The sequence below is a fragment of the Oncorhynchus masou genome, chromosome 6 (assembly GCF_036934945.1).
Source record: "Oncorhynchus masou masou isolate Uvic2021 chromosome 6, UVic_Omas_1.1, whole genome shotgun sequence".
NCBI classification, from domain to species: Eukaryota; Metazoa; Chordata; class Actinopteri; order Salmoniformes; family Salmonidae; genus Oncorhynchus; species Oncorhynchus masou.
The window spans coordinates 82,353,570-82,497,748 of NC_088217.1; the positions used below are offsets into that span (position 1 = coordinate 82,353,570).

A 144,179-nucleotide genomic window follows, 5' to 3' on the forward strand; every position below is an offset into this window, starting at 1 on the left:
AGGTGTCTTTTACTCCCGGTGTTTCCATTAGGAAAAAGTTGTGCCGGGCAAATGTCCAAACATATTTCAATTTGCCAGACTGTGATGACAATGTGCAGTTTCTCTAGAGAAAAATCAGATCAAGCACAGGCTGGGCGATGTAGTAGGAGGTTGTAATTTCCAACAGGCCAATGTTTTACATAGTTCAGTGCAGAAAACGTGGTAATTAACTACAATGACCATAATCCATTTGTCCGGTCTGTGTTTTTACACAACTTACTTACACGAGGTAATAAAGCTAGAATCCATAATGTTTCTAGGCACACTGGTGCTCCTAAAATTAGAATTCCAGGCCAGACAGCAGAATATTTAGGGGCATATGCAAGTAAAATGGTCACACTGTGGAGCCTTGAGCCTCGTCTGTCAGACTCACTTTGTGAGCCAGTACCAGTAACAGTGTTGCAAGTCTGCTATAGCAAGAGGTCAAGACTAACAGGCGGAGTTGACAGACTAGAGATATACGATTAAAAAACAACCAGAACCAACCTCCATGCATTGCCAAAGTGACTTTATAGAGCATATTTACTTTTCAATTTGTATTAATTTATCTGGTTTTATGCATTTTTACCATCCAAACGCTGCCAATTCTCAGTCAACAGAAACACCAGTTTAAACTCAATACAGTGTTAACAATTCAAGCATGACCTGTAAAAAGGGTCCAAAGAAAGGACTCTTACCTCCTGTGCAGCTCTATGGCTTTGCTGGGGTCTGGGCAGTAGTGCTGTAGAGCAGTGATGCAGTGGGCTGCCAGCATGCTGTAACACTGTTCCCTCACCAAGTTGTGGCTGCTGGTGTCCCACTGTGGCAGCTCACTGGTGTACCTCCACGCCACTAGGGTGTGCTCCAGAGCAGACTCCCACTCCTCGTTCTGCAGCAGCAGCTGACCCCACTCCTGGCAGGAAACCTGGGAGGAAAAAGACAAGGTTCGTTAAAACACACAGAAGGTGATGCAGCGTAGTACCAATCACCATGACAACCCAGAATGTCTAGCGATTAAACCATCTTAGAAGCACTTAAGTCACACACAATCAGCCTGAATAAAGTTAAAATACGTATATTATTTACTGCAAGGAGATTCAACTTCAGGTCAATTACCTGAGTTATATTCACACAAGGGCAACTTAAAGAGCATAAAACAAAAATGTTGATACTCACTTTAAACACCACCAGGTGTGGATATGCCTTTCTGTAACAGTGTGCATCTCTGTTGGACCCCAGGCGTGAGTAGGGTATAGATCTGTAGACATTGGTCTTCTTCAGGTGCAAGTCCTCCTGTAAAGGCTTCAGGTCTGTAGTGAGGGCTCTGGGCTCCTGCCTCTGCCCCTGTTCTACTAGGATGAAAGATCTTATGAGCTGCACAAGCTGCTGGTTGGACAAGGGTGTCTGGTCGTCTTCCATTCTTTCACCTTGGGCCTCACTCCGACTACTCCCTGTTCTGTATATGGCTGGGTCCACTGTAAAACATACACCACCGTATTGGTCACAAGCCAACTAATATAAGACTAGAAACTGAATGACATGATCCATTTAATTTGCTTACTAACATGAATGCCCACGTTTTGAATTGCTGGTCAGGTTTCTGCCTCTAGAAGTGGTTGAGAATGGAGCTATGCATGAACTTAGAACCTCCAGGTAGGACCTTTTCATTCGAGCTGCAAAAAACAACATTCGGCATAACTTTAGAGTGCATGTATCTACTAACGTTACAGGATCAAAGTTAACTCAGTTACAATATTATTCTAGCTGTACTAGAAAGGAAGGCAGATGCAATGTTTTGGTACTCGCATAAAACAAAAATAATGGTCATGTCTTGCTGAATTAAGCTACAAACAGCTCACCCACAATCTTCATTACTTAGCTAAATGTCCAATATCAGCTAGTTAGTTATAACTAGGTAAAGTTATTAGCAAAGGCTAACAATAGGTACCATGTTGTGTCAATGCAATTGCTAACTCAAAGCTGGCTAACTAGCTAGTTGCCCACACAAGTTAAAACGGACTTATTTCCATTATTAGCAAATTGACACACTTTGATTGTTCAGACTTAGTGTTTTACTGGATCTTACTGGCTAACTTCATTTATATGATTCAACATATTTAGAAAATAAGGTAGCCGCTATTTAGCCACATTTGTTTCTGGCGCGCGCTTACTTTACCAAGGACAGCTGTTATGTTATGATGCTGCAGTGGAGGGAAATGTAGCTGGCTAGCCAGCTAACGTTACCTACTTTATGAAGTTGTTGAAGTCAGACGTACCTGCAATTTTCGGCTGTGGAGCTGGGATTTCCATCAGGGCACGTCTTGGGTGACATATGGTTGCCATATTAGACACTTTGTATCAAAACGACAGACCTCTTGCAAAATGTTTGCCAGTTATGTTGTTAACGTTAGCTGTCTAGCTAGCTAGGAAACGGTCTAGTAGTGTGCAGCCAACAAACTGTAAAGGTTGTACTAATAACACGCAGCTACCGCTTGCCAAGTACCTCAAATAAATGCCATAAATGTAAATAGTTGCTGGCAAAGCTGTTCTCCCGCGAATGTCCCGCAAAATACTGCCGCAAGAACTTAGCGCGCGGTCCATTACCCATCAACCTGATTGGTCAATGTCGAAACAGGCGCGTGCATTTTTATTTTATTTTTATTTTATTTTACTAGGCAAGTCAGTTAAGAACAAATTCTTAATTTCAATGCCTAGGAACAGTGGATAAACTGCCTGTTCAGGTGTAGAACGACAGATTTGTACCTTGTCAGCTCAGGGATTCGAACTTGCAACCTTTTGGTTACTAGTCCAATGCTCCAACCACTAGGCTACATGGGATCTTGAATTGCGCTGTATTGAAATACCAAAAAATAATAACTGCTTAAATACAGTAGGCCGACACATGTACTGTTGTGAAATAGAATTTACGTAGCCATTTGTGAAGTGGTTGAAGTCTGACATACCTGACATTTTTGGCTGGGGGATAGTTAGCTAGCTACTTTATAGTAAAAAGACAGACTCTGCAAACATTTGACCAGTTCTGTTGTGGGCGACCATTGATGCCCTTTCTTTTAATAACATGCAGCTGCCAAGTAGAAAACAAATTACAACAAATGTATTATGGTAATAGTCATTGCTATGAATTTAAAAAATCTTCTTCTGTGGGGTTTATCGGAGGTTGGCATCCAACGTTATGAAGCATTACCGCCAGCTACTGTACTGGCCTCTTATGAAAAAAGATTGCAGTAAGAGTGCAGTATAAACTGGGTGGTTCGAGCCCTGAATGCTGATTGGCTGACAGCCGTGGTATATCAGACCGTATAACACGGTTATGAAAAAAATAAGTATTTCTACTGCTATAATTAAGTTGGTATCCAGTTTATAATAGCAGTAAGGCACCACGGGGGTTTGTGATATACGACCAATGTACCAGAGGTGTGGACTCGAGTCAACATCGAGTCACAAATATGATGATTTGCAACTCGACTTTGACATTAACACCAATGACTCGTGACTTGAGCCTTTTGACTCAACCTGACTTGATACCCTCCCCAAGCCTCCCCAACCCTCCCCAAGCCTCCCCAACCCTCCCCAAGCCAAAATATAAAAAATTATGCTATTAAAAAAGGTGTGTCAACTCTTCATTTAACAGATTACAGTTTGAAACAGACAGCAGCCAATCAAATTGTGCCAGCTGAGAAACAGTTGAGCGTGGCAGTGCAGAGGAACGGGGGTGAATTCAGATGGAGCCCTTGGAAAGATGATACCCAAAATTATTATTTTCGGATATAAAGACTCTGCTGTAGCCATCAAAAAACAGATTGTAACTTGCAAAACAAGCGGGAAGAAAATTACAGACAGAGGCAACAATTTCCAACTTTGTTCGACATTTGAAGCAGCACAAAGAACGGTAAGTCGTGGCTAATATAGCCGACAGCTATATATAACTTTCCTAGTGTAGCATGTAGGCTAACGTAAAGTTAAATCAATGAGCCTCCACACAGTCAGTCAGTGCGGGAACGTGATCATTGCACCCAAGATTGAGCTAAACTGGCCAGGCAGTTGGTAGCCTAAAGCTTGACTGATGTTACTGCTGTTCCTAAAACCATTGACATACGTTAGCCTACTGTAACCACACACAAAGAGGATGTGTGTGTGTGTGTGTGTGTTAAGGTTGGGCGATTGTATACAAGCCTACATCACCCGATTGCGACCCATAGCGATCCTCGATAGTCGATCGCTACGGGGAGAGGGGGGGTCTTTCTCATGGCTACACATGCAAGTTTATTTGGAAAGTAATAAATATATATATTTTTAAAGCATTCAAGATTTGCATAAATGTAAAATACTAACTATTACTATTGTTAAAAATATGAAATGGTGTTACATTTGGTGAAGAACACATTATAACTTGTTTCGGACCCGAAACTGAAAGTTTAGGACTTGAGACTTGACTCGGACTTGCCTGTCTTGACTTGGGACTTGACTTGGGACTTGAGTGCTAAGACTTGAGACATACGTGTGACTTGTAAAATAATGAGTTGGTCCCACCTCTGCAATATACCACGGCTAAGGGCTGTGTCTAGGCACTCTGCGTTGCGCCGTGCAAAAGAACAGCCCTTAGCCATGGTATATTGTCCATATAGCACACCCCCTCATGCCTTATTGCTTAATTAGAATGCAGTATAACGGAAGTATGCAGCAAATACTGCGTCCAAAACAACGTTTTTATACTGCAGTAATTTTGCAGTGGAACTGCAGTTAGAGTGCAGTATAACTGCAGTTCAACTGCAGTACACTGCATTTGTTCTGCAATTACTGCGTCCAAAATACCACAGTCGACTGCAGTTACTGCACTTTTACTGCAGTTTCAAAACTGCAATCTTTATTTGTTAGGGGCCTGTGGGCCAGAGAGGGGGTACTAAATCCTACCTGCCAGCCCCTTTTCTCTTATCTTAAAAAAGATAACAAAATATTTGAGACTGTATATCTGCCACGCTGATCCTCAATACAGGGGCCCCTCATGGGTGTATGCTCAGTCCCCTCCTGTACTCCCCATTCACCCATGACTGCATGGCCAAGCACGACTCCAACACCATCATTAAGTTTGCCGACGACACAACAGTGGTAGGCCTGATCACCGACAACGATGAGACAGGAAGGAGGTCAGAGACCTGGCAGTGTGATGCCAGGATAACAACCCCTCCCTCAACGTGATCAAGACAAAGGAGATGCTTGTGGACTACAGAAAAAGAAGGACTGAGCACCCCCCCACACACACACCCACACACACACACACACATTCTCTGTAGTGGAGCAGGTTGAGGGCTTCAAGTTCCTTGGTGTCCACATCGCAAACAAACTTTTGTATTTTTTATTTCACCTTTATTTAACCAGGTAGGCTAGTTGAGAACAAGTTCTCATTTACAACTGTGACCTGGCCAAGATAAAGCAAAGGTGTTCGACACATACAACAACACAGAGTTACACATGGAATAAACAAACATACAGTCAATGATACAGTAGAAAAAGTCTATATATACAGTGTGTGCAAATGAGGTAGGATAAGGGAGGTAAGGCAATAAATAGGCCATAGTGGCAAAGTAACTACAATATAGCAATTAAACACTGGAGTGATAGATGTGCAGAAGATGAATGCGCAAGTAGAGATACTGGAGTGCAAAGGAACAAAATAAATAAATAAATACAGTATGGGGATGAGGTAGTTGGATGGGCTATTTCCAGATGGGCTATGTACAGGTGTAGTGATCTGTGAGCTGCTCTGACAGCTGGTGCTTAAAGTTAGTGAGGGAGATATGAGCCTCCAGCTTCAGTGATTTTTGCAGTTCGTTACAGTCATTGGCAGCAGAGAACTGGAACAAATGTATTTTATTTTATTTTGTAAATTACATCGCCGAAGTCGAGGATCGGTAGGATAGTCAGTTTTACGAGGGTATGTTTGGCAGCATGAGTGAAGGATGTTTTGTTTCAAAATAGGAAGCCAATTATAGATTTAATTTTGGATTGGAGATGCTTAATGTGAGTCTGGAAGGAGAGTTTACAGTCTAACCAGACACCTAGGTATTTGTAGTTGTCCACATATTCTAAGTCAGAACCTTCCAGAGTAGTGATGCTGGACGGGCTGGCAGGTGTGGGCAGCGATCAGTTGAATAGCATGCATTTAGTTTTACTTGCATTTAAGAGCAGTTGGAGGCCACGGAAGTAGAGTTGTATGGCATTGAAGCTCGTCTGGAGGTTAGTTAACACAGTGTCCAAAGAAGGGCCAGAAGTATACAGAATGGTGTCGTCTGCGTAGAAGTGGATCAGAGAATCACCAGCAACAAGAACGACATCATTGATGTATACAGAGATGAGAGTCGGCCTGAGAATTGGACCCTGTGGCAACCCCATAGAGACTGCCAGAGGTCCGAAACAATCATAATCCAAACACACTAAGACAGTCATGTAGAGGGAACGACAACACCTATTTCCCCTTGGGAGACTGAAAAGATTTGGCATGGGTTCTCAGATCCTCAAAAAGTTCTACAGCTGCACCATCGACTGGTTGCATAACCGTCTGGTATGGCAACTGCTTGGTCTCCAACCGCAAGGCACTACAGAGGGTAGTGCATACGGCCCAGTACATCACTGGGACCAAGCTTCCTGCCATCTAGGACCTCTATACCAGGTGTCAGAGGAAGGCCTTAAAAATTGCCAAGGACTCCAGCTACCCTAGTCATAGAATGATCTCTTTGCTACTGCATGGCAAGCGTTACCGGAGCGCCAAGTCTAGGTCTAAAAGGCTTCTTAACAGATTCTACCCCCAAGCCATAAGACTCTTGAACAGTTAATTAAATGGTTACCCAGACTATTTGCATTGTACCCACCCCACCCCCCATTTTATGCTGCTGCTCCTCTCTGTTTATTATCCATGCATAGTCACTTTAACTCGATCTACATGTAAATATTGCCTCCATTACCTCAACTAACCAGTGCCCCTGCACGTTGACTCTTTACCGGAACCGCTTGTATATTTTATTTTATTGTTGCTCCATAATTATTTGTTATATATTTCTATATTTCTTTCTTAAAACTGCATTGTTAGTTAAGGGCTTGTAAGTAAGCATTTCACTCTAAGGTCTACATCACTGTAAGGTCTATATCGCTATAAGGTCTATATCACTGTAAGGTTTTCATCACTGTAAGGTCTACATCACTGTAAGGTCTACATCACTGTAAGGTCTACATCACTGTAAGGTCTATATCACTATAAGGTCTATATCACTGTAAGGTTTTCATCACTGTAAGGTCTACATCACTGTAAGGTCTACATCACTGTAAGGTCTATATCACTGTAAGGTTTTCATCACTGTAAGGTCTACATCACTGTAAGGTCTACATCACTGTAAGGTCTACATCACTGTAAGGTGCACATCTATCTGTTGTATTCGGCGCATGTAACAAATACAATTTGATTTGATTTTTTATTTATTTTTTATGTTCTACTCAGTATGCTCTTTAAACTCAATTCCTCTACCCCCTTCTCCCTCATACTGGATCTCTATTTCCTTCTCATACTGCCCACACTATCAGTACATGCTCCACTATCTCTGTTTCCTGCCAGTAATCACACCTTCCTGTGGTTGGTGACTAGATGGAGTACAGCTCTGACCGGAAGCTACTTTTTGTAGCAGGTTAGCAGAGCATTTGTGTTGCTGTTCCACTGCTCCTGCCATCTCTGCACCACGACTGTCCTTATAACTCGCTTAAACCTCTTCCTTGCTTATCGGCATCTCCACATCCACCTCCTCTCTCCCAAGGGCCTGTTTAGCCAGAACATCTACTTCCTCATTCCCTTCCACCACCACACGGGCTGGGACCAAATCCAAACCTGTCTGGATACCCATCTGTCTCACCCGGGCATGAATTTGGAGTACCTCATATAACAGGTTGGAGGCTACTGCTAAGACAACTTCACAGATAATCTGCATCTCCCGCAAAGAATGAACCACAAAGGTGTGGTTGTCTGATCACCTGACTGACCCATCAACATGATTGGTCATCGTCGAAACAGGTGTGTGCATTGCAATTGGAGGATGTCATTTTGAATTGAACCATGATGAGATCCTCTGATATACAGGTAGGCCTGCATTTACACAGTGGTGAAATTCTGTGATGGTATACTGTGATAATTACCCATTTAAAAACATATATATATATTAGCTTGCACAATTCATATTCCCACCAGATTGGGAGTTTTTTTAATGTTCTATATTTCAGCCAATGCAAGCTGGGTTTCTTATATATAAAATAAAATGTAAATGTGTATATGTATATGTAGGTATAAAAACAATATTTATTGATAACCAATTAATAGTCTGATCATTACATTTCAGAGATCATCACTGAGGAGGTCGCATTCAACATAAAATACCAATAATACACATGTACATTATTCAAACTGTTAATAGCATTCCTTTTTTTGCCACTCATAGAATTAGACTAATTAAGTAGTGGATGTAAATTAGATAGGTCTACCACATTAAAATAGCAATACAGTTCATGTTTCAAGGGGATAATACACATTCATATTTTAATGGTATTAGCAATAACAGTAGTCCATATATATGTATATACATACAGTGCCTTGCGAAAGTATTCGGCCCCCTTGAACTTTGCGACCTTTTGCCACATTTCAGGCTTCAAACATAAAGACATAAAACTGTATTTTTTTGTGAAGAATCAACAACAAGTGGGACACAATCATGAAGTGGAACGACATTTATTGGATATTTCAAACTTTTTTAACAAATCAAAAACTGAAAAATTGGGCGTGCAAAATTATTCAGCCCCTTTACTTTCAGTGCAGCAAACTCTCTCCAGAAGTTCAGTGAGGATCTCTGAATGATCCAATGTTGACCTAAATGACTAATGATGATAAATACAATCCACCTGTGTGTAATCAAGTCTCCGTATAAATGCACCTGCACTGTGATAGTCTCAGAGGTACGTTAAAAGCGCAGAGAGCATCATGAAGAACAAGGAACACACCAGGCAGGTCCGAGATACTGTTGTGAAGAAGTTTAAAGCCGGATTTGGATACAAAAAGATTTCCCAAGCTTTAAACATCCCAAGGAGCACTGTGCAAGCGATAATATTGAAATGGAAGGAGTATCAGACCACTGCAACTCTACCAAGACCTGGCCGTCCCTCTAAACTTTCAGCTCATACAAGGAGAAGACTGATCAGAGATGCAGCCAAGAGGCCCATGATCACTCTGGATGAACTGCAGAGATCTACAGCTGAGGTGGGAGACTCTGTCCATAGGACAACAATCAGTCGTATATTGCACAAATCTGGCCTTTATGGAAGAGTGGCAAGAAGAAAGCCATTCCTTAAAGATATCCATAAAAAGTGTCGTTTAAAGTTTGCCACAAGCCACCTGGGAGACACACCAAATATGTGGAAGAAGGTGCTCTGGTCAGATGAAACCAAAATTGAACTTTTTGGCAACAATGCAAAACGTTATGTTTGGCGTAAAAGCAACACAGCTCATCACCCTGACCACATCATCTCCACTGTCAAACATGGTGGTGGCAGCATCATGGTTTGGGCCTGCTTTTCTTCAGCAGGGACAGGGAAGATGGTTAAAATTGATGGGAAGATGGATGGAGCCAAATACAGGACCATTCTGGAAGAAAACCTGATGGAGTCTGCAAAAGACCTGAGACTGAGACGGAGATTTGTCTTCCAACAAGACAATGATCCAACACATAAAGCAAAATCTACAATGGAATGGTTCAAAAATAAACATATCCAGGTGTTAGAATGGCCAAGTCAAAGTCCAGACCTGAATCCAATCGAGAATCTGTGGAAAGAACTGAAAACTGCTGTTCACAAATGCTCTCCATCCAACCTCACTGAGCTCGAGCTGTTTTGCAAGGAGGAATGGGAAAAAATTTCAGTCTCTCGATGTGCAAAACTGATAGAGACATAGCCCAAGCGACTTACAGCTGTAATCGCAGCAAAAGGTGGCGCTACAAAGTATTAACTTAAGGGGGCTGAATAATTTTGCACGCCCATTTTTTCAGTTTTTGATTTGTTAAAAAAGTTTGAAATATCCAATAAATGTCGTTCCACTTCATGATTGTGTCCCACTTGTTGTTGATTCTTCACAAAAAAATACAGTTTTATAACTTTATGTTTGAAGCCTGAAATGTGGCAAAAGGTCGCAAAGTTCGAGGGGGCCGAATACTTTCGCAAGGCACTGTATATATACATATATATATATCTCATAATTGATCAATTACTGCAATTACCGCTCACCAGGGGCGCAACTTTGGTTTTAGAGGTGGACACACACACACATATATATATAGTAATTTTTTTTCTACCCTACCGCTCGAAGGCGTCTGCATGGTCCTAAAGTACCCTGACGCCCTGTTTTGTATCACATTCCAATTATAAAACCCCGTCCCCAGTAAAAGTTGTGCCCCCGCTGCTTACACAGACAGATCAGTGAATTTTTCTTTGTGAAACACGTATGCTAGTTAATCTAGGCCTACTCATCTTCCTATTTTGGTGTTTTCATTATCAATACCGAGGCACACAAAAGCAGAAGTCTTTGTAGCAACAGGAATACATCATATTTGAGATTGTAATGTGATGATACATCCAAGTGTGTGACGTTATATTCTAGTGGGGCGGTTGACCACATTTAGGTTGCTGGCTGCACTCTGAGTACCCTGCAGCGTCTTCTCTGAGGAGAGAGCTGTCTGGGGCTGTCCTTAATTGCTCTGCCCTGGATTGACCGCACTGTTTGTTCCTTTTGTACTGTAGGCTTTAGGTTTGGGGATCCTGGTTGGACCTGGGCGTCGGAATGCTTCCAAGGGGATCTGAGAATAGACGGAGAGAAAAAAAGGGGTCAATATCCTTACGATATATAACTGTAGGTTGTTTATCAAACTGACCACAAGATGGTGCCAAATTATGTTTTTTGGCATAGACTAGCAAATATCTAGCAATTTTTGACAAAACACATTACAAAACAAATTATTACATACTAATTAAGACATGTACAGGCTCATGTATGTGTGCAGGAACTTTGACCATTTTTTCAACACAACCGACCTCTGTAAAGAATGGAACTAAAGAAATCCATGATTCCCTTTCTGAAACCGTCTTGGGAGTTTATAGAGCTATTCACAGACAAGTAATTGTTTTGCTCCCAAAGAAGGCTTATAAGAGAGAGTGGGAAGGGGAAATGTTTGTAGACAGGTATTGGATCGTGTTTTAGCACCAACTGCCAAAACAGTCACAGGAAATGTCTCCCGTGGGGTTTGCATCATTGTGTTGTTTACTGCACAATCAGTTTAAACTGTCATTTAATGCTCCTAGCGCTCCGTCTCAGCTCTGCCAGAAGGTGATGTCACCATAGGAGCTCTTCATGTTTGTCATCGGTCTGCGTTTAGTTTAAACCCCTCTCTGCTCAGTCTAAATGCTTCTCTGCTCAGTCTAACCTCCCTCTCTACTCAGTCTACCCCCCCTCTCTCTTTGCTCAGTTTAAACCCCAGGTATTGCCCAGTTTAAACCCCTCTCTCTTTCTGCCCAGTATAAACTCCTCTCTCTCTCTCTGCTTAGTTTAACCCTCGCTCTCTCCCTCTGCTCAGTTTAAATCTCTCTCTCTCTCTCTCTCTCTGCTCAGTTTCAACCCCACTCTCTCTCTGCTCAGTTTCAACCCCACTCTCTCTCTACTCAGTTTAAATCCCTATCTCCCCCCCACTCTCTCTTTCTCTCTGCTCAGTTTAGACCCCCCTCTCTCTCTCTGCTCAGTTTAAACCTCTCTCTCTCTCTTACTCAGTTTAAACCCCACTCTCTCTTTGCTCAGTTTAAACCCCACGCTCTCTCTCTCTACTCAGTTTAAATCCCTCTCTACCTCTCTCTCGTTCTCTTTCTCTCTGCTCATTTTAAACCCCACTCTCTCTACTCAGTTTAAACCCCTCTCTGATCTCTCTCTCTGCTTAGTTTAAACCCCCCTCTCGCTCTGCTCAGTTTAAACCCCTCTCTCTCTCTGTTCAGTTTAAACCTCTGTCTCTCTGCTCAGTTAAAAAAAACTCTCTCTTTCTCCTCTGGCTTTAATGTAACTGCATGTGAGACTAGATGGATGCTGATGAGGGCGCTTAGAGCAAAGAAAGACAAGAAGGGGTATAGATGATGAAGTAGTGTGCTACATAGGGAATAGGGTGTCATTGGGGAGGCGGTTCATTTTGCACATTTAGTCATTCTCCCAGACCTGTTGTGCAATATAGGTTATTATAATGTATTTTTAACGTTGCAGCTTATTTCATCACTCTTTCTTTCTCTGAGAGTGAGCTCTTGTGAGACACTCCAGTTACATGCCGAAAGCTATTGAGTGAATCTACCCAGTCCAAGGAGTGAGTGGTTAAACGCTGTTAAAGACCAACTGTAAGTGAGTGTGTATAAGTGTTTTATGGTTTCGAAGATTAATTCTGAAACGTGCAATGAACCATGTCCTTAAATCCATGCAGGACATAAATTTAAAATGTGTTTTGAAAATGAGGTTAATGGACCAGAAAATCTGTGTGGGTCATGTCAGGGGGCCATGTTGATTTTACACGGAATGACCTTTAATTATAAGCCTCCTCCCTTTGGAGGCATGCAACAGGAGTACTAGAGTAAGCACTTCCTCTGCCACGGACAGACCAGCCTGCAGTTCACTAGGCCGGCCTGCGTTCTGCAATACTGGCAAAGATGCACAGTTGTCTCCATGGCAACAAAACACAGGATTTGTTTGGTGCTTGGACTGTGGTGCGAGACACTATTTCACAGCACACTACTGAGCCTCAGGATCCTCTTTAGTTCACAATATGAGGCCTTTGTTTGAAATGAGCCCTGCCCTGTCCGTTTATTTTCCTCTCCTTGTTCATTGGGCCTATCGGTCAAGGTGTTTGGATACCATTGTGATGATGACCGTTATTGTAAACTACACGTGAATCCCATCAACTCCTAAACTAGCCTGGGATTAGCCTTTGCAGGGTCGCCAGAAACCGCTTGCATCCGGTTTTCAGGGATACAATATTTTCAACCTAACTTCTGTTTCCCCTGAATAACGGATGTGGGAACTCCGCTCAGGCATCTTTTTACGCCTGCTACATTGGGTTAGCCTGTGATGTACACTGACGATTAGTCTCGCCTCTGATTGGCTACTGTACTTTCTGTCTTGATAAACAGCACAGTGGATGATGGTGCTGTGTGATTGTATAGCTTACATAGACCTTAGATTTATCTGACATGCCAAAGGTCATGCGTCAAGTGAGATATAAGAAAGGAAAGGGTGGGTCAGACTATGAAGCCATCATCCATACGACTTGCACTTTGCTCTCATTCGATATGGACTGTGATGTTATTTTTACATCAGAACATATGATCTGCCTGGCTCAAACAATGACCTCACCAGATGTGAATAAGTACGATCAGATAGATAATGACATGGAGGATATTTAAGGACACAGCTGCTCTGATCCCTTGAATGAATAGCATCTTGTTTAGCCTGCAAATTATTCTTGGGCATTGAGAGATTGGGATCCTGTTTCCAAATGTCAATATGCTCCCAGCCTGAATGGATTTAAAGCTTGACATAGACACCTCTTTATAGTGATACAGAGGGTATTTGGAGTGGGTGTGCATTTTCACATGCGTGAACGGATCTGACACATTTATGCTTCATTCAGGTGAGCTTTATATTACCAGTGTCACTCAGAAGTCTCTTCGTGATAAGCCAGTGCTTTGAGTGATGAGTGTGGTTTTTCTTCATTCCTCTACTGCAATCTATTTGCATTGTTGTGTAGGTTGCATGATAATTTGCCATTAAAACAACTGCATGTATTTGCAAAAGAATCATACAACACTATGATGAACGTAAAGAATATTGATTCAAATTGATGCAGAGAGTTGCAGCAAAGAAACATCCACTTGGAGAAGACTCTCAATAGTTAAAGCACCTCTCGTTCGTCCAAGCTGACTTACATGTACTTTCCATGGTATCATTAAAGAGGAACTTCAAATTCACTCATGCTAGTCTTTACTCTTGGTAACTGGGTTTTTGTGTTTGGGATAGAAGGAGAAGCTATGACATCACCAGCCTATGAATTGAACTCAGCCAAGAAAACACATGTCAGAATTCCCTGGCCCTTCCCCCCCGTTTTCTAATAAATTCTGGATGTTCACACAAGAGTTCTTCTGAGAGTCCTGCTAGTAAAAAACATAAATGAAGTGTCTCTAAAATGTCCTATTCATTGTATGTGTGTGTCTTGATGGTTGAAGGACAATGGACTGCTATCAAAGGTTGTATTGATTGAATACTATTTCAAATGGTTAAGGCAGCACTTGAGCAGTTAAAATAAGATCACAATGAAAAAATAAAATATAAAAACTAGAAGTTAGAAAACATGCATAAATAAAAACAGAAAAATATATTTTAACCTTGAAATATATTCCTCATTTTCATCATTCAGCATGCAGGGTTTACCACTTCTAAATGAGTAAATGAAATATGCAAGCATGGATGACAAACTAAAACATAACTTTTGCACACTTTAATATTTAGAAAATAAATCAGCTTAAACAAAATGCAAGTTGTGTAATATGAAGTTTAAACACAATTGAAACGGTCCATCAGTGAATAGTCTTAGTACATGGTATATTTACCAAATAGCATATACAGTAAAGTTACCCAGGTGTTCAGTAAACGGTTCTTACTACAAGTGCCTTCAAAGGGTTATTGTTATGATTTGTATTTGAATGACAATTCATGCATGCAAACATCTTTCCAAACAGAACCAAACAAACAAACCCCAAACACAAACAGAGGTCGGCCTCTCTTCATACAGATCAAGTAAAACAGAGGTGGATGGATCAAGATCGGATGACTAGGGACTGAGGAGGTTGGGTTGGGATAGGTGGTGCTAACGGGAGACGGACAAACTAGGGTTTACTAATGGGGTGATGTCTCTTGGGATGGGGAATCAGTCAATCATAGGCATTACTTACTGTCATTTGTGAAGGCCTTTTGTTTGGGGTGGATGTTGGCTTTATAGTGATGCTACTTGTGATTTTGCTGTTGCCTTTGACAGGGGTACCATTGGATGATACAGGAGATCTCTGCTCCTGCCCAGGTGAGTAGCATGGGCTCACAGGCTGGGGTGTAGTGTTTAAGCTCTGAATGAAGGGGCTCCCTAAGTGAATGTGGATTTTGTTGTCCTCCGTGGTGATGACGTTGGGGCCGGAGCTGTTGGACCTCTGAACCTGCCAGCTGCTCTGCCTCTCTGGTGTCACCCTGAAGACTGCATGACCTCCAATGACCTCTACTGGCTCCGTGGACAGGGACCGGTCAGGAGTGCCTGTTGTGACCGACACGATCTGGATGGGTGACATAGCCCTGTCTGGTGTGACCGACCCAGAGGAGTCTGGGGTCATCGCTCTGCAGTAGGTGGCCATGGTGAAGGGAGATATGGCTCGATCAGGAGTGCAGGGGGAACCATCTGACGAGGGGGACCTTTGAGCTTTGTTTCTGGTAGTCGGAGAGATGGATGCGTTCTGAATTATGGTGATTCTTTGTTTGGGTGGACCTCCGCTTGTGGGGATGACTGCAGTGCTGGTGTATGACTGGGTGTTTTCTGCGGTGGGGCTGGTGATTTCTAGCATGGCCATGTTATGCCCGTGGTCTGGGGTTACCTTGATGTGCAGTGGTTGCCCGGGGCTGTGTGTCAGAAACACGTCTCCTTGCTGCACATGGTTCCCATTCTGTCTGGGAACCTGCACTTTGCCATTGACTGGGTTGTGGCTTTCTTTGGTTTTGAGAAAGGGGACTCTCCTGATGTTGTTGTTGAGGTTGTTGACATTGTTGAAGAGGGAGGGGTTACATTGGGCGAGGGGCAGCTCATTGTTGTAGTTTGGATCGTCCTCAGAGTCACTCTCTTCGTACAGTTTTCCGTTCACCACGGCCCGCTCCAGTGGGGCGATGCTCTTGTAGTTGGGTCGAAGGTGGTCTGCTAGATCTGTCTGTACCTCCTTGGTGCACACCTGTAAGTCTGAGAAACGTCTGCCGTTCATGCCTGGGCGGAGACTTTTGCTGAAGCGACGGTATCGCTCCAGCTCCCGATTGAGGGTCTCCATCTCTCTGGCCAGGTCTTTATTTTTCACCTCTTGCAGAGTCAGTTTTCTTTGCAAGGTGGAGTGGTCATTTTTCATGCGACAGATGTTTTCCTCTGTGCCCATATATTCATGGATCTTCTCTTTTAGGGCCGCCACCTCTCGGGTCAGATGACTGGACTTGGCCTCTTCCTCTTTCAGACGCTTGTAGAGGATGTGCTCCTGGTTGGACTCTTGCTTCTCTGCCAGTTGGTACTTTAAGAGCTCATTTCTGGATATTTCCAACTCCTCCATCAAGGCCTTTGCTCGCTCTTGTTCCCTGGAGTATCGCTTCTCCATGGACTCAAACTCATCCTCAGTCTTCAACAAGTCGTCTTCAACAACCTTCATATCTTTAAGTTTTCGCCTCAGGCGCTCAACTTCCTGCGTAAGGTCTTTGACTTTGTAGTCCTCTTGTTGGGAGCGGTTGGAGATGGGCGCCTTGATGTTTTCCTCTTTGGCTTTGTTCCTCAGGAATTCCCTCTCTGCAGCTTCCAGTGACTGCAACCTCTTCTTCATCATGGTAACTTTGGACTGCAGGTCGTTGCTCTTTTCCTCCTCGGCTTGGAGCTTGGCCTTGAGTTCATCCCTGTCCTTGGTGGCGCCACACATTTTCTCCTCAAGCTCAGCATTCGACCTTAGGGCTTTCTTGCTCTCCTCAATAAGCTTCTCTGTTACTGTTGTGACTTTGTCCTGCTCAGCTTGCAGTTTGCCAGTGCTGTTATGGACCTTGACCTCCATCGCTTTCAGTTTCTCAGCCATGGTCTTCCTTTCATCCACCAGCATGACCGTCAGCGTCTTCAGCTTGGTGAGATCTTCCTTTAGTGTAAGCTCTGTCTTCTCCAGCTGACCCTCCACGGCCTCCAGTTCTTTGACCCTCGCTTTCAGGATGTCCATCTCTCTGGACAGAACCTTTGACACTGTCCTCTCTTTGTCCAGATTGCACTTTAGCGCGTTGCACTCCTGTTTGCTCTTGCCGAACGCATCCTCTAGTTTCTCCAGCTCCATGATCCTGTGGTTCAGCTTGTCCACATCAGCCTTCAGGCTACGGCTTTGGCTGGCTTCCTTCTCCAGCTTCTTGTTGAGGTCCCTGCACTGGTCCTCCATTCTGACCAGCTCCTCGTCCTTCCCTTCCATCTCCAGAACCCTTTTCCGTAACTCCTCCACCTCATCCATGAGGCTGGAGTTGCCACATTCCCCGCGGCTGATCTTGTCCCTCAGCTCCTGGAGCTCATCCTCGGCCCTCCGGAGGGTCTTGTTGGTCTCCTCCAGTTCATCCAGCTGCCGGCTGAGTGTGGACAATTTCTGCTTGAGCTGCCGGTTCTGGGCATCCTCGCTGGACAGTTTGGCTGTCATGGTCTCCTGTTCCTGGTGAAAGCGACTGGCTTGTTCGCCTAGCTCTGTCTCCAAGTGAAAAACTTTCTGCTCCCCCTCTTGCACCTTTGCATTAGCAGAGCTCAGCTCTTCCTGGGTGTGGGAGGCGCTGGCGGTCAGTTCTTGGACCTTAGCAGTCTGTTGGGTCAATTGCTCTGTGAGGCGCTGCTGCTCGTCCACGACCATCAACGCAAACGACTTCAGCTTGGTCAGCTCCTCCTTTAGGCTGGTGACCTTCTTGTTGTTCTCCTCCTCTTTCCTTTCCTGATAGGCCTTTTCCTGGTCAATGAGCAACTTCAGTCTGAAAGAAAAACACAAGAAGAAGAGAAAAAAAGTTTGAGTAAAAAATTATGTTGAACTTTCCACTGATAAACACATTGGACAACTGACACATGGGTGGAGAAGGTGATGGATGACACAGGGAGCAACATAACACAACATCAATAATATAACAAACAATATATAGTACATCAGCTTGGTAGAAAATTGACATTCGTTGTTTGCTTGTGAAGTGTCAAATGTGTCTAATTCTTATTCCCAAAGTGCCAACGGGCCTATTATTAGTAGGAATACAGACACACCATAAACGCTCATGGGTGTCACATTTGTCTGACCATACTGAATGGATTTCTGAAGGGGTTTGACATTTTATGTAATGGAAACTTTAACAGGTCATAAATATAACTGTGCTAACTTTCCCAAGTCGGTAGCCTGACATACACTTGCAGTGTGTTCCTTTTAAGGTCCCCCGATAGCAGTTCACTCTCATATGGGTTGGAAACTCTACACGCCATAGCAAAAGTCCAAAATAGTACTTCTTATAGTCCATTTGTATAGGAATGACTATCTAGATTATCCTTATTAGGATTTGCATGACTGATTACTAATGTCCTGTATTGCTTATCTACTGTTACTTGAAAGAAGAAAAATAATAGAGAATGGACTAAATGCAGTGTTTGTACTGTGTGAGGATGTTCCCTCCAAATGCACTCTGATCTTTGGCTGTGGTGGCTAGACTTTTTTAGAATGCTGAATGTTTACCCTGACCCCTATCTGACAAGAATACTCCCATCAGTCCCCATCAAACTGTAGACTAAACCTGTATTCAACCACACTGCTGTTTTTGAAATGTCCCAGTGAATACAGCCCTCTTTCATACCTGTTAGAAGCACCTACCCTGCTTAAAGAAACCACTAAGCTTACATTGCAGTTATTTTAACATCTAGAGTGATATTGAGTTCATAGTGTGTACTTGTGAGCATGTGTGTAGGTGTATGCCCAGTGTAAATGTACAGTCTCCTGTATATACAGCATATGTAACAGAATCACGGGGGAAGCTGGGGTCACGGTAGCTGGCAGGGCATGCATCGCACCGGGCCAGTGGGCCTCCGCTCCAGGCAGCGTCGGAGGGGATGTTATGACTGCTGAATGTGCAGCTGCCAGCGTGCTAGCACAGATGTCGCATTGGCATGGAACATTCCCCTAATTAAGGGGTTCCTCTACTACCCCCTGTCTCCCTCTCTCTGGTTATATATTTAAAGGAATCCCCCCTGCTTCCAGAGGCAATTACAGCCTGGCTGGATAAACAGAGGGCCTCTCTCAGGGATCACTAATTACACCTAGTCTCCTGCAGAGGAACATGATGTCAGCATGGTAGCTGGTAGAACTGGGGCTAAGGCAGGTCTATGGTAGGTCTGGGGCTAAGGCAGGTCCATGGTAGGTCTGGAGCTAAGGCAGGTCCATGGTAGGGCTGGGGCTAAGGCAGGTCCATGGTAGGGCTGGGGCTAAGGCAGGTCCATGGTAGGTCTGGGGCTAAGGCAGGTCCAGGGTAGGGCTGGGGCTAAGGCAGGTCCAGGGTAGGGCTGGGGCTAAGGCAGGTCCAGAGTAGGGCTGGGGCTAAGGCAGGTCCATGGTAGAACTGGGGCTAAGACAGGTCCATGTTAGGTCTGGGGCTAAGGCAGGTCCATGGTAGGTCTGGGGCTAAGGCAGGTCCATGGTAGGTCTGGGGCTAAGGCAGGTCCATGGTAGGTCTGGAGCTAAGGCAGGTCCATGGTAGAACTGGGGCTAAGGCAGGTCCAGGGTAGGGCTGGGGCTAAGGCAGGTCCAGGGTAGGGCTGGGGCTAAGGCAGGTCCAGGGTAGGGCTGGGGCTAAGGCAGGTCCATGGTAGGGCTGGGGCTAAGGCAGGTCCATGGTAGGGCTGGGGCTAAGGCAGGTCCAGGGTAGGGCTGGGGCTAAGGCAGGTCCATGGTAGGGCTGGGGCTAAGGCAGGTCCATGGTAGGGCTGGGGCTAAGGCAGGTCCAGGGTAGGGCTGGGGCTAAGGCAGGTCCAGGGTAGGGCTGGGGCTAAGGCAGGTCCAGGGTAGGGCTGGGGCTAAGGCAGGTCCAGGGTAGGTCTGGGGCTAAGGCAGGTCCATGGTAGGTCTGGGGCTAAGGCAGGTCCATGGTAGGTCTGGGGCTAAGGCAGGTCCAGGGTAGGTCTGGGGCTAAGGCAGGTCCAGGGTAGAACTGGGGCTAAGGCAGGTCCAGGGTAGAACTGGGGCTAAGGCAGGTCCATGGTAGGGCTGGGGCTAAGGCAGGTCCATGGTAGGGCTGGGGCTAAGGCAGGTCCATGGTAGGGCTGGGGCTAAGGCAGGTCCATGGTAGGTCTGGGGCTAAGGCAGGTCCATGGTAGGTCTGGGGCTAAGGCAGGTCCATGGTAGAACTGGGGCTAAGGCAGGTCCAGGGAAGGGCTGGGGCTAAGGCAGGTCCAGGGTAGGTCTGGGGCTAAGGCAGGTCCATGGTAGGGCTGGGGCTAAGGCAGGTCCATGGTAGGGCTGGGGCTAAGGCAGGTCCATGGTAGGGCTGGGGCTAAGGCAGGTCCAAGGTAGGGCTGGGGCTAAGGCAAGTCCAGGGTAGGGCTGGGGCTAAGGCAGGTCCATGGTAGGTCTGGGGCTAAGGCAGGTCCATGGTAGGTCTGGGGCTAAGGCAGGTCCATGGTAGAACTGGGGCTATGGCAGGTCCAGGGTAGTGCTGGTGCTAAGGCAGGTCCAGGGTAGGTCTGGGGCTAAGGCAGGTCCAGGGTAGGGCTGGGGCTAAGGCAGGTCCATGGTAGGGCTGGGGCTAAGGCAGGTCCATGGTAGGGCTGGGGCTAAGGCAGGTCCATGGTAGGGCTGGGGCTAAGGCAGGTCCATGGTAGGGCTGGGGCTAAGGCAGGTCCATTGTAGGGCTGGGGCTAAGGCAGGTCCATGGTAGGGCTGGGGCTAAGGCAGGTCCATGGTAGGGCTGGGGCTAAGGCAGGTCCAGGGTAGGGCTGGGGCTAAGGCAGGTCCAGGGTAGGTCTGGGGCTAAGGCAGGTCCAGGGTAGGTCTGGGGCTAAGGCAGGTCCATGGTAGGGCTGGGGCTAAGGCAGGTCCATGGTAGGGCTGGGGCTAAGGCAGGTCCATGGTAGGGCTGGGGCTAAGGCAGGTCCATGGTAGGTCTGGGGCTAAGGCAGGTCCATGGTAGGTCTGGGGCTAAGGCAGGTCCAGGGTAGGGCTGGGGCTAAGGCAGGTCCAGGGTAGGGCTGGGGCTAAGGCAGGTCCAGGGTAGGGCTGGGGCTAAGGCAGGTCCAGGGTAGGGCTGGGGCTAAGGCAGGTCCATGGTAGGTCTGGGGCTAAGGCAGGTCCATGGTATAACTGGGGCTAAGGCAGGTCCAGGGTAGGGCTGGGGCTAAGGCAGGTCCAGGGTAGGTCTGGGGCTAAGGCAGGTCCAGGGTAGGTCTGGGGCTAAGGCAGGTCCATGGTAGGGCTGGGGCTAAGGCAGGTCCATGGTAGGGCTGGGGCTAAGGCAGGTCCAGGGTAGGGCTGGGGCTAAGGCAGGTCCAGGGTAGGGCTGGGGCTAAGGCAGGTCCAGGATAGGGCTGGGGCTAAGGCAGGTCCAGGATAGGTCTGGGGCTAAGGCAGGTCCAGGGTAGGTCTGGGGCTAAGGCAGGTCCAGGGTTCGGCTGGGGCTAAGGCAGGTCCAGGGTAGGGCTGGGGCTAAGGCAGGTCCAGGGTAGGGCTGGGGCTAAGGCAGGTCCAAGGTAGGGCTGGGGCTAAGGCAGGTCCAGGGTAGGGCTGGGGCTAAGGCAGGTCCAGGGTAGGGCTGGGGCTAAGGCAGGTCCAGGGTAGGGCTGGGGCTAAGGCAGATCCATGGTAGAACTGGGGCTAAGGCAGGTCCAGGGTAGGGTTGGGGCTAAGGCAGGTCCAGGGTAGGGCTGGGGCTAAGGCAGGTCCAGGGTAGGGCTGGGGCTAAGGCAGGTCCATGGTAGGGCTGGGGCCAAGGCAGGTCCATGGTAGGGCTGGGGCTAAGGCAGGTCCATGGTAGGGCTGGGGCTAAGGCAGGTCCATGGTAGGGCTGGGGCTAAGGCAGGTCCATGGTAGAACTGGGGCTAAGGCAGGTCCATGGTAGAACTGGGGCTAAGGCAGGTCCATGGTAGAACTGGGGCTAAGGCAGGTCCATGGTAGGTCTGGGGCTAAGGCAGGTCCATGGTAGGGCTGGGGCTAAGGCAGGTCCAGGGTAGGGCTGGGGCTAAGGCAGGTCCAGGGTAGGGCTGGGGCTAAGGCAGGTCCAGGGTAGGGCTGGGGCTAAGGCAGGTCCAAGGTAGGGCTGGGGCTAAGGCAGGTCCAGGGTAGGGCTGGGGCTAAGGCAGGTCCAGGGTAGGGCTGGGGCTAAGGCAGGTCCAGGGTAGGGCTGGGGCTAAGGCAGATCCATGGTAGAACTGGGGCTAAGGCAGGTCCAGGGTAGGGTTGGGGCTAAGGCAGGTCCAGGGTAGGGCTGGGGCTAAGGCAGGTCCAGGGTAGGGCTGGGGCTAAGGCAGGTCCATGGTAGGGCTGGGGCCAAGGCAGGTCCATGGTAGGGCTGGGGCTAAGGCAGGTCCATGGTAGGGCTGGGGCTAAGGCAGGTCCATGGTAGGGCTGGGGCTAAGGCAGGTCCATGGTAGAACTGGGGCTAAGGCAGGTCCATGGTAGAACTGGGGCTAAGGCAGGTCCATGGTAGAACTGGGGCTAAGGCAGGTCCATGGTAGGTCTGGGGCTAAGGCAGGTCCATGGTAGGGCTGGGGCTAAGGCAGGTCCAGGGTAGGGCTGGGGCTAAGGCAGGTCCAGGGTAGGGCTGGGGCTAAGGCAGGTCCAGGGTAGGGCTGGGGCTAAGGCAGGTCCAGGGTAGGGCTGGGGCTAAGGCAGGTCCAGGGTAGGGCTGGGGCTAAGGCAGGTCCAGGGTAGGGCTGGGGCTAAGGCAGGTCCAGTGTAGGGCTGGGGTTAAGGCAGGTCCAGGGTAGGACTGGGGCTAAGGCAGGTCCAGGGTAGGACTGGGGCTGTCCTATGCCCTATGATGTTAATCCCATTATGTTCCACATGTTCCACTGTGCCAGAGATCTGATGATCAAAGCTGATCAGCTTGAAGTTGATGTACAGTAGGAAAGCATCAGATGGGGAGGAGATTGTAAAGGCCTCTAGTGTCCCACTGAGAACGTTCACAATGGGAATGTGTGGTCGTCAGTTCTACAATATCTGAAGACACGTCGTTCTGGCAGAAATGATCATTTAGAAAAAAATCATGATATTCTATTAACATTGCTGAGACGTCAGGGCAGAGCAGAGAAGTGGCAGCCATATAAAGGCCTGCAAATATAGCTAGAATGTAGCTAGAATGTAGCTAGAGCTAGACTGCTTTATTTGTATCCTTGTTTACTCTAGCAGTTATCTCCCTTACCCAGTTATGCTCCGTTTTCCCAGTGATGTAATCAAACCAGAACAGAATGTGAGCCGAGGTCCTGGACTTTAAACTCTGCTAGTTAATCACAGAGGGTTACATTGTGAAGATACATTATGTAAACAGAAGATACATTCAGGGAAACTTCCATGTATTATTAATCAGGTGCTTGAGATCAGCCAAGACATAGTAGGCTACATGAGGTCTCTGGAGAGGAATTACATGTGTTCCCTAGGATCCTAATTGCTTGCCATGAGAATACTGTGTCCCTCCTAAGGGACAGTCATTGGATTCTGTTTCCCATGGACTCATAATTCTGCTGGACTAGTGGGACTTGACAATCGAATAACACAACTTGGGAGAGCAGAAGTTGAACTGCCAGTGAGTCAACTGTGACGATATGGTTGAAAGGGGAATATGAGGGGCTTGAAGGTTACCACTTGAAATTCTCAACGTTTGCCAATGAATGATGTACTAGTTTACCCAGTTCATCCTTATACGGCTTTGCCATCAAACTTGGTTATACAAGATGTCAGCTGCAGAGAACAGAGACTGTTTATTAATCATTGAAAAACGATCAAATCCTATTCTAGATGAAATAATTCTATTGCTTGATTAACTTTGGGATTTTACCGGAATGTTGATTACGAGGTACGGTAAAGGCCACACTTGATTGAACAATTTATTTTATCACTGCCAATTTTCCAAATAGAGTCAGTCTGTCTAAAACGGTACATTCCCATAAGGAGTTTCTATGTCATGGAAAATAGAGTGATGCCTTCTGCATGGTAAGCAGTTAAGAAATGGGTGTGGGTGCAGATGGCCATTAACCCAAAACCAACCATTCACCTACTGACCTCTTCTGAGCAACATCAGCATGCAGAGGGGAAAACACACACACACAGCCGGCAGCAGGATGTCACCATGCCCACCATTATGGCGAAGGCCACAGAGGGCTTTTCCTCACATTTAAATAAGCAGCTGTGGCCAGTGTCCTCAGAGCTGGAAACTATGGCTCAGACTCTGTAAACAGTGCTGCTGCTGAGATGATACAGGACATGCCAGTATTCTGTGTGTATGTTTTAGAAGTCAATGTCCAAGACAATGCCCTTGTTATAGGTCAATATCCTGCCCTTTCCCTTAAAACACCAGATTTGATTTGACATTTATATTAACAGGGAGTCTCATTGAGACCAAGGTTCTAGGCCTCCTTCACACGGGAGCATACACATAATTTACAAAAGACATTATAAAACAATGATCTGTTCATGTTTGATCCTGAACCCTGTAAATAGATAGAAGCAGACAGTTTGTTAGGAGGATTATTCCTGGAATGCTTTATGAAAGAGACAGGAAGCTGGACAGCTTACGTCCAGCAGAGGGCAATCAGTAAGCAGTGTGGGCTCATAAAATTACAGGCAATATTTGTATGCCTTCATTTGAATGACTGTGCTAGTTAAATATTTTATTTTTAATAGTTACAACATAGCCAGCTAAACCCCTAAAATGTATGTTATTGCAATCAATAGCTCATCAAAAATATATATATTTTTTTCAGGTTGTTGAATTCATTGTAATATCTGAGTTTATATTCAAACTTAACTTGTTGGTTCATAAATGTATCACTCAGAAGTGATTCATTTTTCACAGGAGAGCAGGTTCAAATAACAATGACCATCTTTTGATTTCACCATGCACATTTCCCCCAGATTCTCACAGACATTAGAGTGTCGTGTGAGTGTTGAGTGGCCCGTTCAACTACACTTAGGGAATGAACCACTGAATTACCCATAGCTTTAACTCACACACAGAACCAGCTCCTATCAATGTCTTCCCTCAATGGTACATTTGAAAATCACAATTAGGGAATAAACATTGTGCACAAATTGTTACAATATTTAGTTACTGTACTCAGCATCCGTTTAATTGTAATCACAGTTTCCAAAATATCAGACTGAAATTGGTCAAAATTGTTTCACCATTTTTTCATGAACTTGTTGAATGAAACCATGATTTCTAATAGATTGCCTATAATTGTATCCCAAAAGACACAACTTTCTCAGAGTCAGATATCAATTCTTTACACTAACCAAACTGAATGTCAATATCAAAGCTGTACTTCCCCCCTTGCACTCCGTCACAGTGCTTCATAACGAACCAACAGAGCAGCTAAGTTAAGTTAAAGTTGCTTTTCCTCCTACCTGTTCCATAGGTCTGTCTGGTGGCAGCCTCAGTGATTGAAGCTCATTATGTTGCCGTACTCTCTGTCTCTCAGCTCTCACACAGCGGTCTGTGATGTGGACATTCCAGCAGGGAGACCAAACAATAAGATATGTCTCACTGCATGCTCCCTGCCTATGGAGCATTACATCATCAAATGCCCTTATATGGAACTTTGTGTTGTACAGCCTCCCTGACTCTCAAAGGGGTGTGTACTCCAGTGTGTGTGTGTGTGTGTGTGTGTGTGTGTGTGTGTGTGTGTGTGTGTGTGTGTGTGTGTGTGTGTGTGTGTGTGTGTGCGCGCGTGTGAGAGAGAGAGATTCTTTGCATGTGGGCTTAAGTGTATGTGTGTGTGTGTTTGTCCACCTAGGTGTGGCGTGGGCCTTAAAACAAGAACAGAGAGGAAAAGTGTTGAGTGACGTCTGTAACGTGTGAAATATCTGCTCTCTCTGGTCTGTCTATACTCCAGAGGCAGAGGGTGAGGAGAGACAAGCGATTTAGGTTACAACATTTCCTTCTGACTTTCCTCAGTAAGAGTCATTGATTCAACTGAAGAAAAAAGACTAAATTAACTTGACCGACAACCGTGTTTAGTAAGGAAATCTGTGTGTCTGTCACGTTCTGACCTTTATTTCCTTTGTTTTGTCATTATTTAGTATGGTCAGGGCGTGAGTTGGGGTGGGCAGTCTATGTTTGTTTTTCTATGATTTGGGGATTTCTATGTTTCGGCCGAGTATGGTTCTCAATCAGAGGCAGGTGTCATTAGTTGTCTCTGATTGAGAATCATACTTAGTTAGCCTGGGTTTCACTGTGTGTTTGTGGGTGTTTGTTTCCGTGTCTGTGTTTTTCACCACACGGTACTGTTTTGGGTTTCGTTCATTCCACGTTTATTGTTTTTGTATTCAGTTGTTCATGTGTACTATTTCTTATTAAAAGAACCATGGACACTTACCACGTCGCATATTGGTCCTCCGATCCTTTTTGCCTCTCCTCTTCGGAAGAAGAGGAGGAAATCCCTTACAGTGTGTTTGGAATTTATTCTTGTAATACACTATTAGAACCAAATTAGAAATACGCCAAACATTTACATGCAACACTTCACACAATCAACAACACAAACATACCGCAACAGTATATGACACTACTAATCCATAATGTTGGATTGTCTGTAAGACTGTTATTAGGGACTGCTAATCGAGTGCTGTCTGGACTTTTATGGCCGGTATTTCAACATGACCGTTCATCTAGAAACGATCCTCACATTTACAGTCCATCTCACAATTCACATGTACAGCCCTCTGTATTATCACAGACAGCTCATTGCTCAGTCTATTCTACAGTGTGCCTATCTTTCCCTTGATACCAAGATTCCTCTTTCCACTTCACACAAGCAAAATTAGAGATTCACACTAAATAGCTGGCAGCGAACTACACTCAAACTAAGCTAGTACCCAAATGCATTAAGTTCAGCGGGCCAAAATACTGGATATAGCCTGCTAATAGAGATCACTGAGTAAATTATCCTCCCGTATCGGTTCAATGTCCCTATTGTCGTCGGACAGAACATCAGCTGTTCGCTGAAACAATGGAGTTCACAGCATCAGCACGGACGTAACATGACATCAGTCATCCTCGTTAGGAGGAATCAAGGAAACACTGGGGCATTTCCTGTCCCAAAATCCTCTAAATCAGATGTCACAGCTTCACAATGGGCGCCAAAGCTTGGTTGCCAAGCTGTAGAAAATGAGGAAATACTGCCAAGACAATATAGAATAGAGATGTCCATGGAAGGCCAGAGAGCAAGGAGCCAAACAACCCCCTCCCTCCTTGTTAGTGGTTTGAAAATGGCAGCAACCACAATGAAACAAATACGTCATTTGACACGGTGCGATCAAGTTTCTTGAGAACATTTTGTGGTGATAACCCAGATTATACAACGGACCGAAGAACCAAATACTGATTACATTTGACTATGTCATGATCTTTCTAGAATTTTTGTAACAATTTGTTTGTTCTTGACGTAAACACATTCCTTCATTTAGAAAGCCCAATTAAGGTTTGTCTATTTCTGAATCTGTACATTTCCTACACATCCTAGACAGAGTGCTCCCAATCCCAGATGTTCTTCATTGAACATGAAAGTTGGCCACACAAACATGTTCTCTATGTGAAGCATCTGCCAAATTATAAATAGTGGAAAAACAATCCCTGTTTTATGTAATGTCTTGGTACATGAGTCTTCCTCTGATACTCCGAAATGGAATGTAGAGTATTATGAATCAGCTAGATTGAGTGAAAATGTGTGGTTTCAGAGAACATTTCCCATGAACACACAATCTTAGAGCTACATGTGTATCCACGGCTCCCATAGTGTGTTGTGCTGAAAAACACTTATCTCTATGACATTTTCGTATATACATGATTTGTAAAGCATTTATGTAGGTATTTTAAAGGTATTACGTCTTTATCAGGCCTTTGTAAGACATGATTGGTTCAAGTGACCTTCTCTTGAGACTTGCCAAGTGAATAAAAACAATGTTTCAAGCCACAAGTTCTATACTATATAGGAAGAACCACCATGACCCACCATTTGGGTATCAAACCGTGCCCCGAGATGACAAATGGACTCTCTCCCTCTTGTGAGTGCTGTAGGAGTATGCAGACTGTTACTGCTGTAGGAGTATGCAGACTGTTACTGCTGTAGGAGTATGCAGATTGTTAGTGCTGTAGGAGTATGCAGACTGTTAGTGCTGTAGGAGTATGCAGACTGTTACTGCTGTAGGAGTATGCAGACTGTTACTGCTGTAGGAGTATGCAGACTGTTACTGCTGTAGGAGTATGCAGACTGTTACTGCTGTAGGAGTATGCAGACTGTTACTGCTGTAGGACTATGCAGACTGTTACTGCTGTAGGAGTATGCAGACTGTTAGTGCTGTGGGAGTATGCAGACTGTTAGTGCTGTGGGAGTATGCAGACTGTTAGTGCTGTGGGAGTATGCAGACTGTTACTGCTGTGGGAGTATGCAGACTGTTACTGCTGTGGGAGTATGCAGACTGTTAGTGCTGTGGGAGTATGGAGACTGTTACTGCTGTAGGAGTATGCAGACTGTTACTGATGTGGGAGTATGCAGACTGTTAGTGCTGTGCGAGTATGCAGACTGTTAATGCTGTGGGAGTATGCAGATTGTTAGTGCTGTAGGAGTATGCAGACAGTTAGTGCTGTAGGAGTATGCAGACTGTTACTGCTGTAGGAGTATGCAGATTGTTAGTGCTGTGGGAGTATGCAGACTGTTACTGCTGTAGGAGTATGCAGACTGTTACTGCTGTAGGATTATGCAGACTGTTACTGCTGTGGGAGTATGCAGACTGTTACTGCTGTAGGAGTATGCAGATTGTTAGTGCTGTGCGAGTATGCAGACTGTTAATGCTGTGGGAGTATGCAGACTGTTAGTGCTGTGGGAGTATGCAGACTGTTGGTGCTGTGGGAGTATGCAGACTGTTAATGCTGTGGGAGTATGCAGACTGTTAGTGCTGCAGGAGTATGCAGACTGTTAGTGCTGTGGGAGTATGCAGATTGTTAGTGCTGTTAATGCTGTGGGAGTATGCAGACTGTTAATGCTGTGGGAGTATGCAGACTGTTAGTGCTGTGGGAGTATGCAGACTGTTGGTGCTGTGGGAGTATGCAGACTGTTAGTGCTGTGGGAGTATGCAGACTGTTAGTGCTGTGGGAGTATGCAGACTGTTAGTGCTGGGAGTATGCAGACTGAGACACATGTTTGCATAATACTCAATCCATGCCTGGGGCCTGAGTACCTGACACATATCACTAGTCCCTTAATCAAATCCATGTCTCTCTCTCTCTCTCTCTCTCTCTCTCTCTCTCTCTCTCTCTCTCTCTCTCTCCCTCTCTCTCTCGGTCTGTCTTCTTCGTGTTTGTGTAAAGGCTGAACTGACTATGTAGTAGGCCAGAGTGAGTCTGGGATCCTTTGACCTTGTTACACAATAACCTGGCTGTCTGTGGAGTCTGGCCATCTTGTAGGCTGCTTTAGTTCTACTGTCTCAGAAACAGGCTCCCTAATAGAAGTGTATCAGCGTGAAATAATATATAGTATTGAGTACCACAGCATGAATCATAAAAAACAGAAATGGTTCCAATCGTTTTTTCACCATTTCCATCTGGGATTTTAAAACTACTTCAAATAAGGTCTGTGTTTCATGTAGACTTACCCTGGCGTGACGTTTTGATAGTCTGGTCTGTGTTTCATGTAGACTTACCCCGGCGTGACGTTTTGATAGCCTGGTCTGTGTTTCATGTAGACTTACCCTGGCGTGACGTTTTGATAGCCTGGTCTGTGTTTCATGTAGACTTACCCTGGCGCAACGTTTTGATAGCCTGGTCTGTGTTTCATGTAGACTTACCCCGGCGTGACGTTTTGATAGCCTGGTCTGTGTTTCATGTAGACTTACCCCGGCGTGACGTTTTGATAGCCTGGTCTGTGTTTCATGTAGACTTACCCTGGCATGACATTTTGATAGCCTGGTCTGTGTTTCATGTAGACTTACCCTGGCGTGACGTTTTGATAGCCTGGTCTGTGTTTCATGTAGACTTACCCCGGCGTGACGTTTTGATAACCTGGTCTGTGTTTCATGTAGACTTACCCCGGCGTGACGTTTTGATAGCCTGGTCTGTGTTTCATGTAGACTTACCCCGGCGTGACGTTTTGATAGTCTGGTCTGTGTTTCATGTAGACTTACCCCGGCGTGACGTTTTGATAGCCTGGTCTGTGTTTCATGTAGACTTACCCTGGCGTGACGTTTTGATAGCCTGGTCTGTGTTTCATGTAGACTTACCCTGGCGTGACGTTTTGATAGCCTGGTCTGTGTTTCATGTAGACTTACCCGGCGTGACGTTTTGATAGCCTGGTCTGTGTTTCATGTAGACTTACCCCGGCGTGACGTTTTGATAGCCTGGTCTGTGTTTCATGTAGACTTACCCCGGCGTGACGTTTTGATAGCCTGGTCTGTGTTTCATGTAGACTTACCCTGGCGTGACGTTTTGATAGCCTGGTCTGTGTTTCATGTAGACTTACCCTGGCGTGACGTTTTGATAGCCTGGTCTGTGTTCCATGTAGACTTACCCTGGCATGACGTTTTGATATCCTGGTCTTTGTTTCATGTAGACTTACCCTGGCATGACGTTTTAATAGCCTGGTCTGTGTTCCATGTAGACTTACCCTGGCGTGACGTTTTAATAGCCTGGTTTGTGATCCATCTAGACTTACCCTGGCGTGACGTTTTGATAGCCTGGTTTGTGATTCATCTAGACTTACACTGGCGTGATGTTATGATAGCCTGGTTTGTGATTCATATAGACTTACCCTAGCGTGACGTTTTAATAGCCTGGTTTGTGATTCATCTAGACTTACCCTGGCATGACGTTTTGATAGCCGCGCAAATCTACCTCGGACAAGGTAACTTTGATCAATAATTAGCATTGTGAATTGTTTTAAGTAAATTGTGGCTAATATATTGATAAAACACCTTGTCTGAGAGAGAATTACACGGCTATCAAAACGTCATGCCAAGGTAAGTCTACATGAATCACAGACCAGGTTATCAAAACGTCATGTCAAGGTAAGTCTACATGAATCACAGACCAGGTTATCAAAACGTCATGCCAAGATAAGTTTACATGAATCACAGACCAGGTTATCAAAACGTCATGACAAGGTAAGTCTACATGAATTACAGACCAGGTTATCAAAACGTCATGCCAAGGTAAGTCTACATGAATCACAGACCAGGTTATCAAAACGTCATGACAAGGTAAGTCTACATGAATTACAGACCAGGTTATCAAAATGTCATGCCAAGGTAAGTCTACATGAATCACAGACCAGGTTATCAAAACGTCATGCCAAGGTAAGTCTACATGAATCACAGACCAGGTTATCAAAACGTCATGCCAAGGTAAGTCTACATGAATCACAGACCAGGTTATCAAAACGTCATGACAAGGTAAGTCTACATGAATCACAGACCAGGTTATCAAAACGTCATGCCAAGATAAGTCTACATGAATCACAGACCAGGTTATCAAAACGTCATGCCAAGGTAAGTCTACACTGAACACACAATTCATTTACATTTTTTGCCAAATTCACGATGTGAAAAATAAATGGCGGAAAAAACATTGGAAACATTTCTGTGTTTTTATGGCAGACTATACTATATATGGTATACTATATCTATATGAAGGCAGTGGCATAATGGACAAAACAAGTGTGATATCACCAGGAGAAGATTACCAGTCAGTACCAGTCAAAAGTTAGGACACACCTAATCATTCAAGGTGTTTTCTTTAGGCAAGTCAGTTAAAAAAAACATATTCTTTTACAATGAGGAAAATATCAAAACTATGAAATAACACATATGGAGTCATGTAGTAACCAACAAAGTGTCAAACAAATCTAAATATATTTGAGATTCTTCAAAGTAGCCACCTTTTGCCTTGATTACAGCTTTGCACGCTCTTGGCATTCTCTCAACCAGTTTCATCTGAAATGTTTTCCAACAGTCTTGAAGGAGTTCCCACATATGCTGAGCCCTTGTTGGATGCTTTTCCTTCACTCTGCGGTCCAACTCACAGAGACATGGTGGTTGGATCCAAAATCTCAAATTTGGACTCATCAAACCAAAGGTCAGATTTCCACAGGTCTAATGTCCATTGCTCATGTTTCTTGGCCCAGGCAAGTCTCTTCTTCTTATTAGTGCCCTTTAGTAGTGGTTTATTTGCAGCAATTCGAACCATGAAGGCCTGATTCACGCAGTCTCCTCTGAACAACTTATGTTGAGATGTGTCTGTTACTTGAACTCTGTGAAGCATTTATTTAGGCTGCAATTTATGATGCTGGTAACTCTAATGAACTTATCCTCTACAGCAGAGGTAACTCTGTGTCTTCCTTTCCTGTGGCGGTCCTCATGAGAGTCAGTTTCATCATAGCACTTGAGAGTTTTTGCGACTGCACTTGAAGAAACTTAAAAAGTTCTTGAAATTTTCCGGAGTGACTGATCATCATGTCTTAAAGTTCATGTCTTCTGTATACCACCCCTAACTTGTCACAACACAACTGATTGGCATTAAGACCCATTAAGACAGAAAGAAATTCCACAAATTAACTTTGAATAAGGCACACCTGTTAGGGTAGAATTTGTTCTTAACTGACTTGCCTAGTTAAATAAAGGTTAAAAAATAATAATAATTGAAATGCATTCCAGGTGACTACCTCATGAAGCTGGTTTAGAGAATGCCAAGAGTGTGCAAAGCTGTCATCGAGGCTACTTTGAAGAATCTCAAATACTTTTTGGTTACTACATGATTCCATGTGTGTTATTTCATAGTTTTGATGTCGTCATTATTACTCTACAATGTTGAAAATAGTAAAAATAAAGAAAAACCCTTGAATGATTAGGTCTGTCCAAACTTTTGACTGATACTGTATATATAAAATTGACAATGTAACAGTTGAATTTGAAGAGCGACACCAAACAGGTCATAATTTAGGACAAAATAACTGCCATCACCTCATAAAGGACACACTCTTGTTCTAGCCTTTGGTGAGAGGACGGGTGTGAGTGAGTGAGTGAGTAGGTGAGTGAGTGAGTAGGTGAGTGAGGTGAGTGAGTGAGGTGAGTGAGTGAGGTGAGTGAGTGAGGTAGTGAGTGAGTGAGGTAGTGAGTGAGGTAGTGAGTGAGTGAGGTAGTGAGTGAGTGAGGTAGTGAGTGAGTGAGGTAGTGAGTGAGTGAGTGAGTGAGTGAGTGAGTGAGTGAGTGAGTGAGTGAGTGTTCGCATTAGAGAGTGTGTGTGTGTCGACAGGGCTGTGGTGTGTGTCTGTTGCCATGTCTGGGTGCAGGTAGCTGATAATAATTACCTCTCAAGTGTTTGGACTGATGCTGCAACTCTGGAGTGCTTTGGAGGAGGATGTTTCCAATGGCTGTTTCACAGAAGGCGCAGTGGATTTCAAAGCCTGGGTCCTGGGGCCATTACAGACATAGGTCCTGTGACCTGGGGCCATTAAAAGGTCCTGGGGCAGTTACGGACAGAGGGCTTGGGGTCATTACAAACAGAGGTCCTGGGGCCATTACAAACAGAGGTCCTGGGTCCATTACAAACAGAGGTCCTGGGGTCATTACAAACAGAGGTCCTGGGATCATTACAGACAGAGGTCCTGGGGCCATTACAGACAGAGGTCCTGGTGCCATTAAAGACAGAGGTCCTGGGGTCATTACAGACAGAGGTCCTGGGGTCATTACAGACATATGTCCTGGTCCTCTTACATACAGATTAGTGAGGAGCTGGCAGGAATAAGCCTTCCTTGCATCCCAAATGTCACCCTATTCCCTATAAAGCACAGTGCCCTGGTCAAAAGTAGTGCACTATATACGGAATACTCACTACAGATGGGCAGGCCCCAAGTGTGGTCAGTCGGTTGAAGAGCGCTTCAGCCACTAAGCAGCTAGGGCATCCTATGAGAGTACACTGCAGGGGAAACACACTACTTAGGCTACATAACATGCTATTTTCCTATAGCTCTGGCTGGCCACAGTCTCTACTCCCTATCCTCAGCCAGTGATTAGCGCAGTGCCTGCTTTGCTCTGGCTTCTTAAACTGTATAGGAAGCACGGGAGAGATAAACAGACATTACTAACAGATCTGGGTCTGCCTGGGCGATCCTTAGATCCAGATCAGCCGTCAGTTGTGTCTAACTGGGGGCAACAGGTAGCGTAGTGGTTAGAGCATTGGGCCAGTAAGGTTGCTCGATCGAATCCCTGAGCTGACAAGGTAAAAATATTTTGTTCTGCCCCTGAACAAGTCAGTTAACCCCCTGTTCCTAGGCCGTCATTGTAAATAATACTTTCTTCTTAACTGACTTGCCTAGTTAAACAAAGGATAAACATTTAAATATCTAATATTAATCCTTGGCCATATCCTCCTGGATTATCAGGAGTCTCAGGTTATCACAGATCTAGGATCAGATTACATCACCCATCTACACACCCCATTGGCAAAGTGAAAACATGTTTTTTGACATTTATGCACATTTAATGAAAATTAAATACAGAAATATCTAATTTACAAAAGTTTGGACACACCTTCTCATTCCAGGGTTTTTCTTTATTTTTACTATTTTCTACATTGCAGAATAATAGTGAAGACAACAAAACTATGAAATAACGCACATGGAATCATGTAGTAATCAAAACACTGTTAAACAAATATTTTATATTTGAGATTCTTCAAAGAAGCCACCCTTTGCCTTGATGACAGCTTTGCACACTTCTCTCAACCAGCTTCATGAGGTAGTCACATGGAATGCATTTCAATTAACAGGTGTGCCTCGTTAAAAGTTAGTGGAATTTCTTTCCTTCTTAATGCGTTTGAGCCAATCGGTTGTGTCGTGATAAGGTAGTGGTGGCATACAGAAGATAGTCCTATTTGGTAAAATACCAAGTCCATATTATGGCAAGAACAGCTAAAATGAGCAAAGAGAAACGACAGTCCATCATTACTTTAAGACATGAATGTCAGTCAATGCTGAAAATTTCAAGAACTTTGAAAGTTTCTTCCAATGCAGTCATAACAACTATAAAGAGCTATGATGAAACTGGCTCTCATGAGGACCGCCACAGGAAAGGAAGACCCAGAGTTACCTCTGCTGTAGAGGATAAATTCATTAGAGTTACCAGCCTCAGAATTTACAGCCCAAATAAATGTTTCACAGAGTTCCAGTAACAGACACATCTCAACATCAACTGTTCAGAGGAGACTGGGTGAATCAGGCCTTCATGGTCGAATTGCTGCAAAGAAACCACTACTAAAGGACACTACTAAGAGGAAGAGACTTGCTTGGGCCAAGAAACACAAGCAATGGACATTAGACTGGTGGAAATATGTGCTTTGGTTTGATGAGTCCAAATTTGAGATTTTTGATTCCAACTGCCGTGTCTTTGTGAGACGCAGAGTAGGTGAACGGATGATCTCCGCATGTGTGGTTCTCACCGTGAAGCATGGAGGAAGAGGTGTGATGGTGCTTTGCTGGTGACACTAGAATTTATTTAGAATTCAAGGCACACTTAACCAGCATGGCTATCACAGCATTCTGCAGCGATACACCATCCCATCTGGTTTGCGCTTAGTGGGACTATTATTTGTTCTTCAACAGGACTATGACCCAACACACCTCCAGGCTGTGTAAGGGCTATTTGACCTAGAAGGAGAGTGATGGAGTGCATCAGATGACCTAGCCTCCACAATCATCCGACCTCAACACAATTGAGTTGGACCGCAGAGTGAAGGAAAAGCAGCCAACAAGTGCTCAGCATATGTGGGAACTCCTTCAAGACCGTTGGAAAAGCATTCCATGTGAAGCTGGTTGAGAAAATTCCAAGAGTGTGCAAAGCTGTCATCAAGGCAAAGGGTGGAATAATCTAAAATACTTTTTTGGTTACTACATAAATCTCTATGTTATTTCATAGTTTTGATGTCTTCACTATCGTAGTAAAAATAAAGAAAAACCCTTGAATGAGTATGCGTGTCCAAACTTGAATAGTACTGTAAGTACTCAATACATGTTAGAATCATCTTTGGCAGTAATTACAGCCATGAGTCTTTCTGGGTAAGTCTCTAAGAGTTTTGCACACCTTGGATTGCACAATATTTACACATTAATATTTTTCTAATTCTTCAAGCTCTGTTGGTTGTTGATCATTGCTTGACAGCCAATTGTAAGTCTTGCCATAGATTTTCAAGTTGATTTAAGTTAAAACTAGGCCACTCAGGAACATTCAATGTCGTCTGCGTAAGCAACTCCAGTGTATATTTGGCCGTTAGGTTATTGTCCTGCTTAAATGTGAATTTGTCTGTCAGTGTCTGATGGAAAGCAGACTAAACCAGGTTTTCCTCTAGGATCTTGGCTTTGCTTAGCTCTATTCTGTTTCTTTTTATCCTAAAAAAACACCTTAGTCCTTGCCGATGTCAAGCATACCCATAACATGATGCAGCCACCATCATGCTTGAAATATGAAGAGTGGTACTCAGTGATGTGTTGTGCTGGATTTGCCCCAAATATAAGGCTTTGTATTCAGGACATAAAGTTCATTTCTTTGCCAAAATGTTTGCAGTTTTACTTCAGTGCCTTGTTGCCTTCTTATTTTGTACAGGCTTCCTTCTTTTCACTCTGTCATTTAGGTTAGTATTGTGGAGTAACTACAATGTTGTTGATCTATCCTCAGTGTTCTCCTCACAGCCATTAAACCGTAACTGTTTTAAAGTCAACATTGGCCTCATGGTAGAATCCCTAAGCGGTTTCCTACTTCTCCGTGAACTGAGGTAGGAAGGTCACATGTACCTTTGTAGTGACTGGGTGTATTGACGCACCATCCAAAATGTAATTAATAACTTCACCATGCTCAAAGGGATATTCAATGTCTATTGTTTTTTTTAACCCATCTACCAATAGGTGCCTTTATTCATGAAAACCTCCCTGGTCTTTGTGGTTGAATCTGTGTTTGAAATTCACTGCTTCACTGAGGGACCTTACAGATAATTGTATGTGTGGAGTAGAGATGAAGTAGTCATTCAAAAATCATGTTAAACACTATTATAGCACACAGACTGAGTCCATGCAACTTATGTGACTTGTTAAGAACGTTTTTACTGAACTTATTTAGGCTTGTCATAACAAAGGGGTTGAATACTTATTGACTCAAGACATTTCAGCTTTTCATGTTTAATTAATTTGTTTAAAAAAATGTGTATTGTGTGTATGCAAATGACCAGAAAACCTATATGTAATCCATTTTAAATACAGGCTGTAACACAACAAAATGTTGAAAGAGTCAAGGAGTGTGTGTACTTTCCGAAGGCACTGTAGATCAGACTCTGGACCAGCACCTGCTACCATGCACATGGTATAAAGGCTCTGATCATAAACGTATATGTTGTGTATCAATCTGCATTATTTAATAGTAGTCATGTATCACTCCAGAGACTTGTATTCCAGTCATCTTTCATACGCTCCAGATGGAAACTTCTATATGTCTGATATATGGAGATGACCGGCTCCTGAACCTCAATGTCTTTCCCTGGCTGTCCTATCCCCATGAACATGAACCCAGGACTGGTATGCTAGGCCTAGCTACTGTAGGTAGAACGATAATTCAGTAAACCTCAAATATGCTGTTGCTAAGCATTAAATCACTGGTTGCCTTTGTTATTTACGGTTTGGGAAAAGGTGCTAAGGAGGGGAAGCTACTATTTAACTTGTACAGCCACTCCCTTCCACCCCTACTGCTGTTCTAAGTGTCTAGTGTTCCTTCCAGCAAGGTCCCAGCTTGAAACAATACAGGGCTAGGATTAGTGCAATTAACATACCTGCACTTCAAAGTCGGAAAACACCGGAGCTGCGTTAGATTACAGCTACCATAAGCAACAATTGTTAAACGCAAGCGACCGGGGCTGCAGCTGTAGCCTGGCACTAAAGTTGTTCTTAAAGATATATCCGTCATTTCCCTCTGCATGCATCACCTATAAACAGTGTTCAGTGATTATATACAGCGGAAATGGTTTCCTAATCCATGGTTTCATTATTTTGCGATGCAACGGTGTAGGAATCCACAGGCTATGTCCCCACTTAGGAAGTAAATATGCCCCCCGTGACACAACTTCATCGTGTAGCTATTTGAAAACAACCCTGGACCGTGGGGACACCTTTCTCTTCTCTGGAATCAATTCTATAAATAGATTTAAACATGCCTTGTTCTACAGAAGAAGTAACCAGCATTAGAAAGAGACTTTTACTTTAATCAGACACCCAAGAGAAAGCCAGGTCTCAAGAAGACGACCCTGTTCTACTGTACATCTGTTATGACCCCGACAAGGTGGGGTCAGATTGTGGGCTGTTTCCCATGAATAGGCCTCTGATGGCACATTAAGGCACATCAATGACAACCAAGGGATCGCTACAGCATCACTTCACATGCTTTATTACAGGACTTGTCCACTCCCTAATCCTCCCTAGACCCTGCCTTATCATTCAGCTGGCTAGTCAGGGTTTCCGTTACAGCAAGCCAACCAACTGCTAGCTAAAGCTCTGGGTTGAACCCACTGGCCTAGACAACAGATAAAGATGTGAGTCTGTGTGTTGACCAGGAATGTAAATGATGGTGATTGGGGCTTTAGGCGTGACACTGGAATTTACTTAGCAGAGACTCTAGACGGCAGATGACAGATTTCTTCTGTGGTGTGTGTGTATGTGTGTGTGTTTAGGTTGAGATTGTGGCTCATTGTGTCTGACTGAGAATGACATCATCCCCCGTCCTGGAGCTTCCATAAGGGATGAGAGGAAGGAGAGATGGGAGGATGGGAGGAGGAAGGATGGGAGGATAGGAGGGATGGGAGGATGGGAGGAGGACTGTGGTTTGGGATACTGGTTAGTTGGAGAGAGTTCACTCTATTGTCTAGCTGCTTCCTGTCCAGTCAGCTCAGCTCTCATTGAGTGTCTGAAGCACCCCCATCACCACGGCCATTATCTCTCCCTCATTGAATTCATCAAGCTTTCCTCAGCATGAGGCCTGTAGGCCTGATAAACAAGACATGGTGGACGTCACGACAACAGGCCCATGTCAGGGACTGGCTGACATAGACTTAGTGTTGACTTATTAAATGAGAGCTTCCCTTGCACTCACGACTCACACGGCCCATGTTGATGCTGTCATCGTCTGGGCCGAGAGTGTTCTCACCTCAGCGACAAGACACAACAGATGGTTTGGATCTGTCTGAGCACTTGGGGTCTCTACAGTGGGAAATCTTGGAGAGATGAGAGAGAGAATTGTAGAGTGGCCAAACTAGCCCAGCCCAGCCTAGGCCATCTGGCCCCTCCCAAGTGTGAAGGAAGACGTATAGAGAAAGACTTTTAGGTTTGATATAAAGGTCAGCCATTGAGCCTAGAGCAGAGTTACCATAGTCAAGTTAATGCACGTTGTCTACAAACAGTTATACCCACAATTTCAAATGGGATGTTCAAGTTTGGACACTTCTACGGTGCGGCGGTACCAAACGGAACCGAGCCAAAACTTTACGGGCAGTCACAGAGCCTAAAAGCCAAATCAGATTTGGTCTTTGTTATTTTGGGTAATCATAAAACTGCCAGTAATACATGGGAGCTTGAAACGTGAGATCATTATGTTCTTTGTTTTAACAATGAGTGTGCTTTAAAATATGAGGTCATACTGTACTTATATTCAATTAGAGATCCAGGCACAGTGTTTATGCACAGGGTTTTATTATCATGTGCTTCCTTGTCCATGTCGTTCCTACCTTCTCTCTAGCTACATACTGAACGTTTATGAGTATTGGCAAAAACCATTCCCTGCTGTCATCCTGAGGATATAGAACAGGGAGGAGCAGGTGGAGGAGGAATGATGTGTAATGTCCTCAGTCTAACCCTACACTTAGGATGATAATGTCTTGGTATGTGTGGTGCTAACTTGTTGCCATGGTTAAAACTACATCTGGATCCCAAGTTGCAGAAGTACTGTAGTATCTATGGTACATGGTAACAACAAACGTTACAATAGTATTCTACGTTTCAGTTTACGGGCCTCCATTTTGTGTCGATTGGAACCATTTTCTTATGACTTGAGGCAAGCTGAAATATTGAATACAAGAAACACAAAAATACAAAAAACTAACCAAAGACTGTAAACCCCTTGATTATAACACCACTTCAACCTGCAGCATCCCTGATAGACTAACAGTGTCAGAACCTGACTTGTGTTCAGCCTCCTCACTCTGACATTGATCCTCCCCAGTTCACTCTCTCACTAAGCCAACTCTACGGCCTCTTCAACTCACTAGACTCCCGCATGAATTTCTTTTGACCCCCCCCCCCCCCCACTCTAACAGTTCTCCGTAAGGCACCTCTTTTATTACCAGAGGATTACCTGGGGGGTGACCCCCACACATTTATCTCCAGATATTGGCTCCCTTTGCTCTTGCTGCTTGATACAGTCTGCCAATATGTTTTTATGTGGAGGGAGAGAAAAGTAAAGTAAGGGAGGAGTTAATGGTACTGTAGATATCTGATCCTGTTCACTTCCCCCTGGCCTCATGTGCTGTTGCTGTATCCTTTAATGTTACACAAATTGCCCTCTCAGGTTTCTCTAAACTGTACCACTCCGAAATGCTCATAACATCAACAGAATAATATGAGATCTGCATCAAACACAGACATAATACGATAATCACACACAGTGTGTTGCTTATTCGTTCATGTAGAAAGATAGAATGGCTGAGGGTAGAACAGGTACGTGATTATTCACATGAAATGGTTGCTCAAAAGCAGTTGTGCCAAGGACGGATTTGCTAACTACCATTTTGTAATTAGGTTATGTTTCTGGGGGGGATGTTGTTTTTCTATAGTGCTGCAGTTGATGGAAGTAGTCTTTCGAGTTGTGTGGCCTTTAAAACTACTATAATTAGCCGCTCCAGCCATTGGGCCTGCTGTATACTTGTTAAAATGGACTGAGAACTGGTCAAGTCTCTGGATTCCTGTCGTAAAAAGCCTGGATTTTGTTTTATGTTGAGCCATGGGTATTCACACGATTTGAATTACGTTTCTGTAATGTTCTCCAAGAAGCTTGGTGGGCTTGTAAAATGTTAAAGGGTTTTGATTTAGTGCTTTTACACCTTGTCCACGTGGCTTTTGTGAACAACTTACATTAGTCCGGTTGTCTTGTATTGTGTGTCCTTGTGCTGCCATTGCAAGTGTTGCATTTTTCAGTTTTGACATTTTGAATATAGAAAGATTACACAATTGTCTTCATTCCTATGACCTTTAGAATCAATGGAAAAGGTCTTCATCAGTCTTCACAGAGCCCTGCATTGGGCCAGGCCAGGAGAAGAGGACATTTCAGACACTACAGAGTTTCTTATTTTCCTGGTTGAAACATCTCATCAAAGCCCCCAAGATGCATTGTGACAGGGTGGTCCCTGTGACAGCTCTTCATTGTTTCCTGCCAAACACCAAGTCTAGTTTTACAGTTTGGTTTCTATATCATGACTTGACATCCGACCACCTTCAGTCTCGACAAGTTCTCCCAAGGCTTCAGGATATGGCCTTGAATTAATCTCTCCCATTTTAACCACAAACTATTCATCTGTCCCATTGTAACCACAAACTCAACCCCTTGTCTCAGTTTCAGCCAGTCTATTCTTCTTGGACTTGCTACATTTGAAAGTCGACACTTGTAAATTCCCTGTGTTAGTGAGGGTGGGTGGGGACATGTTAGATAACAGTTATTAGCAGACTGACCTAGCTTGCCTCTAACAAAGGGCTGCATTTACACCAAACAAGTAAACAAACTTGATGGTGGACCGTGTCGAGTCTGCGTCAGCAGCCGAATTCCCATCAAGGAAAAGTCAATTGAATCTCCATCCCCATAAATGTTAGTAATGAACAGTTACCACCTCAAAATTAGCTGTTTCCTAACTCTTTGCGCGAGTTACGAGGTCGACTTTAGATTTTACACAAAGTTAATAAAATTGTGTGTACACACAGAAGTTGGAAGTGTGTACACCACATTAGCTTCCATGTTGATGGGAGAGCCCCATGAATAATAGCAGATACAAATCCAACTCTGACTCATTGAGGACGTAACACAACATGGCTTTGGAACGTTGCTCCTGGTATATGGTGAATGCTCACGTTTACATCTGTGGAATAGAAGTATGTCCAATGATCTGAAGTAAAACAAATCAAATGGCATTTTATTTTGTCACATGCGCCGAATACAACACGTAGACCTTACCGTGAAATGCTTACTTACTAACAAGCCCTTAACCAACAATGCAGTTTTAAGAAAATTGAGTTAAGGAAATATTTACAAAATAAAAAAATGAAATAAAAGTAACACAATAAAATAACAATAATGATATACAGGGTCAATGTGCGGGGGGGGTACAGGATAGTCCAGGTCATTTGTACATGTAGGTAGGGGCATGGCTTAGAATTCATTGGTGTTTGTAACAATACAGAGTTGTATTTTTACATTGTTTATATTTAACTAGGCAAGTCCGTTAAGAACAAATTCTTATTTACAATGATGGCCTACACCGGCCAAACCCGGACGACGGTAAGACAATTGTGTGCCGCCCTATGGAACTCCCAATCACGGTCGGTTGTGTTACAGCCTGGAATCGAACTAGGGTGTCTGTAGTGACGCCTCAAGCAGTGCCTTAGACCGCTGCACCAATCAAAATTAAGCAACACACAGCACTTGACATAAACCATTAGACCTTACATCAGGGGCAGGTCATGTCAGAGAGAAGCCCCTTAACTCTGGTTGTTCTGAGCGATCCAGCCCCCTGGCTTGTACAAAACATGTTCATGTCTCTTTTGGTATGTGTTGTTACTGACTGCTGAATTTCATTTGACATGACAGAACACAGAATGACACAAGAATGCGAATAAAATTCCTCAGAAAAGATTTACATGAAATGCCACTGTGATTATGGGCAGATGCCATCAAAACACAAAGAATGTTTGTTTGCCACATCCCAGTTTGAATGAAACGTTTTCACAATTCAGCCAGACCGAGAGAGAGCCGTCCGGCCCGGAGAATGGAGAATACATTCACCTCGACAAGAGATTTCAACTGGCAGCTCTGGGCCACTTTTCCTCCATAATTCACTCACTATCTTGACACCATGTTGGCGGGAGAGCATGAGCAGCTCCAGCACATTGTACAGACAGACACAGTTGCTGCTGCCAGCCTCAGAGACGTCATGTTCAAGTCTACGTCCAAAATGGCACCCTTTTCCCGTTATAGTGCGGTATACTTGGGACCAGGGTCCATAGGGCTCTGGTCATAATTAGTGCACTATTTAGGGAATGGGGTGCCATTTGGGACGCAACAACCTTCAAGCTGTCAGTCGCTTCCTTCCAGCCTGACAATATGAAAAGAACTTCCTTTACCCGTGTTGTGCCAGCCATAATTTAAGAGGTACTGTGTAGGCTATCCACCCAAACCACTGCTACAGAGCGAGAGAAATCAGATTGCTGGTAAAAGTATCCTCAACATGTAATTCCTGGCATTTTTGCTCCTCTGTTGTAAATGAAGACTCGTCTTTACTCATCAGATTCTATGGAGGCAGAACATGGGGAAGACATTTCAGGCTTACTGGTGTGTTAACTTCTAGATTTCCTTCCAAAAGTTCTTTTTACTTTTTGGAATAGCTCTGGGGGAGTGGAATGAAACCCTAATAGCTGGACACACTTACGCAAGGGAGGAATCCATTTATACAAGGGACAGTGACACAAACTTGGCAAATCATAACTGGGCTTAAATTCCCTGAAAGTTGGAGAGTATTATACAGTACATCAAAATGCAGGAGGATAGGAGTGGGAGGCATCATTCATTATGCAAAGCACTAATGTGCTTAATCATCCAAAGTAATACACTCTCTCTCTTTCTCTGTCTCACAGGGTGAAAATAGGAGCTGAGAACAGAGTATGTACTCTGTGGTCTGCCAGGCTAATAACTGCATTCTGTCAGAGATATGTAATCACACGACGCCATACAATGACGGCTCCCGGACCTAATAGGCCCATACATTTACAGAGGTAACGGAGAAACGTCTGACAGCTCTGCACACTAAGAAAAGCACTTACATGTCGTAAAATGGCCCTTTAATCATTATGTCCTAGGTTTTAGTTATAGTTCACCTCCTAGACACATTACTGGTTGAGGTTCAGTTAGGTACTGCACTGTAGTAAAAATATGGCCATCATTATAGATCTTGTGTATTGAGTACAGTGCACTAAAAGTGTCCATTAGCTTTTAAGGTTTTTAACAGGCTTTCTCATCACAATATGTAACCTGGTGGGATCTGCTTCAGTTCTATTAGAGGCAGACCATAGTGGAGCACACTGATCAAAGCGTTGGTCTCATCATTGTCACGTCTATGGCTAGACAATTCTCTCACTATCTTGCAGTAGAGGAGGAAGAGGGACTGTTGGCAGACTAGTCGGTCAGGTCACAATCAGGAAGCAGCTCACATTTTCCAATCGGTCCAAGGCCACGCCTGTGTGACACAATTACAGTGTGTACAGGTGTGGGATCCTAATTTGACCAGTTTCTCACAGCAGGAACATAATCCTGCAGCAACAGGACATGTGAATTATTATGTGGATTATAATTAAATGGACATTTTTGTAGGGGTTGATACATTTTTCATAAGGGAAAATCAAGTCTGAAATTTCAAAGTGGAAATTACAAGCTTTAGAATCCTTTTTAAACATCCCCTGGTTTAGGTTTCAGGTTTGATTTATTCACACCAAAGAAAATAAGTGAAAGACAAAACAGTATAAATAAAACAAAACGGGTAAAAACGGTGTGCAGGTGAGGTATGAAGCCCAAAAGGGCTTATATGAAAACCACACCATAACTATAAGTAAAGCAACAGGGTGATCAAATGAACTGTAAAGACAGAAAAGAAGAGAGAGAAGTGGATTTCCCCTTAGGTTCCATATTTAGTTTAGTTTGTAGCTTCAACCACCTCAAGAGGATACGTTTCTACCTGAATACACACTGTATCATGTGAACTGCCATAAAACATATATACAGGCTTTTCAAGTTCACACAAGAAAGTATTCAGAGAGGAAGTCATAAAACAAACCACATTAACTACAATAATCGTCTAACAAGTCTGGTTAGTAGGTATGGTCTTTTTGTACGAAAAAAGCAGTATTCTTGTGAATGAGAGTTTTCAAAGGGTGAATCGTAGGACGCTGACACAACTCTCACACTTGCAGAAATTCTGAATGCACGGAGTTATATTGGCTGAATCACTTAAGCCAAAATTTCCTCAGTCCCTATTTCCCAGAAGTGGAAGGTCAAAGATGTACTGACACAACCGGAGCCGAGTTCCAGCCCGTTTTGTTTGGACAAAGCACATCGAGGGGAGTCTGTGTCATCTGTATGTTTAGAAGGAGTTGGTGAATATGTCATAGCTGTGTGATGATTCTGGACCTCACCACAGTTCCTGTGGTTGGGCCTTAGAGCACACTACTACACACATTTCAAACAATGTCTCCCCTTCAGACATGGAAAACAGAGTTTGCTTACTGCAAGTGTGTGTGTGTCTCTGCTCTTCTCCTTTCCAAGTCCATGACCTCTATGTTTGCAACTCTTTCCACATCAAAAAGCAGAGATAAACGATCATATAACATTTTTTACATTCCAATTAAAGATGGGTTCATGTTTCTTTTATCTTATTCCTTGCTGGGGATAAACATTTTGCTGGCAAGTCCCAACATTCTGTCATGTTTTCTCTATACCTTCAGCCCTACACTGAAATTCCAAACAGGAATGTACAGCATGCTTGTAGCAAAGCATTATGGGAGCCGTGGCAATACAGGTGTGCTATTCCTTTATTAAAGTCATGACCAACTGTTAAGAGTTTTGGCTGGATGCGCTTTAATCTAATTGGTCAGCAACAGATGATTCATGACTCTGCTGCCTCTAGTAGTTAATGAAAGAGTAATAGCATCTAAAATAGATAGTCAAGATGTGACAGGGGATCCTGCTTGTGCCTGTACCAGTAACAGCTGGATGATAACTTCTTAAAACATAGTCCTGGACATTTGTAGTCGATCCTACCCTGAAGGTGTAGTCATACTGAGAGAGGTATGCTGTTCCTGCTCATATATTATAATGAATTCATGGAAGCAGATCAAAACGCCCCAGTGTTCTATCTTCGAGAACTGAGAAGGTTCTACGTCCCAAATGGCACCCTATTCCCTATATAGTGCACTACTTTTGACCAGAGCCCAATATGCGGTCCTGGTCAAAAGTAGTACCCTACATAGGGAACAGGGTGCCATTTGGGATGCAGGGTAATAATAAGCATCACAAGGAATGATGGAATGGCAGTGGAATGTTCCAGATGCACCTGAATGATGTAATCATGACAGGGTCAGTGGACCGGCACACTGAGCCCCAGTGTGTGAGATGGGACTGTAGAGATGTAGAGAGAGAACACCTATCCATCTTACCAGGCTGTCAAACCAATGACCAGAGCGCTACTTTTTCATGAGAAACAACATTTCTGTCTAAAGGTATAGTCACCCACTATCAAGAAAATAAAAACATCCAGATTTGCATATTAACATATTAGTCAACCAAATTAACCTTTCACCTTTCAAACCCAAAAGGGACAGAGTGAGCTGAAGTGCCTCGGTGCCGTACGTTACACACGTGTTGAAGTCATGTTTCAGGCAACATCTGCTGATGGTTAGAGTGCTCAGTGCTACTCTGCTCTCACACCCCACTACTGCCATACACAAACACACTGTACACTGTAGTGAGGTCCTCAGGCCTGGACATGGCTCGATAGCCAATTAATCAGAGGGGGCTGCTTGACCTCTATCAACCCCCCCCCCCCCCTCCCATACCCTCTCTCCTTAACTTCAAGATTAACATGCTACATGAGCTTTCCAGGACCAGGAAGGGTCACCCAACAGTTGGAGGCTCAGTGCCAAAATAAAGAGGGAGAAAGAGACAATGAGAAATTAGAAAGAGAGGAGGAAATGTAGGGAGAGCGAGAGCGAGAGAGAGAGAGAGAGAGAGAGAGAGAGAGAGAGAGAAAGAAGAGAGAGTGAGAAGAGAGAGTGAGAAGAGAGAGTGAGAAGAGAGAGAGAGAAAGAAGAGAGAAAGAAGAGAGAGAGAGAAAGAAGAGAGAGAGAGAGAAGAGAGAGAAGAGAGAAGGGGAGCTCTGGTGTCTCGTCTGTTGTTAAATCCCTACACATAGCCCTCGTAGTATGTAATCACACTCGCTGCTTGCCAGCAGGGTCCAGAAAGGAAATGACTGCATCCAGCGAAAATGCATCATACAACAATGGATTAACGGGCATGAAATGAAAAACTGGTGCTGCGCAGTGCTCTTCAAAAGGGTGAGCTATGGCCAAGCTTTAGTGCTGAGATCACAGAGGCTATTGTCGCTCTCTTCAGACCAGTGATAATTGGTTTGTCCATGTACATTCTGTGTGTTCTGAGATTTTCCTGTTTTTTGTTTCTGCCCCCTGTGATTATCTTTGGGAATGTCTGTCTTCAGAACAGAAGCTGCCACACGACGTATCAGGTCCTGAAACTACTACTGTTAAAGTATTTATTGAAATCCTTTGGGGAATTATTTTTGCTGTAGACATCCAAGAGAGTCGAAGAGAATGTGTTTCCATTTTTAGCAAAAAGGTTTATGATGGTTCAAAGAAGCCTTTTTACCCCCTGGTTCATGTCCATGTTTGGTCCAAATGGTAAACACAAGACAAGACAGCAACACATGTGACAGTCTGTGTACGTGCTGGTGGGCTGTTGAATGCCAATACTCAGAGATACTTTGAGAGGGTGACTCTAATGTTTCTTTGTCCAGGTCCAACTTTATTTAGTGATTTTGTTTGGCTTGAATAAACACTGTTCGTCATACATGCTACTTATTAACAGCCTAAATGACACAGTCTTAATGGAACAGAGCCCTTCAGTAATCTTAAGGGTTGCTGACTCTCTAGACATTTGATAGTTTGTAACAGCATAGGATAATATCATAACTACCCAGAATTCATTCATGTAAAAAGAATCAGTCTTCTGAGGATAGTCTAGACCAGGTATTCCCAAACGGGGGTTCCGCGCAATGCCGCCGGGTTTACGCCAAATACAAATGTGTTTCACATTTTTATTAAATTATAATTGAAAACTCTTCACATTTTCAAACAGTCCATTTGTATTTTCCAACAGGGCTATACATTTGGGTGAGATTTTTTCTCTCGCCTGAGTAGCCTCGTTTCACTGCCAAAAATAAAATGAAACCATCTAGTGTTCAGCGAAATAACAACACAATGTCAAATACAGGTAGCCTAGTCAAATAATTAACATCCAATCACATTAACCGTTACTCTCTCACGGGAATTCCACTAACGGTCCTTATGTAGCCAAACGTAGCTGCTGCTCATTCCGTTTGCTCGAAAATGGATAAATAGTTAAAAAAGTAAGACTTGCGTCCATAGAGACACATACCAGCTCTACTAGTAGTAATGCTGCTTACCAGCAGGACTACATCTGCACCTGTTGACGACACAAGTTGTTCTGCTTCCACGAGCACATCCAATGCTAGCATCAGTAATTCTACATTTGTTGTTAGCCCAGCTAGCATGGACACTGACAGTTGTGAATCTGATGCAGCCGAAGAGCTACTGCCCCCTTACCCGGGAAAGCACCGAACAACATACAGGGACGTTGGACTATCGAAGAGGCGCAAATATGATGAGAACAACATTGATTTGGGTTTCACTTATATTGGGAGAAGTGCCTTTCCTCAGCCACAGTGTGTTATATGTGCAAAAGTACTATCTTACAACTCAATGAAACCTTCACTCTTGCGCCGACATTTTAAGCTACTGGACAGCTTTATGACATCAAATGGACTTTAGAGGTCAAGATGTGTTGGTATCTGTACTGATGGTGCAAAAGCCATGACAGGGAGACATAGTGGAGGGGTAACGGACGTGCAAGCAGTTGCTACCGACACCACTTGGGGTCACTGCAGCATCCACCGAGAGGCTCTTGCTGCCAAAGGAATACCTGACAGCTTGAAAGATGTTTTGGACACAGTTAAAATGGTTAACTTTGTTAAAGCAAAGCCCCTGAACTCTCATGTATTTTCTGCACTAAGCTATGATATGGGCAGTGACCATGTAATGCTTTTACAACATACAGAAGTGAGCTGGTTACCAAGGAGCAAAGTATTGACACATTTTTTTTAAATTGAGAGACGAGCTAAAAGTTTCCTTTACTGACCATGATTTTCACTTGTCTGACTGCTTGATGATGACGAGTTTCTCACACGACTGGCCTTTCTGGGTGATGTTCTTTCTCACCTGAATGATCTGAATCTAGGATTACAGGGACTCTCCGCAACTATATTCAATGTGCGAGACAAAATTGAGGCTATGATTAAGAAATTGGAGCGCTTCTCTGTCTGCATTAACATGGACAACACACATGTATTTCCATCATTGTATGATTTTTTTGTGTGCAAATGAACGGGCAATATCAAATGTGATATAGCGAAGCACCTGATTGTGTTGGGTGAGCAATTACGCAGGTACTTTCGCGAAACGGATGACACATAAAACTGGATTCGTTATCCCTTTCATGCCCTGCCTCCAGTCCACCTACCGATATCTGAACAAGAGAGCCTCATCGAAATTTCACCAAACGGTTCTGTGAAAATTTTATTTAATCAGAAGCCACTGCCAGATTTCTGGATTGGCAGCGCTCAGAGTATCCTGCCTTGGAAAATTGCGCTGTTAAGACACTGATGCCCTTTGCGTACCCATGTGAGAGTGTATTCTCGGCCCTCCCTAACATGAAAATGAAATACAGGCACATTTTTGTCACAGCCGGGTTGTGACAAAAACTCACACTCATTCTTATGCTTAATAAATTCATTGTATAGTGTGTGTGTGGCAGGCTTACAATTATGGCAAAAAACAGCATTTGAGAGTGCGCAGACCCTGGTGCTAGAAGGGGTACGCAGCTGGAGGTTGAATGTTTGAAGGGGTACGGGACTATAAAAAGTTTGGGAACCACTGGTCTAGACAAACAACCAGGGTTTAGATGATGTAAGACAACACCTCAGAGACACCCACCTTTACTCTACACTTGTTCCCCAAGCACTTCACTTGTTGCTCTAGTTCTGCTCCAGCCGGTCTCTGAGCGAAGACAGATGACGAAGGCAGACGTAGAAGAAAACTTTCAGCTCTACTTTCTTTACAGTTTACTCACTCAAACCCAAATCTGGATGTCCTCTAGTCTACAAAGCTATGGCCAAACTTTAGTCATTACCATGGCGACCTGACATCTTGTTGAACATGCAGTATGATTAATGCGCTTTTCCTCCTAGGCCATTGTGTTCTTTCTCTCACATATAAATCTTTCACCTTGTTCTCACAGAGTAATTAACGTGAACCCTGGACGGAGGGATATTTATCATGGCACTTCAACACTTCCTGACACGCTCCTCCGAACCGTGACTGAGCCCAGTGCTGCAGGCCCAGGCCGTGGCCGCCAAGCCAAACACACCGACCAACCCAGAGAGGTTCTGATAATGGGGTCATCATAATTAGGGCACCTCACTCTGGACCGGGCTGATGGCCAAATCTCTCTCTCTCTCTCTGAAGTGATTTGGTGGACATGTGAATGTATCTGGCTGAGGCAGCAGGGGCGGCTAGAGGGAGAGATGGATGGAGGGAGAGATGGAGGGAGAAGGTCATACTATACCTGTATGGTACAGTCTAGTCCGTTCTACACAGATTTACAATGATAGATGTCTCTACAGGAAGGCATAGCCCCAGTCAGAAGGCGAACTCCCTGTTAGGGCTTGAAAGTTATCTGTCAGGGTGGATACACTTCACACTGACTGACATTGCCATATAAAGACATTACTATTGACACAGAGAATCTGACAGAGTACGTATTTGTACATTGTAAAAACACTGTATATATATATAATATGACATTTGTAATGTCTTCATTGTTTTGAAACTTCTGTATGTGTGATGTCTACTGTTAATTTTTATTGTTTATTTCACTTTATATATTATCGACCTTACTTGCTTTGGCAATGTTAACACATGTTACCCATGCCAATAAAGCCCCTTGAATTGAATTGCATTGAATTGAAGAGAGAGAGAGAGAGAGAGAGAGAGAGAGAGAGAGAGAGAGAGAGAGAGAGAGAGAGAGAGAGAGAGAGAGAGAGAGAGAGAGAGAGAGAGAGAGAGAGAGAGAGAGAGAGAGAGAGAGAGAGAGAGAGTTAGATGTTGCTTATAACAAGGGCAAAGGCAGTTTAATTTTGGGCCAAGTCATCGAGTTTGACTTCAACACACCCGATCTGAACGCTATGGTCGAGTTTCTAAGTACCAAAATGAGTCTGGGTCATGTTTGAGTTACGACACAATTAATGTCTATAATAGGGGAACTCTGTACTCTGTCAGATGGTCTGTTAATGTGTATAAAGTGTTTGTTTTGGACATCTCCTTGGCATGCCCATTCATTTGCTGTAATATTATACATAGAGTATATTACAGTTCAATTATCACAATTGCAGAACCCTGGATGAAACCTAAACGTGTGTAAAACGGGGAACCTTCAAGAAAGTGTTTCTCTGTATGTAACTACAGTCTGCTATTCATAATGTCCTTCTAAATTCCAGGTAAATACCAGCCAACCGTAAAGAACACGTATTACTCTAATATCTAGCCTACACAAACATCAGTAGGAGTCTGTCTATAGCAGCTATTCAGGGTTGGGTTATTGTTCTTTGGAAGCCAATGAGTAAAGTTTCTTCTGGCATTATGCATCACTCTGTTGTCTTACGACAACATGTCTCAACACAACCTGGGTTATAATACAGCCACGTCATTTATAAGGGGATTACCAATTAAAGGCAACCTGATACTGATGTATTGAATTATTTATCAAGCGTTTGGTTTTAAGTCCCTCCTTTCTATGTGAAAACAGTAAATACAAACCATCCATAGAGGTTTTGGCATGTAGGTGTTCATTTCAAGATCATTCATTCAACACCTTGAGGAGCCTTTCTGAGGAGCGTGCTCAGCTCTTGTGTGTGTGTGTGTGTGTGTGTGTGTATATGTGCATACATGCGTGTTTGCCTGCCTTTGCGCATGTATGTTTGTTAAGTTTTGAGAAACAGAGCAACAAACAGACCTTTCTCGTTCCTGCTCCAGCAGGTTGGTGAACTCGTCACTCTTCCTCATGAAGTCTCCATGGTTCCTCTTCTCGTCGTCCAGCTTGTACAGGGCGCGCTTGTGGGACTGCTCAGTCAGCAGCAGCTGCTCCAGCATGCGACGATGGGTCTCCCTCTGCTTCTCCACCAGCTTGTCCAGCTAGGAGAGACCAGAGCGTTTACTGACCACTCCAAATACACTTCCTGTCACCTCTATGTGAGGTGATAACGGATGTATTCATGTATTTTCAAATGTGATTGTCCAGTCATGAGACAAAAACACAAAAATTGATCTTTGAACCTACAAAGTAGCTACTTCATATACATTTTAGCAGACTCTTATCCACAGCAACTTACAGGAGCAATTAGGGTTAAGTGCCTTTCTCACGGGCACATTAACAGATTTTTCACCTCATCGGCTTGGGGATTCGAACAAGCGACCTTTCTGTTACTGGCCCAACGCTCTTAACTGCTAGGCTACCTGCCGCCCATATACTGTAGCTGAAGTCTCAACACTTCCAAGTCATCTTATCAGGGTGCTACACTTCACTGACCCCAGACTTTACTGAGCTGCTGTATTGAATGTTGAGACTGTGCTACCTCAGCCATGGGCCTCTCGTAGATGTCTTCCTGGAAGGTCTCAGCCTTGCTCTGGACGGTGTCTCTCTGCAGGGCCTGAAGGACCTTCTGTGGGGTGACGAACCCATACTGGGCCTCCAAGAGGGCCAAGTCAATCTTCTCAGCCTTCAACACCGTGATCACCTCGTCTCTGGCCTGTGGTAGGGGGGAGAGAAAGAGGGAGAGAGAAGAGGACACAGTTCTATGAGCATGATAGCTAGACTACCCATGGTTCAGTATTACAAAGAAGCATGTCCTATAGCTAGACTACCCATGGTTTAGTATTACCAAGAAGCCAAGTGATCTGCCTCTCCTCACCAGATAACCCAGAACCAGCCAAACCCTTGCCCAGTCTCCTAGTCTCTCCTCACCAAACAACCCAAAACCATCCAAACCCTGGCCAGTCCCACAGTCTCTCCTCACCTGCAGTTCTCCTTCTAGCATGGAGAGAAGGAACAGAAGATCGTCTCGGGAGAGGTCCCTGGTCTTCCCGCCTGCTGCCTTCTCCCTCCGACTGTTACTGCTGGCACTGCCACTGCCACTGCTGCCACTGCCCTCCTTTTCCTTCCTCTGGACAGTGCCTGTGTCTGTGCCTGTGTCATCGGGGGGCTCCCTGTGCCTGGCCCGTCCTGCACCCCTGCCCTGGGGCTCCTCACGTTCTGTGGCCCGCCTCTGTGATCGTGCCTGGTGCTGAGCCAGCTTGGCCTTTGCTGTGTCCTCTAGGCTGTTGCTACGGGAACGCATGGTTTTTTACCTGCAGGGGGAACAGGAAGGAACATAGTGGAAGGAGATTGATAGATGGGTTGGGGTGGAGTTGGGTGTAGCCGTGGGGTAAAGGGTTGGTGGGTTGAGGCAGGCGACAGCTGTGTGAAGGGAGTGATTTGTTTTATTCAGCCCCGAAGCTCAGTCGTCCAGGCTCTGTATCATTGTGTAAGACTGTGGTTTGGTTAAATCACTGACTCATGACAATGATGAAGCCATGAATGGTCCGACAGTCTTAAGCTCCATTCACTGTGTCATTTATCGTTTTCTGCGTTATATAGTACCTGGAAAGGTAAACATGCACCTTGATGAAAAAGTGATTGTGAATACAAATCCTTAATAGGCCAATCTCTGCTCTGTGTGTTTGATCTGAGGATGAAAAGAAAAACGCCTTGAATCATTCATTACATCACCAGTTGTATTAGTGGCCTGGCTGACAGTTTATGAGTAAGAGGGATGGCTGTTTGACTGCATATGTACACATGCAAGGCACGGAATGATTCGGGGGTGATGTCATCGCCGCAAGCAGCAGTCTGTTTGAACAGATCTAAACTCAGAGATCTGGGCTCCAGGCGAGAGCAGAGAGCGGCCATATGCGTTAGTGAGCGTTTGCTTACACCATCACAATGCACTAGTCCCAGGAGGATAGCGTGTAATTCCGTAAACCTTCATTAGGGTTCTGTTGATGAGTAAACTGTGCCACAGTAGACACTAAAGCAATCAGGCCCTGTTTGGCCCTAATGGATTGCAGCTATTACTCACAGTTAGTCTTGCAACATTTGAGCTGTTCAAACAGACAAAGGGCACAGCTGGGATCCAGGTCGACAAGGAGCTGGTTACGCAACACCTCTAAAGAGTTCAACCCGGGTCACTGTCTTTGGCTGTCCCCATAGGAGAACCCTTTGAAGAACCCTTTTTGGTTCCATGAAGAACCATTTCCACAGAGAGTTCTACATGGAACCCAAAATGGTTCTACCTGGAACCAAAAAGGTTCTCCTATGGGGACAGCCAACCCTTTTTTCTAAGTTTGTACTGCCAAAGTGCCAAGTGAGTGTATAATAATATCTAACAATCTCTTTGATTGACTGTCATGAGAGCTCAGATATGCCCCAGTGTTCTCTGCTGTGCTGTGTGTGTTTGTGTGAGACTGAAATAGAACTGGCTGGAGTGGAGCGTCTGGCATGTCTCCATATCAACTCTGGCTGTTGTTCGCTCACTTCCCTGACAAAGCTGTGTGTTTTGAGAGTAAACATTGCCGAGGGCCCACGCTACTGGTCAGTGTTGGGTTTGACAGTCACACAGGCTGTCCTGTTCCATGACTGTAATGGTTGGATGTAGGAGTGCTGGGAAAGCTATACTGTGAGAGAACTATACTTCTGTTTCAAACCTCTCACTGGGAGAGGGTTCCAATCCGAGGCTGGATCACTCCCTTTGGCACATCTATACTGGCTTTGTACACTACTTTCAGAGAAACGTTGGTAACACTTTATTTTTAGAGCCTACTTTCCTTTGGAAGCTCTCACCCATTTCACTCCCTCCAGATCATGTTATAGTCCAACAATAAAGTAAACAAAAACTAACAAGAATGTGCAAAGAGAGACCTTTGCTGGAAAGTACCAGTTATTCAAACAAGCCAAATGAAAGCACGGTTTGAGATGATGATGTTTTTGGAATTATCTCTGAACTCCTCAGAAGAGCACAAAACAAAAACACCAGTTATGGAACTGCTGATGTCGTCTATGTATGAACATGGTTTTTACTGTTGTGATGTAGTCTATGTATGAACATGGTTTTTACTGTTGTGATGTAGTCTATGTATGAACTGTGAACATGGTTTTTACTGTTGTGATGTAGTCTATGTATGAACATGATTTTACTGTTGTGATGTAGTCTATGTATGAACATGATTTTACTGTTGTGATGTAGTCTATGTATGAACATGGTTTTTACTGTTGTGATGTAGTCTATGTATGAACTGTGAACATGGTTTTTACTGTTGTGATGTAGTCTATGTATGAACATGATTTTACTGTTGTGATGTAGTCTATGTATGAACATGGTTTTTACTGTTGTGATGTAGTCTATGTATGAACTGTGAACTATGTATGAATGGAACATTTTTACTGTTGTGATGTAGTCTATGTATGAACATGATTTTACTGTTGTGATGTAGTCTATGTATGAACATGGTTTTTACTGTTGTGATGTAGTCTATGTATGAACTGTGAACATGGTTTTTACTGTTGTGATGTAGTCTATGTATGAACTGTGAACATGGTTTTTACTGTTGTGATGTAGTCTATGTATGAACATGGATTTTACTGTTGTTGTGATGTAGTCTATGTATGAACTGTGAACATGGTTGTGATGTAGTCTATGTATGAACTGTGAACATGGTTTTTACTGTTGTGATGTAGTCTATGTATGAACTGTGAACATGGTTTTACTGTTGCTGATGTAGTCTATGTATGAACTGTGAACATGGTTTTTACTGTTGTGATGTAGTCTATGTATGAACATGGTTTTTACTGTTGTGATGTAGTCTATGTATGAACTGTGAACATGGTTTTTACTGTTGTGATGTAGTCTATGTATGAACTGTGAACATGGTTTTTACTGTTGTGATGTAGTCTATGTATGTCATGGTTTTTACTGTTGTGATGTAGTCTATGTATGAACATGGTTTTTACTGTTGTGATGTAGTCTATGTATGAACTGTGAACATGGGTTTTACTGTTGTGATGTAGTCTATGTATGAACTGTGAACATGGTTTTTACTGTTGTGATGTAGTCTATGTATGAACTGTGAACATGGTTTTTACTGTTGTGATGTAGTCTATGTATGAACTGTGAACATGGTTTTTACTGTTGTGATGTAGTCTATGTATGAACATGGTTTTTACTGTTGTGATGTAGTCTATGTATGAACTGTGAACATGGTTTTTACTGTTGTGATGTAGTCTATGTATGAACTGTGAACATGGTTTTTACTGTTGTGATGTAGTCTATGTATGAACTGTGAACATGGTTTTTACTGTTGTGATGTAGTCTATGTATGAACATGGTTTTTACTGTTGTGATGTAGTCTATGTATGAACTGTGAACATAGTTTTTACTGTTGTGATAGTCTATTTTTACATGTTGTGATGTAGTCTATGTATGAACTGTGAACATGGTTTTACTGTTGCTGATGTAGTCTATGTATGAACATGGTTTTTACTGTTGTGATGTAGTCTATGTATGAACATGGTTTTTCCTGTTGTGATGTAGTCTATGTATGAACTGTGAACATGGTTTTTACTGTTGTGATGTAGTCTATGTATGAACTATGAACATGGTTTTACTGTTGCTGATGTAGTCTATGTATGAACTGTGAACATGGTTTTACTTTTGTGATGTAGTCTATGTATGAACATGGTTTTTACTGTTGTGATGTAGTCTATGTATGAACTATGAACATGGTTTTACTGTTGCTGATGTAGTCTATGTATGAACTGTGAACATGGTTTAACTTTTGTGATGTAGTCTATGTATGAACATGGTTTTTACTGTTGTGATGTAGTCTATGTATGAACTATGAACATGGTTTTTACTGTTGTGATGTAGTCTATGTATGAACATGGTTTTTACTGTTGTGATGTGAACTGTGAACATGGTTTTTACTGTTGGGATGTAGTCTATGTATGAACTGTGAACATGGTTTTTACTGTTGCTGATGTAGTCTATGTATGAACTGTGAACATGGTTTTTAATGTTGTGATGTAGTCTATGTATGAACATGATTTTACTGTTGTGATGTAGTCTATGTATGAACATGGTTTTTACTGTTGTGATGTAGTCTATGTATGAACTGTGAACATGGTTTTTACTGTTGTGATGTAGTCTATGTATGAACATGGTTTTTACTGTTGTGATGTAGTCTATGTATGAACTGTGAACATGGTTTTTACTGTTGTGATGTAGTCTATGTATGAACATGATTTTACTGTTGTGATGTAGTCTATGTATGAACATGGTTTTTACTGTTGTGATGTAGTCTATGTATGAACGCTAGGTACGAAACCACAAACATAGTTTGTCGATGAGCATACTTTGTTTTGCTGCCTGTCAGCTTGGCCAAGGTGAGAAGAGGAATCTGCCAGAACACAATTAGTTAGTTACCATATGAGGTAAGAGCCCTTGCATAGCCTCTTCTACTGCTAATGATGATGAGGTGCACCACAATGGTATTATTTTACCAGAACATTCCCTCCTCCATAGTGTTCTGAACAGCAAACAACAATCTTCGTGTCAAGTATAATACTGGGGAGAGTTCATAACGATACATTCTGTAACATTGAAATGACCACTGAACAGATTCCCAATCCCCAGAATAGAGGGCGACCGATTAATCGGAATGGCTGATTAATTAGGGACGATTTTAAGTCTTCTTAACAATCGGAAATCGGTATTTTTGGGCACCGATTTCCGATTTTTTTAATGATTGAATAATTTTTTTATACCTTTATTTAACTAGGCAAGTCAGTTAAGAACACATTCTTATTTTCAATGACGGCCTAATAACGGTGGGTTACCTGCCTTGTTCAGGGGCAGAACGACAGATTTTCACCTTGTCGGCTCAGGGGATCCAATCTTGCAACCGTACAGTTAACTGGTCCAACGCTCTAACCATTGCACTCCACGAGTAGCCTGCCTGTTACGCGAACGCAGTAGAAGCCAAGGTAAATTGCTAGCTTAGCATTAAACTTATTTTATAAAAAACAATCAATCATAATCACTAGTTTTAACTACTAATCCAGTTTAGCAGGCAATATTAACCAGGTGAAATTGTGTCATTTCTCTTGCGTTCATTGCACGCAGAGTGAGGGTATATGCAACAGTTTGGGCCGCCTGGCTCATTGGGAACTAATTTGCCAGAATTTTACGTAATTATGACATAACATTGAAGGTTGTGCAATGTAACAATAATATTTAGACCCATTAGATAAAATACCGAACAGTTCCGTATTTCACTGAAATAATAAATGTTTTGTTTTCGAAATGATAGTTTCCGGATTCGACCATATTAATGACCAAAGGCTCGTATTTCTGTGTGTTATTATGAAGTCTGATTTGATAGAGCAGTCTGACTGAGCAGCAGCAGGCCCGTAATCATTCATTCAAATTGCACTTTCGTGCGTTTTGCCAGCAGCTCTTCGCAAAAACAGCACTGTTTATGACTTCAGCTGGTGTAACCAATGTGAAATTGCAAGCTAGTTATTTTTTTATTTACCTTTATTTAACTAGGCAAGTCAGTTAAGAACAAATTCTTATTTTTAATGAGGCCTAGGAACAGTGGGTTAACTGCCTGTTCAGGGCCAGAATGACAGCGTTGTACCTTGTCAGCTCGGGGATATGAACTTGCAACCTTTCGGTTACTAGTCCAACGCTCTAACCACTAGGTTACCCTGCCGCCACAGTTAGCTGGGTGTACGCTAATACCGTTTCAAACGTCACTCGCTCTGAGACTTGGAATAGTTATTCCCCTTGCACTGCAAGGGCCGTGGCTTTGTGGAGCGATGGGTGACGCTGCTTCGAGTGCGGCTGTTGTCGATGTGTTCCTGGTTCGAGCCCAGGTAGGGGTGAGGAGAGGGACGGAAGCTATACTGTTACACTGGCAATACTAGTGCCTATAAGAACATCCAATAGTCAAAGGAATATGAAATACAAATGGTATAGAGAGAAATAGTCCTATAAATACTATATTAACTACAACCTAAAACCTCTTACCTTGGCATATTGAAGTCTCATGTTAACAGGAACCACCAACTTTCATATGTTCTGAGCAAGGAACTTAAACATTAGCTTTTTTACATGGCACACATTTTTACATGGCACATATTGCATATTGGCACATATTACTTTCTTCTCCAACACTTTGTTTTTAAATTATTTAAACCAAATTGAATATGTTTCATTATTTATTTATGTTATTGATGTATTATATTAAGTTTAAATAAGTGTTAATTCAGTATTATTGTTTATTTACAAAAAAATTAAATAAAAATTTGGCCGATTAATCGGTATCAGCTTTTTTGGTCCTCCAATAATCGGTATCGGTATCGGCGTTGAAAAATCATAAATCGGTAGACATCTACCCCAGAATGTACCTTTAAAGTCAACTCACCTACAACTGTATAAGGAAGGTGATTGTTATGAAATACGGATACACTACAGTATGGGCAATGGGCAAAACTGGTTGAATCAATGTTGTTTCCACGTCATTTCAACCAAAAATGTCTATGCAATGACGTTGAATCAACGTGGAAAACTGATTGGATTTGCAAAAAGTAATCAACGTCAGGGTATTTCGTCTTCTTTTTGTTTACCCACCTTTCAACCCAAATCCAATGATATGGTGAAATGTTTTGTTTAACTCACATTAGCTGACAACTCAACCCAATGTAAATCAAATCTAGACGTTGAACTGACGTCTGTGGCCAGTGGGAACACTGAAGAAAGCACAATGCCATGACAGTCTTCTCCCCCTCCATGTAGTAAACTGACCAGACTAGTTTGACATTCATACTCTGTGACACTATGAATGAAAGAGTTTGTAACATGTGTGAATCTGCCCAGAGAGATTACATTTAATCATGATTTGTTCTACTACTAATCTGGCCAGCTGAACATCACACAGGGTCCCAATTGGCCCCGTACTAACAACATAGTGCACTACCTTTGACCAGAGCCCAATAGGCCCCGGTCAAAAGTAGTGCAACGCATAGAGAATAGGTTACAATTTGGGAAGCAAACACAGTCATTGTGTCAAACTGGCTCAGGCCCTTTCACATCTCATTGTCTCAGTCTTCTACAGGTCCACAATAGGAGCAGGATCACAGCCAAAAGGTGATGTAATGATAAACAGCACTTCATACTGTTTGCAGAGGATTAGCTATTGCTTTGGCAGAGAGGACATTACCATATGCACGCAACATGGACTCATGCTTGTGCATGTCTATAGGCCTATACCTTGCATTTTAAGTAATATCAGCACACACACACACACACACACACACACACACACACACACACACACACACACACACACACACACACACACACACACACACACACACACACACACACACACACACACACACACACACACACACACACACACACACACACACACACACACACACACACACACACACACACACACTACCTAGTACAGGTAGGTACTGTAGATACTGCCTCTATAGCCAGTACACAAAGCTTGCCTGAAAGACCTGTAACATATTTGTAACATACCTGTAACACAGTCATCATTCCTCAACACAGACGTTTGACAAGTATCCTGACATGCTGATGTGATTATTACCAGAGTAATGACCTAGGAAAGAGTGCTGTGAGTTTGGGGGGATGTGAGGTTGGGTTTATAAGGCTGCACTGTGCCCTCGGCTTGATGAGGTCACAGACCTGGCAGAACTAGACTCAGGCTCTCTCTTTCTGAATGGAAACAAAGTTTGTCAGAGGCGCCTAACCTTTACATTGATGCCTTGCCTGCCTCTCACTCTCTCTGACGTGCGTAATCATCCAAAGTAATAGTTCTCTCTCTCTCCCTCTCTCTCTCCCTCTCTCTCTCTCTCTCTCTCTCTCTCTCTCTAGGAGCTGCTGCTTGTAATTCAGACTGTAGTCTGCTCTTACATACAGTTGAAGTCGGAGGTTTACATACACTTTACACAGGTAGGAGTCTCGTTTTTCAACCACTCCACAAATGTCTTGTTAACAAACTATAGTTTTGGCAAGTTGGCTAGGACATCTACTTTGTGCATGACACAAGTAATTTTTCCAACAATTGTTTACAGACAGATTATTTCACTTATAATTCACTGTATCATAATTCCAGTGGGTCAAAAGTTTACATACATTAAATTGGCTGTGCCTTTAAAGAGCTTGGAAAATTCCAGAAAATTATGTCATGGCTTTAGGAGCTTCTGATAGGCTAATTGACATACTTTGAGTCAATTGGAGGTGTACCCATGGATGTATTTCAAGACCTCCCTTCTCACTCAGTGCCTCTTTGTTTGACATCATGGGAAAATCTAAAGAAATCAGCCAAGACCTCAGAAAATTGTAGACCTCCACAAGTCTGGTTCATCCTTGGGAGCAATTTCCAAATGCCTGAAGGTATCACGTTCATCTGTACAAACAATAGTACGTAAGTATAAACACCATGGGACCACATAGCCATCATATCGCTCAGGAAGGAGACAAGTTATGTCTCCTAGAGATTTACGTACTTTGGTGCGAAAAGTGCAAATCAATCCCAGAACAACAGCAAAGGATTTTGTGAAGATGCTGGAGGAAACAGGTACAAAAGTATCTATATCCACAGTAAAACAAGTCCTATATCGACATAACCTGAAAGGCCGCTCAGCAAGGAAAAAGCCACTGCTCCAAAAACCGCCATAAAAAAGCCAGACTGCAGTTTGCAACTGCACATGGGGACAAAGATTGTACTTTTTGGAGAAATCCTCTGGTCCTCTGGTCTGATGAAACAAAAATAGAACTGTTTGGCCATGATGACCATCGTTATGTTTGGAGGAAAAAGGGGGAGGCTTGCAAGCCGAAGAACACCATCCCAACCGTGAAGCACGGGGATGGCAGCATCATGTTGTGGGGGTACTTAGCTGCAGGAAGGACTGGTGCACGTCACAAAACAGATGGCATCATGAGGTAGGAAAATTATGTAGATATATTGAAGCAACAACTCACAACATCAGTCAGGAAGTTAAAGCTTGGTCGCAAATGGGTCTTCCAAATGGACAATGACCGCAAGCATACTTCCAAAAGTTGTGGCCAAATGGCTTAAGGACAACAGTGGTATTGGAGTGGCCATCACAAAGCCCTGACCTCAATCTGTTTTTTTCTTTTTTTCCCCCACCTTTATTTAACCAGGTAGTTGAGAACAAGTTCTCATTTACAATTGCGACCTGGCCAAGATAAAGCAAAGCAGTTCGACACATACAATGACACAGAGTTACCCATGGAGTAAAACAAACATACAGTCAATAATACAGTAGAAACAAGTCTATATACGATGTGAGCAAATGAGGTGAGAAGGGAGATAAAGGCAAAAAAAGGCCATGGTGGCAAAGTAAATACAATATAGCAAGTAAAACACTGGAATGTTAGATTTGCAGTGGAAGAATGTGCAAAGTAGAAATAAAAATAATGGGGTGCAAAGGAGCAAATTAAATAAATACAGTAGGGAAATAGGTAGTTGTTTTGGGCTAAATTATAGGTGGGCTATGTACAGGTGCAGTAATCGGTGAGCTGCTCTGACAGCTGGTGCTTAAAGCGAGTGAGGGAGATAAGTGTTTCCAGTTTCAGAGATTTTTGTAGTTTGTTCCAGTCATTGGCAGCAGAGAACTGGAAGGAGAGGCGGCCAAAGAAAGAATTGGTTTTGGGGGTGACCAGAGAGATATACCTGCTGGAGGGCGTGCTACAGGTGGGTGATGCTATGGTGACCAGCGAGCTGAGATAAGGGGGGACTTTACCTAGCAGGGTCTTGTAGATGACCTGGAGCCAGTGGGCTTGGCGACGAGTATGAAGCGAGGGCCAGCCAACGAGAGCGTACAGGTCGCAATGGTGGGTAGTACTGTATGGCACTGTGATAGACTGCATCCAATTTGTTGAGTAGGGTATTGGAGGCTATTTTGTAAATGACATCGCCGAAGTTGAGGATTGGTAGGATGATCAGTTTTACAATGGTATGTTTGGCAGCATGAGTGAAGGATGCTTTGTTGTGAAATAGGAACCCAATTCTAGATTTAACTGGATTGGAGATGTTTGATGTGGGTCTGGAAGGAGAGTTTACAGTCTAACCAGACACCTAGGTATTTGTAGTTGTCCACGTATTCTAAGTCAGAGCCGTCCAGAGTGGTGTTGTTGGACAGGCGGGCGGGCGGTGCAGGCAGCGATCGGTTGAAGAGCATGCATTTAGTTTTACTTGTATTTAAGAGCAATTGGAGGCCACGGAAGGAGAGTTGTAAGCATTGAAGCTTGCCTGGAGGGTTGTTTACACAATGTCCAAAGAAGGGCCAGAAGTATACAGAATGGGGTCGTCTGCGTAGAGGTGGATCAGAGACCCACCAGCAGCAAGAGCGACATCATTGATGTATACAGAGAAGAGAGTCGGTCCAAGAATTGAACCCTGTGGCACCCCCATAGAGACTGCCAGAGGTGCGGACAACAGACCCTCCTATTTGACACACTGAACTCTATCAGAGAAGTAGTTGGTGAACCAGGCGAGGCAAACATTTGAGAAACCAAGGTTGTCGAGTCTGCCGATGAGGATGTTGTGATTGACAGAGTCGTTTTTATTGATGGCGGTTAAGATATCGTTTAGGACCTTGAGCGTGGCTGAAGTGCACCCATCACCAGCTCTGAAACCAGATTGCATAGCAGAGAGGGTATGGTGAGATTCGAAATGGTCGGTAATCTGTTTGTTGACTTGGCTTTTGAAGACCTTAGAAAGGCAGGGTAGGATAGATATAGGTCTGTAGCAGTTTGGGTCAAGAGTGTCCCCCCCTTTGAAGAGGGGGATGACCGCAGCTGCTTTCCAATCTTTGGGAATCTCAGATGACACGAAGAGAGGTTTAACTGGCTAGTAATAGGGGTGGCAACAGTTTTGGCAGATATTTTAGAAAGAAAGGGTCCAGATTGTCTAGCCCGGCTGATTTGTGGGGGTCCAAATTTTGCAGCTCTTTCAGAACATCAGCTGACTGGATTTGGGAGAAGGAGAAATGGAGAAGGCTTGGGCGAGTTGCTGTGGGGGGTGCAGTGCTGTTGACCGGGGTATTGGTAGCCAGGTGGAAAGCATGGCCAGCCGTAGAAAAATGTTTATTGAAATGCTCAATTATAGTGGATTTATCAGTGGTGACAGTGTTTCCTATCTTCAGTGCAGTGGGCAACTGGGAGGAGGTGTTCTTTTTCTCCATGGACTTTACAGTGTCCCAGAACTTTTTTGAGTTAGTGTTGCAGGAAGCAAATTTCTGCTTGAAAAAGCTAGCCTTGGCTTTTCTAACTGCCTGTGTATAATGGTTTCTAGCTTCCCTGAAAAGCTGCATATCACGGGGGCTGTTCGATGCTAATGCAGAACTCCATAGGATGTTTTTGTGTTGGTTAAGGGCTGTCAGGTCTGGGGAGAACCAAGGGCTATATCTGTTTCTGGTTCTAAATTTCTTGAATGGGGCATGCTTATTTAGGAAGGCATTTAAAAAATAACCAGGCATCCTTTACTGACGGGATGAGATCAATATCCTTCCAGAATACCCCGGCCAGGTTGATTAGAAAGGCTTGCTCGCTGAAGTGTTTCAGGGAGCGTTTGACAGTGATGTGTGGGCAGAACTGAAAAAGCGTGTGCGAGCAAGGAAGCCTACAAACCTGACTCAGTTACACCAGCTCTGTCAGGAGAAATGAGCTAAAATTCACCCAACTTATGCTACCCGAAACGTTTGACCCAAGTGAAACAATTTAAAGGCAATGCTACCAAATACTAATTGAGTGTATGTAAACTTCTTACCCACTGGAAATGTGATAAAATAAAAGCTGAAATAAATCATTCTCTCTAATATTATTCTGACATTTCACATTCTTAAAATTGAGTTTATATGTATTTGGTTAAGATGTATGTAAACGTCCGATTTCAACTGTACATTCCTTGGTGACAATTAAATCTTGACGATTACACGCGACACACATAATGGTCCTGGCAGACAAAACCCATCCTCCCATGAAACGTCTCTGCTCTCCAGACCCTGACCGTGGGCCCTGTCCCACATGGACCCACACCACCTGAAACACTTGTTCGAGTAACGCAGATGGATATTGTATTTCAAGCCCACTCTACACATTCCATAGACCGCTATGTATTTACCATTAACTTATTTCTTACCAGAAGTCAGTCCATGGTCTTTAAAATGAGTATTTTCTGTCCCGGTATACAGATAGGGTTATGGTGATGACTTCACTTTACGTTCGTGGGGAGGAGGGTTGGCGGGAGGGGGGAATGAAGGAGTGGGGAGGAGGGTTGGCAGGACGGGGGAATGAAGGAGTGGGGAGGAGGGTTGGCGGGGGAATGAAGGAGTGGGGGGGGGGGAATGAAGGAGTGGGGAGGAGGTTGGCAGGACGGGGGAATGAAGGAGTGGGGAGGAGGGTTGGCGGGAGGGGGGAATGAAGGAGTGGGGAGGATGGCGGGAGGGGGAAAGGAGTGGGGAGGAGGGTTGGAGGGGGGGGAGGGGGAATGAAGGAGTGGGGAGGAGGGTTGGCGGGAGGGGGGAATGGGAGGGGGAATGAAGGAGTGGGGAGGAGGGTTGGCGGGGGGGGGGAATGAAGGAGTGGGGGGAGGAGGGTTGGCAGGACGGGGGAATGAAGGAGTGGGGAGGAGGGTTGGCGGGAGGGGGAATGAAGGAGTGGGGAGGAGGGTTGGCAGGACGGGGGAATGAAGGAGTGGGGAGGAGGGTTGGCGGGAGGGGGAATGAAGGAGTGGGGAGGAGGGTTGGCGGGAGGGGGAATGAAGGAGTGGGGAGGAGGGTTGGCGGGACGGGGGAATGAAGGAGTGGGGAGGAGGGTTGGCGGGAGGGGGGAATGAAGGAGTGGGGAGGAGGGTTGGCGGGAGGGGGGAATGAAGGAGTGGGGAGGAGGGTTGGCTGGAGGGGGGAATGAAGGAGTGGGGAGGCTGTTAAACAGAGGTCGAAAGGTGAGGATGCAGGTGTGCTTTTAACACACTCTTCTTTTTCCCCTGCACACACATACAAACACATACACACACATAGTATGCACACACACTTATGCAATGCACATACCAAGATGCACACAGACAATTAGACAATTTCCACAAAACTCTCATTACCGCAACAGTTTTCAAAGTCCAAAAAATATATAAACAAAGGGCTGTTGGAAAATAAGAACCTCATCCTGAAGGCATATAAGCAAAAAATAATTACTTAACTAAGGACTACTCCTCTAGATGACGCATCGTGGGGGAATAACACTTTATTGAAAAACTGATTGGAGATTTTACAGGAATTTGAAAAAGTGTTACGGTAATGAGACCTGTTCACAAAACGCTGTGTTTGTATGTTATAAATATTATAGTTTTATGTACACTTCAGCTAGTATACAGTACCTTTATGATTTATAAACAAACTACAGCAACATATTTGGTGTTTTATTTAAATAAATTAGCTATAGCTATAGGCTAGACTCTAATCCCTCTGTTTAGATAGCCGGTGCTATAGGTTACCCTTTAATCCATCTGTTTAGATATCTGATCATATAGGCTACCCTCTAATCCCTCTGTTTAGATATCTGATCATATAGGTTACTCTCTAATCCCTGTTTTTAGATATCTGATCATATAGGTTACCCTCTAATCCCTCTGTTTAGATATCTAGCTATAGGCTACCCTCTAATCCATCTGTTTAGATATCTGATCATATAGGCTACCCTCTAATCCCCCTGTTTAGATATCTAACTATAGGCTGCCCTCTTTATTTAACTAGGTAAGTCAGTTAATTAAGAACAAATTCTTATTTTCAATGACGGCCTTTTTTCAGTGGGTTAACTGCCTGTTCAGCGGCAGAACAACAGATTTGTACCTTATTAGCTCGGGGGTTTGAACTTGCAACCTTCCGGTTTACTAGTCCAATGCTCTAACCACTAGGCTTCCCTGCCGCACCATCTGTTTAGATATCCATTGCTATAGGTTACCCTCCAATCTCTCTGTTTAGATATCCATTGCTATAATCTGATCATATAGGCTACCCTCAAATCCATCTGTTTAGATATCTGATCATATATGCTACCCTCTAATCCATCTGTTTAGATATCTAACTATATGCTACCCTCTAATCCATCTGTTTAGATATCTGATCATATAGGCTACCCTCTAATCCCTCTGTTTAGATATCTGATCATATAGGTTACCCTCTAATCCCTCTGTTTAGATATCTGATCATATATGCTACCCTCTAATCCCTCTGTTTAGATATCTGATCATATAGGTTACCCTCTAATCCCTCTGTTTAGATATCTGATCATATATGCTACCCTCTAATCCCGCTGTTTAGATATCTGATCATATAGGTTACCCTCTAATCCCTCTGTTTAGATATCTGATCATATATGCTACCCCCTAATCCATCTGTTTAGATATCTAACTATAGGTTACCCTCTAATCCCTCTGTTTGGATATCTGATCATATAGGCTAGTCTCTAATCCCTCTGTTTGGATATCTGATCATATAGGCTAGTCTCTAATCCCTCTGTTTGGATATCTGATCATATAGGCTAGTCTCTAATCCCTCTGTTTGGATATCTGATCATATAGGCTAGTCTCTAATCCCTCTGTTTGGATATCTGATCATATAGGCTAGTCTCTAATCCCTCTGTTTGGATATCTGATCATATAGGCTAGTCTCTAATCCCTCTGTTTGGATATCTGATCATATAGGCTAGTCTCTAATCCCTCTGCTTGGATATCTGATCATATAGGCTAGTCTCTAATCCCTCTGTTTGGATATCTGATCATATATGCTACCCTCTAATCCATCTGTTTAGATATCTAACTATATGCTACCCTCTAATCCATCTGTTTAGATATCTGATCATATAGGCTACCCTCTAATCCCTCTGTTTAGATATCTGATCATATAGGTTACCCTCTAATCCCTCTGTTTAGATATCTGATCATATATGCTACCCTCTAATCCCTCTGTTTAGATATCTGATCATATAGGTTACCCTCTAATCCCTCTGTTTAGATATCTGATCATATATGCTACCCTCTAATCCCGCTGTTTAGATATCTGATCATATAGGTTACCCTCTAATCCCTCTGTTTAGATATCTGATCATATATGCTACCCCTAATCCATCTGTTTAGATATCTAACTATAGGTTACCCTCTAATCCCTCTGTTTGGATATCTGATCATATAGGCTAGTCTCTAATCCCTCTGTTTGGATATCTGATCATATAGGCTAGTCTCTAATCCTGTTTGGATATCTCTGTTTGGATATCTGATCATATAGGCTAGTCTCTAATCCCTCTGTTTGGATATCTGATCATATAGGCTAGTCTCTAATCCCTCTGTTTGGATATCTGATCATATAGGCTAGTCTCTAATCCCTCTGTTTGGATATCTGATCATATAGGCTAGTCTCTAATCCCTCTGCTTGGATATCTGATCATATAGGCTAGTCTCTAATCCCTCTGTTTGGATATCTGATCATATAGGCTAGTCTCTAATCCCTCTGTTTGGATATCTGATCATATAGGCTAGTCTCTAATCCCTCTGTTTGGATATCTGATCATATAGGCTAGTCTCTAATCCATCTGTTTGGATATCTGATCATATAGGCTACTCTCTAATCCCTCTGTTTAGATAACACACCACAGTCAACTGATCCTGAAATCTCTAAAACACAGTTGTCAAACTCATTCCACAGAGGACCAAGTGTCTGCGTGTTTTCGCTCCTCCCTTGTACATGATTGATGAATTGAGGTCATTATTTAATAAGGAACTCCCCACACCTTGTTGTCTAGGCCTTAATTGAAAGAGGAAACCAAAAACCAGCAGACACTAGGCCCTCCATGGAATGAGTTTGACACTGATCTAGGGGTGTCAGCTGATGGACACCATGATACATCCAACACACAGAGTTACATCACTTTTATCAGCCATTTCAGCACTTGCATTTGTACCCTTTAATTGCACATTCCAGTGTTCCATTTCCATAGTGTAGCTGTAGCATTTTTCTCAGGAGACATGATCAGGAACTAGAGAGGTCTAAGAATAGGACAGACAGTATGGTATGCAACAACACAATGTACTGTAAGTCTGGGAAAGAGAGCACTAGAAAGTCACTGCGATGTAAAACCAGATCGGATTACTCTTCTCCCTCTCTTTCAGACTCAGAGCATTGTGTAAGAAGCCTGAATGCAGGCAGGGGTGGATAAATGATCATTCATGTCAGTTGTTCAACTATGTTATTGTAGATGACCTTTTTGTGCAATGATTTACGAGAGCTATCGCTTATTTGTTACTGGATGTTATCCATCCAGTCTAAATGCCGGAGGTAACAGATTCCCATCCTCAGTTTGTTAAGACTGTTAGTATTCTCTGCTTCACGTTGTATTGTTGTTTATCACAATGGGACAATGGGAGATTCATCCCTGCCTATCCTCTCTGACTTGACCTATGCACTGACACAGACAAACACAGACACATACACCGGTGTGTGTACGTTGTGGTCTCCTAGTGTGATACAGTACAGTTAGCAGCCGATGTGTAACCTAGTATTACAGGACAGTTAGCAGCCAAGGCATAACCTAGTGATACAGGACAGTTAGCAGCCAAGGCGTAACTTAGTGATACAGGACAGTTAGCAGCCAAGGCATAACCTAGTGATACAGGACAGTTAGCAGCCAAGGCATAACCTAGTGATACAGGACAGTTAGCAGCCAAGGCGTAACTTAGTGATACAGTACAGTTAGCAGCCAAGGCGTAACTTAGTGATACAGTACAGTTAGCAGCCAAGGTGTAACTTAGTGATACAGGACAGTTAGCAGCCAAGGAGTAACTTAGTGATACAGTACAGTTAGCAGCCGATGTGTAACCTAGTGATACAGGACAGTTAGCAGCCAAGGCATAACCTAGTGATACAGGACAGTTAGCAGCCAAGGCATAACCTAGTGATACAGGACAGTTAGCAGCCAAGGCGTAACTTAGTGATACAGGACAGTTAGCAGCCAAGGCATAACCTAGTGATACAGGACAGTTAGCAGCCGAGGCGTAACCTAGTGATACAGGACAGTTAGCAGCCAAGGCATAACCTAGTGATACAGGACAATTAGCAGCCGAGGCGTAACCTAGTGATACAGGACAGTTAGCAGCCAAGGCATAACCTAGTGATACAGGACAGTTAGCAGCCAAGGCATAACCTAGTGATACAGTACAGTTAGCAGCCGATTTGTAACCTAGTGATACAGGACAGTTAGCAGCCAAGGCATAACCTAGTGATACAGGACAGTTAGCAGCCAGGGCATAACCTAGTGATACAGTACAGTTAGCAGCCAAGGCATAACCTAGTGATACAGGACAGTTAGCAGCCAATGCGTAACCTAGTGATACAATACAGTTAGCAGCCAAGGCGTAACTTAGTGATACAATACAGTTAGCAGCCAAGGCGTAACTTAGTGATACAGTACAGTTAGCAGCCAAGGCGTAACCTAGTGATACAGGACAGTTAGCAGCCGATGTGTAACCTAGTGATACAGGACAGTTAGCAGCCAAGGCGTAACTTAGTGATACAGGACAGTTAGCAGCCAAGGCATAACCTAGTGATACAGGACAGTTAGCATCCAAGGCATAACCTAGTGATACAGGACAGTTAGCCGCCAAGGCATAACCTAGTGATACAGTACAGTTAGCAGCCAAGGCGTAACCTAGTGATACAGGACAGTTAGCCGCCAATGTGTTACTTAGTGATACAGGACAGTTAGCAGCCAATGTGTTACTTAGTGATACAGGACAGTTAGCAGCCAATGTGTTACTTAGTGATACAGGACAGTTAGCAGCCGATGTGTAACTTAGTTATACAGTACAGTTAGCAGCCGATGTGTAACTTAGTGATACAGGACAGTTAGCAGCCAATGTGTTACTTAGTGATACAGGACAGTTAGCAGCCAATGTGTTACTTAGTGATACAGGACAGTTAGCAGCCGATGTGTAACTTAGTTATACAGTACAGTTAGCAGCCGATGTGTAACTTAGTGATACAGGACAGTTAGCAGCCAAGGTATAACCTAGTGATACAGGACAGTTAGCAGCCGCGGCGTGGCCTTGATGTCACCTTACTTGTCCTTCTGTATTTGACCATCATCAATCATCCATGATGCTTTATACTCTACTCCATGACTCAGCTTTATCACTCTCCTAAAGTATTTCACACCAGATCCTTGGCCCGGGACACTGTGCATACCACAGTCATGCACGGAGTACGACCTCCAAACTGTTTATAGCTCTGCCTATGGAGTTTCTTAATCATCTGGATATTCCCATCCTGAATTCCAACATGCCAACTATCTACACTTGTTAGTATGTTAAAGTTAGTGTTAATATCAGTTAGTGTTTGTGCTTGTGTGGTTATTAGCGTGTAGCGAATAAGGGCTACTTTTCTCTCCAAATACTGTGAACTTGAAAGTGGGAAAGGCCTACAGGCTTTTCTTTCCAGCGCCAGCCCCTAATGTATTGTATGTATTGTTTACAAACAGCAGGGTGATCTCCTTGGTTACGTGCAGCGATCACAGTTCAGACTCTGAGGTGGATGGGGCGCTGGGCAATAAAACCGTTCCCTGAGTTTCCTGCTACAACAGAGAACTCATTTGGGAATTCCACAACTCTGAGATAAATCAATTGCTGGGGACACACGGCTGTAATTCCTCCACGCTGACCAGAGAGATGTTCAGGAGCGGGTCAGGCGAACAGGATGGTTTAGTACGGCCATAAAGTATGCTATTCTAAAACACCTCTATATATGACGTTGTTGTAGACCTATATTTCCGTTGCTGTCGTGTGGGCCTATAGCAGGGAGTGTAAATACTAAGCCACTGCTTTGCAGTGCTCCAAGTGATGCAATCAAATCAACTTTAGTTATCTAGAGATAACCAAGTGTTGACTTTTAAATGTTTTAATTTGCAGGAGGGCCTCTTGAGATTGTCATGAGTGGACTTTAACTTGAAGTATATTGCGTCACTACATTAGAATTTCTGTCACCACACCTACAGTATAGCGCATTGAATTAAAACATAACCTTCAAGCCGGCATGGCTACAACTCATACCAAGAATGATCCCAACTTCATGCGTACAGAGTAGACAAACAGTGACATATGACACGTGCATTAGTGCAACACAGTCCTAAGGGTCCCCAGAAAGAGAAAGGGCGAGGGGTGAAACCTGATGATGAATTACAAGACATGAAAATACAACACAACTCTGTGCTGGATGCAAACATCCAAACCTCCTCCTCCTCGTCGAACTCCCACGCAGCGGCCAAAACAAATAGAGGAATCTGTTTAGAGTCTCAGGCCTCGCTCAAGTAGCATGACACAAGCTGTTGACAGAGGGACGGAGGGCTACGTCCCCCTGGGAGGAGAGGAAAGACAGAAAAGACACCTCTACACAGAGGTCCTGACAGGTTTGGCTTGAGGGGTCTGTCTGGGAAGACATCCATGCGTGCGTGTGTCAGTCTGTCTGCTTATGTTGAGGTGTAGTGGTTGCCATGGGGAATATATCACATGATCTCATGGTCTGGGCCAGATGCCAAACTCCAATCTCACTTTTTATGACCGACCAGGAATGCAGAAGGACCTAGGGTTGGTGCATGGGTTGGTGTGGGGCGGCAGGGTAGCCTAGTGGTTAGAGCGTTGGACTAGTAACTGGAAGGTTGCAAGTTCAAACCCCCGAGCTGACAAGGTACAAATCTGTCGTTCTGCCCTTGAACAGGCAGTTAATCCATTGTTCCTAGGCCGTCATTGAAAATAAGAATTTGTTCTTAACTGACTTGCCTAGTAAAATTAAGGTAAAAAAAAAAATAAAAAAAAATGGGTTTGTGTGTATGTTTGTCTGTTTATGTACTGCTCTGCTCTGTAATTTTCAGTCTATAAAGTATAAACGTATTGCCTTGTACTGTACTTTTGAACTTTGGTATTCATGAATCTGTCTCTGTCTATCTCTGTGAGTGTGCTCTTCCATACAGTATATTTGATACTGACTCTTGTTTCATTAGTTGGCAATGGGGGAAAACCGCAATATCATCTTTAGCAACACACTGTACCTTTTAATTTATGCAGGTGATTTTGATGAGAGGTGTCAGGTAGTGACACCCACCACCCCCTGGTTTCACACCCTGCAGGCAGCTGACACCAGAGCCCAGGGAGGAAGCTGCCAAACCCTCAGGAGTACTGACACAGACAGATGTTCCTAGATTTTCCATGGATGTGTTTTTGTAGAGGGATGGGGAGACAGACACAGTATGTTTTCAGGTCATGGCCATTAATGTTGGGTCTCTTCTTACGGAATACGGTACAAAGAGTCTGGTCCCAGATCTGTATAGATCCTCTCTGTTATGTTCGTTCATGGTGATGCCAAACATGACAACAGTAGTCAGAGCAGAGGACTTGGCTGAAGCACACTGTATATATCTGGGACAGATCTGGGACCAGGCTATATTACAATATTTGGCTGAAGCACATACAGTATTATCTGGGACCAGCAGGCGTGATGCTTTCTCAGGGAAATATCCACTTCCACCGGCCCGGAGCACTGGCATATCAACACAGCGGTTGGCGGTCGCAGACAAGACTCACCAGGTTGGGTGTGAATATCTGGGATGTTCTATCACCACATGGGCCCCCCATCCCGGGGCAGAAGACACATCATGATGAACTTTACTGGTGCAGCCAGCCTGGTACTCTCCATTCCTTACTCCATAGATAGTATAGTACTTATTTTATGTGCAATCTTATTCCATTCTTATTAATTTGTTTACAACTATTCTTAATTTTATTGACACCGGTATTATAATAATAATTATATGTAATGGTGTGTGTGTGTGTGTGTGTGCGCGCGTGTGTATGTATTTATGTGTGTATATGTGTATGTGCATGTATATGTGTATATATGTGCATGTATGTATATATGTGTGTGTGTGTGTGTGTGTGTGTGTGTGTGTGTGTGTGTGTGTGTGTGTGTGTGTGTGTGTGTGTGTGTGTGTGTGTGTGTGTGTGTGTGTGTGTGTGTGTGTGTATGTATGTATGTATGTATGTATGTATGTATGTATGTATGTATGTATGTATGTACTGTACGCATCAGCAACCACAGCTAATGAAGTCACTGAAACTGTTAACAAAGAGTTGCAGTCTGTTTTGGAATGGGTGGCCAGTAATAAACCGGTCCTGAGAATCTCTAAAACTAAAAGCATTGTATTTGGTACTAATCATTCCCTCAACTGAACCTGGTAATGAATGGTGTGGCTGTTGAACAAGTTGAGGAGACTAAATTACTTGGCGTTACCTTAGATTGTAAACTGTCATGGTCAAAACTTATGGATTCAATGGTTGTAAAAATGAGGAGAGGTCTGTAATAAAGAGATACTCTGCTTTTTTGACACCACAGTCCAAAAAGTAAGTTCTGCAGGCTCTAGTTTTGTCTTATCTTGATTATTGTCCAGTTGTGTGGTCGAGTGCTGAAAGGAAAGACCTAATTAAGCTGCAGCTGGCCCAGAACAAAGCATCACGTCTTGCTCTTCATTGTAATCAGAGGGCTGATATAAATACTATGCGAGTCACTCTTGGCTAAGAGTTGAGTAGAGACACTGCATCACTTCTTCTTTTAATAAGAAAGATTAATGTGTTGAAAATCCCTAATTGTTTGCATAGTCAACTTACACACAGCTCTGAGACACACACTTACCCCACCAGACATGGCACCAGGGTTCTTTTCACAGTCCACAGGTCCAGAACAAATTAAAGAAAGTGTACAGTATTATATAGAGCCCTTATTGCATGGAACTCCGTTCCATCTCATATTGCTCATATAAACAGCAAACCTGGTTTAAAAAAACAGATAAAGCAACACCTCATGGCACAAAGCCTCTCCTCTATTTGACCTAGATAGTTTGTGTGTAGTTCTGTCCTTGAGCTGTTGTCTATTAATGTTCTGTATTATGTAATGTGTCATGTTTTGTGTGGGCCCTAGGAAGAGTAGCTGCTGCTTTTGAAACAGCTAATGGGGATCCTAATAGAATACAAAAATACCAATCTTGGTTTCATCAGACCAGAGAATCTTGTTTCTCATGGTCTGAGAGTCTTTATGTACTTTTTGGCAAACTCCAAGTGGGCTGTTATGTGCCTTTTACTGAGGAGTGGCTTCCGTCTGGCCACTATAACATAAAGGCCTGATTGGTGGAGTGCTGCAGAGATGGTTGTCCTTCTGGAAGATTCTCCCATCTCCGCGGAGGAACTCTAGAGCTCTGTCAGAGTGACCATCAGGTTCTTGGTCACCCTGACCAAGGCCCTTATACCCTGATTTCTCAGTTTGGCCGGGCGGCCAGCTCTAGGAAGAATCTTGGTGGTTCCAAACTTCTTCCATTTAAGGGCACTGTGTTCTTGGGGACCTTCAATGCTGCAGAAATGTTTTGGTAGCCTTCCCCAGATCTGTGCCTCAACACAATCCTGTCTCGGAGCTCTACGGACAATTCCTTTGACCTCATGGCTTGGTTTTTGCTCTGATATGAGCTGTCAACTGTGGGACCTTTATATAAACAGGTGTGTGCCATTCCAAATCATGTCCAATTAATTGACTTTACCACAGGTGGGCTCCAATCAAGTTGTAGAAACATCTCAAGGATGCTCAATGGAAACAGGATGCACCTGAGCTCAGTTTTGAGTCTCATAGCAAGGGTCTGAATACTTATGTAAATAAGGTAGTTATGTTTTTTGTTATAAATTTGCAAAAAAATCTAAAACCTGTTTTGCTTTGTGATTATGGGGTATTGTGTGTAGATTGATAAGGGAAAAATAAATAATTTAATCAATTTTAGAATACGGCTGTAAAGTAACAAAATGTTGAAAAAAGTCAAGGGGTCTGAATACTTTGCGAATGTACTGTAAAATAATGGAATTAGAAATCTAACACAAAAAAACTTTCTGGGCTAATAATGTAAGAGATAACACAACATTTGTTTTACAATACTGCAGAATTTCTTAGGAGCTAGAAGCAGAGCTGCCATGTCTGTTGGCGCCATCTCATATAGCTATAGAGATGTCACTAAGCTATGTAGAGCCAGCAATGGTAATGATCGCCTATCATAAATCGCCATGGTAAATGTTACTCTCAAATGTCTGACATACTGTAGGGCAGCCTACAGGATAAACTTGAGTTGTAGCGTTCTCTATACTGTTTTCCCATGCAGAAAGAAGAGTGCTCACGCCATAGAGTGCTCAATCCACCCCTGTAGAACAGTGGGTAGAGGATGGTGTTTGCAACTTTAGGGTTGTGGGTTCGACTCCCATGGGAGACCAGTACAAAAATGCCCCACTACAGAAGTCGCTCTGGATAAGAGCTTCTGCTAAATTACTGAAACGTTAAAAAAAATGCATTGGCCTAAAGCTCTACATTCTGGTGATGCTTTTTACAGGATAACCTGCAGAGGGCAGCAATTTGTAACTTTTGGGACTTTGTCCTTTATCCTGCACACAAGCGCCACAGCAGCACTGAGTAAGATAACATCATTCTAAAGGCACTATGCAGGTATCATGACCCTCCCAATGAGCCCATCCTCTCTGGCAGTTCTGGGCAGAAGGCACCTGTAAACACTGATTTAGGATTAGTGACTTTTCCCGAATTCTTACCTTCACCATAAGGGAAGGAAATGCAAAGCTGACCTTAGATCAGTGTCTCTGACAAAGGACTGACAAGAACGCAGAAATGGGTTATAGGGTCCATTAGGCTGGTCGTCAGATTGTCAGTGTGTCTGATACAGCCTAGATCCCTCTTGAATGGTGATTCCTCCTTTCACCACGTCCTGTAACTGTTCATGTCTAAGCCTGACTCACCGTGACCTGAGAAATCAAATCAAATCAAATACGAAATTAAAAGATACATACCACTATGACCTTATGACTCCGAGTGACCTCACAACAAGTCAGTTGATTCCTTCTCGTCGTCACACCAACTGAAGTATACACAACAATCTGTTTGCGGAGGTTGAAAATCCCTCTTTGTCGGATTTTCTAATCTCTCAGTGTTTCTGGTTGACTCTTTCTGACCGTTCATCTATTGGAGAGGAGTGACACCTTGTAACCCTTCACAGTCTTGTCTGTTGTCTCCCCTTGAAAGGGTCCCATGTCCGTTTCTCTGGTCTATTTCTCCCATAAAAGCATGGTATGCCTCTCCGCCCACGTTCAATCTTACAATGATAGCCTATCTATATATATCCTCAGGATTTTGGTGCTTCCGGCATCGTACGATATGGGACAATGAATGTAATGGCACTGTGTGCTAACCAATGGACTTAGAATACCAGGCCCTTTCTAAGAATCTAAGAATACTAGAAAAAGTTAAGCATACTATAATCCAATTAGTCCACTTGATGTCAAAAACTTCAAGTTCCATTTTTCAGACTTTAGCTTGCAGCTTTATGCCCCCTACTGGGGAAAGGGGAAGGAAACATGTAAAACAAGAAGTGGAGCTCCAGTATGGAAGAGGAGAGAAGTAATGGTGGAAATTCAGCTAGACCTCCATACCATACAACCTGCCCTGCATCCCATACACCCTGCATCCATCCCACTGCTGGTATGCCTCTGAAGCTAAGCAGGGTTGGTCCGAGTCGGTCCCTGGATGGGAGGGCCAGTAGGAGGCACACTTTCCTCTGGTCTAAAAAAAAAATATCCTTGTGCCCCAGAGCAGTGATTGGAGACATTGCCCTGTGTAGGGTGCTGTCTTCTGGATGGGATGTTAAATGGGTGTCCTGACTCTCTGTGGTCACTGAAGATCCCATGGCACTACTCATAAGAGTAGGGGTGGTAACCCTGGTGTCCTGGCTAAATTCCCAATCTGAGCCTCATTCCATCATGACTATCTAATCATCCCCAGCTTCCAATTAGCTCATTCGTCCTGCCTCCTTTCCCTAGTAACTATTCCCCAGGTCATTGCTATAAATGAGAATGTGTTCTCAGTCAACATACCTGGTAAAGTAAAGGTTAAAAAAAAACAAAAAACACATTGATGCTAGGAATGTAGACCAGTTATGTTATCAGGCAACCCTCACAGTTGAAAGGCTCATATGTGAAGAGGCCAACTAGGTTATATTGCAATGGTCACTTCCTTCTCAGTAAACATCAGGCCTACACAAAATACCCACACGAGATTATAAAATATCCCTGGATTCATTCTGCTCAGTAGGAGTCATGAAAGCCCAGAAAAAGAGAAATGGCTCCAAGAAATGTGAACCATCTCTATGCTTCGTCCTGAACATGTCCCACAGTTTATAGTCTGTTGAGCAAGAAGCGGCTATGGCTATTAACCATGCTGCTAATTCGGTCCTGCTAGCTGGAGCTAGCCTAGCCTTCACGCATATATGCTCCATGGCAGTTGGAGTGGGTCAAGCCTAGCCTGTGATGGCTGCTGCAGTGGGGCTAGCCTAGCCTGTGCTAAATGCTGCAGTGCTAGCTGTTGGAGTGGGTCAAGCCTAGCCTGTGATGGCTGCTGCAGTGGGGCTAGCCTAGCCTGTGCTAAATGCTGCAGTGCTAGTTGTTGGAGTGGGTCAAGCCTAGCCTGTGATGGCTGCTGCAGTGGGGCTAGCCTAGCCTGTGCTAAATGCTGCAGTGCTAGCTGTTGGAGTGGGTCAAGCCTAGCCTGTGATGGCTGCTGCAGTGGGGCTAGCCTAGCCTGTGCTAAATGCTGCAGTGCTAGCTGTTGGAGTGGGTCAAGCCTAGCCTGTGATGGCTGTTGGAGTGGGGCTAGCCTAGCCTGTGCTAAATGCTGCAGTGCTCGTGTTGCCGTTATTAAGCCTCTGTGCTTGCTGCTTTGCGTGGTGTATTGTTGTCTCTACCTTCTTGCCCTTTGTGCTGTTGTCTGTGCCAATAATGTTTGTACCATATTTTGTGCTGCTACCATGTTGTTTTGCTACCATGTTGTTGTCATGTTGTGTTGCTGCCCTGTGTCACGAACCGGCTCAAAGCCCGTAACAAAAGGGAGACAACGTGGAGATAAGGTGTAACAAAATATATATTTATTAACTAAAGCAACTAAGGAAAATATACAATAGTGTGTGTAATCAGTAGTGTAAGTGAGTGTTTTGCATGCATGAATGTGATAATGCAGGGTGTTGAAAATATGCTAACGCAAACAGCTCAAAAACCACCAAGAAACACAACAAAATCCATAAAAGGTGTCTGCATGGAGAGTCTCTCCTCCATAAATGGGGAAGTGGTGTATTTATCCCGGGAGACACCGGGCCCAGGTGTTTCCCATGGATCTGAAGACCCTCCCAACTCCGCCCACCGACATCCTAATAAGGAAACAACAAAGAGAGAATACGGCAGACAGAGTGGGAGGGTCGTCACACCTGTTATGTTGTTGTCTTAGGGCTCTCTTTATGTCATGTTGGGTTGTCTGTCTTGTTGTGTGTTTTGTCCTACATACATATATATAGTGTATATATAAGGCCTCCTGCGGGGACGGGGGCTGGGGAAAAAAAAAAATCTCTATATATTTTTATCCCAGCCCCCATCCCCGCAGGAGGCCTTTAGCCTTCTGTAAGGCCGGCATTGTAAATAAGAATTTGTTCTTACTGACTTGCCTAGTTAAATAAAGGTGTGTTTATGTGCCCAGACTTGAGGTGGGATGATCTCTCTGTAATCCATGCCTGCCCAACGGCTCGCTGCCTGTTATAATTAGGGTCACTCGATCCGCCCCACTACGGGGGAGGGGGTGGGGGGTTAAATATATATACCTAATATATTTAAATATATTGGGAAAATGTATTTATCATATAGATAAATAAATAAAATACATGTACATTATTTGTAAATTGCATGTGAAAAATACACACTCAAACGTCACAATGTTTTCTGCCCCGATGATAATGTCAATGTCTCATTGACCTCTGGTACCTTAGCATTAGGTTTCCAAAGTTGCGTTTTTCACTGATTGTAGTGGATTTAACAAGTGACATCAATATAACCGATCACTTGGATTCACCTGGTCATGGAAAAAGCATGACAAAGTTTACAATGCATTCATTTTTTTGCCCCTTTTTCTCCCCAATTTCATGGTATCCAATTGTTGTAGTAGCTACTATCTTGTCTCATCGCTACAACTCCCGTACGGGCTCGGGAGAGACGAAGGTTGAAAGTCATGCGTCCTCCGATACACAACCCAACCAAGCCGCACTGCTTCTTAACACAGCGCCATCCAACCCGGAAGCCAGCCGCACCAATGTGTCGGAGGAAACACCGTCCACCTGGCAACCTTGGTTAGCGCGCACTGCGCCCTGCCTGCCACAGGAGTCGCTGGTGCGCGATGAGACAAGGATTTCCCTACCGGCCAAACCCTCCCTAACCTAGACGACGCTAGGCCAATTGTGCGTCGCCCCACGGACCTCCAGGTCGCGGCCGGGTCTCTGGTGGCACAGCTGGCGCTGCAGTACAGCGCCCTTAACCACTACGCCACCCGAAAGGCCCTTAATGTTAGCTCACTGTTGCTCACGACAACAGACCCTCAAGGGTAGTTGTCTGTCTGTCAGACTGAAATCTCATGTATCTGAGAATTTGGACAGCTACAATATCAGTTCAATAAGCTTTGAACTCTTTACTAAGAATAACACATATTGTTATTTGCTAGCACAGCAGGCTGAGGTAACCAATTAGGCCATTGACCAGCTGTCGAGGTCACAATTGATGTCACTCTTCCCCCTTGATGGTGATTAGTTAAGTATTAAGCATCTCCTCATTGATTGACTCGCTGGGAAAGAGGGAATTGATTGGCTATTTAAAACCACTCACTTCTATTGACCGTAATGTATTGACTAACACTGGCTGGAGTCTCCTGTTTGGAGATTTGAACCTTTACGCTAACAAATCTAAGATGGAAAACACCAGGGCCCGGTTTCCCAAAAGCATTGTAGGAGCATCGTTAAATCTCTGAGCTGTTTCCCAAAAACATTGTTATTAACATTGCACTTGAAAACACTCTTAATCTAACGACCACCTCAGACCACTCGTAGAACAGCTAAGTCAAATCAAATCAAATGTATTTATAAAGCCCTTCTTACATCAGCTGATTTCTCAAAGTGCTGTACAGAAACCCAGCCTAAAACCCCAAACAGCAAGCAATGCAGGTGTAGAAGCATGGTGGCTAGGAAAAACTCCCTAGAAAGGCCAGAACCTAGGAAGAAACCTAGAAAGGAACCAGGCTATGAGGGGTGGCCAGTCCTCTTTTGGCTGTGCCGGGTGGAGATTATAACAGATCATGGCCAAGATGTTCCAATGTTCATAGATGACCAGCAGGGTTAAATAATAATAATCACAGTGGTTGTATAGTGTGCAACAGGTCAGCACCTTAGGGGTCAATGTCAGTTGGCTTTTCATAGCCGATCATTCAGAGTATCTCTACCGCTCCTGCTGTCTCTAGAGAGTTGAAAACAGCAGGTCTGGGACAGGTAGCACGTCCGGTGAACAGTGCTTCGTTAGATGCTTTTTTGCCCTCCCAAGTCACTTTATACACAGAAGATCTCCGCTAAACATAGAATCCCATGTTTTATCTGTCTCTCTGTGACTGCTGATAACTTCACTACAAATACAAAGTTGCCTACAGTAGGCTATAGGCCTATGTAAATCATATTGCAATACATTTAATGTTCAATCAATTTAGTTCTATTTTGATACTTGTATGCACTGTCTGTAATTTGTCTCAATATATTTCATGATGTGTAACAACATGTGTGCAATGATGTGCCAAATCTTGATTTAGTGCATTATTAAAGAGTAAGCATTATAATAAGCTGCCTAATATTTGCAGCCATAGGTGATGATATCTTTCTAGGAGCTGATCTGTTGTCAGTACTGTGGAATAACTAGAATGTTAAGGTAAGATTTGAATAGAGAAAGCTGTTCCGAGAGCAGCGTTGCCTTTCGATCCTATCAGTATCAACCCATGCCTCAATGACGCACTTAGCGAACGTTCTCTCTGCATGGTGTTTTTTTGGAAACTTATTTGACGTCTGCCGTTGTAGGAAAGATGCATCGTTAAAACGCTCGTAAGCCTAAATTACAACACTTTTGGGAAACCGGGCCCAGGTTGATTATTCCTGGCAATGATTAGCTGGCGAAGCATGGCTGTAGATCTAAGTGATCTGTTGTGGTATTGATATAGCTGTGGACCCCAGGAAGAGTAGATGCTGCTTCTGCAAAGGCTAATGAGGATCCAAATAAACAAAACAGCTACCAACAGCGAGCCCCTAACTACCAAAACCACCTAGCAGGTCATTTGGGACACATTCAGGTAGACATGTCAAAAAAAGAGCTGACAAGATTCCTTACTCTACATGTAATAGAGCCATGTCTGTTCTACTAAATATATTTCTATCTGAGTGTTCCACACCACTGTGCCCTACTTCCTTTACTAGTATCCTGAGGGAAAGACGATGTGGAGAAAAGCTGCAGTCTAAGAGAGATTGGACCATAGCTTAAGCCTGTTATAAGGTCTAACTGGACTATATGGCAGACAGACGGTGTACTGTACCCTCCTCACACCTCATGGGTAGCTCAGTTCTGGGCCTCATGCCAGGCTGACACTGCACCATGCTGTATCCTGGAGGCCAGAGCTCATATCCAGTGTTGTGTGTGTGTAACATGCCTCAGTCAATCAGTAGCCTTAAATAAGAAGGGAACAGTTGAGGGGAACATGTTCTAGGGGGAGAAAATAGCCTGATAATTGCTCCTGACATTTGATGAGTTCCAGAGTGGCACAAGCTGTGGCTGTGACAAGATACGCTCTCTGTCATTTTTAGTATGACCGTCCCTAGCGACGTGATGTCATAGACGGGACAACAACAAGGGCCACTGCAACCAGTGGGGCTGTTTTTAACCAATTGGAACTCACCAATTGGAACTCAATGACCTTTTATTCTTTCACTAGCTCACATTTAGCAGGAAACCCAGTACTTGTGCCGTCTTATCCAATCCTTCGGCCTCATGGCTTGGTTAATGCTCTGACATGCACTGTCAACTGTGGGACCTTATATAGACAGGTGTGTGCCTTTCCAAACCATGTCAAATCAATTGAATTTACCCCAGGTGGACTCCAATCAAGTTGTAAAAACATCTCAAGGATGATCAAAGGAAACAGGATGCACCTGAGCTCAGTTTTGAATCTCATAAGAATACTTATTTAAATAAAATATTTCTGTTTATAAATTTGCAAAAATGTCTAAAAATCTATTTTTGCTTTGTCATTATGGGGTATTGTGTGTAGATTGATGAAGGGGAAAAACAATTTCATCAATTTTAGAATAAGGCTGTAATGTAACAAAATGTGGAAAAATTGAAGGGGTCTGAATAGTTTCCGAATGCACTATAGATGTTCAATCCAGAAATGGTTCATCCAATCAGCCTAAAACCTAATCCCTTCTTTATTCACTAGCTCACCAGCAATATGTCTCACATCAGGCTTATTCTAGACCTCAGGCTGAGCAGGTCCAGCCTCCTCTGACAAGTTTAGAAGCTGGGGATTCACCCTGTAACACCAAAGCTATAGGATTCCACATGTACGGCACTTTCAGACATAAAAATGAGGCCTTTTCATCTGCTGCTGAGTGTCTAATGCAGCACGGACACTCATCCATCACTCCAGGCCTAATGTACTGTGTATAGACGCAGCGAGTGGCCAATGCTCCCCACCTGCTCTGTGGCTTTAGGAGTCTGAGCAGGATACAATCAGACCAACCATTTAATGTGTATATTGGTTTACTTAAGCCCGATCACTACCACTACATACACCTGTCTCATCCTGAAATCTGTACAATCTTAGAAAAAAAGGGTTCCAAAAGGGTTCTTCGGCTGTCCCCTTAGAAGAACCCTTTTTGGTTCCAAGTAAAACCCTATGCGGTTCCATGTAGAACCCTTTCCACAGAAGGTTCTACATGGAACCGCATAGGGTTTTACCTGGAACCAAAAAGAGTTATTCAAAGGGTTCCCCTATGGGGACAGCGAAGAACCCATTTAGGTTCTAGATAGCACACTTTTTCTAAGAGTGTACCTATTTCTACCTGTCTGTGAGAGGAGTCTATCAGCTGTTTTTACAACGCACTACCCAAAGACCATTGTGTGATTTGACTTGATTGTAGGGAAAAAGGAATGTTGAACTGTGTAAATACTGCAGTGCAGGTTGTTTTAACAGAGCTCATGGTCACTCTGGTAGCTAGGCCAGAAGGTCTCAAGAGGGACTAGTAAACAACTCACTTCTCTGCCTCCCTACATATTCTCTAACTGCGGAGAGAAACGTCCCTACAGCTCTAAATTCTCCTTCAACCCACAGATTCAACGACTGCAGTGCAGCTTGAAGCTATGCTGTGATTCTAAATGACAAATAGAGGATTAAAAATAAACATGCTGATATTTAACTTCAATGTGCAGCAAGGCACAACGTTGTGGCTGGCAGGCAGAAGGAGGAGGAGATGTGGGGGTGAACAACATTAGAATTTCTCTTCAGATATATATATAGAGAGCTCTTTTCCCAGAGACTACACCAGTGGCATTCTGTGAGGAAACAGGATACCTGGTCTAAAAAGGAAGCAACCTCGCTGCTCTTTGGGGAGCTACATGTGCTTGGCTCGGGTCCCACTGGCACTGGTCAACCCCCCTACAGCCGCCATCTCAACCCCCTCTCTAGCCACTGTCTCTCTGACCATCCCCCATCTCAACCCCCTCTCTAGCCACTGTCTCTCTGACCATCCCCCATCTCAACCCCTTCTCTAGCCACCGTCTCTTTGACCAGCCCCTATCTCAACCCCGGCCCCTCTCTAGCCACTGTCTCTCTGACCATCCCCCATCTCAACCCCCTCTCTAGCGCCTATCTCTCTGACTAGCCCGGCCCCTCTAGCCCCCGTCTCTCTGACCAGCCCCCCCCTTACTATTTTCTGCATTGTAGAATAGTGAAGACATCAAAATTATGAAATAGCACATGGAATCATGTAGAAAATAGTAAAAATAATGTAAAACCCTTGAATGAGTAGGTGTGTCCAATTTTCTGACTGGTACCGTAGGTGTGGTTGTGGTTGTGCTGAGCTGGAACAAAAGCCTGCATGCACAGTATCAATGTCCACAGCAGTAGGAGGGGCAGCTTGTGGGGTATGTCAGTTTTAATGCAGTCAACACCTGTGTCAACTTTCTGAAGAAACTCCCTGTGTGGTTTCAGTTCACCTGCAATTGGGGCCAAAGAAGTGTTACTGCAGAATCCAACTACTGTCATGAGGAGACAGATGAAGTGTTGATGAAGCCTGGCAAACACCCCGGTCAGCCCCCCTTAAACCCTTAGTGAAGGGATTTGGCTGAGGGGAAGAAGGGAGGAGTCTACAGCCATGGTTGGTATTAGGGGCCACGGCCTCACAGCACATGTTAATGAGACAGACTGATGGTGGCAGTAACGTGAAGATCTCACTGCCTGCAGACATGGCTTCATATCTGGCCTCACAGCAGCATCAGCTGTACCTGTTCATGTATTCATTTGATACCTGCACGGACGCACAAACACACACACACACAACACACAGCTCTGAAGGTAAACAGATCACTAACCCAATTCCCCTCTAGCTCTAGACAGCAGGAGGTGTGACTAATGCTTGTCAGTCTGATGTACTGATTACTGCCCCACTTCCCCCAAACTGTCAATCACACTGAAGGAACCAGACGGCAGAGCATGCCAGTGCCAAACCAAGGTAACAATCTCAACGGGACCATGGGCTCAACACTGCATCAGTTCCCCATCCAATCCATCACTGCACAAATGGCCCAATGGAATTTATAAGCCCAAACCCCTGGGCTCTGCTGATTCAGCTGTTCCTTGATCCCTCTCTCCTCACCCCCCTGTCTCCCTTGTTCATCCCACACATACTGTATACTCCTACTGGGACTTCACATGTAACCTGGGCATACACCAGGGGAGGCTGGTGAGGGGAGGGCAGCTCATATTAATGACGGTTTGATACTGTTCCATTACTATGAGCCCGACCTTTGATTTAAAGTTTTACCAGCCACTGTCATACACACACTGTCAGACCCTCCCAAGGCCCTAGCTGCCACACCACATCCACACACTGTCAGACCCTCCCAAGGCCCTAGCTGCCACACCACATCCACACACTGTCAGACCCTCCCAAGGCCCTAGCTGCCACACCACATCCACACACTGTCAGACCCTCCCAAGGCCCTAGCTGCCACACCACATCCACACACTGTCAGACCCTCCCAAGGCCCTAGCTGCCACACCACATCCACACACTGTCAGACCCTCCCAAGGCCCTAGCTGCCACACCACATCCACACACTGTCAGACCCTCCCAAGGCCCTAGCTGCCACACCACATCCACACACTGTCAGACCCTCCCAAGGCCCTAGCTGCCACACCACATCCACACACTGTCAGACCCTCCCAAGGCCCTAGCTGTCTCACCACATCCACACACCCTCAAACCCTCCCTAGGCCCTAGCTGTCTCACTACATCCACACACCCTCAAACCCTCCCTAGGCCCTAGCTGTCTCACTACATCCACACACCCTCAGACCCTCCCTAGGCCCTAGCTGTCTCACCACATCCACATACCCTCAGACCCTCCCTAGGCCCAACTGTCTCACTACATCCACACACCCTCAGACCCTCCCTAGGCCCTAGCTGTCTCACCACATCCCAGGCTTACAGTCAGATTACAACGCCTGAGGAGGCACCACGGACAGGCCATGCCATGCCATGCCAGAAATACTTTAAGAAATGAGGAGATGGGAAACTCATTGGCCAATGAATAGAGGAAAGTACTATGCTGCCCCACCCAGCAGACAACCAATCATGTTCATGTTGTCATGCGGTTGCTAAGCTAATCATCAAGCAATCCCTTCTAAAAGTCTAATCAAAATTGAATCAAATCAAATTGCATTCGTCACATGCTTCGTAAACAACAGGTGTGGACTAACAGTGAAATGCCTACGGGCCCTTCCAAACAACGCAGAGAGAAAGAAAATAGAGAAATAATAAAAAAGTAAAAGATGTAATAATAAAAAGGTATGAAGGTATGAGTCGAGAAACCTGCCTATTGTCCTCAATAGTATTTCAAAGTTATATAATATTACAGAGAACAAGTTAATTATCTCACATCTCAGAAAAGATTTGTAATGTTGTGTTTATTGTTCACGAAATTCATGCTAATGTTGGATTTTGGAGCTCGCACCCAATGTACTCCCATTGACTCCTTGAAGGAGGGCACTCCTTGTGGGATTGTACCCAGAATGCACTGCACGGTCCATTGACAACATACAGGCAACATACATAATGGTCGTTAATATGAATCCAATGACCCATCTCCTCATTTCTTAAAGTATTTCAGGTCAGGCCTGGTTGTATGTGTTAGCCTGTCGCTTGGACTCACACACCACTCTGTTGGGTCTCAGGCCTTTTAAAAGTTCATATGGAGCATTGCTGGGTGTCCTTCTGTCAGGTCAAATATTTGCTTACAGCACAGATTAGTGTTGGGTTTAGGTTTAGTGTTGGGCTTATCAGGGGCAAGTCTAGAGAGGAGCATGGAGCTTCGGCAGGTTATAGATGAAGGAAGACAGACACAGACCATTCCTGTTGTTTGCATGGATTGATGACCTCTAATGTTCAGACTCAACACTGGAGGGATTGACATAAATGTCTGAACTATAGAAAGTATGTCCACGAGGAGAAAGGTAGGCGATGACGCCGAATGATTTGGTGATCGTTAATGTTCACACTTAAGGCAAGAGGGATCAACCTAAAAGGTCTGTACTGTCACCGAAGATGATGTGGTCCTTTTCATGTTACACAAACATCCAATGTGCTTTACCACTGTAGGGTTGCCATGCCAAACCCTGGAGCCTCCTGGGAATTGATAACATAAATGTAAACAATGTTGAAGGAGTTTTAATGGTCTTTAGGTTAGGAACCCTGAACGACCGACTCCTCTTGGGTCACATATTGACCATACTGTACCCACTAAATGAGCTACTCTAAACGTGGGAATGATCTGCTCTAGCTTGAGAAATGACGACCAAACACAGAGGGGCTTGTTTTGGGCGCCTTGTTTGCGCCAGTCTGATTCACAGCCAGAAGAATCTGGTTGCTGCTAAAATGTTTTGATGACGGCCAGGCATCCGCCTCCCTCTCCCTGCTCTGGGGCGACACGTTCAAAACAGAGCTGCTAGGTGAAGGCCTGATAACCCCATCTGGCTCGGCCCCTCCATATCCCCCACAGCCCCCTGGGGATCTGAGACGCACAGGGCCCTGAGCCTGGACCCGCTGCCCTTAGGAAATACCCTGCTGCTGTCACTGTACCACTTCAATGTAGAACATCCATAGGCCAGCTTTGTTGATCTTTGTCTTTGATGTGAGGTAAGGAAATTGACTAGAACGTAATCAGAACTTAACGTAACTATTGCCCAGTGGACTAGGTGGTAACTTCCTGCACTTCTCAGTTGACAATCGATAAATATGTTCATATTAGCTGCAGTCAATCACATGGGATTATGTTTGACTGGAAACTGATCTACACTCTTAGAAAAAAGGGTTCCAAAAGGGTTTTCCAGCTGTCCCCATTGGATGACCATTTTTGGTTCCAGGTAGAACCCTTTTGGGTTCCATGTAGAACCATCTGTGGAAATGGTTCAAGATGGAACCCAAACGCATTACACCTGGAACCAAAAGGGTTCTTCAAAGGGATATGCTATGGTGACAGCCGAAGAACCCGTTCGGTTCTGGAAAGCACCTTTTTTTCAGTACAATATTCTATCCAGATACACAAACATAACATCAATACTCATGCAGATATGCACCCAAAACATCAGTAATGATGCAAAGATGTCAAATCAACAGGAGTCAATAGGATTTATAGTGGATCTGTAAACCAACTCCCTCAGCTGACCTCACTTAAGAATACAACAGTGAGCAGAGTGGTCTATGTGGTCACGACATGTTCCCTTCATGCAGTCTACCTGCCCTGTCTGATTAGCCACAACACCGTCACAGCAACACCCTCCCAACACCAGCCTGTCTCCATACACTGCAGAATGCACATGATAAACTGAATTAAATAGTGTAGACAAAGAGGGTTGTCATGGGTACAGAGAGAGAAGTCCATGTAGTTTGACCTCCCTCTCTGGGTTTAGCTGCAGCGTGTAGCTGACAACCAGTCTTACCTCAGAGAGCGGTGAGTCAAAGCTGTAGTCCAGACCGCTGCTTGCTGCTACTGCTGCAATGTCACTGTGTTGCTCTGTAGTCCCCTGCCAGCAGAGGAAATGTTATCCAGTGTGTAGTGTTTCCACGTCTTCCTTCCCTGATCGAGCCCTTTTTCTCCTCTCCTGTGTCCTCAGCTTGCCTCTGTCTGTACAATCCAGTTCGAGCGATGGGGGAGGAGGAGGGGGGTGAATCACTCTCCCGCCGATATGACGGAGAGAAGGAGCGTGCCTGGGAGAGAGAGAGACAGAAAGACGGGGAATGAGATGCTGCTGTGATAGAGGACTGGATAGAAGGACAGTGTGGTGCAGTGGAGAGAAATGACTGGGGAGGGAGAGAAGGAGAGAGAGAGGGAGGGAGGGAAGGAGAGAGAGAGGGAGGGAGGGAAGGAGAGAGTGAGCGAGGGAGGGGGTAAAGGGACAGATAGGACCTGGCATGCAGATATCTGCCTCGCTGCTAAATTTAACCTACCCCTAATGACACACACACACACACACACACTTGGCCAGATGGTCCTGTCAGGGAACTGATCCCTAAGGAGTCTGGGACTGTCCCCGTGGAGATAGAGAGAGAGGAAGGAGAGGGGAAGCAGAGAGGGGGGGGTAACTTGTTTCAAGTGCCCAGGGGCAGGTTAGTCAGTTAGGGATTGGTTGATTGTTGTTTTATGAAGAGAGTGAAAAGCTTGACAAGGGAACATGAAGTATAGACAGTTCCCAAGTTGAAAGAGACTGGCCAGTAAGACCCTAATAGCATCTACCATACACATCCTATAGTTCTATATGTCATTCTATGGAATCTACCTTCATCAGGACAACTTTGGAAAGCTGATCCCTTCATGTAGTCAGGAACTTAGTTTTACTGAGGACACTGGTACCCACATCACTCACAGCTTAAACAATAGGTGACACAAGGTGACAGAATAAAATGCATTGTAAGTTTTATTTGACTCAGGTGGTCTATTCTGGATGACAATAGAGTCCGGGTGACCATGTCACCTGCTCTGGTACCTTAGGACAAGGCATTTGATTTGCATGTGGGGAATCAAAATGGTGGTCTGATCGGAGCATAGCAGTATTCAAAACAATGTCAAGATTCTATGATCATTTGCCAGTCAACTCTGAAAATAATTTAAAACTGTATTTTTCAAAGAATCACTGAATTTCACAGCATGTTTTTTCCCCCTTTAAAACCCAGCGTTCTATTCCAGAAGTATACTGTTCTACGCTTGGACCTTCACTGAGGCATGCTCTCCTGTGGGACTGTTTTCTGTCCGACCACAGCAACCACGGGACTACATCTCAGACTCCTTTCAATGTGTCCTTGGCCCCGTGCGGGTCTGTGTTTTCCATCAGTGAGCAGTGCTGCGGTGGGTGTGTGGGTGGGAAGGCTTTTCCTCTGGCCTTCTCCTGAGTAGCAGTGGTGTCAATGTTTCAGTGTCTGGAAGTGTGTCTGGACTGACACAAACTGTGTGTGTGGTGAGGTAAAGGCACATTCGAGGCTTCCATTGTGTCAATCCCCAGCTGTCATCGGAACCTCTCCTTGACACATACACATACATCTGGTCAGAAACAGACTAAAAGGTGGGCCTCACAGTGCCTGCTAGGGGAGGTAGAAAATATCCCCTTATTGATTTAGATCTCAATGGGCTCCCATCAACTCTGACCTTATCTACAATGTGCTGGGGGTTGTCATGGAGACGCAGCATGGCCTGTACTATCAGAGCCACCTGTTGTCCTACTCAGGAGAACAATAACGCAGGACAGCATGACAATACACACTCAGTCCCCACTGTAAAATAAACTGTTGGAATACAGGAAAATAGATTATATAGCCAGGCTAACTTTTTCCAGAGAGTTGAGAGGAGGCTCTTTATAGTGTGTGCAGTTCAAAAACACATTGAGTTGCCAACTACACACATCATTCATCAACTCACTATGAACTCTGAGGGACACTCCTGTCTCGCCTGACTCCCAACTCTGTTTGTGCTGTCTTGTGCAACTTTGGCGTGACGTTGACATAACGGTTGGCAAGACAGCACAAACAGACGAGGGACTCGTTCCTAGCTAGTTCCTGTGCCCTCAGATATAACTAGTTCATCGTTGGCCTTGCGGCCAGTCACTGTGGCATGATGGATGTGATCTGCCTCTTGGGGAGGCTGTGCTGATTGCCTGCGCTGAAGTATTTCATTGACAGCTATGTCAGCCATTTTGAGTGATATACTATCATTATATCCCAGCTAGGTTTATTCACAATACGTATCCTAGCAATTTAACATCCTCTCTAATTGACAACGTGAAGTAAGGAAGTTCATATAGTCATCAGTTACTTTCAGGCATCAGTAAGAAATAGTAAACTGGAGAAAAATGGCTATTAAATATCTCAACTTCTATAAAAGGGAGCCGGATAGAATATTGACATTGAAGCATCTCAGACCTGGGACGATAAACTGGAAATTATCGACACCGACCAAACTGACCACTTATTGTGGACATTTTGCTGGTATCATTCATTATGATAAATAACCCATAGGGCCGTACTTGTGTAGTTTGAAATTAAATAAGTTTGCTAATATGAGTGATTGTTGAGGCTTAACTTAACCCTGCCCACAAATCACAAGCATCACAAAAGGAACCTCACTGACAGCTCCCAGCGTGGTCCAGCTGAATGTGCAGGGCTAGAAGTTTCCACCTGCCCATCATCTTTCATCGTCACCCGGCCTGCTGGGAGCCTTGCAGGAGGGGGAAGGCTATTCCCATCACACCTTGCAGGAGGGGGAAGGCTATTCCCATCACACCTTGCAGGAGGGGGAAGGCTATTCCCATCACACCTTGCAGGAGGGGGAAGGCTATTCCCATCGCACCTTGCAGGAGGGGGAAGGCTATTCCCATCACACCTTGCAGGAGGGGGAAGGCTATTCCCATCACACCTTGCAGGAGGGGGAAGGCTATTCCCATCACACCTTGCAGGAGGGGGAAGGCTATTCCCATCACACCTTGCAGGAGGGGGAAGGGTATTCCCATCACACCTTGCAGGAGGGGGAAGGCTATTCCCATCACACCTTGCAGGAGGGGGAAGGCTATTCCCATCACACCTTGCAGGAGGGGGAAGGCTATTCCCATCGCATCCCTGATCTGAGCCGTGATCCATCCCACTGAGTATATGTATATATAACACCTCCACCTGGAGAGGGAGGGAGGGAGAGAGGGAGAGAGAGGGAGGGAGGAGGGAGTGAGGGGCAGAGAGAGAGGGAGAGAGAGAGGGAGGGAGAGAGGGAGAGAGAGCGAGGGAGGAGTGAGTGAGGGGCAGAGAGAGAGGGAGAGCGGGAGAGGATTCCAGAAATAGACCCCAATACCAAAGACTGGTAACCAGAGAGGGGCATGCTCCTCAAGCGTACCATGGGTCAGTCCGGATAGAGCATACTTATGATGAAAGCTGAAGGATGTATGGGTCATTCAACCCCACACAGGTCTAGACCACTGACCTATAGACTAGGGTACTCTGGGTAACGAGGCACAACATCTAGCCCCTATCCCCTATAGGCTAGATCTTTAAGGACTCATCCTCTCTCCATCTCTCCCATTTTGTTGTCCATCACTTAATGGCTGCTGAGCTTCACAATGCTATGCCTTTGACCTCCGCCAAAGTTAAGTGCTTTTCATTGTACCTGCCAGACATGACGTTGCCTAGTGCTCCATCCCAAAATTACTCAAACAGTACACACACACGCACACATACATACACGCAGACACACGCAGACACATGCATACACACACACACACACACATGCACACACAATAACAAATGGGCCATTATCGCTAATAAATGTCTCTCTGGTGCAAAGATGCTTCCCAGAAAGACCCTTTACAGCTGCTCTCTCCAGCCAGCGTTAGCTTAATGTGAGACAGTTGAAGGAAACAGCTGGTGCAGTGGTAAAATAACCCTATGGAGACTACCTTTTTACCCTACTGTCTATTCCCAATGTGATGACTGTTTAATGCACTTTTTAGGACATCACTTTGACTGCCTGGGTCTCAGAAGCATTGCTGATAGTGGAACTGTGCAGACTCAGTTGTCCTGAGTCTGCACAACTCTGCCAGGACCTAGGATCAAGAGAGACGCTCAAGTGTTTTAGTACTATATCTCTTGACACAATGATGAAAATAATCATGGCCTCTAAACCTTCAAGCTGCATACTGGACACTATTCCAACTAAACTACTGAAAGAGCTGCTTCCTGTGCTTGGCCCTCCTATGTTGAACATAATAAACGTCTCTCTATCCACCGGATGTGTACCAAACTCAGTAAAAGTGGCAGTAATAAAGCCTCTCTTGAAAAAGGCAAACCTTGACCCAGAACATATAAAAAACGATCGGCCTATATCGAATCTTCCATTCCTCTCAAAATTTTTAGAAAAGGCTGTTGCGCCTACAACTCACTGCCTTCCTGAAGACAAACAATGTATATGAAATGCTTCAGTCTGGTTTTAGACCCCATCATAGCACTGAGACGGCACTTGTGAAGGTGGTAAATGACATTTTAATGGCATCGGACCGAGGCTCTGCATCTGTCCTCGTGCTCCTAGAACTTAGTGCTGCTTTTGATACCATCGATCACCACATTCTTTTGGAGAGATTGGAAACCCAAATTGGTCTACACGGACAAGTTCTGGCCTGGTTTAGATCTTATCTGTCGGAAAAATATCAGTTTGTCTCTGTGAATGGTTTGTCCTCTGACAAATCAACTGTAAATTTCGGTGTTCCTCAAGGTTCCGTTTTAGGACCACTATTGTTTTCACTATATATTTTACCTCTTGGGGATGTTATTCGAAAACATAATTTTAACTTTCACTGCTATGCGGATGACACACAGCTGTACATTTCAATGAAACATGGTGAAGCACCAAAATTGCCCTTGCTAGAAGCATGTGTTTCAGACATAAGGAAGTGGATGGCTGCAAACTTTTTACTTTTAAACTCGGACAAAACAGAGATGCTTGTTCTAGGTCCCAAGAAACAAAGAGATCTTCTGTTGAATCTGACAATTAATCTTAATGGTTGTACAGTCGTCTCAAATAAAACTGTGAAGGACCTCGGCGTTACTCTGGACCCTGATCTCTCTTTTGAAGAACATATCAAGACCATTTCAAGGACTGCTTTTTTCCATCTACGTAACATTGCAAAAATCAGAAACTTTCTGTCCAAAAATGATGCAGAAAAATTAATCCATGCTTTTGTCACTTCTAGCTTAGACTACTGCAATGCTCTACTTTCCGGCTACCCGGATAAAGCACTAAATAAACTTCAGTTAGTGTTAAATACGGCTTCTAGAATCCTGACTAGATCCAAAAAATTTGATCATATTACTCCAGTGCTAGCCTCTCTACACTGGCTTCCTGTCAAAGCAAGGGCTGATTTCAAGGTTTTACTGCTAACCTACAAACCTCCTGCCGTACATACCTACACGTACGCTACGGTCACAAGACGCAGGCCTCCTAATTGTCCCTAGAATTTCTAAGCAAACAGCTGGAGGCAGGGCTTTCTCCTATAGAGATCCATTTTTATGGAACGGTCTGCCTACCCATGTCGTCAGAGACGCAAACTCGGTCTCAACCTTTAAGTCTTTACTGAAGACTTATCTCTTCAGTGGGTCATATGATTGAGTGTAGTCTGGCCCAGGAGTGGGAAGGTGAACGGAAAGGCTCTGGCGCAACGAACCACCCTTGCTGTCTCTGCCTGACCGGTTCCCCTCTTTCCACTGGGATTCTCTGCCTCTAACCGTATTACAGGGGCTGAGTCACTGGCTTACTGGGGCTCTCTCATGCCGTCCCTGGAGGGGGTGCGTCATCTGAGTGGGTTGATTCACTGATGTGGTCATCCTGTCTGGGTTGGCGCCCCCCCTTGGGTTGTGCCATGGCGGAGATCTTTGTGGGCTATACTCAGCCTTGACTCAGGATGGTAAGTTGGTGGTTGAAGATATCCCTCTAGTGGTGTGGGGGCTGTGCTTTGGCAAAGTGGGTGGGGTTATATCCTTCCTGTTTGGCCCTGTCTGGGGGTGTCCTCGGAGGGGGCCACAGTGTCTCCTGACCCCTCCTGTCTCAGCCTCCAGTATTTATGCTGCAGTAGTTTATGTGTCAGGGGGCTAGGGTCAGTTTGTTATATCTGGAGTACTTCTCCTGTCCTATTCGGTGTCCTGTGTGAATCTAAGTGTGCGTTCTCTAATTCTCTCCTTCTCTCTTTCGTTCTCTCTCTCGGAGGACCTGAGCCCTAGGACCATGCCCCAGGACTACCTGACATGATGACTCCTTGCTGTCCCCAGTCCACCTGGCCGTGCTGCTGCTCCAGTTTCAACTGTTCTGCCTTATTATTATTCGACCATGCTGGTCATTTTTGAACATTTGAACATCTTGGCCATGTTCTGTTATAATCTCCACCCGGCACAGCCAGAAGAGGACTGGCCACCCCACATATGCTCTCTCTAATTCTCTCTTTCTTTCTCTCTCTCGGAAGACCTGAGCCCTAGGACCATGCCCCAGGACTACCTGACTACCAGGACTAAGGGGCTTGTTCCCAAAGGGAGAACTAAGGGGCTTGTTCCCAGAGGGAGAACTAAGGGGCTTGTTCCCAGAGGGAGAACTAAGGGGCTTGTTCCCAGAGGGAGAACTAAGGGGCTTGTTCCCAGAGGGAGAACGAAGGGGCTTGTTCCCAGAGGGAGAACTAAGGGGCTTGTTCCCAGAGGGAGAACTAAGGGGCTTGTTCCCAGATGGAGAACTAAGGGGCTTGTTGCTAGGGGGAGAACTAAGGGGCTTATTCCCAGAGAGAGAACTACAGGGCTTGTTCACAGGTGTAGAACTAAGGGGCTTGTTCCCAGAGGGAGAACTAAGGGGCTTGTTCCCAGATGGAGAACTAAGGGGCTTGTTCCCAGATGGAGAACTAAGGGGCTTATTCCCAGGGGGAGAACTACAGGGCTTGCCCACAGGTGTAGAACCAAGGGGCTTGTTCCCAGGGGGAGAACTAAGGGACTTGTTCCCAGGGAGAGAACTAAGGGACTTGTTCCCAGGGAGAGAACTAAGGGGCTTGTGGCCAGATGGAGAACTAAGGGGCTTGTTCCCAGGGAGAGAACTAAGGGACTTGTTCCCAGGGAGAGAACTAAAGGACTTGTTCCCAGGGGGAGAACTAAGGGACTTGTTCCTAGAGGGAGACCTAAGGGGCTTGTTCCCAGAGGGAGAACTACAGGGGGCTTGTTCCCAGAGGGAGAACTAAGGGGCTTGTTCCCAGATGGAGAACTAAGGGGCTTGTTGCCAGGGGGAGAACTAAGGGGCTTATTCCCAGGGGGAGAACTAAGGGACTTGTTCCCAGGGAGAGAACTAAGGGACTTGTTCCCAGGGAGAGAACTAAGGGGCTTGTTGTCAGGGGGAGAACTAAGGGGCTTGTTGCCAGGGGGAGAACTAAGGGACTTGTTCCCAGGGGGAGAACTAAGGGGCTTATTCCCAGGGGGAGAACTATGGGGCTTGTTCCCAGGGGGAGAACTAAGGGACTTGTTCCTAAAGGGAGAACTAAGGGGCTTGTTCCCAGAGGGAGAACTAAGGGGCTTGTTCCCAGAGGGAGAACTAAGGGGCTTGTTGCCAGGGGGAGAACTAAGGGGCTTATTCCCAGGGGGAGAACTAAGGGACTTGTTCCCAGGGAGAGAACTAAGGGGCTTGTTGTCAGGGGGAGAACTAAGGGGCTTGTTGTCAGGGGGAGAACTAAGGGGCTTGTTGCCAGGGGGAGAACTAAAGGACTTGTTCCCAGGGGGAGAACTAAGGGACTTGTTCCCAGGGGAAGAACAAAGGGGCTTATTCCCAGGGGGAGAACTATGGGGCTTGTTCCCAGGGGGAGAACTATGGGGCTTGTTCCCAGGGGGAGAACTAAGGGACTTGTTCTCAGGGGAAGAACTAAGGGGCTTATTCCCAGGGGGGGAACTACAGGGCTTGTTCCCAGAGGGAGAACTAAGGGGCTTGTTCCCAGGGAAGAACTAAGGGGCTTGTTCTCAGGGAAGAACTAAGGGGCTTGTTCCCAGGGGAAGAACTAAGGGGCTTGTTCCCAGGGAGAGAACTAAGGGGCTTGTTCCCAGGGAGAGAACTAAGGGGCTTGTTCCCAGGGGAATAACTAAGGGGCTTGTTCCCAGGGGAAGAACTAAGGGGCTTGTTCCCAGGGAGAGAACTAAGGGGCTTGTTCCCAGGGGAAGAACTAAGGGGCTTGTTCCCAGGGGAATAACTAAGGGCTTGCTCCCAGGGGAATAACTAAGGGGCTTGTTCCCAGGGGAATAACTAAGGGGCTTGTTCCCAGGGGAATAATAAGGGGCTTGTTCCCAGGGAGAGAACTAAGGGGCTTGTTCCCAGGGGAGAACTAAGGGGCTTGTTCTCAGGGGAGAGAACTAAGGGGCTTGTTCCCAGGGGAATAACTAAGGGGCTTATTCCCAAGGGAATAACTAAGGGGCTTGTTCCCAGGGGAATAACTAAGGGGCTTGTTCTCAGGGAGAGAACTAAGGGGCTTGTTCCCAGGGAGAGAACTAAGGGGCTTGTTCCCAGGGAGAGAACTAAGGGGCTTGTTCCCAGGGGAATAACTAAGGGGCTTGTTCCCAGGGGAAGAACTAAGGGGCTTGTTCCCAGGGAGAGAACTAAGGGGCTTGTTCCCAGGGGAAGAACTAAGGGGCTTGTTCCCAGGGGAATAACTAAGGGGCTTGCTCCCAGGGGAATAACTAAGGGGCTTGTTCCCAGGGGAATAACTAAGGGGCTTGTTCCCAGGGGAATAATAAGGGGCTTGTTCCCAGGGAGAGAACTAAGGGGCTTGTTCCCAGGGAGAGAACTAAGGGGCTTGTTCTCAGGGAGAGAACTAAGGGGCTTGTTCCCAGGGGAATAACTAAGGGGCTTATTCCCAAGGGAATAACTAAGGGGCTTGTTCCCAGGGGAATAACTAAGGGGCTTGTTCTCAGGGAGAGAACTAAGGGGCTTATTCCCAGGGGAATAACTAAGGGGCTTGTTCCCAGGGAGAGAACTAAGGGGCTTGTTCCCAGGGGAATAACTAAGGGGCTTGTTCCCAGGGGGAGAACTAAGGGGCTTGTTCCCAGCGGAATAACTAAGGGTCTTGTTCCCAGGGGGAGAACTAAGGGGCTTGTTCCCAGGGGAATAACTAAGGGGCTTGTTCCCAGGGGAATAACTAAGGGGCTTGTTCCCAGGGGAATAACTAAGGGGCTTGTTCCCAGGGGAATAACTAAGGGGCTTGCTCCCAGGGGAATAGCTAAGGGGCTTGTTCCCAGGGGAATAACTAAGGGGCTTGCTCCCAGGGGAAGAGTAGATGGGTGTAAAGCCATGTGACACTCCTTCTCCTCCCTTGGCCCTAACCTCCTGGGAAGCAAGTGTTGTAAAGCTCAGATTTACACCCCCGTTCTCTTCCTCAGTGTGATAGACCCGGTCGGACAGTTTAAAAACAGAAGTATTTATGACTCAGCATTCACTCTCATCTTCCATTCCTGGAGCTCTCTTGAGCATGTGCCCCAGCCTCAGGACGGACGGCATGAAGACCAGGTTTAAACTTAGCTGTCAGTTCTGCTTGGCTATACAGAGCTTTCAGAAAGCATTCAGACCCCTTGAATTTGTCCACATTTTATTACGTTACAGCCTTATTCTAAAATGAATGAAATAAAAAATACCCCATAATGACAAAGTGAAAAGAGGTTTTTGGAAATTTGAGCAAATGTAGAAAAGATGTATTACTTATTTACATAGGTATTAAGACCCTTTGCCGTGAGACTTGAAATTAATCTCAGATGCATCCTGTTTCTATGGATCATCCTTGACCGTGCATGTCAGAGCATGTTTTGTCATTATGGGATATTGTGTGTAGATGGATGAGGAAAAAAAACAATTGAATCCATTTTAGAATAACACTGTAACGTAACAAAATGTAGAAAAAGTCAAGCCGTCTGAATACTTTCCGAATGCCCTATATGTTCCCTTACGGCTTGTGTTTCGGTGGAATCACGTGTGTGTGTTCTCAGATCAAAAACATGTCTTTTTTTAGCTCGTTAACATAGTATGAAATGCACTTTTTTATTTAGAATTGTAATAAAAGGTCTCCTCATAGTGTTTGATAATGCTGCTTCAGGTCATAAGCAGATTGTGGCTGTCTGCTACTGATGGTGCCTGAGCACTAAGGCCAGGTACACCTCACTGTCCCGTTGTTGTGGCACAGGGCTCTGACGTGGACAAGGAGGAGAGGGCAGATCTGGCTTCAAATGACAATTCCTGTAGAAACTGTTGACACTGCATTATGCTATTTTGATACCCGAGCAGACAAGGTGAAAAATATGTTGATGTTGTTGAGCAAGGCACTTACCTCTAATTTGCTCCAGGGGTGCAATACTACTGCTGACCCTGTAAAACAACACAAATCACTGTCTGCACCTATCCGGTGTATGTGACAATAAAACATAATTTATTTGATTTCTTTCACTCCCTGAGCACTAGTTGATGACGTGGACGTGGAATAAGGCAGCCCCCCGCACCTCTATAATGACAATACTGCTGATTCCTCAATGCAGGTGCAACCTCTTGTCTCCCTCTACTGGTCATACACTACTAGTACATGTTCTCATCTGCAGCTGGCCAATTTGATCTTTGCTGTTTTCCCCTCTGGATGTCTCCCTGCTCCGACCATTTTTAGAGGTGCCAAGAGCCTTGGCATTTACAGTCAGCTGTTTGGGGAGGATTTAGCCTCACTGGAAGGTAGAATTACAAGCAATGCAATTTACCATCCATTATATTTTATGCTTACTGTATTTATATTATACATGATGTATGTTGACTGTGTAAATTCCTTTGTCTGTATTCTGTCTGTATATTTGTCTATTGCTGGGTATGAGTAAATGTACTTGGTGAATAAGTACCTTCTGATTCTGAAATTATGGTGAAATGTATATCAAGTGAAGCATCCAATGGCCTGTTATAGTCTCCTCTTACTGCTTTCTGACCTTCCCTATGGCCTCCCTCTGAGCTTTGAGGGTGAAAACAGACTATCACACACACCCACACACATATCTCTGTCTGAGATATCATCTACTGTAGGAATGGTTTTTATGTACAGTAGGCTATAAAACATATATATTAAAAAATATATATTTATATAAATCCTGCAACATAATTTAATATCTCAGTATTGTCAGATCAGACCTCCCGCCCTCACCTAGCGCTAACCAATCATGTCAATGTAGAGCTATACGGAGCCCCCCCACATTGTTAGAAGATTGAAGAGGCGCACAGCGATTCAGTACAGAGCTCAATTCAGCCACTGCCCGGCTATTGCGTCTCAGATCACATTTTCGGATCAAGCATAAATTGGCTCTTAGCCACGGCCTCGCGAGCGTTACAGGTGCGCGCCAACAGGTGATTTTGATTCGATTGTCACATAATGCCTCTAATCTTTTTATTTTTATGAACGGTTTAGTCGAAATATGTTGCAATTTGTCTAGTTTAGGTTTCAACACAAACATAAAAATGGATATCTCAAAGAATTCCCTTGCAAACAGGAGAAACAGAAATGCAACCAAAGGGAAAAAAGCTACTCACAAGTCAAATGTTTCACCGGCGATCAGTAGACTCATTCAAGACGCTTCAAATCATATTCCATTGGGACGACAACTTCAGAGGACGCCGCCAACGTTAGAGTTGAACATAACTCGGCCTTTGAGCTGTAAAACACATGTGGTAGGCCAAATCTCGTTCACCACACTTCTGCCTCGGTGCACTGGGGTTTTACAGTGCCTTCAGAAAGTATTCACCCCTAGACTTTTCCTACATTTTGTTGTTACAGCCGAAATTTTGTCCCTGGCATATGTAGAACAATCCAGGAGTGGAAAGCTCATCCAGAAAGACTCCGGTGTAATTGATGCAAAAGGCGATTCTAACGTATTGACTCTGGGTTTTAATACTTATCTAATCAAGATATATATTAGTGTTTTATTTGTTGTAAATTCTAGCATTTGTAAAAAATAAATAAAAAAAAGTCTTCCACTTTGTCAGAGTATTTTGTGTCTGGTTGACAAAACGCCAATTAAATACATTTTAAACTAACTTTTTATCACAACAAACTGTAAAATCAAGGGGTGTGAAAACTTTATGAATGCACTGTAGTTTGTAGGCCAACTTGAGCCAATTATTGTGGAGGGTAGGCCTAGCTGACAACTAATGCGTTTCTATCCGTTACAATTTTGTCTTTCAATCCAGATTGAAACCACCCCTGGGCAAGAACCTTTGTCTCCCGCGCTAAATATGACCATGGACCTTTACACAATCGAGCCTGCAGAAACTATATTGTTCACAATCCTATAGCTGTATATTTGCACCAATATGTGGTTTGATATGTCTGAGGTGACAAACATAAACACACACAGGGGTGTCGTGCACCCCCAACATCTGAGGGGCCACAAAGTACAGTGGTCACAGAGTAAGGTGGTCTGGAGGGGGCTAGGCCCCATCTGCATGTGAGAGAATTTAGCCTGAATTGCTTTTTCCTGGAATTTAGAGCCGTAATCATTATGCTTAATTCTATGTGCAAAAATGTATATTTTTCTGCATATGCAACCATACCGCTTAAGCTGTCTGTAACCTCCTGACTTGTGGTACCTTTTTTACTAATATTTGGGTAGAAGATTGAAAGGAATGTGAGTGTTATTCAGTTCATTGAGTAATTGCTTGCTTTCCTAACGTCTACCAACCTTGGCAGCAGGAATGCCAAATATTTCTGTAGTTGTCACATGTGCTGAATACAACGCGTTTAGATTACTGTGAAATGCTAAGATGGTTAGACAAGCTAGTTACTCTAACTTGATTAGTCCCCTCAAATGGCTTCTTGGTAGCTAATTATGAGGTTGGGAGATATGTTCTCAATCTGGGCTAGCCAAAATCAACTTCATAAAATTGCTAGGTGGCTTATAGTATTTCAGAGAAACGACAACTATATATACAGTTGTCTGAAGTTTACATACACTTATGTTGGAGTCATTGCAACTTGTTTTTCAACCACTCCACACATTTCTTGTTAACAAACTATAGTTTTGGAAAGTCGATTAGGACATCTACTTTGTGCATGACACAAATAATTTATCCAACAATTGTTTACAGACAGATTATTTCACTACTTCACTATCACAATTCCAGTGGGTCAGATGTTTACGTGCACTAAGTTGACTGTGCCTTTTTAAAGAGCTTGGAAAATTCCAGAAAATGTTATGCCTTTAGAAGCTTCTGGTAGGCTAATTGACATAATTTGAGTTAAATGTGTGTACCTGTGGAAGTACTGGTGCACTTCACAAAATAGATGGCTTCATGAGGAATGAAAATGATGTGGATATATTGAAGCAACATCTCAAGACATCAGTCAGGTAGTTAAAGCTTGGTTGCAATTGGGTCTTCCAAATGGACAATGATCCCAAGCATACTTCCAAAGTTGTGGCAAAATGGCTGAAGAACAACAAAGTCAAGGTATTGGAGTGGCCATCACAAAGCCCTTACCTCGATCCTATAGAAGTGTGTGGGCAGAACTGAAAAATGTGTGCGAGCAAGGAGGCCTACAAACCTGACTCAAACCTGACCAGCTCTGTCAGGAGGAATGTGCCACAATTCTCCCAATTTATTGTGGAAGGCTTCCCAAAATGTTTGACCCAAGTTAAACAATTTACAGGCAATACTACCAAATACTAATTAAGTGTATGTAAATTTCTGACCCACTGGGTAAGTGATGAAATAAATCAAAGCTGAAATAAATAATTCTCTCTATGATTATTCTGACATTTCATATTCTTAAAATAAAGTGGTGATCCTAACTGACCTAAGCCAGGGAATTTTTACTTGGATTAAATGTCAGTATTTGTGAAAAACTGATTTTAAATGTATTTGACTAAGTTGTTTGTAAACTTCCGACTTCAACTATATATATTAATTAACAGGACCGATCTGAGGGGGCACGTGCCCGTGTCCTCTGAACACATTTCATTAAAGTTCCAATTCTTATCTATATTAATGTAATCATATGTCACATGATCCTACTGTAGGACTATAAATCTGAATGTTTAAAGCTTTGGTTTATGACGGTGCAGAAGCTTGTAATGAAAAAAATATTATCAGCATGATCCACCAAATGTTATCAATGTACATGTTCAGTCTGTTCAGGCAGTGTGCTGGAAGAGGACCCCTACTCATTGGTAAGAGGCATGCAGGGCTATGAGGTTACCCCTGCAGACCTTGTATTCCTGAAGAGAGCCAGGCAGGAGAGGCAGATCAACGCCTTACAGGTGAAAACCCATATATCTGATGGTGAAAACACCCACTTCATTATTTTAATGACTGATGCTCATGGTACCTCAAATTACGCAGCCATTTTGTGCTGCTTTGATCACACATTTAAAGCTATTGTCAATATTCCCTCAATTACCTGGGGTGTGTTCTTTATTCGCAGACATAGCAAAACTTGTTTGCAGCAGAATGTTTTGCCATGAAAAATTCAGTTTGCAACTAAAAATGTTTTTCAGTGATAACGAGTGTTTCTGTTGGACAAATTCAGGTAGGTTTGATTCCTAGTGAATACACCCCATTAGGGTCTACTTGGTACAGTTGAATGATGTTATGTTCAAGGCTGTCATTGTGTTTCCTATGCAGAGAGAGCTGGATGAGTTACTGAGGCAGCGGACGAACCAGATGCTGGCCAGGGATCTGTCCTTGGCCTCCAGAGAGAAGATCCAAACTGACCTTGATGAGGTGAGGCCACATGTTACTGTACAGTACTGTAGCTACTAGGGATGTGACAAATGTACAATTGTTCTTAACTTTTAAACTGCCGTTATGTTTATACGCTAAGAAATCAGATATGGTTCTTCGTATGACCCTGTGTATATATACACTGCTCAAAAAAATAAAGTGAACACTTAAACAACACAATGTAACCCCAAGTCAATCACACTTCTGTGAAATCAAACTGTCCACTTAGGAAGCAACACTGATTGACAATAAATTTCACATGCTGTTGTGCAAATGGAATAGACAACAGGTGGAAATTATAGGCAATTAGCAATTAGCAATTAGCCCCCCCCAAAAGGAGTGGTTCTGCAGGTGGTGACCACCGACCACTTCTCAGTTACTATGCTTCCTGGCTGATGTTTTGGTCACTTTTGAATGCTGGCGGTCCTTTCACTCTAGTGGTAGCATGAGACTGAGTCTACAACCCACACAAGTGGCTCAGGTAGTGCAGCTCATGCAGGATGGCACATCAATGCGAGCTGTGGCAAGAAGGTTTGCTGTGTCTGTCAGCGTAGTGTCCAAAGCATGGAGGCGCTACCAGGAGACAGGCCAGTACATCAGGAGACGTGGAGGAGGCCGTAGGAGGGCAACAACCCAGCAGCAGGACCGCTACCTCCGCCTTTGTGCAAGGAGGAGCTGGAGGAGCACTGCCAGAGCCCTGCGAAATGACCTCCAGCAGGCCACATGTGCATGTCTGTTTCTGACCATTTGAGCAGACTCCATGAGGGTGGTATGAGGGCCCAACTTCCACAGGTGGGGGTAAATTGGCAAATTGGCAAATTCACCACTGGTGCACTGTGCTCTTCACAGATGAAAGCAGGTTCACACTGAGCATATGTGACAGACGTGACAGAGTCTGGAGACGCCGTGGACAACCTTCTGCTGCCTGCAACATCCTCCAGCATGACTGGTTTGGAGGTGGGTCAGTCATGGTGTGGGGTGGCATTTCTTTGGGGGGCCGCACAGCCCTCCATGTGCTCGCCAGAGGTAGCCTGACTGCCATTAGGTACCGAGATGAGATCCTCAGACCCCTTGTGAGACCATATGCTGGTGCGGTTGGCCCTGGGTTCCTCCTAATGCAAGACAATGCTAGACCTCATGTGGCTGGAGTGTGTCAGCAGTTCCTGCAAGAGGAAGGTATTGATGCTATGGACTGGCCCGCCCGTTCCCCAGACCTGAATCCAATTGAGCACATCTGGGACATCATGTCTCGCTCCATCCACCAACGCCACGTTGCACCACAGACTGTCCAGGAGTTGGCGGATGCTTTCGTCCAGGTCTGGGAGGAGATCCCTCAGGAGACCACCACCTCATCAGGAGCATGCCCAGGCGTTGTAGAGAGGTCATATAGGCACGTGGAGGCCACACACACTACTGAGCTTCATTTTGACTTGTTTTAAGGACATTACATCAAAGTTGGATCAGCCTGTAGTGTGGTTTTCCACTTTAATTTTGAGTGTGACTCCAAATCCAGACCTCCATGGGTTGATTTATTTTATTTTAATGTGCTGACAAATTTGTTGTCAGCACATTCAACTATGTAAACAAAAAAGTATTTAAGAATATTTCATTAATTCAGATCTAGGATGTTATTTTAGTGTTCCCTTTTATTTATTTTTTGAACAGTGTGTATATATGTGTGTGTGAGCCGAGTATTTGCTAGGCAGGACTGAGGTAGACTGAACTGCATTGCCCCCTAGTGGTCATACCAATGTTTTTTTTTTAAACATTAATAATAAATAGATAGATATTAATAAAAAACCTCAGTCCTGCCTAGCTAATAGACGCAGCTCAATTTACTGTTGTCTCCCACCCACTCAGAAACAATGATAGTTAATGCCGTTTTAGGTTCTCTGCTGTCCCTCCATGTTTTCAGGACGTTGCTACTGTCGCTTCCCACTCTGACATTTCTCCAACTGTTAAATATGATGACGTGCGGGGTGCTTTTATATCCGTGACTAATCATTTGAAAGATGCATATCCCCTCCAAATAACGTTACAGCATTGTTGCGTTAGTTATGTTTGTATTTTTCCCTTGATGATGATGATGATGGGGATCTGTTACTTGTAGTTTTGTGATAACTACACTGAATGTTATTCAGTTAGGGATTTTCTCCTTTAAACATTTACACCACTACTAGATACTGTCCTATGCTGAATGTCATGTTGCCAACCTTAGAAGTTATGACCTTGAGTTTAACACTGCCTCTTAACTTTACTGTGCTATATCTTATCATTTATCTATATAAATGTTTATGTATTCATAATTTTCACATACTCATATTCGTAATATTTGTCTGTCGACGCTTTCTCTGAAAATTGTTCTGTTGGATTTCACGTTTCAGATCCTGTCCTGTGAGCAGACTGTTCAAATAGGGCAAGTGTTCCTCTCGAGGAAGCTGAGCTCAGCGGAGGTAGAGACCCTGGACTCCAAGTCCCTCCTGGCCCAGATAGACTGCTGATGTCCAGCAAGCTGTAGAGGAACAACAAGCTGAGATCACTGCCCTAGAGGACAGCGTGGCCAGAGCCCTGGAGCTCAGGTAGCTAGCTATCTCACTTCATGTTACTGCAGTGGCCAGGAACATATTTATTAGGCACCATATGGAAGAATATTTACTGGAAAGAGGCAGGAAAACAGGCAGGGACTTACAATAAGAAGCATTTGTTTTTGTTGTGATGCAAAATGTTTTGCTACAGTGTGCCTTAATGAATATGACCCTTGGAAAACATGGTCAGTGTGCAGTTTGTTGTTTAAGGAAACAGGGGTTCTGGATTTATATTAATTTTATTGTTTCTAATTTTAGAGGGGAGCAAAGACAACAGGAGATTGAGAATCGGAACAGAACCACCCTCACGAAAAAAGTGCTATTTGTTCAACATGTGTCACCATGTAGTTTTAAGTTATATGATGAATTACCAACAGTACTGTACGGTAATGGGCCAGTTCTTTCTGGACATGTATAACTGATGAGCACTGCTTCATCTCTAAGGCAAACATCAAGCATCTGATGAAGGAACTATCAGAGCTCAAATCCCAGCTGGCTGGGGCAGAGGTAAGTCTGTATGTAATAAGCTCCGTGTCTGACCTTGTGGTGTCTGGGGTGTTGGGAATTTTCAGTCACATTGAAAAATATTTGTACTTCCTCAAGAGATTCAATGAGAAAGTTCCTTGTGACTTCACAGGAATCTTTGCTAGCCATTCAAGGCAAGATGTACACTTTGAAAGACACAGAAAAAGAGGAAGACCCAGGTCCCCAGGAGGCATTGCAAGTCGCCCCAAGCCAAGCAAAAGCTCCCAAGAAGGCACCCAAGACAAAAAGGAATGGTGGAGAAACAATTACCCAACAGGCTCCTCATGTCCGAATTAAAGCTGAGAATACACCTACCATAGTTGGAGAGCCACTTATGGCCAGTGGTCTCAGACGATCTAAGAGAAAAGCTACCAAGAAGAGCTGCGTTGAGAATAAGCCTGTTTTATGGGAAACTCGCCCTGTCAAAGCAAGCATTTCACTTTGAGAATTTTTTTTCTCCACTTTTCCTGAAACTCTTGATTTTTAAGGAGTTGTTTTCCACTGCTTGTTTGGTACTGTGGTTAGGTTTCCATCCAGTTGACAACAGATTTTAATGCAGATATTCAAAAGTCACAAACATTATGTGCATTTTTCCCACCGGGCGTGCTTTCATCAAACTGACTTTGTAGCGGATAAAATGTTGTGCGTGACAGTGCACATAACACTTTTGTACTCAAGTTTTCATGTACAGAATAAAATAAGTTTTTAATGTGTTTCCATAGCATTTTCAATTCTATGGATTTTGTCACACAAACTGCAATAAATAGCACACTTGCCCAACCTGTTTTTTGGCCCATTCTCTATAGACTACAGTGTGCTGCTAAAGTGGACAGGGTAGGTTATACACTGAGTGTACAAAACATTAAGAAGCTCTTCCCATGACAAGAATGACCAGGTGAAACCTATGATTACTTATTGATGTCTCTTGTTAAATCCACTTCAATCAGTGTAGCTGAAGGGGAGGAGACCGGTTAAAGAAGGATTTTTAAGCCTTGAGACATGAATTGTATATATGGGACATTAAAGAGGGGAATGGACAAGACAAATGAACAGGGTATGGTAATAAGGGGCCAGGTGCACCGGTTTGTGTCAAGAACTGCAACGCTGCTGGGTTTTTCATGCTCAACAGTTTCCCATGTGTATCAAGAATGGTCCACCAGCCTACTTTACACAACTGTGGGAAGCATTGGCGTCAACATGGGCCAGCATCCCTGTGGAATGCTTTCAACACCTTGTAGAGTCCATGCCCTGACAAATTGAGGCTGTTCTGAGGGCAAAAGCTCAATATTAGAAAATTGTTCTTAATGTTTGGTATACTCAGTGTACGATGAGATATGGATAAAGGCAGCCAATCACTGTTCATGTCACCTGCAACATTCAAATGATGGGCCTAACCTCTATTTTTGCATGAAGCTTATCACGGTGGCGTGCAATTAACCACAAGTTATTGAAACAACAAAGCAGCCACCCCGCCTGCATTTTGGTGAAAAACTGAGGGAAGGGGCTGGAGAAATGTCACCACTCAAATTCATAGACTGAGCTATGGATGCCAGCAGTGGCCATCCATGATATCAATATTATAGTTTAAACCATGTTTTGAAGCTGTGGTGTTTTTTTTTACTGATACTTTGAGTAAAACAAGCTCATATTTGGGGTTCTGATGGGGTATGACAGAGCATTAGTAAGTGTTATTCTTCAAGCTGTAATGGGTACTCAGTATATCATTAATTTCAAAGTCCAAAAATGGATTTAGCACTAAGGATTCCAGCAAAAAAAAAGAATCAAGATTCTAAATTGGTTTGGCTCAGTATACAGATCAATCTACTTGTACCTTTGATCAGAAATATTGCTGAATAGACATACTGTTATTACTGGAATAGAATCTTCTAGAAATGGATTTCTCTTATACCAGTGTTTTCAGATATAGAATAATAGAGCCCTCTTGTGGACACTTTGGAATCTGACATGATGCAGGATCTGTTAGTGGAATTGGTGTGTATAGTTGTGAACTCTAGAATTTCTACAGTGCAGGCCAGGGATATTTCTGCTGATGCATGTCTTTCTGTGTGCCAAGCTGGCGACAGTCTAGTCAAGCCCTGGATGAGTTTTAATATGAAGGAAACTGATGTGCTGCTACATATGCTACATAACCTGAGTCATAACCTTGGCCTATTAGCAAGACCAGTGTTCAGATTATCCTCAGTGACCCTGTAGCTAACGGGCATCTTATATACATTTTCTCATGTTGACGTCACTCTTAAGAAGCTTGAGAACACACAGATGGTCTCACTCACTCTCACTCATCAGGGGTACAGCAGCTCGGCCCAGTGGAGAGGGAACAATAGGAAATGGGTGGTGAACAGCAGAATTACCCAGAACTCCCAGTTATTCTTGGCTGCCAGACAAGGGAGCTGAAACGAGGAACGAGATGGCTGCCATATTGTTAACATATCACAATCAACCCTTCTGTGTCTTTTAGAAGAGAGTGGAGGAACCAGTCCCAAATGTCTGTCCACTTTATTTCAGTTGGAGCAGAGAGAATTGGCACATTTCTTCAGACCTGTAGATTTAGAAATAGGTGAAATGCTGTCGACGTTTCCCAGACTTGCCCTGACAGTTTCACACTGCAGAATTCCAGTCAGTCATCTGAAAGAACAATTTTCTTATTCTTTATCCAGCGTGAAGATTCACCGTTTTTCTCACTTTGCTATCTGTGTTGTGCCACATTGACATGTGTTTTCAGTAATCTGCACAGTGAGTTGTTTACTCAGTGAGATTAAATAGAATTTAAATTATAATTTTGTGTAAGCATGCATTTTTCCCATGCAGAATTCTTCTGTAGTGCAGATTTGATTGAATGCAGCCCTGGGTTCCCTCAGTACATACAGTATCTGTTGAAGTTGGTCAGGCGCCTCCACGGACTGATGTGGTGTATTTCTAGTGCTGTAGATCACCTAGTCCTTTCTGTTTGGCTCTACTGTTGCAGTGTGAAAGGAGACCGATTACCGGTATCTGGCCTTGTATTCAAAGTAGTGCTGGCTTTACAGTTTGCTCTGGGTGGATTGACTTGTAGTTCCCTCTTCAGAAGAGCTTGACGGGGTGAAGACAGATGCCCTATTCATCATCCAGCAGGCCTGTCTACTGCAGTCCCTAGTCTAGACAAGAATCAACATGCCACCCTCTGTCTCTGTGCTCTGTGCCAGCAGATCAATGTCGAGAGGGACAGGATGCAGCTTTGACAGGAACCAGGCTTATATCTTTACTGTTTGGTCGTCGTCTTGGCGAGTGACACAAACGAGTCCCTGCTGCTAGCGCACTTCAAGGAATTTTTATTTCTGCTAAAGTACCTTTTTGTTTATTTCTAAATTGAATCTGTTGCAGATGACATCATGGTAATGATGGATGGTTGTTTGCAACCGGTGGTCACATCTGTCAATCAGGCCAGATTTCATCATGGACTGCTGTGTATAAACATAGTAGGCTGATACAGGAGGTCAGGCAAACTTTTGCTTGTTACTCTCCCAACCATATCCATTTCTCCCCCTTACACTGTAATGCTAATTAGCATAGTAATTTGACATACTGTTGCACAGTGTCTGCTGAAGTGGTATTGTTCAGGGGTGACAGTGCAATGTGCGATCTGACTCTGCAGGGTTCAATCAGCGTCTCTCAAACTCTGCCTGTCAGTTTAACTTTCCTCCTCTGGCTCCAGACCCCCAGTGTTTCATATGACATCTTTACTAGACAGCTGCGCTGCCCAGTTGGCTTGTCCTGAAGTCGTCTGTCTCAACGAGCCTTTTGTAGAGGCCAGGGTAAGTGATCTATTACCCTCGGTCTGTGAGCCCTGAGCTGAGCTAACTCAACTCTCTGACCTTTTGGAAGGGAGTGGTGGATCTACCTCCATGAACCCACTCCCCTGTTCTCTGTCTATGCCCAGATGAAGGACCATGGGACCAGGCCTCTCTGACCTTTTGGAAGGGAGTGGTGGATCTACCTCCATGAACCCACTCCCCTGTTCTCTGTCTATGCCCAGATGAAGGACCATGGGACCAGGCCTCTCTGACCTTTTGGAAGGGAGTGGTGGATCTACCTCCATGAACCCACTCCCCTGTTCTCTGTCTATGCCCAGATGAAGGACCATGGGACCAGGCCTCTCTGACCAGATGATTGCTCTGTAAAGAGTCAAGGTTATAAAAAGATGATTGTGAAACTGCAGGACAGCAAGCACATGAGTCCATGGTCTGATTATGCAGGGGTATATGTACTGTAGTCTGTTTGGATCAGAAACTCTATCTTCAGGCACTCACTAGCTTGTTTTGGGCTGTTCAGCTAGGTTCCGCTGCGGCACATTTCATTAACCTGAGGTAGTCCGTGCCTGATTCCACATATTCAAACCCTTTGGTACAAGGAGACGCTAATCTGGAGTGAAATGGATGCTGCTGTTCAAAACTGTTTCATACTTCCCTGAAATGTTTCATATGGCTTTTTTATTTTTTATTTAAGTACTTTGAAATATTTTGACCAATATTTGCTAATGCAGGGCCAGCCATTGTTCAGAAGCTTTCTGGGTATGAGTGCTTCACCTCAAATATGTCAAGTCAAAGAACCAGATCGTGTTTATAGAACGAGTCCAAGCAGACAGGGGAGATCCCAGGCCAAGAAGCTGTGGGCAGAGAATTATCCCCAAATTGCTCATGTCTTTCTCTCTGCGGTCGGTGGAAACTTTCTCTGGGTTTAAACACTTTTAAATGACCACTTTACCTGTTGTTTTTGCCACAGGAAAACAGAACACCTCTGTCTCCAACCGTGCAGTACTTTATTCTGCGTCTCTTTTTGGATGTATTTTCAGTGAAATTATATTGATACTAAAAGAGAAATATAAACATAAGTCTAGAAACAAACAGCATCCATATTGATATCTGTTTTTCTAAAATCTGTTTTGTCTGCCCGTCACCCTCTATACTTCATGTGGACTCTGTAATCTCTGGTTCTACCACAAGGAGGCGGTGTGGGACATGTCTGACATCTGTGTAAACCTTGGCCTATCATGGAGGTTAGTCAGGACAACCCAGAATGCGACGGAATGGAAGACAGACACAGTCATCTAATTTCCATCACTTAGCACTCTGCCAAAGTCATCTGTCGTCTCTAGTAATGTTGTTCTGTTTAGTTTGGACAGTCCCTTCCTGCCAAGTAAAACCCTATAATCGTATATTACAGACAGAATGAGCCCGGCTAACAGTATGTGAATCAGTGGCACATGTAACAGTAGTCGTGCCAAGTCTAACTGGGCAGCAGGAGCCGGTGCACTGTGAACACATCCAACCGCTCTGTGGGACCAGAGTGTGAAACCAGCCACTCAAGTCCCCGGCCAACACCGATAAAATCCCAAACCATCAGTGTTTCGCTCTAGACAATTCTCCCTTTTGTTGTTCCACAGCATTAAACAGGAATAATGACTATAGTTTATATAGTAGATTGATTTATCAAGGATGGTGGCCAAATTGGACATCTATATATTGCTATATTAAATGTTCACTCGCAATAGGCTGAGATATTACGGACACCGTTCCTGTTCTTAATGTACGTTCCCAACATGCCTTTTCTCCTCTTTTGACCAGTGTTTGAGGAGAGAACACTGTGGCTGATCCCACATCAGTGTGCAGCAGAGAGCACCCAGCAAAGCTCTGAAGTCATTTGTTTTGCTACTCTGTGTGGAATGGCCTCGGGAAGAGAGGGGTGGTTTGGGGGGGGGTGAAGCGGTAGCAACACCAGCATGGCAGCGGCTCCGCTAAGTGTTGGCTGTGATGCTGAAGAGGAGTGTGGAAATAAAACATACCAGACTAAACATTTGCACACTGTCTGCATGCCAGCTTGGTTTCCGACATGGATGGATGGAGGCTGGGGGTTTAAGGGATGACATTCACTGCCGATAATACCCCCACCCCCCGTTACGTATACATTGTACATTCTATTAGAGTGAAAATAAACTCACATAAGGCCTTTTTACTTTCACCATTAGAAATGAAAGTGGAGTGAAGGGTATGTTCAGACAAGCATTGGGTTTGAGGTATGAATAGTCCTGAGTCCCCTTTCAAGCCCCCTCTTTCTCTCTCTCTCTCCCACACACACACACACAGCGACCCCCTCACCCCCCTGCGGCCTCCAGCCCACAGCGTCAGGTTTGGGCTCTGGCGTTGTAGAGGTTTGTTTTAGAATACCAAAGCTGTGAGCACCTCAGACAGTGCATACGCCTCTCAACTCCACAAATATGTCAGAAGCATATTAGACAAATATTCCCTCCAAGTGCATTGCCAGTGTACACACCCCAGAGTTCCTCCCATCTATCAACTCATGCTGAAGTGTTACTCTGGAGGCAGGAGATTTACGGTGATCAAAGTGTCCTTTTGGCTGACCCGTTAGCTAGAGGCTATGGAAAGGAGAGACCAGGGCAAGGCTACACTGACTGTGCTGTCCCAACAGCGTATCACATGCAATAGTGATTACTGCATTTCTGCTGGATGCTATGCTACCTCGCGTTAGCTAACGTGTAGACCAGGGGTGCCCAACCAGTCGATCGCCATCTACTGGTCGATCATGGAGTGCTTGCCAGTCGATCGTAAGATGATTATACATCTTCTTAAATTCAGCCACACATCAACGCCTATAATCTCTTTCTGTTTTAACGTTCAACAGTCCACCATTCACAGCAATGTCTGAGAAGTCAGGTGATTTACATCAAATATGACCAGTCCCTGCCCACTAATCGACGTATGCATAGTTAGCGTGGTCAGATGTCGTCGGCCAACTCCAAGTCAAGGTCACGGTGATGCCAGGCAGGTAGCTAAACTAGCTAACTTTGTAGCCAGATTAGTTCTTAAGTTATGTGGTTGACAGCAGCAATGAGTGGAGGGAAGGATGCAAAAAAACTGAAAACATATCATTTCCACAAGGAAAGGAGGATTATTTTTTACGTCATGTCAAACTCAAAATGTGTGTGCCTCGTCTGCCATAATAGCATCGCTATCCCAAAGAAAGGTAACACAGAACGACATTTTAAAACCACATACAAAACCCAGGAAAGAGATTTTCCAGCAAAGGCTGAATTACAAAGAAGAAAGGTACAAGAACCCCAAAAATCAACTGGCAGCGCAGCAGTCACAAGGCCTGTTACCTAAGGGACGTGGCAACCATAGCATCTTATCATGCGAGCCGTGTTCTTGCTAAGCATAAAAAGTTGTTCAAAGATGGAAAGATGATCAAGGAAGCATTTATTGAGGCTGCAGACTCGCTGTTTGAGGATTTTAAGAATAAGACTGAAATTATGGCTGCCATCAATGACAGTCAGTTGTCCAGAAATATGGTGACAAGAAGATGTGAGGGAATAGCAGAGAACCTTGAGCATCAGCTGAAGAAGGATACTGACAGCTGCGAGTGTTATTCCCTCCAGTTTGACCAGTCCACAGATATGGTAGATGTGGCACAGTTATACCTTTTCATCAGAATGGTATTTGACAACATGAAAGGACATCCAAGGGGCGAAGATATTTGTCAAGCTTTTAGAGGGTTTGCTAACAAATTCCAACTGCACTTTTGTAAGCTTGTCTACATTACTACCGATGGGGCACTCGATATGGTAGGCCACATTAGTGGGTTTGTTGCATTGTGCAAACGAGATGATTCTTTCCCCGTCTTTCTTTGTTATCACTACGTAATTCATCAGGAAGCTTTGTGCAGGAAGATGTTAAACAGGAAAGAAGTGATAGATGTTGCGATGAAGATTGTGTCTTCTATTCGAAGCGGAGGCTTTTTCACGCTCACTTTGAAGAGGCTGAAGCGGAGCACACAGACCTGCTGCTGCACATGCAGAATATGCACAGCTAGAGGACACACAGTGGCTCCTGGATTTATCTCTTCTCACTGACCTAACTTACATGCTTATTGAATTGAATGTTGAGCTGTAAAGAAAAGGCAAACATGTAATGGACATGACCAGCTCTGTGAACACTTAAATGCAAACAACAACTCCTCACAAGAAATCTGCAACATAAGGACCTGCATTTCTTTCAACACATGCATTCAGAACTTGAACATCAGGGCAAGGATACAGCACAGCTTTAGAGTCCAGAACATCTTATCTGAATTTTGCAGTCGTTTTCACTGACTTTGCATCACTTGAGCCTATTGCTACTTATATGTGCTTTCCGTTTGGCACAGACATAAATGTGGAAGTCATTGCCTCCAAAATGGGATCACTTGTTCAGTTGGACACAACTATAGCAGAAACAGAAATTCTCACCCATCAAAATGACATTCATCTGAAATCCAGGGCAACCACTGAGATGAAGGAAGAGTTCTGGGAGCTACTGCTGGAGGAGAAGTATCCCAACATAAGAAGATGTGCTCTCAACATATCAGTTCTTTTTGGATCAACCTTCCTCTGTGATTCTGCATTTTCTCACATGAAGATAAAGTCCAAGTCCAGATCTACTATGACTGATGACCACCTTGTGTCCTGCATGAGACTTGCAACAAGCTGCTACAGACCTGACTATGACAAAATACTTGCCCCCCCCCCCACCCAATGCCAAAAGTCACACTAAGGTCGGAAATGAAATTAGTTTCACTTATTTGTGGAAAAACATGTTATTGGTCCACATATTTGAGTATCAAATAGGTATCATAGCAACAGGTCCATACTCAGTGGTGTGTTGCGTTCCATACATTTTGTTGGTTGGTTTAGATTTAGAGACTGGTAGATAGCATCAGACACCTGGTGTAGACTGACTGGGCACACCTGGTGTAGACTGACTGGGCATACCTGGTGTAGACTGACTGGGCATACCTGGTGTAGACTGACTGGGCACACCTGGTGTAGACTGACTGGGCACACCTGGTGTAGACTGACTGGGCACACCTGGTGTAGACTGACTGGGCACACCTACAGGAGACTGACTGCCCAGCATGCTCTTTGTGCTACTGCTACTGGCAGGTGTCAAAATCTAGCTGATTGATGGAGTGGCAATCTGACAATCATTTGATCCCATGGCCAACGTCCTAAGAACTTGGGTTCCAGTGAAGTCCTGGATGGACTGATGGCTCTCTCCTGGATGGACTGATGGCTCTCTCCTGGAGGGACTGATGGCTCTCTCCTGGATGGACTGATGGCTCTCTCCTGGATGGACTGATGGCTCTCTCCTAGATGGACTGATGGCTCTCTCCTAGATGGACTGATGGCTCTCTCCTGGATGGGATGGCTCTCTCCTGGATGGATGGCTCTCTCCTGGATGGACTGATGGCTCTCTCCTGGATGGACTGATGGCTCTCTCCCTAGATGGACTGATGGCTCTCTCCTGGATGGACTGATGGCTCTCTCCTGGATGGACTGATGGCTCTCTCCTGGATGGACTGATGGCTCTCTCCTGGATGGACTGATGGCTCTCTCCTGGATGGACTGATGGCTCTCTCCTGGATGGACTGATGGCTCTCTCCTGGATAGACTGATGGCTCTCTCCTGGATAGACTGATGGCTCTCTCCTGGATGGACTGATGGCTCTCTCCTGGATGAACTGATGGCTCTCTCCTGGGTGGGCTGATGGCTCTCTCCTGGGTGGACTGATGGCTCTCTCCTGGGTGGGCTGACTGATGGCTCTCTCCTGGATGGACTGATGGCTCTCTCCTGGGTGGACTGATGGCTCTCTCCTGGGTGGACTGATGGCTCTCTCCTGGGTGGGACTGGACTGATGGCTCTCTCCTGGGTGGTCTGATGGCTCTCTCCTGGATGGACTGATGGCTCTCTCCTGGTTGGACTGATGGCTCTCTCCTGGGTGGGCTGATGGCTCTCTCCTGGGTGGACTGATGGCTCTCTCCTGGGTGGGCTGATGGCTCTCTCCTGGGTGGGCTGATGGCTCTCTCCTGGGTGGACTGATGGCTCTCTCCTGGGTGGACTGATGGCTCTCTCCTGGGTGGACTGATGGCTCTCTCCTGGGTGGACTGATGGCTCTCTCCTGGGTGGACTGATGGCTCTCTCCTGGGTGGACTGATGGCTCTGTCTCCTGGGTGGACTGATGGCTCTCTCCTGGGTGGGCTGATGGCTCTCTCCTGGGTGGACTGATGGCTCTCTCCTGGATGGACTGATGGCTCTCTCCTGGGTGGGCTGATGGCTCTCTCCTGGGTGGGCTGATGGCTCTCTCCTGGATAGACTGATGGATGGATTGATGGATGGATTGATGGATGTTGACCACCAGCAGTTTGAGAAGGCTGTCTGTTGCTGCTGAGCATCTTCGTCTCAACAAAGCGCTGGGGTTTATTTATGGACAAGGCAGGTCATGGATTCTCCCATCCCTTTTTGCCATGTTAAAGGTTGTGTGACTGATTTACAGACATAGAAAGGTCTCCTCTGGCCTATGGGGCCTTAGCATGTCTCCCTTTATAGAGATATGCCTCTACACACATAAAACACAGCCCTGTCAAAGTCAGACGCTGAATCAATATATCTGAAAACGCCATCAAATCCATAAAGGTTTTGTCTTGTTTTGTCACTGTGACCCTTGTCCTGCCAGGCCGTATCCTGACACACATTCCTACAAGCTTGTAAATCTGTCTTTCTTCGGTTCGTTGGAAGTTCATTCACTGGAAGTTTATACTCTTTTGACCTCTGGGAGCACACTTACCAGCTAGCTCACTGCTCTGACCTCACCATAATATTTTTAAGCAATAAGGCCCGAAGAGGTGTGCTATATGGCCAATATACCCCGGCACGACACAACGCCGAGTGCCTGGATACAGCCCTTAGCCGTGGTATATTGGCCATAAATCAAAAACCCCTGAGGTGCCTTATTGCTATTATAAACTGGTTATCCAATGTAATTAGAACAGTAAAAATAAATGTTTTGTCATACCCGTGGTCTACTGTCTGATATACCACGGCTGTCAGCCAATCAGCATTCAGGGCTCGAACCACCCAGTTTATAAAAATATTATAACACCATCGGCATCGAGGATAGCACTGTCCAGTGTGCTTTTTTCCAAAAATAAGTCCAATTGACCATGGACATTCTTCAATATTTAGAGTCATTCATCATCTGCATATTCAAAAGGCATATTCATACATATTCATGTTTATTGCACTTGGCCTCGCATCTGAAATAAATGCCAGGCAGTCCTACTTTTCATCCGGTCGACTCCAGACGATAGTGTCGTTGATACACTTGGTCTGCATATTTGTGGCTTTGTAAATGGCGTCAGATCATAGAAAGGGGGATCATCAGAATGGTAATGTGAGTCTCACTTCTGAATACAAGGTGAGTGGAATAGAATGGAGGGAGACTGAACTCCATGGTTGTCACTAGTTAATACAGACACAAAGTCAAAATTGGCTATTAAAAAAAATCATAAAAACAAACATTTGCCTTTTGGTCTTTTGTTAAGGTTAGGGTTAGGCATAAGGTTTGTGGCATGGTTAGGGTTAGGTTTTTAAAAAATGTAAGAAGAGAAATTGTAGAAAATGGGCTGGTTTAGCCATGATTATGACTTTGTGGCTGTGTTAACTAGACAACGAACTCCATGGCTCAATTTACTCTGGCTAGAACAGTGGAAACAAAGTTCTAACAGTCACCAGCTAAGATCTAACATTCACCAACTAACACATGAAGCAACCATTACAGTACAGAGAAGGGAGATAACTCCTTTAAAGGAAAACCCACTCAATGTTTTGCATGTTAGTATTTTGCACGTTAGTATTCATACAACTCTCCTTCTGTGGCCTCCAATTGCTCTTAAATACAAGTAAAACTAAATGCATGCTCTTCAACCGATCGCTGCCTGCACCTGCCCGCCTGTCCAACATCACTACTCTGGACGGCTCTGACTTAGAATACGTGGACAACTACAAATACCTAGGTGTCTGGTTAGACTGTAAACTCTCCTTCCAGACCCACATCAAACATCTCCAATCCAAAGTTAAATCTAGAATTGGCTTCCTATTTTGCAACAAAGCATTGTTCACTCATGCTGCCAAACATACCCTTGTAAAACTGACCATCCTACCAATCCTCGACTTCGGCGATGTCATTTACAAAATAGCCTCCAATACCCTACTCAACAAAGCGGATGCAGTCTATAACAGTGCCATCTGCTTTGTCACCAAAGCCCCATATACTACCAGCCATTGCGACCTGAACGCTCTCGCTGGCTGGCCCTCGCTTCATACTCGTCGCCAAACCCACTGGCTCCAGGTCATCTACAAGACCCTGCTAGGTAAAGTCCCCCCTTATCTCAGCTCGCTGGCCACCATAGCATCACCCGCCTGTAGCACGCGCTCCAGCAGGTATATCTCTCTGGTCACCCCCAAAACCAATTCTTTCTTTGGCCACCTCTCCTTCCAGTTCTCTGCTGCCAATGACTGGAACGAACTACAAAAATCTCTGAAACTGGAAACACTTATCTCCCTCACTAACTTAAAGCACCAGCTGTCAGAGCAGCTCACAGATTACTGCACCTGTACATAGCCCACCTATATTTTAGCCCAAACAACTACCTCTTTCCCTACTGTATTTAATTTATTTATTTATTTATTTTGCTCCTTTGCAACCCATTATTTGTATTTCTACTTTGCACATTCTCCTACTGCAAATCTAGCATTCCAGTGTTTTACTTGCTATATTGTATTTACTTTGCCACCATGGCCTTTTTTTGCCTTTACCTCCCTTATCTCACCTCATTTGCTCACATCGTATATAGACTTGTTTCTACTGTATTATTGACTGTATGTTTGTTTTACTCCATGTGTAACTCTGTGTTGTTGTATGTGTTGAACTGCTTTGCTTTATCTTGGCCAGGTCGCAATTGTAAATGAGAACTTGTTCTCAACTACCTGGTTAAATAAAGGTGACATGTCAGCAGTCAAGTGTTCAAGATATTGGACTTTCAAGAAGCAAAGTGTCACTTGCCACATCATCATATGAGGCATTTTGCACCATCATGATGATGTGGCAAGTGACACTTTGCTTCTTGAAAGTCCAATATCTTGAACACTTGACTGATGACATGCAAATCATTTTGGGATTGTATCAACAGTGGACTAAGGAAAACAATACCAAAATGTATTTTTCCTTTAACTGGTCCAACATCAATTACAATTACAATCTACTAGAGCCATGTTTAGAGCCATGTTTAGAGCCATGTTTGGAGCCATGTTTAGAGCCATGTTTGGAGCCATGTTTAGAGCCATGTTTGGAGCCATGTTTGGAGCCATGTTTGGAGCCATGTTTGGAGCCATGTTTGGAGCCATGTTTAGAGCCATGTTTAGAGCCATGTTTGGAGCCATGTTTAGAGCCATGTTTAGAGCCATGTTTAGAGCCATGTTTGGAGCCATGTTTGGAGCCATGTTTAGAGCCATGTTTGGAGCCATGTTTAGAGCCATGTTTAGAGCCATGTTTAGAGCCATGTTTGGAGCCATGTTTGGAGCCATGTTTAGAGCCATGTTTGGAGCCAGAGCCATGTTTGGAGCCATGTTTAGAGCCATGTTTAGAGCCATGTTTAGAGCCATGTTTGGAGCCATGTTTGGAGCCATGTTTAGAGCCATGTTTGGAGCCATGTTTAGAGAGCCATGTTTAGAGCCATGTTTAGAGCCATGTTTAGAGCCATGTTTAGAGCCATGTTTAGAGCCATGTTTGGAGCCATGTTTAGAGCCATGTTTGGAGCCATGTTTAGAGCCATGTTTAGAGCCATGTTTTAGAGCCATGTTTGGAGCCATGTTTAGAGCCATGTTTGGAGCCATGTTTAGAGCCATGTTTTGTTTAGAGCCATGTTTAGAGCCATGTTTAGAGCCATGTTTGGAGCCATGTTTAGAGCCATGTTTAGAGCCATGTTTAGAGCCATGTTTAGAGCCATGTTTGGAGCCATGTTTAGAGCCATGTTTAGAGCCATGTTTGGAGCCATGTTTGGAGCCATGTTTAGAGCCATGTTTGGAGCCATGTTTAGAGCCATGTTTAGAGCCATGTTTGGAGCCATGTTTAGAGCCATGTTTAGAGCCATGTTTAGAGCCATGTTTAGAGCCATGTTTAGAGCCATGTTTAGAGCCATGTTTAGAGCCATGTTTGCCATGTTTAGAGCCATGTTTGGAGCCATGTTTAGAGCCATGTTTAGAGCCATGTTTGGAGCCATGTTTGGAGCCATGTTTAGAGCCATGTTTGGAGCCATGTTTAGAGCCATGTTTGGAGCCATGTTTAGAGCCATGTTTGGAGCCATGTTTGGAGCCATGTTTGGAGCCATGTTTAGAGCCATGTTTGGACAATATCACAATCATATTTCTGTTTGCTGGTCATCTGATGTCTTAAAGCTGTGGAGTTCTCAATCTTTATTTTATTGATTTTAAATGGTTTGTAAAGGTTTTATAGTTAGCGTATAGACAGTGCAGTCACATATACGTTTGTTAAATAATACAGTATTGTCAGTAACGTACTTCCTCTCTGACTCTCAGTTCAGCATCTCTGGAACTGGTAACTGGACAAAGCACATTGTATATCGTCTGGTGGAGAATATCCCTTAGTCAACACAGTCTGTGTGTAATCTCACAGCAGGCAGGGTTATTAGTGCCCTGCGCTACCTCCTGTACTGTACGCCAGTGAAAACGGTTCTAGTGTAGGACTCAGAGACGGCTCAATCCATCAATGCTCAGCAAACAGAGACTGGGGCTCTTCTCTCTGCTGGGGAAACTATGCCCTCCTGGAGACACACTGGGAAGAACAACAGACCAATATGCGCCTGTCTGTCCTTTCTTTCCATCTTTCTTTCTCTCTTTTCTCATGTATGTCTTTCTCTTGCTCGCACTCGTTCTCATCTTGCCCCTTCTTAACTGAGATGTTTAATGTTCAAGTGTTTCATTAGGATTGATGTGTACTGTAGTATGCTGAGTCTGTCTCCTGCTCAATGAGTTCATCTCTGACCAACAACAATTGGTTTCTATCATGTCGGGCCAAAGACAAATGAGCCACATTGCATGTGTGATGAGATGAAAAGGAGAGCTAGACATAAAGGGTCTCCCGAGTGGCACAGCGGTCTAAGGCACTGGATCTCAGTACTAGAGGTGTCACTACAGACCCTGGTTCGATCCTGGGCTGTATCACAACCGGTCGTGATCGGGACTCCCATAGGGCGGCGCACAATTAGCCCAGCGTCATCCGGGTTAGGGGAGGGTTTGGCCGGGGTAGGCCGTCATTGTAAAATATGAATTTGTTCTTAACTGACTTGCCTAGTTGAATAAAGGCTAAATAAAAAATAATTGTGATGAGTTTAGAGGCTTGAAAAGCAGTAGTACACTATCTGTAAGGACTGACTGGTTATTTTCAAGGACCAAAGCGTCCTCTCTTCTCTGAGTGGCGTCTCTATCTCTGCAGCCTGCTGCATCTGACCAGGCCTCTGTGACCTCTGCTGTGTGGTAGAGGATGTCTGTGTCATTTTACTCTGGTTCTCCAAGGAATGCTTGGAATTGTTTGCTCTGTCTGCTTCAGTGCTGCTTCTGGCAGGGCCTTGTGCTTCCACATCACCTGGCACGAAATGTATGAATTTGAGTTTTTATCGCGTCTGTCTAAAGGGCTTGGGGTTGCGGTCTACAAGCCGCAGGCTGTAATAGCATGTATTTGTCTTGTGTGGTGTTGGTATGGGTTGGTTGTGCCGAGGAGGGATGGTATAAGGGTCGAAATGCATTACATTCTCAAAGACAGGAACTGGGAAAGTAGTTGGCGATGTTGGAAAAGGACAGCGTTCCGGCTACATTGGAAAGTGGAATCCGTCAGCCGCTATTGTTGTGAAGAGATTAATACAAATGTTTCACCAAGGATAGAAATAATACAGGATCTTCTAACTTCATCTGACACATCAACCATGGAATTCTATTCTTTTGCTTCCTCTGCGTTAGAGAATGTTTCTGCTCAGCATCACACTCACGTTCATTTTTATATACTTGAAAACACATCGTGTTAAATGTCAAAATATTTCCTGACCTTTCATTGAAATAGATCTGAACAGTTGTGGTTTATGTTGTCAAGGGAGACACGAACAGTGTGATTTTAGTGCACATTACCCATGAACACCGACGGTAAATCCTTTCCCAAACTGCCTATTAAGAGAGCGTGCAAAAGAGTGATTCATCATTTCAATGTGCTCTCTTTGATTGGTTTATAAAGGAAAGTACAATATATTTCCCCTGGCAGATGGCTGGTAGCAGTCCTATCCCAGTCTGATCCCTATCAATCTCCGTAAAACAGCTAAGTGAAAATACTCTCTTCACATTGATGCAAGTCTGTGAAAATCAAACTTTCTCTTGACAGATAGAGACGATGGAACCGTCTGACACTACATGCTACCATTATTACTCAACCGCTCCGTTACACTGTAATGTCATTGTTTACAAACCCTGCCTAGGGTACAATCTGAAGCTTTGTTGTTATGCTGTGATCTATAGCCCCAGAACCAACCATACCTCATGTACTGTACTGTCCATGGGACAGCCCCAGAACCAACCATACCTCATGTACTGTACTGTCCATGGGACAGTCCCAGAACCAACCATACCTCATGTACTGTACTGTCCATGGGACAGCCCCAGAACCAACCATACCTCATGTACTGTACTGTCCATGGGACAGTCCCAGAACCAACCATACCTCATGTACTGTACTGTCCATGGGACAGCCCCAGAACCAACCATACCTCATGTACTGTACTGTCCATGGGACAGCCCCAGAACCAACCATACCTCATGTACTGTACTGTCCATGGGACAGTCCCAGAACCAACCATACCTCATGTACTGTACTGTCCATGGGACAGACCCAGAACCAACCATACCTCATGTACTGTACTGTCCATGGGACAGTCCCAGAACCAACCATACCTCATGTACTGTACTGTCCATGGGACAGCCCCAGAACCAACCATACCTCATGTACTGTACTGTCCATGGGACAGTCCCAGAACCAACCATACCTCATGTACTGTACTGTCCATGGGACAGTCCCAGAACCAACCATACCTCATGTACTGTACTGTCCATGGGACAGTCCCAGAACCAACCATACCTCATGTACTGTACTGTCCATGGGACAGTCCCAGAACCAACCATACCTCATGTACTGTACTGTCCATGGGACAGTCCCAGAACCAACCATACCTCATGTACTGTACTGTCCATGGGACAGTCCCAGAACCAACCATACCACGGAGGCTGTTTTCAGGATTCTTCTCCAACATACTGTTTTTTTCAATCCCACCCTAGAGACATTATTTAAGCAAAAACTTACTTAATATCAGTGGATGTTTGAGGGTTTTCACTAGTGAACACAAGACACAAAGTCATAACCCAGCCATTCTAAAATCAGATTTTAAACCTAACTGTCACGATCGTTATAAGGAGTTGACCAAGATGCAGCGTGGTTTCCATCCTTTATTATGGAATAGAAGAATTTAAAGAACAAAACAACAAAACGAACAAACGAAACGTGACGCTACTATAATGCTCACAGGCAACTATACATAGACAAGATCCCACAAAGCACAATGGGAAAATGGCTACCTAAATATGATCCCCAATCAGAGACAACGATTAACAGCTGCCTCTGATTGGGAACCATACTAGGCCAACATAGAAATATAATTCACCTAGATAACCCACCCTTAAATCATACCCCGACCTAACCAACATAGACAATAAAAGCTCTCTATGGTCAGGGCGTGACACTAACACCAACCTTAACCCTAACCTTAACCACACTGCTAACCTTATTGTAACGCCCGGGGTGTAGTGGAGGAAGAAGTCAGGCGCAGGAAGCAGAGAGTTCAGGGTAGCGCTCCTTTTAATGCACCACAACGGTGAACAGACGCCAACCCAAACAAATGCGCCAAACACGGGGAACTAAAACAGTCCAGCAAAATTACAAACCCACAGAAAACTGTGACCTACAGCCGTGTACACACGTAAACTGAAATAATCCCGCACACCCAGCATGCGGGCCGGCTGGATAATAAAGCCCAACCAATTAACCTAACTAAACACAGGTGTAACTAATAAACAGACAAGGGGGGGAAAAGGATGAGCGGCAGCTAGTAGGCCGGTGACGACGACCGCCGAGCGCCACCCGAACAGGAAGGGGAGCCACCTTCGGTAGGAGTCGAGACAGTACCCCCCCTGACACGCGGCTCCCGCAGCGTGCCAACACCGGCCTCGAGGGCGACCCGGATGGCGAGGTGCAGGGCGATCCGGATGGAGGCGATGGAAATCCCTCAACATTGACGGATCCAAAATGTCCCCCACCGGTACTCAGCACCTCTCCTCCTCCGGCGTCTCGGGTCCAGAATGGCCCGTATTGTGTACGCCGGGGACCCCTCGATGTCAAGGGGAGAGGAGGGACCTCCGGCACCACACCGTCCTGCAGAGGACCAGCTACCACCGGCCTGAGGAGAGACACATGAAAAGAGGGTTTAATACGATAATAGGAAGGGAGTTGTAATCGATAACACACCTTGTTTATCCTCCTCAGGACTTTGAAGGGCCCTACACACTGCGGCCCAAGTTTCCGGCAGGGAAAGCGGAGGGGTAGGTTTCAGGTCAAGAGCCAGACCCTGTCCCCTGGTAAAAACACAGGGGCCTCACTGCGGTGGCGGTCAGCACTCCTCTTCTGCCGTCCACTGGCTTGTTTGAGGGATTCCTGGACGGCCCTCCAGGTCTCATTGGAGCGCTGCACCCACTCCTCCACCGCAGGAGCCTTGGTCTGATTCAGATGCCAAGGTGCTAGGACCGGCTGGTAGCCCAACACACACTGGAACGGAGATAGTTTGTCGAGGAGTGACGGAGTGAGTTTTGGGCCAACTCCACCCATGGGACGTACCTAGACTACTCGCTGGGCTGGTCCTGGCAATACGACCGCAGAAACCTACCCACCTCCTGGTTCACTCTCTCCACCTGCCCATTACTCTCGGGGTGATAACTGGAGGTCAGGCTGACAGAGACCCCCAGACGCTCCATGAACACCCTCCATACCCGGGACGTGAACTGGGGGCCCCGATCAGAAACGATGTCCTCCGGCACCCCGTAGTGCCGGAAGACGTGGGTGAATAATGCAGTCTGTAGGGCTGTAGGGAGACCGGGCAACGGGAAGAGACAGCAGGACTTAGAGAACCGATCCACAATTACCAAAACCGTAGTGTTCCCCTGAGACAGGGGGAGATCGGTCAGGAAATCTACTGATAGGTGAGACCATGGCCATTGTGGAACATTGAGGGGTTGTAACTTCCCTCTAGGAAGGTGCCTAGGAGCCTTACTCTGGGCGCACACCGAACAGGAAGAGACATAAACCCTAACGTCCCTAGCAAAGGTGGGCCACCAATACTTCTCCCGGAGGAGGGTAGGGTGTGAGCCCCCAAATCAGTTGGTCCCAAACACCAAGCAGCACGTACTTTCGCCAAGCCGGACACAGAGGAGGTGCAGGCTTCGCCCGTAACGCCCGCTCGATGTCCGAGTCCACCTCCCATACCACTGGTGCCATCAGCCTCGAGGCGGGAAGGATGGGAATAGGCTCGGTGGACCGATCCTCCGTGTCATAAAGACGAGACAGTGCATCAGCCTTTACGTTCAGGGAGCCTGGTCTATACGACAGAGTAAACCAGAATCAGGTGAAGAACATGGCCCACCTTGCCTGACGTGGATTTAGTCTCCTAGCTGACCGAATGTACTCCAGATTCTGGTGGTTGGTCCAGATGAGAAAGGGGTGCTTAGTCCCCTAAAGCCAGTGTCTCCACACCCTCAGGGCCTTGACCACCGCTAACAACTCCCGGTCCCCCACATCATAGTTACGCTCCGCTGGACTGCGCTTCCTCGAAAAGAAAGCGCAAGGGCGGAGTTTTGGTGGCGTACCCGAGCTCTGTGATAGCACTGCACCCACCCCAGCCTTGGACGCGTCCACCTCCACTATGAATGCTAGAGAGGGGTCCGGGTGCGCCAACACGGGTGCATCCGTGAACAGAGCCTTCAACCTGTTGAAAGCTCTGTCTGCCTCTGCTGACCACCGCAAACGCACCGGGCCCCCCTTCAGCAGTGAGGTAATGGGGGCCGTTACCTGGCCAAAACCCCAGATAAACCTCCGGGAGTAATTGGCAAACCCCAAAAACCGCTGCACCTCCTTCACCGTGGTAGGAGTCGGCCAATTACGCACGGCCTTAATGCGGTCACGCTCCATCACCACCTCCGAGGTGGAAATGCGATAACCCAGGAAGGAGACGGCTCGTTTGGAGAACACACACTTCTCAGTCTTGACGTATAGGTCATGCTCCAGCAGTCTACCAAGCACCTTGCTTATCAGAGACACATGCGCGGTGCGGGTGGCGGAATAGATAAGAATATCTGCGATATAAACAACCACATCCTGCCCGTGCAGGTCCCTGAGAATCTCATCACAAAGGATGGAAAGACGGCTGGAGCATTCTTTAACCCATACGGCATGACGAGGTACTCATAGTGGCCCGATGTGGTACTAAACGCGGTTTTCCACTTGTCTCCATCCCGAATACACACCAGACTATACGCGCTCCTGCGATCCAGTTTTGTGAAAAACCGTGCTCTGTGAAATGATGGAGAGGTTTAGAGAGGGATGGAGGAGGATAAGAGGGCTGGAGAGGGACGGAGACGTATAGAGACACTGTACGGTATGGCCCAGTGGGGAGAGAGACTCTGGGTTGTAACTACACTGTACTGTATGGCCCAGTGGGGAGAGAGACTCTGGGTTGTAACTACACTCTACTGTATCGCTCAGTGGGGAGAGAGACACTGGGTTGTAACTACACTGTACTGTATGGCCCAGTGGGGAGAGAGACTCTGGGTTGTAACTACACTGTACTGAATGGCACATTGGGGAGAGAGACATTGGGTTGTAACTACACTGTACTGTATGGCCCAGTGGGGAGATACACTGGGTTGTAACTACACTGTACTGTATGGCCCAGTGGGCAGAGAGACTCTGGGTTGTAACTACACTGTACTGTATGGCCCAGTGGGGAGAGAGACATTGGGTTGTAATTACACTGTACTGTATGGCCCAGTGGGGAGAGAGACATTGGGTTGTAACTACACTGTACTGTATGGCCCAGTGGGGAGAGAGACATTGGGTTGTAACTACACTGTACTGTATGGCCCAGTGGGGAGAGAGACATTGGGTTGTAACTACACTGTACTGTATGGCCCAGTGGGGAGAGAGACACTGGGTTGTAACTACACTGTACTGTATGGCCCAGTGGGGAGAGAGACACTGGGTTGTAACTACACTGTACTGTATGGCCCAGTGGGGAGAGAGACACTGGGTTGTAACTACACTGTACTGTATGGCCCAGTAGTTTAAAGGTCAGACTAGACATGATGGATGAGATGAGGCAACTCCCAGTCAGCATTTTCCTGTAGTAAACTGTAGGATATTTATATTCCAATATTCTGTTTTTGTTGTAGTACTTTGGATATACAGTATGAAGCTATATTCACTCCAATGTACAGTTTTCACATTGTGTTGTTTATTCCTGTAAAGTAGGACTATTTACAGGACCTATATTATTGATACAATTAAGCTTCTCCATGTATTCACCTATCACCTCGAGCAGCATATCCTAACCTGTTGGTCACTGTTAAACATTTCAAGGAGTTTCACAAAGCACACCAGATGATATTGTGGGCATCCCAAAACAAAACTCTCAATCCTAACCCACCCCGACACGTCTTCCAACCGGTTGCCACGGAAACCGGACAAATGTGAAGAAGGAAGGAAAGAAAAAGAGGAGGAGAAGGGGGATACTGTCTTTTCACCTCGCTATGCTTTGAGCTCCCTGGTTTAAAGCAAATCTCAAACATTTGCTTCAAACTTTAACTAAGTGTGTCCAGACATTGGCCAGACAGACTGTTGAATCATTAGATGATGACTCAGTGCCTTTCATGTATGAACGTTACTCAGGTTTTTGGATCTACCAAAGTTGATTAATTTGCTCCCTCTGATCAACATGGTTTCCAGTCAAAATATATGGCTGCTGTTCCAAGGGAAGCGTTGGACCAAAACTCTCAGCAGAATAGAAACCGTTTGGATCGCGGTCACAGGCAAATAAATAAACCATTTGAACAGGAGAAGTCTCAGCGTCTCTGTGAACGCCACAGCTCACTCATAGATGATCCAGTAATCAGACGGTGAAGGATTCCCTTGACGTTCACAGCCATGAATTGTGCTCTGAGATAAATAGCAGAATCCTTTGAAGACACAGGAAGAAGTGGAGAAACAGTGTCCTGGAATTATCTTGTGGACTTAGTGAACATGCATTGACTCAACAATTCAAGATTATTAAGATTAAAAAGAATAATAAATTACTATGCCCATGTTCAATGTCTTATTGATGTAAAGTGACTACAACTTCTATACATGATCAAGCCATGCTAAAATAAACTACATGATATACACAGTGCTTCAGAAATGTCAACACACGTGATAATGAAAAGGAGAAGGTCAGGGATCAATATGTCTTTGTAGAGTTGTAACCTTATACACTATACATTTCCTTTGCAAATGTGCACCATGTGTGGACAAAGATGACTTGCAGAACATGTACTTGCAATGGCAGGTTCTGACCACAAAATGGCAGACTTCTTGCCCAGTTACTGTGCAAAGGAATGTAAACAATATCGTGGACAATCTATTAATGTAAACATTAAAAAAACTAAACATTTTGGGACTTTGTTGCTTTCTAAGTTGTTATTCCCTGATACAACATCGAAACATGATGTATCATTTTATTCTACTGTAAGTTTTGTGTGAAGCTGCCAGAGAATTTGTCCTGCCCATGTTCCTTGGTTCAAAAGGTTTTCACCTTTTCAGGAGTAATGAAAATATACCACCCTCACAGGCACTGCAGCTGTTTTAAGAAAGGGAAAGAAGAGGTGGTTCCGGTTCTGCTGCCCCACTTTATTCCTGAGTCACCAAGTCAGCCTATATGGTGATCTACAGGGCATTCAGAAAGTATTCAGACCCCTTGACGTTTTACACATTTTGTTACGTTACAGCCTTATTTTAAAATTGATAAAATTGTTTTTTTCCCTCATCAATCTACACACAATACCCCATAATGACAAAGCAAACACGTAAAAAAAAATGTTTGCAGATTTTAAATAAAAAACTGAAATATCACATTTACATAAGTATTCAGACCCTTTACTCAGCACTTTCTTGAAGCACCTTTGACAGTGATTACAGCCTTGAATCTTCTTGGGTATGATGCTACAAACTTGGCACACCTGTATTTGAGGAGTTTCTCCTATTCTCTGCAGATCCTCTCAAGCTCTGTCAGGTTGGATGGAGAGCGTGCTGCAGAGCTATTTCCAAGTCTCTCCAGAGATGTTCGATCGGGTTTAAGTCCGGGCTCTGGCTGGGCCACTCAAGGACATTCAGAGCCTTTTTCCGAAGCCACTCCTGCGTTGTCTTGGCTGTGTGCTTAAGGGTTGTTGTCCTGTCTGGAGCAGGTTTTCATCAAGGAACTCTGTACTTTGCGCCATTCATCTTTCCCACAATCCTGATGAGTCTCCCAGTGCCTGCCGCTGAAAAACCACCATGCGTCACCGTAGGGATGTTGCCAGGTTTCCTCCAGATGTGACACTTGGCATACAGGTGTCACATCTGAGTTCAATCTTGGTTTCATCAGACCAGAGAATCGTGTCTCTCATGGTCTAAGAGTCCATTAGGTGCCTTTTGGCAAACTCCGAGTGGGCTGTCATGTGCCTTTTACTGAGGAATGGCTTATACTTGGCCACTCTACCATAAAGGCCTGATTGGTGGAGTGCTGCAGAGATGGTTGTCCTTCTGGAAAGTTCTCCCATCTCCACAGAGGAACTTTGGAGCTCTGTCAGAGTGACCATCGGGTTCTTGGTCACCACCCTGACCAATGCCCTTCTCCTTTGATTGCTCAGTTTGGCTGGGCAGCCAGCTCTAGGAAGAGTCTTGGTGGTTCCAAACTTCTTCCATTTAAGAATGTTGGAGGCCACTGTGTTCATAGGGACCTTCAATGCTGCAGAAATGTTTTGGTATCCTACCCCAGATCTGTGCCTCAACACAATCCTGTCTCAGAGCTCTACAGACAATTCCTTCGACCTCATGGCTTGGTTTTTGCTCTGACCAATCAAGTCATGACCAATCAATTGAATTTACCGCAGGTGGACTCCAATCATGTTGTAGCAACATCAAGGATGATCAATGGAAACAGGATGCACCTGAGCTCAATTTAGAGTTTCATAGATAAGGGACTGAATACTTATACTCATCTAAATAAGTATTTCTGTTTTTTTTAAATATATAAATGAGAAAAAATGTCTAAAAAACAGTTCTGCTTTGTCATTATGGGGTATTGCGTGTATATTAATGAGGATGGTTTTAATTTGATCCATTTTAGAATAAGGCTGTAACATAACAACAGTCCTATATTTATATTGTGTTCATTCATTTTCTTTTTTATCCCAGACACCCATCCCCGCAGGAGGCCTTTAGCCTTTTGGTAGGCCGTCATTGTAAATAAGAATTTGTTCTTACTGACTTGCCTAGTTAAATAAAGGTTAAATAAAAAATAATAAATAAAATAAAATTCACAGGAGAGGAAGTTTTGCTCACAGAGGTGGTTTGCTCACATTGCCCCTGCTGCTAACTGCTAGCTTGTTTAGCCCCGGCCTACTAACTGTTAGTTGTTAGCACAGGCCTGCTAACTGTCTGAATCGCCGCTTCCCCAGCCAGCCCAACCACTCACTGGACCCATATTTACTTTCAATCTCTTTTCGATTTTTAATTTGATTATACCTCCCGGTAACCTGCCTCTCCCAATGTGATATGGAATCTGCTGTTATTTTTAATTTTTAGAACACATTCAAGAATCTCCAGAAGCTAACTAGCTACAAGCTATTTAGCCATGGTTAGCCATGGTTAGCCACTGCTAGCGGCTTTTACTTTCTGCACAGCCAGCCAGTTTTTATTTACCTGGATAATACTCGCCAGTCCAGCTTCCCTGCCCCATCCACCGCTGCCCCCTGGACACTGATCACTTGGCTACATAGCTGATGCATGCTGGACTGTCCATTAATCACGGTACTCCATTCTGTTTGTTTATGTTTTATCTGTCGGTCCCAGCCGCACTCAGGCTCTGTGTGTAGTTAATCCGACCCTCCCTGCCTAGTCAACGCCATTTTACCTGCTGTTGTTGTGCTAGCTGATTAGCTGTTGTTGTCTCACCTACTGTTTTAGCTAGCTCTCCCAATTCAACACCTGTGATTACTGTATGCCTCGCTGTATGTCTCTCTCAAATGTAAATATGCCTTGTATACTGTTATTCAGGTTAGTTATCATTGTTTTAGTTTACAATGGAGCCCCTAGTTCCACTCTTCATACCCCTGATACCCCCTTTGTCCCACCTCCTACACATGCGGTGACCTCACTCATTCCAACCAGCATGTCCAGAGATACAACCTCTCTCATCATCACCCAGTGCCTGGGCTTACCTCCGCTGTACCCGCACCCCACCATACCCCTGTCTGCGCATTATGCCCTGAATACATTCTACTATGCCCAGAAATCTGCTCCTTTTATTCTTTGTCCCCAACGCTCTAGGCGACCAGTTTTGATAGCCTTTAGCCGCACCCTCATACTACTCCTCCTCTGTTGCGCGGGTGATGTGGAGGTAAACCCAGGCCCTGCATGTCCCCAGGCACCCTCATTTGTTGACTTCTGTGATCAAAAAAGCCTTGGTTTCATGCATGTCAACATCAGAAGCCTCCTCCCTAAGTTTGTTTTACTCACTGCTTTAGCACACTCTGCTAACCCTGATGTCCTTGCCGTGTCTGAATCCTGGCTCAGGAAGGCCACCAAAAATTCGGAGATTTCCATACCCAACTATAACATTTTCTGTCAAGATAGAACTGCCAAAGGGGAGGAATTGCAGTCTACTGCAGGGATAGCCTGCAAAGTAATGTCATACTTTCCAGGTCCATATCCAAACAGTTCGAACTACTAATCTTAAAAATGACTCTCTCCAGAAATAAGTCTCGCACTGTTGCCGCCTGCTACCGACCCCCCTCAGCTCCCAGCTGTGCCCTGGACACCATTTGTGAATTGATCACCCCCCATCTAGCTTCAGAGTTTGTTCTGTTAAGTGACCTAAACTGGGATATGCTTAGCACCCCGGCAGTCCTACAATCTAAGTTAGATGCCCTCAATCTCACACAAATCGTCAAGGAACCCACCAGATACAACCCTAAATCTGTAAACAAGGGTACCCTCATAGACGTCATCCTGACCAACTGGCCCTCCAAATACATCTCCGCCGTCTTCTACCAGGATCTCAGCGATCTCTGCCTCATTGCCTGTATCTGCTACGGAGCTGCAGTCAAACGACCACCCCTCATCAATGTCAAACGCTTCCTAAAACACTTCTGTGAGCAGGCCTTTCTAATCGACCTGGCCCCGGGTATCCTGGAAGGACATTGACCTCATCCCGTCAGTTGAGGATGCCTGGTCATTCTTTAAAAGTAACTTCCTCACCATTTTAGATAAGCATGCTCTGTTCAAAAAATGCAGAACTAAGAGCAGATATAGCCCTTGGTTCACTCCAGACCTGACTGCCCTCGACCAGCACAAAAACATCCTGTGGCGGACTGCAATAGCATCGAATAGTCCCCGCGATATGCAACTGCTCAGGGAAGCCAGGAACCAATACACGCAGTCAGTCAGGAAAGCTAAGGCCAGCTTCTTCAGGCAGAAATTTGCATCCTGTAGCTCCAACTCCAAAAAGTTCTGGGACACTGTGAAGTCCATGGAGAACAAGAGCACCTCCTCCCAGCTGCCCACTGCACTGAGGCTAGGTAACACGGTCACCACCGATAAATCCATGATTATCGAAAACTTCAACAAGCATTTCTCAACGGCTGGCCATGCCTTCCGCCTGGCTACTCCAACCTCGGGCAACAGCTCCGCCCCCCCGCAGCTACTCGCCCAAGCCTCTCCAGGTTCTCCTTTACCCAAATCCAGATAGCAGATGTTCTGAAAGAGCTGCAAAACCTGGACCCGTACAAATCAGCTGGGCTTGACAATCTGGACCCTCTATTTCTGAAACTATCCGCAGCCATTGTCGCAACCCCTATTACCAGCCTGTTCAACCTCTCTTTCATATCGTCTGAGATTCCCAAGGATTGGAAAGCTGCCGCAGTCATCACAGTGCCATCCATTTTGTCCCAAACTGTTACAAACCTATATCCACCACCCTGCCACTGCAAGGTCACTGTATGCTCTGTTGTCGGCTGGCCCTCGCTAGCCATATTAAATGATATTAACGGCCATCAGACCCACTGGTTCCAGGTCATCTACAAGTCCATGCTAGGTACGCAGACGACACCAAAGCTCCGCCTTATCTCAGTTTACTGGTCACGATGTCAACACCCACCCGTGCTAGGTAAAGCTCCGCCTTATCTCAGTTTACTGGTCACGATGTCAACACCCACACGCGCTCCAGCAGGTGTATCTCACTGATCATCCCTAAAGCCAACACCTCATTTGGCCGCCTTTCGTTCCAGTTCTCTGCTGCCTGTGACTGGAACAAATTGCAAAAATCGCTGAAGTTGGAGACTTTTATCTCCCTCACCAACTTCAAACATCTGCTATCTGAGCAGCTAACCGATCGCTGCAGCAGTACATAGTCTTATCGGTAAATAGCCCACCCAATTTTACCTACCTCATCCCCATACTGTTTTTATTTATTTACTTTTCTGCTCTTTTGCACACCAATATCTCTACCTGTACATGACCATCTGATCATTTATCACTCCAGTGTTAATCTGCAAAATTGTAATTATTTGCCTACCTCCTCATGCCTTTTGCACACAATGTATATAGACTCTTTTTTTTCCTACTGTGTTATTGACTTGTTTATTGTTTACTCCATGTGTAACTCTGTGTTGTCTGTTCACACTGCTATGCTTTATCTTGGCCAGGTCGCAGTTGCAAATGAGAACTTGTTCTCAACTAGCCTACCTGGTTAAATAAAGGTGAAGTAAAAAATAAATGTAAAAAAAAGTAGGTGTCGTGACCAGTGACTTACCCTCCACAGGAAACGTCAGTTTGGGATAATGACCTGTTTCCTCACATGGAGGCACGCCGGTGTATTTACGTTCCTCTGCTATTTACCGCTGACCTCACCCACCAGAGGGAAGTCAATGGTGATGAATGGGACTGCAGGCGTTTGTGATGTTCATAAATTCTGTGTGTGTGTCATCAAGTGGATGAATGGTATACACTGGATGTGTACGTTAGCTTACTGACGTTTAGGGTCCTGGGTTACGAGGGTTACTGTACGATGTTCAATGGTATGGACACTGTTGAAATTGCAAAATACTAGCTTAGTCTTGGCTCGTCAAACGACATGTTTCTGTAGCTACATCACATTTCAGATGACCCTGGTTATGTGTTTTAGTATTGGTCCGGGTTCAGACATACTCTGCTGGGGTCCATGCTCATACGTTCCCATGTTCCTCTGATCAGTCCTGCCTCCTTCCCTCCATAGAGAGAGGTTATTTGTTTGGGTGTGAACGGGTTGGTCTTTGGCATGACGGCGTGCTGGTTTGACGGCTGGCTTGGCCGGGACAGAGGCTGGAGCTGTACAGAGCTAGAGGGATGAAGGGAAGAGATGGGGCTGGTGAAAAGGTGGAAGAGACAGGGGCCTGTTGAAACGGAGGATGAGGGATAGCACCTCTGTGGAAACCGTTCGCCAAGCTCTCTTTCTACTTCAGCTACTTGGCACATGCTCGGACTGATGCTCCAGCTGAGTGAGAATGTTATGTCTTGTTTTTTGGGAGCTATGCGTCGTCCCTGGGCAGCAGAGCGCAGTGGCGAGGAACTGATCCTTACCTGCTGTGAGCGTGCACTACATGACCCAGGTCAAAAGCGTTTGCGTGTAGCGTCGTGACGGGGTTATCATGCAATAACAATAACAAGCTCATGCCTTACAGCTACTTTGATGATCAACGCCACCCTCATGGTAAATGGCTGTTGTTGTTGGGGAAATGCCACCCTCATGGTAAATGGCTGTTGTTGTTGGGGAAATGCCACCCTCATGGTAAATGGCTGTTGTTGTTGGGGAAATGCCACCCTCATGGTAAATGGTTGTTGTTGTTGGGGAAATGCCACCCTCATGGTAAATGGCTGTAAATGGTTGTTGTTGTTGGGGAAATGCCACCCTCATGGTAAATGGTTGTTGTTGTTGTTGGGGAAATGCCACCCTCATGGTAAATGGCTGTTGTTGTTGGGGAAATGCCACCCTCATGGTAAATGGTTGTTGTTGTTGGGGAAATGCCACCCTCATGGTAAATGGCTGTTGTTGTTGGGGAAATGCCACCCTCATGGTAAATGGCTGTTGTTGTTGGGGAAATGCCACCCTCATGGTAAATGGCTGTTGTTGTTGGAGAAATGCCACCCTCATGGTAAATGGCTGTTGTTGTTGGGGAAATGCCATCCTCATGGTAAATGGCTGTTGTTGTTGGGGAAATGCCACCCTCGTGGTAAATGGCTGTTGTTGTTGGGGAAATGCCACCCTCATGGTAAATGGCTGTTGTTGTTGGGGAAATGTCACCCTCATGGTAAATGGCTGTTGTTGTTGGGGAAATGCCACCCTCATGGTAAATGGCTGTTGTTGTTGGGGAAATGTCACCCTCATGGTAAATGGCTGTTGTTGTTGGGGAAATGCCAACCTTGTGGTAAATGGCTGTTGTTGTTGGGGAATGTCACCCTCATGGTAAATGGCTGTTGTTGTTGGGGAAATGCCACCCTCATGGTAAATGGCTGTTGTTGTTGGGGAAATGCCACCCTCGTGGTAAATGGCTGTTGTTGTTGGGGAAATGCCACCCTCATGGTAAATGGCTGTTGTTGTTGGGGAAATAGTAACTTGTGCGTAAGTGAAGACATGGTTAGGAGGAAGTTATGAGGAGTTATGAAGTGTTGTTTCTACAATATATTTGGGAATACCTGTTCTTTGTACATGGTTGAAAATCCTTTTTGTGTACTGCAGACAACCTTCCTTTCTTTTATTCTGGGCTCAACTGACTGTCTAGTTCTGGTCACCACTGTGGAGTATCTTACATTAGATGAGGTACTCTTTAAAAATGAGGACATGTGTAACTAATAATGTCCCTCATAGCCTGCCTCTATCTCTGCTTGTCGTCTGAGGAGAGGAGCGACCAGCAGCTGAACTCTTCTCACACGTGATGTATCTCCCAACGGCTGTGTCATCTGGGTCGTAGAGGACAGACGGGAACACACAGTCTCTCTGCCCTAAAGCCCGGTGTGAGGAGCCCAGCGCAGGGACTAGTGTTTGGTTCTGTTTCGTACAACGTCCCTCACCGGAGGTTCAACCCCGCCGCCAGCCTGCCGTACTGGAGAAAAACACAGAGCAGTAGACCAACTCAACACAAACCCACAAATGCCAGAGAGATTGATGGCAGGACAGCAAATTCAACCCGTGCCCAACTGCCAAAGCTGGTGTTAGCAAACAAGTGGTCCAACTGGTATTTCACACAGTAGCCCAACCCTCGATGGTAGTGTTACCGTAGTTACCAGAGAAAGGATTAACCCTTTCTTCACGACGTCAACATTACAACCCTTCTCCTTAAGGAGAGTGGAGATCGAGGGCTTGAATACATTATTTACCTGTTACAGTGAAGGAACAGGTCCTGTAATAGCCGACTAGCTTTATGGCAGAAAGTGATGTTTTGTTCTGCATCATTTGATTTAATGACATCATACCAATTAAAGTGTAAAGACCCATCCTGTGATGATTGAGAGATCTGTTTGAACTAAATTACCCTTAAATATGTTCCATTTTTCGTAATGCTATTACAGAAATAATATTACACAGACACTCACTGTCATGGGGAGGGACGTTAACCACACATGACCCATTGGGAGATTTCAGTCTGCTGCCACATACACAACACACACACAACCTTTATTTAACTAGACAAGTCAGTTAAGAACACATTCTAATTTTCAATGACGGCCTAGGAACAGTGGGTTAACCGCCTACACACACACACACACACACACACACACACACACACACACACACACACACACACACACACACACACACACACACACACACACACACACACACACACACACACACACACAAACATGACCCATTGGGAGATTTCAGTCTGCTGCCACATACACAACACACACACACATTTATTTATTTTATTGAACCTTTATTTAACTAGACAAGTCAGTTAAGAACACATTCTAATTTTCAATGACGGCCTAGGAACACACACACACACACACACACACACACACACATGATCCATTGAGAGATTTCAGTCTGCTGGCACACACACACACACACACACACACACAATTTTGGATTTTTTCTTCTTCTCCAGAACTCTATATAGTGTTGTTCAAACCGCCCCATTAACAATTAGGATTGAGAACATTTTGACTAAACAGATGACACGTTATGCAGGCTGCAGGTGGTTCGGTGGGGGGACATTTATTAAGAGGGAATGATATTTTCCATGTTTGTGTGCCAAAACAAAACAGGGAACGAGGAAATGCCTCTGTAGCGAGTGCTTGATATATGAATGCGTGAATAATGAAGCTTAGTCCTGTGGTAGCAGGAAACCCACAGAGAGTTTATACATTTCTCAACTCCACCGCTCGTTGAGTAATTGACTTCTTTGACTAATTATAGTTGTGGGCTTTAGAAGGATAGTCTTCTCAGAGGTATGGTACAGGCTCAGTCCTGGTGGCTGAGTTTCCCACAACTAACTTGTGTGTGTCATTGTCACGTGAGGGATGTCTATCGACATCAGCCTGTTGACCAGCTCAGGTCAGTAAGGTTAATATTCTCCAACATATGTATGTCTGGGATACAGTTGTAATGTATTCATCATGGGACAAACGGGGCATACTAACCCTGCTGGAGAGCTACTGGGCATGCAGGGTTGTGTTACGGCTCTAACATACGTCATTCAGGTCCTGATGGTGTGTTAGGGCAGGGATGGAACAAAGGCCTGCACTCCTTTTTCCTGAAACCACCTCAGCAAGGTTGGCGCTCCCTCATGTTTTGCTCTGTATTGGTGACTTCACCTGTCCTTGCACCCGAGCCAGAATAGACAGAGACGTAATAACGAGGCAGAAAAACAGGTCATTGGTCTCTGTCGGAACAGTTTCAACTTTCCAGAGGTCATGACGTATCTGTGCTGGAAGACCAGTTGCATATCTGGGGACCGTCCATTCTGGTTATAGTGATAAATAGGGCCGTTCCAACACCATCTGAAGGCTGATGTTCACATGATGAATCTGTCTCAATCTTGCACCAACTTTTTATCCATTACATTTCGTCTTTCAGAAGTGGTTCTTGAATCCTTAATTAGGTATCAAATGGCAATTAATTCCGACACATTTTGACGACCTTATCAAAAGCTGTTCTGAAGGCCCATAAAAAACAGAGAGGAATATTTTCCAACCGAGCCTTCATTTGGCAGGGCGATGGAGTGGATGCTGTGTTGAGACCTCTGGAAAAGGGGACCGTCTGCATTTTTCAGAGGAGCATGTGACTGCAGCTTTATGAAATGTTCTCAGAGGCAAACGTGTCCAATCCTCGGCCAAACTCGACAGCTGTAATTCTACTAAATGGGAGTGAGTTAAACAGTCAACCCGAACACAACTCGGCGGCGATATAACACCGTAGTAACAGAAACGATATTCAGAGTCGCACCCAGCTGCACTCTTGCGCCTCTCTCGTTCTCGCTTCTTAAACTTCAGCTGACTTCCTCTGACCATGGGAACCACAGAAGACAACCATCGATCATCTCTGTAGTCTGTGGCCGTCGGCCAGAATCTGAGGTCACCTGACTAAGCAAAATTCGAATAATTGACCAATTGAATCTCATTCTTGTCTTCTGCTCTTTTTCTGTTTGACTTCGCTAACGCTGCTGCAGATCAGTGTCATGGTTTACAGCCAATGGGGACTTTTCAGTTAATGAAGTGAATGTTCTGTAACTAAGGTTGCAAAACTAGTGGTCATTTACCAAAGTTACCAGAATCTTCTATAATTTTGGTAATCTATGGCAATTTATGGTAACTTTGGTCACTTATGTTTCATAGCTTTTAAAAAATGTATTCACATAGAGTATTCATTTAAAAAAATCTCTGTCCATATTGTCCATGAGTTTCTAGTGGATAGACCACATGGTTCAAGAGAAAATAGCCTATTTAACAATGGCATTATTTTCAGTTAGCTCTACAGCTCTTCCAACTATTGACTTTTTTCACAGCTGCCACCAGTTTGGCATCAAAAAATGTACAACAAAGACATTGACATAGTAAAGAAAAAGTGTGTAAAAATGTTTATAAAATATATTTCATGATGAAACCCTCAAATTAAACACCAATGGTATTCACACGCTAAATTGATGGTTTATATTTCAGATCATGTTTTACAGCTTAGTCATTGTATTTTTTATTTAAAAATCATCTTATATGATTATGTTATATATTTGACATGTGATAAGGCCACACGGAGGGCCAGTAAACACCTGTGATAATTGGAATTACCCAAAAGTCCCACCAGACGTCTTGTGCTAAATTACATTAAAATCCTTGAAAGTTACCAAAATTCTATTCGTATTCTGATAAACTTCTAAAGTGATATACAGTACCCTCCCTTTGCAGCCACTCTGTGACTGTATATCTCAGTCAGGGCTGGGACAGTCTGTGAAAATGTAATAATGTCAATTTAACATAACATTTCTATCTAGAACTCTCCCAATGACACACATGGTGTATGCAGTGTTTGTAAGTGACGCAATGAACACATCTCTGCTCTGTCTGTGGTTGAGTGTTTAGTGCTGTGGCTGTGGATGTCTGTGTGTAACCTGGGTTGACCAGAGTGACTGTTGTTCTCGGCAGCTGCATGGTTCAACCAGGCTCCTGGCATTGGAATGATCTGCACCGGACCAGGGCCCAGCTGCATGGTTCAACCAGGCTCCTGGCATTGTAATTATCTGCCCCGGACCAGGGCCCAGCTGCATGGTTTAACCAGGCTCCTGGCATTGGAATTATCTGCCCCGGACCAGGGCCTAGCTGCAGGGTTCAACCAGGCTCCTGGCATTGTAATGATCTGCCCCGGACCAGGGCCCAGCTGCAGGGTTTAACCAGCCTCCTGGCATTGGAATGATCTGCCCCGGACCAGGGCCCAGCTGCATGGTTCAACCAGGCTCCTGGCATTGTAATTATCTGCCCCGGACCAGGGCCCAGCTGCAGGGTTCAACCAGGCCCCTGGCATTGTAATGATCTGCCCCGGACCAGGGCCCAGCTGCATGGTTCAACCAGGCTCCTGGCATTGTAATTATCTGCCCCGGACCAGGGCCCAGCTGCAGGGTTCAACCAGGCTCCTGGCATTGTAATGATCTGCCCCGGACCAGGGCCCAGCTGCAGGGCCCAGGCTCCTGGCATTGATGATCTGCCCCGGACCAGGGCCCAGCCAGGGTTTAACCAGGCTCCCAGGCTGCAGGGTTTAACCAGGCTCCCAGGCTCCTGGCATTGGAATGATCTGCCCCGGACCAGGGCCCAGCTGCAGGGGTCACGTTTGAGCTGTCAGGGAGCCACAACATTCATACTGAAACATTGCCTGTGTCTCTAACAGACAGCTCCTGGCCTGTCAGCACCAGAGAACATGAGCTGTGTGGGTAACACAAGTCCAATCTGCCCCGGACCAGGGCCCAGCTCATGGTTCTCTGTCTGTAATTATCTGCCCCGGACCAGGGCCCAGCTCTCACGTTTGAGCTGTCGAGCCACTCATTCATACTGAAACATTGCCTCTGTCTCTAACTCTGTCAGCACCTCTGTCTGTCTGTAACACAAGTCCAACTCTCTCTCTCTCTCTCTGTCTCTCTCTCTCTCTGTCTCTCTGTCTGTCTCTCTCTCTCTCTCTCTCTCTCTCTCAATTCAATTCAAGGGGCTTTATTGGCGTGTTAACATTGCCAAAGCAAGTGAGGTAGATAATATATAAAGTGAAATAAAAATAAAAATTAACAGTAAACATCACACATACAGAAGTTTCAAAACAATAAAGACATTACAAATGTCATATTACATATGTATACAGTGTTTTAACAATGTACAAATGGTAAAGGACACAAGATAAAATAAACAAGCATAGATATGGGTTGTATTTACAATGGTGTGTGTTCTTCACTGGTTGCCCTTTTCTCGTGGCAAAAGGTCACAAATCTTGCTGCTGTGATGGCACACTGTGGAATTTCACCCAGTAGATATGGGAGTTGGATTTGTTTTCGAATTCTTTGTGGATCTGTCTGTGTAATCTGAGGGAAATATGTCTCTCTAATATGGTCATACATTGGACAGGAGTTTAGGAAGTGCAGCTCAGTTTCCACCTCATTTTGTGGGCAGTGAGCACATAGCCTGTCTTCTCTTGAGAGCCATGTCTGCCTACGGTGGCCTTTCTCAATAGCAAGGCTATGCTCACTGAGTCTGTACATAGTCAAAGCTTTCCTTAATTTTGGGTCAGTCTCAGTGGTCAGGTATTCTGCCGCTGTGTACTCTCTGTGTAGGGCCAAATAGCATTCTAGTTTGCTCTGTTTTTTTGTTAATTCTTTCCAATGTGTCAAATAATTATCTTTTTGTTTTCTCATGATTTGGTTGGGTCTAATTGTGCTGCTGTCCTGGGGCTCTGTAGGGTGTGTTTGTGTTTGTGTACAGAGCCCCAGGACCAGCTTGCTTAGGGGACTCTTCTCCAGGTTCATCTCTCTGTAGGTGATGGCTTTGTTGTGGGAGGTTTGGGAATCGCTTCCTTTTAGGTGGTTTTAGAATTTAACGGCTCTTTTCTGGATTTTGATAATTAGTAGGTATCGGCCTAATTCTGCTCTGCACGCATTATTTGGTGTTCTACGTTGTACACGGAGGATATTTTTGCAGAATTCTGCGTGCTGAGTCTCAATTTGGTGTTTGTCCCATTTTGTGAAGTCTTGGTTGGTGAGCGGACCCCAGACCTCACAACCAAAAAGGGCAATGGGCTCTATGACTGATTCAAGTATTTTTAGCCAAATCCTAATTGGTATGTTGAAATTTATGTTCCTTTTGATGGCATAGAATGCCCTTCTTGCCTTGTCTCTCAGATCGTTCACAGCTTTGTGGAAGTTACCTGTGGCGCTGATGTTTAGGCCAAGGTATGTATAGTTTTTTGTGTGCTCTAGGGCAACAGTGTCGAGATGGAAATTGTATTTGTGGTCCTGGTGACTGGACCTTTTTTGGAACACCATTATTTTGGTCTTACTGAGATTTACTGTCCGGGCCCAGGTCTGACATAA

At 44.7% G+C, this 144,179-nt stretch overlaps 2 protein-coding genes across 5 annotated transcripts in view; both read right to left on the bottom strand.

Annotated features, from left to right (window-relative positions):
- LOC135542794 (uncharacterized) overlaps positions 1–2,618 on the bottom strand; it is a 5,054-nt gene extending 2,436 nt beyond the window's left edge. Inside the window, exons 1-4 of one of the 2 annotated variants that reach the window (XM_064969997.1) lie at positions 2,295–2,618; positions 1,596–1,691; positions 1,195–1,493; positions 717–943 (exon numbers count right to left, since the gene is read on the bottom strand). In XM_064969997.1, the coding sequence (XP_064826069.1) occupies positions 717–943; positions 1,195–1,493; positions 1,596–1,691; positions 2,295–2,361 (689 nt within the window). In that variant the 5' untranslated portion in view covers positions 2,362–2,618. Of the gene's footprint in view, positions 1–716; positions 944–1,194; positions 1,494–1,583; positions 1,692–2,294 lie in introns of both variants that reach the window. The other variant, XM_064969995.1, reaches the window with a different exon arrangement.
- A 7,609-nt stretch (positions 2,619–10,227) lies between these two features.
- Positions 10,228–90,198, bottom strand: LOC135542795 (filamin A-interacting protein 1-like). 3 transcript variants are annotated; one of them, XM_064969998.1, is made up of 6 exons: positions 89,812–90,198; positions 53,432–53,762; positions 52,991–53,164; positions 52,372–52,550; positions 15,088–17,902; positions 10,228–10,913 (listed from the first exon to the last, which is right to left on the bottom strand). In XM_064969998.1, the coding sequence occupies exons 2-6, from the start codon at positions 53,750–53,752 to the stop codon at positions 10,806–10,808; spliced, it is 3,597 nt and encodes a 1,198-aa protein (XP_064826070.1). In that variant the 5' UTR covers positions 53,753–53,762; positions 89,812–90,198; the 3' UTR covers positions 10,228–10,805. The 3 variants fall into 3 exon arrangements, with proteins under 3 accessions (XP_064826070.1, XP_064826072.1, XP_064826071.1); XM_064969999.1 differs by lacking the exon at positions 10,228–10,913 and having other exon boundaries at positions 14,619–17,902; positions 89,812–90,193; XM_064970000.1 differs by lacking the exons at positions 52,372–52,550; positions 52,991–53,164; positions 53,432–53,762; positions 89,812–90,198 and adding an exon at positions 25,513–25,663 and having other exon boundaries at positions 10,229–10,913.
- Positions 90,199–144,179: the final 53,981 nt, after the last annotated feature.

What these genes read in the sequence shown, in the direction of transcription:
- LOC135542795 (XM_064969998.1), bottom strand. Translation starts at nt 53,752, where the DNA reads ATGCGTTCCCGTAGCAACAGCCTAGAGGACACAGCAAAGGCCAAGCTG. An exon ending in TGCTAGAAGGAGAACTGCAG is followed by an intron (nt 53,165 to 53,431) that starts GTGAGGAGAGAC and finishes CCCCTACCACAG; the next exon opens with GCCAGAGACGAGGTGATCAC. An exon ending in ACGAGAGGCCCATGGCTGAG is followed by an intron (nt 52,551 to 52,990) that starts GTAGCACAGTCT and finishes GGTCTCTCCTAG; the next exon opens with CTGGACAAGCTGGTGGAGAA.